This window comes from Marmota flaviventris, chromosome 10 (genome assembly GCF_047511675.1).
Source record: "Marmota flaviventris isolate mMarFla1 chromosome 10, mMarFla1.hap1, whole genome shotgun sequence".
Classification (NCBI taxonomy): Eukaryota; Metazoa; Chordata; class Mammalia; order Rodentia; family Sciuridae; genus Marmota; species Marmota flaviventris.
In genome coordinates, this window is record NC_092507.1 from 2,065,230 (window position 1) to 2,191,698 (window position 126,469).

Consider the following 126,469-nt stretch of genomic DNA (forward strand, 5'->3'; position numbering starts at 1 on the left):
CCCTACGCTGCTGCAGTGCCCTCCATCCTCAGCTGCCCCGGAGCACTGTCTCCGCAGCGGGAGGTGTCACACCAAAGCCAGCAGCCAGCCTCTCAGGTCCTCCGGGGCTCCTAACACACACTGGATGGAAGCCTGGACCTCACGGTCTAGCCCCCGCCCCAAGTCCACTGCCCTCCCGCCAGCACTCCCAGGCTACTGAGCATGTGGCTAGTCAGGGGCCAGGAGGACTTGCTGACCTCTGTCCAGAGCACCTGCCCCAGAAGCCTGCACCACCAGCCTGTGCAGGTTCTCGTCCTGAGACCCACGGACCTCTCTCTCCATCAGATTCCCCAGCCCAGGGTGGGGTCTCTGCTGCACTGGGAGCCGTGTCTCCAGCCCCCAGAACGGTGCCTGGCACACAGCTGTTCAGAACCCTTGGTGGAGGACTGGAACCGCACTGCTGGCGGTCGAGGGTGACACCGCATCCTCTCTGAGCCACCCTCGCATGGCTTGGCTCAGCACATGCTCAACTACACAGAGCAAGAGGCAGGGGCTGGCGCCCATTCCACTCAGATGGCCCTGGGTCACCACACCCCACCCCAGATCTGTCCAGCCACAGTAGCCGGTGCCCTGGCTCTTGCCACTTCTGGACACCACTGTCGGACGCTTCCGAAATGTCACTTGTTGGTCTGTGTTGAGGACACTGGTGGCCTCTGCATTCAGACAGCAGGACCAGGGAGGTGGCTGGTGGGACAGATGGCATTCATCCCTCTGGGGCAAACATGTCACTGGTGGTGGAGCTGATGGCATTGAGGGGACAAGGAGCCCACAGCAGGACGGGGCAGGCTGGTGCTGCTGGGATGGCTGAGGAGAGGAGAGGACGGGGGGAGCAGATGATGCAGCAGGGCTCACTGCGCCGGGTGTGGCTGCAGAACAGGGTGAAGACAGGCGGTTTTAACAGTGTGGAGAGACTCACAGCGCCAGCCCGTGAATCAGGTGACCTGGTGACCAACGGGAGACTTAGTCCTGCAATCCCGTAAGGACTCTGGCTGTGGACATGTACAAGACAGCCAATCTCCTCTGGTGAGCACACTCCCAAGGAATAGCAAGCATTTTGTTTTCCACAATTGGAATATTCTGCGGTCTCCCCCGGGAACTAATAAGACAACCGACCCATGCTCAGGGCCTGCCTGCTGTGGCAACGTCCTCCGTGAGGAGGCTCTGTGCTAGAGTCTTACCAGCCTCAACCTTGACCTCAGACACTCAGCTTCGAAGAATGAAGGAACGCTCCTTAGACAACACGGATGGGTCACGGTGCCTCCACCTGCCCACGTAACAGTAACTGTGTACTATGAGCAATAAGCACTAACGATGCCAACGACCTAATGCAACCTGTGGACTTAAATAAAGCTGGCAGGTCCCATGGCAGCCTCTACTCCTGCCCTGTGTCTTGTTCCACGGCTGAACACTCAGGGTCACTCCAGGTGAACTGGGCTGCACGAAATAACCACACAGGGCAAATACCTTTTTCTTTGGGTCCTGTCATGGCTCCTGACCTTAGGGGTCCACGGAAAGAGACAGGAGCACGTGCTGAACCCTTTTATTGGGGAGAAGCCATTCAAATGAGGCAGTGAACAGGTGAGTGTAGCTCGACCCCTCTGGTTGCCGCCTACAGGTAGGGCCACCCCCAGGGCCACACCTTATTGTGCGAGGGAGGGAAAAGCCCTAGTCACATGGCACTACCTCACCAGACTACGGGTGCGTCAGGACTAAAGGTGGTGCATTTGGAGGGGCTCCCACACCCCTGCACTGAGCTTCCTCTCCTTTTGTTTTTCTTACAAGTCCCTGCACGGGATAGGAAAGCGTCAGGGAGCAGGGCACAGTTAGGAGGCAGTGATCAGGGACATCTCAGGACTTCAAGGGTTGGCTCCCGAGCAGATGCCCTGCACGATGCGACGTGCAGGCGGCAGCCCCTCAGGAGGCGGAGAATCCCGAGGGAGGGCTCACAGCTTTCCAAACGGTGCTGAGGGCTGGCCGCCCGCAGGGGCGGAGCGCAGTCTGTGCCCAGGAGAGGCCTCAGGGGCCACCTGTGCGAGCCCGTGAGCTCCCGGCAGGGCCGCGCGGTCCTTTGCCGGCCGCGGCGGGACCCAGAGGGACGCGCCCAGCGCAAGGAGGCTGCGGGGCCGGTGCGGGAAGGGCGCGGCTCCCTGGGCGCAGTGGGCCCCAGGGCCAGGGCCGGGAGACCTTCTCCAGCCAGCGAGCAACGTCCCCTCCCAAGGAGCTGAGGCGTCTCCTGGGGGTGGCCGGGGCCAATCGGCACCTGCAGGGTGATCCGCTTCGGCTCCCGCGGGCACACACCACCCTGCCCCCGTTTAGGAAGCACAGGGCGCGGGGGTCCTGGACCTGGGATGGGACCCTGGTCTCCGAGGTGGGGCCCCGCGCACAGGCAAGGTCCCGGCCCTAAGGCACCGGGGTCCAGCCAGCCTCCCACCCCGTGCCCTTTAGGCTGCTTGTCTCCAGGTGGGTCAACCCCACACACAGGCCTTCCCTGATTGCACAATCGGGCTTTTCCAACCAATTTCTATCTTTGAAATAATTAAGAAAAACAGTAACCTTCAGCCATCTGAGCCCCTTGGGTTCACCGAGGGAGGTGGGAACCTCCAGGTGCATGACCTCCAGGTGCAGGGGACGGACGCCCAGAGAGGGCAGGCAGTGGACAGGGGTCCTTTCCCCAGCACCTGGCTCCACACCAGCCTCGAATACCCTGCCCCTGCCCACCAAGGCTTACCCACCAAGGCCTGCCCACCTGCCCCTTCTGGCACCACCAGCCTCTTCCCGTCTCTATGGACTGACTGACTCGTACATTCCAGAAGGTGGAATGACCATACTGCCTGAGTGCTCCAGTGAACTCCATGGGCGGCACCTCCTCTCAATTGGGAGAGTGGTTATAGGAAACTTTTCCTGGACTTAGAGACTCTCTAACATAATTCAGTAATTTTTGCAATCCCAAACTCTGTGTCCAAGAGCTTGGGATTGTAAGGGTTGTTTTAGATTTTATTTTATTTTATTTTTTTACCAGGGATTGAACCCAGGGGTGCTCTACTACTAAAGCTATATATTCCCCAGAGTCTCACTAAATTGCTAAGGCTGGCCTTGAATTTGTGATCCTCCTGCCTCAACCTCCAGAGTTGCTGGGATGACGGGTGTGCCACCACACCTGGCTACAGGTTTTAAACAATGACAGTATTTTACCCCAAAATTCAGAGTCTCAAGTGTGCCAAACAGACAGAGCCGTCTCTCTCTCTCTCTCTCTCTCTCTCTCTCTCTCTCTCTCTGGATTGAACCTAGGAACACTTAACCACTGAGCTACATCCCCAGCTTTTTAAAAAAAAAAAAATTTAGAAACAAGGTCTCACTGAGTTGTTTAGTGCCTTGCTAAGTTGCTGAGGCTGGCTTTGAACTCTGAGATCTTCCTGACTCAGCCTCCCAGCCACTGGGATCACAGGTGTGGCCACGGCCCGAAAGCAGTCTTGAAAAAGAAAAGAGCTGGAGGAATCGCCCCCTGATGTCAAAGCTCCTGGGAAGCACAACAGAGCGGTGCTGGCCCAGCCCGGCCCAGCCTCAGAAAGTCCAGATGCAATGTGCACCTGTTGGCTGGGCAGTTGCTGGGTCCTTTCACTGGGTGGCAGGGTAGTCCTCTGGATAAATGATGCTGGGAAGCTGGACCCCACGTACGATGAAGGAAGTTGGGAGCCCGTACCACACGCAGAGCCTGACCCAAATAGATCAAGGAGAACTCGACCCAGAGCTAAACCACACAGATCTTAGAAGAACCCACGGGGCAAAAAAAGGTTCACAACCAACGGTTTCTCAGCTAGGACACCAGGCGACAGATCAAAAACAGATACATCAGGCTTCATCAAAGTTAGAAAAAAATATCCTTCAAAGAATAAAATCGATAGAATAAGAAGAAAACCCACAGAATGAGAGAGAGTATTTGCTAATCATCTGATACAGGATTCGTATCCAGAATATATTAAAACTCCAAGACTCAAAAACCCCACTCAAAAACACAATCAATAATAGGCAAAGGGCTGAGATGGACATTTCTCTGAAGATGTCCTGCTGGCCGATGAACACCTGAACTGATTCTCAGCCACTAAGTGTTAGGGAACTTGGAAAGCGCAGAGAGGCCCCGCCTCCTCACCCCCAGGACCAGCCCCAGCCCGGGGTGGTGGCCAGCACAGGGCTCTCAACCTGAGCACGGTGCAGACTGGAAGGGTTCTGCTTCCAGAAAGAACAGTGAGTGAGCCTTTCTCTGGAAGAGGCCTTTCCCTCCGTCCCACTCTATTAAAAAACGATAATCACACCCCAGGCGTTAGAAATGCCTCCAGATGGTGGCTTTTCACCAAGGATATCAACCTTTTCATTGAGGCCCCTGATGCAGAGTCAGGTTTAAATAAGGGGCAGCAGGGGTGATGGAGCCGAGGGAGGACGCGGGAGGGAAGCTGACCGCACCACGGTGCGTGCCCTGGGAATGTATCCCGGCGAGGCCACCTGAAGGTCTGGCTCTAAGGCACCAATAAAAGTACATTTTAAAAAAACAAGGATGAAGGTTTTCAAAATCAAACCAGGAGGGGGTGCAGGCGGCTGGCCTGAGGCACTGCCACACCTTGGGACGCCCTGCCGACCACTCCCCAGCTCCCCTTCTCAGGTCCCTTTCCTAATTGCAGAAAATGGAGGCAGATGTGACCTGCCCTGTTTCTATGGAGACATCTGTGATGCCACACATGGCTCCCAGGGTCCGCCCCAGGCAGCGGGTCCCCGCTCAAGGTCAGATTCCCCTGGACACCCCGAGCGGGACTGAGGAGGGTCCCCAGGAGCAGCAGGCCAGCGTTCTGACTCCGGGCGAACTTGGGAAGTTCTGTCCCCCTTCCTGATGCTACCTAAGAAAGAGGGCACGATGACGAGGTGCAGTTTGATGCCTCACCCCCTCGCCAAGGGCCTCATGATCCTGCAGAATGTGTCCAGCCGTGACACCCAGAACCCAGAAGGGAGACAGCTCCGAAACCCGCACAGCCTCAGCAGGTCGGCCCAGGCCATCAGCCGCTACTACCGGGAGATGGTACGGGCCCGGGCAGGAGGACCAGGGCTGCAGGAGCTCAGCCACCTTGGACTGACCCCCCTCCCACTTGCCGCCAGGCCCCGCGTAGCCGTCAGCTGACAGCACTCCACAGATGTGTTGGTGGTGGGTGTCCACAGGCAGATTCCAGGCAGCTTGGCGAGGGGCCTGCTCTCTCCAATCCTGAGCTCAGTAGCTGGGTCAGGCTGGCTCCCCTCTGTAGCCTGGCTCCCACTTCCTCTGGCCAGCCAAGCCCAGAGCAGGAACCCAACCCAGGCCTTGAGACTCCCTTAGGAGCATCTTGAAGAGGAGGGTGAAGGGGGAGCATGGGACATGGGAAGGGGCGTCAGCAGAAGGGCCAGTGGCCTCCTGTGCTGGCAGAGCCTGAAGCAGGCTTGGCGCTTCCTAGACGTGCCCAGGGCTCAGCCCGGGCTGCTTCCGTTGGGGGTCTGCATGGCTTTTGCTGTGACCTAGGTAGCCGGGAAGGGCAGACGGACGCAGTGGGCACCAGGCGGGGCCCCTCACTCAGCAATGGGAGCAGCCTCCTGGGTCTTCTCTCTCACTGACTGCCTCATGTTTCCTATTTTGCCAGAGTGACCTCAAGGACACGGACAGCCCTGATGGCTTTGTGTCCGAAACGGAGGAAATGAGGAGGGCGTTTCTCAGGCGGCCTGGCTGCCCCCAGTTTAGCACCAGGGCCACATCTATATCCCAACTGGGTAAGAACCCCAGCCAGGGCCCTGGTGAAAGCCGCCCCTTCCCCTGCCACCCTTCAGCCTGCGTGGGGCCTTGGCGGCTGCTTTCAGACTCCACTCTGGCACAGGGTGCCCACGCTGGGGCCACGCCGAGACTGAGGGGGTGGGGAGGAGGGTCGAGGACTCTTCTGGGCCGGTTTTCCTTCCCACCTGTCTCCCACCTTCCTGCTCTGCTCTCATGAGCCAGGGTCCCCAACGCTGTGGACAGGGGACAGGGAGGAGGCTGGGGCTGTGGGACTGTCAACAAAGTGGCCCAGGAGACCACAGGTAGCGCATTAGGAGCAATCACCGTGGTGGAGCCCAGCGGCTGTCCTGTCCAAGTCCCCGTGTTCTGATGCAGGGTGCGAGGCTCAGAGGACAGCTGGCAGCTCAGTGGTCAGAGCCAGGCTTCACCCCCGCCCCCTGCTCCCGACCTGGGCGTGTGCAGCCTCCCTTGCTATCCTTCAGGAGGGTGGGCTTGAGGCTCCGTGCCTGTGACCAGCCCTGGGGGACTGTCCATGGTCTCAGCTGGCAGCTGGGCACAAGTAGCAGTTCCTCCTCCTGGGTGTTGTTTCCCCTCCCCAGTGAGAGGAACCCTGAGGTGGGCAGGTCTCTGGGGCTGAGGGTGCCCTCCTGGGCGTGGGTGTGCTCCACGTTCTGCTCCCTGGGCGCTGCCGCTGGCGGGCACTTGACAGCTGTGGTGGCGGAGGCCAGAACCCACCTCTGGTCAACCCCTCCCACCAAGTCACCTTTACCCTGCCCCGTGGTCAACCATCAGGCACCACCGTGGGCTCTGCCTGGGCCTTGGGGAGACGAGGCCGTCTGGGTCACACCTGGCACCCCCCACGCTGCAGGTTCAGGCACTGTGGTCGGTCTGCCCAGGGAGGTATGCGTCAGCCCTGAGACCTGGAGGATGATGGAGGACCCGCTCCTGGACAGGCGGGGCTTGGACACGGGAGTGGACAGTAAGGAGCCCAGAGCCCCTGCCTGCCCTGCTGGGCCTGATCCTCCCCAGGACCGCCTGCTGCTCAGGGGCTCTGGGAGATGACCTCCCAGACAGGCTTTCATCAAGAGTGGACACTGCAGTTTCCAGGAGAGCAGTTCCTTGTCTTTGGCAAAACTGCAGTTGAAAGATTTTGTCCCCAACCTGGGTGGACAGGCCTCATGGGCCTCACTGAGGGGCCCACGGGACACCCCATTCTTGGAGAGAGACCCGTAAGGCACATGTGCACAGATGGAACAGGCTCTCATTTGCCAAAAGACGAAATCCCCACTAAGATGCTTCCCTCTTGCCTGGACTTGAGGAAACAGTCTACAGTGACCAGCTCCTCTGGGGCTGGGGGAGACGGAGAACCTGGGTCCAAGGAGGGTCAGCCTGGGGCCACAGGGCCACATTGGAGGGCCTCCTGGCCTCACCCCCAGCTCTGGTTTCTCTGCCCCCTGTGCGCACTGCAGGGACGGGCGTGGACGTGAGAGCGTCCCTGGGGACACCACTGCCTTCTCAGGTCCGCTTCTTGGGGAGGTGGGTGGACGCTGAGCATGCGGGGATCCTTAGATTTTACCATGGCAGCAGAATCAGGAGACAGGAGCAGGTCACTGGGGAGGTGGCTGCGGGTGGGCGCCATGCCAGGCAAGAGCGTCCCTGCCTGCTCCTCCTCTGCCCCGCCAGGGCGCCTCATTCCCTTCAGTAAGAGCGCCTGTGAGCTCAACCACCTGCAAGGAGGACGAACCCCGGACCCCGAGTCCCGTCACCAGCAGCCCACTCACAGCCCAGAGCTTCCCGAGACAGAGGATGCCCTGGTACATCTCGGTCATCCACGAGAAGGTACTGACCCCATGCCCCTGGCTCTGGGTCCTGACTCCCCAGGAGCCTCTCCCCTCCAGGTCTGCTTAGCCAGGGCAGGCAGGCCCCAGGTGTGTCCCCAGAGGACCTCCAGACCCCTCTTTGGTTGCAACAAATCTGATGCTGACAGGTCCCTTGGCCCCTGTCCGTCCTCACCCAGGGGAACTGCCCCATGTTTAACCCCCAACGCTCTGCAGAGCTGTCACCCCGAAACTCCCCTCTGGAGCCTTCTGAATCACACCTGCAGCACCCGCAGCTCAACAGGCAGATCTGCACCCAGCTCGATTCCCGCCATGTCCTCTTTGTGACATCCATGTCCACGAGAGAGACTGGCTTATGATTTGCGTGTCTTACGATTCTCTGTTGGATTCTGGTGCAAAAGGTATCAGGGTCTCACTGAAAAGTGAGCTCGCGGGCACTTTCCCTTTACCCTCCCAGGCTCGGGAAGATTGTGCCTAAGACTGGTCTCTCTTCTCCCGTAGATTCCAGAGAATTGCCATCGAAGCCATCTGTGCCTGGAGCTTTCTTATAGGAGAGGGTTTTTTTAATGACAAATGTGATTTCTTTACAAGAGACACATTTCATTTGTCCTCCTGTTTTGGTTGGGTGTGTGTTTGAGAAATGTGCCTATTTCGTGTAACTTTTGGACTTTGCCAGAATACAAGGATGACCGATATCTTCCCCGTGGATTCTGCAGGAATAGCATTGTCCGTCATTTTTGTCTGGCATGGTAGTAGGTGAGAGTTCTACCCACTGAGCCATTCCCCAGTCTTTAATTTTTTTTTAAGTTTGAGACAGTGTCTTGCCAAGGTGCCCAGTTGACCTCAAACTTGCAATCCTCTACCTCAGCCTCCAGGGATAGCCTCTTTTTCAAGCCTGACAGTGGTAACTTTCACCTTCTCTTGTCTACATCAGTCGTGCTAGAGGCTGCTCCATTTTAAGTCTTCTGTTAGCATCTGCCCTGTGTTTTGTCAATTTTCTCTCGTGCACAGTTATTTATGTATTGGTACTGGGGGTTGAACCCGGAGGTGCTGTACCATTGAGCCTTATCCCCAGCCCTTTTTATTTTGAGACAAGGTCTCACTCGCCAAGTTGCTGAGGCTGGCCTTGAATTTGTGAGCCTCTTGCCTCAGCCTCCCCAGGTGATGGGATTGTAGACATGTCCACTGCATCTGGCTGTATGTTTAATTTTTATATCATTCATTTTTTTGAATTGATGAAGCATTAAGGAAAGGTACGGAAATGAGTGATAAGATGTTGGGCAGCTTGTGGGAGCACCAGGGGATGAGATTGGGTGGAGGCACCGTGGGACTTAAGAGTCCCAGAAAGTCCAGGTCCAGGATATTCAGGTGACATTTACCCCTGAAACTGTAAATGATGATAGCTTTCATGATTTAAAAAGTGTTTCTACTCTTTGACATAGCAATTCCACTTCTGAGAAATGGCCGGAGGATAGATTATCTAGAGTCACACAGACACGTGTAGAGTACCGTTGGCTGCACTGTTATCATGGACCAACAGTGGGATTTACCAGATAATGCATGTGAACCACCCAGGGGAAGGGCTGCAGGCTGGGTTGCCTCCAGGAGCACAAATGGTAGCATTAGGGTTGCTGTTCTCTCTTCCTATCTGTCTTAGACGAGCTACTCTCATTTGGTGGTGGGAGTCACCTGCACCAGCAAGCTACTCTGTGCAAACCTGGCAGCCCAAGAGGAGATCAGCGCTCTTACCAGTTGTCACTGGGCTAATTTCAGACACGTGCCATGTGTCTAAAACCACCGGGGCCAGAACAACACAATGTGAATCTGCATTATTATTCCCCCCTCTAATGTCTACTTCAGACAGAAAGGAAAGTTGTAGGAATAGCACAGATGATTGGCACACGCCTGTCAAATGTTGCCCAGTGTGCTGAGTTCTTCCCCCCGACCTCCTGTGTCTAACTGGATTGTTGGCTTCCTTCTTCCCTTCCTGTAGGTTAATTTGCATTTCCTGTTCTCAATTCCTGTGTTGGGTACTGGGACCGTGGATCTCCCATTTTCACCCTAATACATGCATTTTAAGGCTATAAATTTGACCTTGATCACAGCTTTAGCTCCCTCCCACGGTTCAAATCGTTTTGTCATTTCCTTCGTGATGTCTTCTTTGCCCATACACTAGATAGAAACGTATCACTGTATTTCCAAATGGTAAAAAGGTTTCAAGTTATTTTTTCCTTCCAGAATATTCGGTCTGGGGTCATTTTCTCCCTGTCTGGAGACTTTCCTTTATCATTGACCAAAGTTCAGATCTGCTGATGACAAACCCTCCCAGCTCCTGTTGGCCTGAAGACATCTTCATTCTTGTCTTTGATTTTGAAGAACTGAAGGAATGGAGATTCTGAGAAGGAGGCTGAGGGCCCCGAGGAGCTCGGGCGTCGCTGGCTAAGTGTGGGGGAAGGCCGGCCTCCTGCATTTCAGTGGGGGAAGCTGGACGAGGCTTTGCTCTCAGGGCAGGCGCCCAGATGATGGGCCACGGAGCCAGCTGCAGGGACGTGCTGCAGCCCTGGGTCTCAGAACTGGGACTCTGGGTGGCCGCCTGCTCCTCCCGGGCGGAGAGGAGCTGTGTCCCTGACTGCCCATGGAGGTGCCTGTCTTTCTGCCCAGGAACACTCCCTGCTGATGCTGGGAGAGGAGATTCGGCGCCTGTCTGAGCTGGAGACGCAGGTCCAGCAGAAAGACCAGGAGATCCTGGCGCTCCAGAGGGAGAAGGAGGTCCTCAGGAGGCAGCTGAAGTGCCTCCTCAGAAGCAAGAGCCAAGAGACACCGGCGTCTGCGGATAGGAAGGTGAGCAGGGGGTGCTGTGAGTGGCAGGGCTGGCCACCTCAGGCCCCCGGCCAGTCCCAGGCCTGCTGGAACGTGGCAGGCCCCCTGGAGCGTGGCCTGGCCTTGGGTTCTGGTGGACAGGCTGGACTCCCGCGGAGACTTAGGCAGGGGTGGGAAGTGGGAGGCGAGCGCTGTGAGCTGGGCCCTTGACTTGCCTTCTCCTGGACAGTCGTGGCACTACCAGGTGGCTTCCCAGCTCATATGTGAGTGAGGCTGAGCCCACCTCTGAAATCTGCAGGCTGGAGGCCACCTTGCCGGTGTGACCCACGCCAGGCTGTGGGTGGCACAGGCAGTGGTTCCTGGGTCGCCCTGACCTGCCTGTGAGCCCCTCTCCCACTTTCTGGCTTTGGACGGCTCTGACCCGGCCTCAGTGTCCTGGACTGTGGGACAGGGGTGGAGACGATGCCAGGTCTGGGCAGAGGACCCATGAGGCAGGTGTGTCGGGTCCTTGGATCTTCCCAAGACTTGACCCTGCCTGAGCTTATGCTGGGGCGGGGAGGAGGCCCGGACCACAGACAAACGCCCGGACTCCTCAGAGCTGCCACATGCAGAAGGCAGGGCCAGGCAGATGGGTTCCCCATCCACCCTCCAGGGCCACTGGGTGTGAGCTGTGGAGTGCCCAGGTGAGCCATGTCAGGGGTGCTGGTCTGCACTGGCCCCTCAACTCCTCCAGATGAGCATGCCTGTCACTCTAGGCCACTTGCCGGTGGCCCAGAGCCCTGCCAGCTACCCGGGACTGCCCATCTGCCGATCACTGCCCTGCTGGGCTGACAGAGCACCCAGTGCCCCCACCCTCTTCTGCCGTCGCCCACGTGGACTGGGTGGGGGCAACTGCAGTCAGGGACCCGCCGTGTCCTGCAGGAGCGGCCCTCGGAGGCTCAGAAGCTGGGGGTACTGAGCATCCTGAAGTCCCTCTACAAGGATGAGGAGGAGCAGGAGCGCTGGGTGCAGGTGCGGGGCAGCGCAGGAGCACTTCCCTTCTCCAGGGCGGCCGGGGTCCGGGCTAAAGGGGCCAGGTCCTGCAATCTCCTGACAGCAGGTGCCACGCTGAGCTGGGGGGCTGGGCCGGGGCTGGGCAGGGGCTGGGGCTTGCCTGGCTGGTGAGCTGCTCCGCAGCAGCTGGGATGAGGTGCCCTGTGAGTGCCCTGCCCAGCCCCCTTCTTCTCCCTCCCCCAATGCAGGAGGAGCACAGCGAGGAGGAGGAGGAGGAGGAGGAGGAGGATGGGGAGAGGGAGGGGGAAGAGGAAGGCCAAGACCAGGGGCCCCCGGTGACCAGGGCAAAGGGCAGCATGGGCAGGATGGGGGCTGTGCCGGAGGAGGGCCCTGAGGGGGAGGAAGAGGACGAGGAAGAGGACGGGGACCAGGAGGAATCGGAGGAACGGAGCTGGGAACTGCGGGAGGGAGAGGGGAGCCCCCCGAGGAAGGCCTACTCCCTGACCGAGTCCTTCGAGGAGGAGCTGATGGCCCAGCTGGAGGAGTACGAGCGCACGCTGGTGGAGTTCCAGAGCGAGCTGGGGGTCACCAGGACCAGATACGCCCTCGCCACAGGTGGCGCGGCCCAGCAAGCCGGCCAGGGGGCGGGCGGGGCAGGGGGTGCAGGGGGCGCAACCCGGGGACGTGGAGTGTCCCCCTGCCAGTCGGACCGTCCCGTGGTGTTCACGCAGGAACCATCACGACACTGCAGCGGCAGGTGGAGTTCCAAGAATCCCAGCTGCGAAAGGTCAACACGGAGAAGGAGCTTCTGCGGAAGGAACTGCAGGAGCGGAAGCAGCAGCTGCAGGCCATGTCCGACAAGGTGGCTGTGCGCTGGCCCAGCCACGGGCGCCCTGGCCCCCCAGCCCTGGTTGGCTCACGTCTGGCGGCTGGTGGAGGCTCCCAGCCTGGGGCGTCTGAGCACTGGCCCAGGGTCACGTGGCTGATGGTGGCAGAGCTGAGATTCCCACCAGGGCCCACATGTCCAGTGGTGGCCCTGCTGCCCTCTGGCCCTGACCATGTGTCTGTCTCTTGCCCCAGGTGCCCTTGGTCACTTCCGGGGTACCCCCTGGACGAGGCCCTCTGTGCTCGGAGAGTGTGTGGTGCGCGGAGCCCCCTTGCTCTTGCGGGGTGCTCTTAGCTCTTCTTCTCCAAGCTCCTGGTGGCACCTCTTTAAAGACTCAGGTTTCTAGTCCCGCAAGTCCCTGCCTCTCGCTGCCCTCCCCCAGCAGCCGCCCGCAAGCGCCCCTGATTCTTCAGGAATCTCGAGTTTTGAGACGGCAGGCTCAGCACCTGCCCCTCGGGTCTTCCTCTCCCCTGCACCCTTTCCACCTTCTCCTCTCAACAGCATCCTGTCACACCAGCCAGCTCTGCCTGGCACCAATGTCACCAGGAGAGTGGCTCATGGTCCCCAAGTCACCGAAACCAGAGTTTTGAAAACAGCCTCAGGGCTGAGCGCCGCAGTTTGAGCCTCCGCCCCACACGTGCTCCTTCTTGATCTCCCTCCTTCCTGGTGCAGAGGTGCTCCGGGGCTTTCCGGCAGGGTGCAGGCAGAAGGCCTGGGGACACAGAGTGCCTGCGTCCCACTCTGGTGTCAGATGGCTTGGTGGGCCGCAGGTCCAGCTGGGAAACGGCACCCTTGAGCCCTGCAAATGCTGTGCCTGTGGCCTTCCAGCCCAGGCTGCTGCGGGGAGGCCCAGGCTGGCGACCCGTCTCCTCTGGGTGCCACTCCAGCAGTGGAGGGCCGGAGCTGCCCCTTGGCCGGGTGTCCGGGCCTCACAGGCCGGGCCTCTCTTGGCCCACTCCCAGGCCTCGGTGGCCGTCAGGAAAGCTGGCCCTCCTGCCCTCGGTTCCGGATCTTTCTGCTGTTTGTTTTCTCTGAGGCTTCTCTGGCAGAGTGGTGTCCCTCGGGGAGCTTCGAAGGGCAGAGTCCTTTCAGGTCGTGCTTTTGGTTTGGTCAGCTTCCCTGCAAGCTGGGAAAGGCACCAGGGTCTTCTCTAGAAGGCCAAGGCCCTGGGGCGGGGTGGGGGAGGCAGCCGGCTGCACCACTTCCCACCCACTCAAGCAGGTGGCCTCTCCAGCCTGAGGCCAGCCGCCTCTGTCAGGGTGGATGAAGGTAGAAACCTCACCCCTTGAGGCTGGGAACAGGGGTGGGGCTGAGTTTCTGAAGTAACTAGTCCCAGCCTCGGGGCCGCTGCCTTCCTGAAGCCTAGGAGCTTGTGGGTGAGCCGGGAAGTTTGCGGTTGGCCCTGTGGGCGGCTTAGGTCCCGCAAGTCGACACCGCCAGGCCTCTCAGGTGCTCTCAGGCGCTTCCTCCTCCTCTGTCGCTTTAGGGAGCTGGGGAAGGAGGCAGCGGGAGCCAGGGCTCCGCCTCTCCCCTCGGCCCGAGCATCCCAGGCCAAGCCTCTGTCTGCCTTCCAGTTCTCCAGCCTCCGGGAAGAGAAGAAGCACCAGGAGATGATGGGGCTCATCCAGAAGGACAACCTCGTCCTCCGAGAGGTGCCAGCCTGGGTGGTGTGGAAGGGCGGGCCGGGGGGCTTGTCCTTGCTCTTGGTTGGCCGAGCCTGGGCCTCTTTATTCAGGCAGCACCACCCCACACGCCCCAGGCCTCCGATCCGCACGGGGGGGGGGTGGGGGGGTGGGGGGGGGTGGCCCTTGCGATGGCTGGCTCTGGGGTGGGAGGGAGGAAGCAGGCCGACGTCTCCAGCTGTTGGAGGAAACCAGTGGGGACCAGACGGGAGCACCTGGGCCGGATGGTGACTCCTGTCCTCCCTGGCTCCTCCCAGCGGGTGTCAGAGCTGGAGGCAGAGCTCACCAAACGTGACCTGGCCATCACGGAGCTGAGCACCAAGGTGGGCGAGCTGCAGGCGCAGACTGAGCGGGACCAGGACCACCGGCAGCGATGGAAGCAGCTGCACGAGGAGCTGCAGAGCAGGAATGAGATGGTGCGGCAGGCAGAGCAGGCGACCCACGTGGCCCTGGAGAGCGCCCAGTCCAGGGTATGCAGCCGTCCTCCCAGGCCTGGCCCGCCCAGGGAGACTGTGCACCAAGTGGGCAGGGGTGGGCCTGGGTCCACCTGGGATCCCAGGACCCAGGGAAAGCTGCCGCTTAGGCTGTGGCGGAGGAGGGAGCAGGCGGTCTGGAGCACCCGCAGGCGGCCTCACTCAGCAGGGAGTGGGCCTTGGGTTGGGCTAGGAAGGTGCAGAAGGACTTGGTAAGCGAACCAGGCAGGAGAGGGCCCAGCCAGCACTGCTCTGTTAACGTCCTTTGACTCGTTCAACAAAGCTGTGAAGTGGACCTGCTCACTGTCCTCGCTTCACAGAGGTGTGGCCTGAAGCAGGGAGGATGGGTGAGCCACACCTGCTGTGGTGCTGGGGCCTGAACCTGCTGTCTCACCTGGGGGCTGCGCTCAGCCCGGAGGTCATGAGCACAGCACGGGATGGGTGCACCTGCCAGAGAGGGACCCAGAGCCCATCTTGATTTAGGATCCAAACTCAGCAACAGGAAAGGTCTCACACACACACACACACACACACACACAAGGGCTTTTGAAGTGACAGTTTCCTTCCCCATCCACCCTCCAGGCAAGTCCACTCTATCCAACTCTGTTCCCTTCCTGTTCAGGCCAGCCTCTCCCATTGGCCTGGACAGCACCATTGAGGCCCTCACACTCCACCTCTTTTAGAAATCCAGCCCCACCCTTGTCACCTACCAACTCACAAGGACTTGGTAGAGTGTGGAATGCTGTGTAGATAAAAATTCTGTGAGACTGGGGTCCCCAGGACACCGTGCTGCCGTGGAGCATGCCCTGGATGACCAATAGTGCTGAACAAATGGAAGTACTCCTGGTACAGAGAAGTCCCTTGTCCCCTCGGTCCTCTAGCCCCTAGCATGGTGCTGGGGATAGAATGGGGGTACAAATGTTGGAAAGAGCAGGATCCCCCTCCCCTCGAGGCCCAGGGGCTCACAACATTCCGGCTGTTGCTTAAACTGCCCAACAGGCAAACAGACATGATGACACTCCCTGGCACTCCAGGCCCCTGGCTCTCGGTGGCATCCTGCAGTGTCAGGGATTCTGGACACAGGGGTTCACGGAGTTGCCCTTGTAGCTGCAGCTGGGGACCCTGCCTGAGGCTGGCAGGATGCTGCACAGCTCATTCTGGTCTGGCGGGAGGCATGGGGGCGGTGGCTGCCAGCGTGCAGGATGCTCACGGCAGGGAGAGACCAGAATACTTCCTCTGCAGGGCCTGGCTGAAGGCTGCTCCACAGCACGATGCCTCGGGCCGTGAGGAACAGGAGGAGGGCCATGCGTGCTGGTGGGGAGGGGTCCCAGACCAGGTCAGTTGTTAAGTGCCCAAATCCAGGGCCAACCATGCTCAGGGGAAGGCCTGCTGGACTCCTGGAGAGTGTCCTTGAGGGCCAGGAGTGGGCTGGCTGGAGCTCCCCTGCAGGGTCAGGAGATGAGGCTGCGGCTGTATGCAGCTCTGAACTATATCTAACTCAGTGCACGTTTTACTTTTTCCAATTTAAAGACAGGCAAAAAGTTGGAGTGGCAGAAACTTTTGGTCTTGACGCTGGGCTGCCCAGGGTCGTGGATTTGATCTGGTACCTCTGAACCTGGGGCAGGCACGTGACCTCAGGCCCATTTCCAGCTCCTAACACCATGCATAGGGAGGGCAGGACGTGCCTTCCTGGCCTGTAGGACTCAGGGCATGGCACAGCCAACGCACAAAGCATCTTTCTGGAGCAAAGAGTGATGGTATCCTCCCTCTGGTGGCAGCTTGAGAGACTGAGGGGTAAGATCATCCAGGCCACCTTCAATGTCAGCGGGATCAAGTCCTTGGCCACTGAGATCTCTGACAACCACATCCTGGAGGCCCTGCAGGTACTCTCTAGTATTCTCTGACTCTCCTTCCTCCAAGAGCTGCAGCTGGGGTGGGGGGAGGAACCTGGGTTGGATTTGGGGGCTCTGTCACCCTGGCTGTGCACCCGTCACCATGGCCCCAGGACCATGCTTTCCTGAGCAGAGGGTACCAGACCCTCCCTAGGGGGGCCATGCCACAGAGCTGGTGAGTCTGGGCTGTTCTCAGCCAAAAGAGGCAGGGTATTGGTGACTGGCGGCTGCAGCACCCACAGCGCCTCCTGACGACCACACGCAGGGTCTAGCTGCTGCATCACGGGGCCACTTTGCTTGGCTCAGGCTCCTTGGTGGAGGATTCCCTTCTGCTGGACACTAGAACAGACCTCTGAGCCAGGACCCTCTCCCTCCCAGCCTCAGCCTTGAAGCTCACTGACTTGAGGCCCCTAAGCAGGGGCTCAGAGGGGCAGGGGCTGCAGCAGAAGTAATGCAGGCTGCGGTGCATTGGCTGGAGCAGTCACCACCCACTCAGTGGTGGCCAGGCTGTGGGCCACTCTTGGGCTCCCTGGGCCACTGGGGCTTCGCTCTGTAACGGGGAAGTGCACCCCCACCTTCAGGATACGGTGGGACCCAGAGCTCTGGGGTCTCTGAGCACCCGAGGCTGAGCTGGGTGTCACTTCTCACTCACAGCCACTTCTGTTCCCAACACCCATAGCTCCTCCACGGTGTTGCCCTTTGAGCCCAGCACACACCCATGCGTCCCAGCGGCCAGGTCCTCTGCCTCTGCAGTGTGGGGGGTCTGGTCAGTAATGCTGCTGTAAGCAGGAATAGAGGGGAGAGGTCAGTGGCCTGGCTCCTGTTGGTCGGGGAGGGAGCACCCAGGGCCTGATGTGCTGACAGCCAGGGCCGAGGAGGGCTGGGAGGGGGACAGGGACTTTCCCTTGACCCAGTGCTACACAGACAGAAAGGACCTGAGAGACAGATGTCCCTTCTAGTCTCTGGGAGGCTGGGCTCCTCACACTCTTGGGCGGAAGGGGTGAATGGGCGTGGGCTTCGCGATGAGCCAACCCAGGAGCTGATGGTGGGAGTCTACTCCTGCCCTGCCCCTGCCCCTCCTGTCCGCCCCCGTCCGCCCAGGCTGGACACCAGCTGCTAGAGTCCTACACCACAGGAACTGGCCGAGGGCACCAGCAGAGGTTGTTGCACACACTTGCACACCACTGCTCTAGCCAGCCTCCAGGGGAGGACGGGGCAGTGTCCAGCAGCCCACAGGGCCTGGGCAGAGGCTGTAAGGCCAGGTGGGGAACAGGGAAGACCACCTGCCCATGTACTTCCTGTCCAGAGGATCATCTCGGAGAGGAGCGACTACTACCACCAGCTGAAGCAGAAGGGGGTCAGAGTGCCCCCGCTGCAGCAGTCAGAGATCATGCTCACCAAGCCCACGAGGGTCACCTCCAAATAAGCCCAGCAGCGGCCCAGGGCAGTGAGCCCTCAGAGGCCAGGACCCGGGGATGGGGGGCGGGTACCTGCTCTGATTCAGAATTAAACCCTGGTGCCAGCCTTGGTCTCCTCTCTTCCTTCCCTGCTGCCCCGTGTGGCTAGTCTCCTCCACCCTGGGCTCATGGTCCGCACGCCAGCACTCACCCCTAGGACCTTCTTGGGGAGGCTCACACTAAGCAAGCCCCCCCCCCCCACGCCCCCGTGCCTCCTGCCCTCAGGCTGACCCCTCCCCTTCTCTGTAGCACCCACTTCTCAGCCATCAAGGGCCTGCTATCTCCATGGGCGCAGGTGTCTGGGCCACTTCCTTGGTGGCTGGGGTGGGGGTTTTAGAACTCCTCCCATCCCTCCGCTCCTGGACTTCTGGTTTCGGGAGGCCGCCGGGCCGCGGGAGGACCAGGTGCCCTCTGCGGCGGCGCAGCAAGAGCCCGACCTGAGCCCCTCCCACGTCCGCCCCTCCCGGCCCGCCCCTCTGGGCTCGGCTCCGCCCCTCCCGGCCCGCCCCTCTGACTCGGCTCCGCCCCTCCCGGCCCGCCCCTCACACTCTTGGGCGGAAGGGGTGAATGGGCGTGGGCTTCGCGATGAGCCAACCCAGGAGCTGATGGTGGGAGTCTACTCCTGCCCTGCCCCTGCCCCTCCTGTCCGCCCCCGTCCGCCCAGGCTGGACACCAGCTGCTAGAGTCCTACACCACAGGAACTGGCCGACTCGGGGGCGGACTCGGCTCCGCCCCTCCCGGCCCGCCCCTCTGGACTCGGCTCCGCCCCTCCCGGCCCGCCCCTCTGGGCTCGGCTCCGCCCCTCCCGGCCCGCCCCTCTGGACTCGGCCCCGCCCCGCCCCGGCCAGGCCGAGAAGCCTCCCGCCGAGCGCGCAGCAGCCCTGGTGCCGGGCGCAGGTGAGACGTGGGGGATCAAGTTGCAGAGCCCGGTGCGGACGAGGGAGGGAGCGGGCCTGACTGCGCGCCCCCGGCCCTCCGAGGCCCTCCAAGGCCTCGGCCTCGGCCTCCCTGGCCTGAGGATCGCTGTGCACGTGGAGGGCAGACCTGGCCCCACCGCGGACTGTCTGTCGGGCCTCAACTCCTGCCCAGCTCTTGGTGGCGCTTGGGGACAACTTCAGGGACAGTGACTCCCTAGCAGGGTCCCTCTCCTCTTCTCTGTTTTATTTAAGGCTGGACACATCAACTCGCACCCAGAGGTGGGAACCACTGGCCAGGCCCTGACCAGTTTTTTGTACCCAAGAGGCTTCAGCCCCACCAGGACGTGCCCTTTGTAAGTGTGGGGTCTTCAGAGGTGCTTTGGGGGACCAGTCTAACTTTTGCAGGTGCTGCACGGAGGACTTCCTGTGCTCGCTCCTGCCCCACCAGCTGGTGGAACCTCTTGAGGCCCCAGGGCTTGACAGAGGCCCCTGATAGGCTTCTCTGGCTCTCCCTGTGCCTGTGGGGACAGACACCCAGTGAGGGAAGCCCTCCAGAACCCCGCCTATCGGCAGCTGGTGGCTGTGTCCAGTCAAGATGACCTGGGAGCCACGTGTCCTGCACCAGTCAGCAAATAACAGGATCCTACTATTCCAGGATGGAATCTACTGCTGGGGTGGTTGGGTGTGTGTGTGTGCACTCTTCTGGGCACCCAGAGAAGCCTGAGTGGGCAGGTGGGGTGGCTGTGGAGGTAGCACTCTCCCTGCTAGTGTTGCAGGGTAGCTGCTACAGCTCCAGCCATCACATCAAGGGAGGAAGAAGATGGCTGTTAATTTCACAAAAGCAAAAGCCCCCCCCCCACCCCCCCAGGATTTTGCCTGCCCCTGGCGACCAGGGCTGTTAAGCTGATCAACCCAGATGTGCTCATGACATCTGGGGCTGGAGCAAGAACATGGCTGCCTGAAACAAGACTGATTCTGCCCACTAGGAGTAAGGCATGAGCGTAGGACCACAACCCCTCTGCCTGACACATTTCAGAAAGCAGAACTGGCACTCCAGTGACATCTGGCCCCTGTGGGTCTGAGCGTCAGCCCCAGCAGAGTTCCCACCTGAAGGCTTGGAGGCTTTGGGGACTGGACAGCTGGGTATTCCGAGGCTTGGGGCTGACTCCTCATGGGACAGCAGCCTCAGGGCAGCCCAGAGAAGGTTGAGCGTTCCCACTGTAGGGCCCTCAGCTGCTGTGCACCCAGGTTACCTAGCACCCCACTTAGGTAGGTAACAGAAGGTCAGAGCAGGCCAGCCGGGTGCTCTGTGAAGTGCCCGCAGGCCCCCCACTTCAGTCCCAGCCCTCCTCCCTGTCTCTGGGGCACAGGACGGGGCTGAGTGCTGGAGGGCAAGACAGTCCTGCAGAAGGCAGAGCTGCAGGAGCTGGGTGGCCTGCTCCAGCACCCAGCCGTCCCTCCACCCTCTGACCTGCCAGGGCTCTTGGAGCCCCTGGACCCCCAAGCCTGGCAGAGGGTGGGGGAAGGCAGAGGACACAGCTGCTGTCCTGCCTGAGGCTACTAGGCCTCCTCCCCCACAGCCTGGCTGTACCAGCCACGGCCCTTGCTCCATCCCTTTCCTAGCCAGCCTCTCCAGAGGTCAGCCCTGGGGCCTTATCTGGCAGGGCTGGGAGACAGTTATCAGCCACAGGAGCTGGCCGTGGTGTCCTCATCCCTGAGGGCAGCACCAGCTGTGCTGGTCTCCCTTGATAGATGCACTGTGGAGGCCAGGCCCCAACGCCCCAGGGGGCCCTTCTGGGAGGAAACAGGGCCCACATTCCTGAGGGCAGGGCTGGGCAGCCTCTCAGCCTCCTGGGTTGGAATTCCTGCTTGGCCTAGCCCTCCCCATGTGACCCTGGGCAAGTTACTAAACTACCCTGACAGGTCAGGTGAGACCAGCCCATCTAGTGTCCCTCTTCCCTGCAGAAAGACCATCCCTAACTGCAGCCCAGACAAGGCCTGGCCACTGCCCTGCAGGGGCTGTGCACCTCCGGCCCAGCTTAGGCACCACAGCATGCAGCCCCACGAGAGCAGTGTCCACTACAGCAAGTGGGACGACAGCAGCAGGGACGAGGTCAGCATGGCTGCTGTGTCCAGCACAGAAGAGGCCTCCTGTGGCAGGAGGTGAGAGGCTCTGGGAGAAGGCTCCTCCCACCTGTCCATTCACGTGCCCACAGCCCTGGGCCTTCCACTGGGTGGGCTCTTGGGATGGGGCATCTCCCGGCTTTAGCAGAGTACCCAGGCCTCCCTTCACCTGGCCCTCCTGACGCTGGCCACCCTCCCTCAGGTCCTCCTCCCCTCCCTCCCCCAGCTCGCTTGGGTGGCCCCTCCAGGGCTGGCCTGGGGCTCACCTCCCAGTGGTTCTCACCCTAGGGTCGCCCAGAAGCTGTGCTCAGGCAGGCTGGGGATTGCCATGAAGGTGCTGGGCGGAGTGGCCCTCTTCTGGGTCACCTTCATCCTGGGCTATGTCACAGGCTACTACGTGCACAAGTGCAAATAAAGGCTGCCCCCCTCGCAGCCAGGCTGACCACAAACGCCGGGGATCTTGGGCTTGGAGGGACAGAACCCTTCGTGGACATGGACCTGAAGGCACAGGGACACAGACCTAGGGGCAGAGCCAGCTCATAGGCATCCTGGCATAGGAAAATGCTAGTGTGCATGGTTGTCACGGACCCCACCCAGGAGTGCCCAGGTGGACAGCTGAGGATGCATGTGCCACGCGGCCCCAGCACATGGGCCACGTCCCTCACAGGCAGCTACCCAGGGGCACACAGAGCTGGAGACTGGGCCCTGTCAGCCTGGCCAAATCCCCAGAGTTCCCTGGGCAGCTGTCCTCCCTAGCTAAGGGCTTCCCTCGTCAAGACCAGGGTGGGGGTGCTTTCTAGAGACCATGGGGGTCCTCCCATGGGGAAGTGCAGACGCATGGCCCTGTGCTCTCTGGGCCTGACTCCTGGTTTGCAAGGAGGCTCTGACAAGGACGGTGGCCCCCTGTGCACCTGTCCTGAGGGGTGGAGACCAGCCCCAGAGGCTTCCTGTGTAGAGTGGGGTGGGCCCCTCAGCAAACAAGGTCCCTGTTGGGCAACCCAGCTCCCAGGGCAGCTGCGGGAGGATGGTGGTGGTGTGCCCACCGGCTGGCTTCGCCCCAGCAGGGCCTGCTTCTTTCCAGTGCTTGGTGTGGCCAGGAACCTGGCACAGAGCAGTCATCACAGGTCTGCTGGACCAACAGCAGGAGGCACCGCCTGGCCAGGCATGACTCGCGGCCAGGACTGTGTGGAGGACCTGCTTCTCTTGCTGCGCCTTCTTGCTACCATCCTGTCTGGCTCTTGGCCTTGAAATGTGTCCCGTCCTGGATGAATCCTCTTGTAGGGATACAGGGGCAGGCCTGAGCCCAGGATGTGGCTGGTCCTATTCCGTCCACCTGACACATGGGCCAGGCCCCGGCTGCTCTGGGGCCTGCTGCCCACCTTGAGAACCTTCGTCCCTCCTGGTACCTGCTCCTGCTTCCTGGGCTGTGTGCTCTGCCAGTGTGTGCCACCAAGGGCGCTGCCAGAAGCGTCCCTGCAGGAAAGTGGTCTCACCTGCCCGGGCTGAGAGTGGGAGACAATGAGCACCTACGGGCTTGTGGTCAGGGAATCAGAAGGCTGAGGCCCTGCCAACCTCCAGGCTGGACCCCCCACCCCCCAAACTCCTAAAACCAGAGGGGCCCGGCCAAGCTGGGCAGGAGGGAGACCTTGCCCAGCTTTGGGGAGGGCCGGTGCAGCTGGTCTCCCTGCTCTCCCATGCCCCTTGCTAGGGCTCTGAGGAACGGGTGAGGCTCTTCCACAGGCCTCTCCAGGCAATGACCCTCCGACGGGAGCCTGCAGCAGTCCACTCCAGTGGCCCTGGGCCTCAGCTCCAAGAGACCCCCGGCCATACCCAGTGCTGCCTGGCTGCACGCTGGGGAGGAGAGGCAGCAGCTGGAGGCTCTCCCTGGAGCCCTGTGGCAAGGGGCACAGGCTGCTGGGTCAGTACTCTGCTCCAGAGGTCTGGGGTGGGCCAGGGCTGTTGGCCCTGGGCAGGAGTAGTGTGCAGATGGTGCCAGGAGGGACAGCCCATGGGCAGGTGCCTTCCTTGCAACAGGGGACCAACTGGGAACCAAAGGAAGGGCAGCAACGGGGCTTCGCTAGCTGGCCCAGCCCTGCGCCCCAAAGCCAGTCCCATGGCCCTAGCTCACCCTCTGGCAGCCCTGACACTCAGCCTAGGGACTCCAGCCAGCACCCTGGTGCCCACAGCCTCACCGGGCCACCTCCATAAGTGACCCCAGGCTCCAGGCCCTCCCTGACCCTTGTGGTCATGAATTTGGGTTCTGGGGCTTTATGGTCCTCGGAGGGTTGGGAGAGCATGACAGGACCCTGCAGAGCAGTCCCTCTGCCCCCTCCTGGAAGATCTGCTGGACTGGCCCGAGTGAGTGGCTGCCTGGGCGAGCCCCAGTGGGGTCCAGATATGGGTGGGGACAGCCAGGAGCAACTGCATGGGCCCTGGTTCCCAGATTCCCCATGTGGGCCACTGTGGGCTAGCGTGGATTTTATGCACCTCCACAAACAGCCTCTGGAAGCAGTAGTAGAGGGTCACTGAGCACGGATGGAGGCATTTCTTAGGAAATGTTTTATTAGAGATGGCCAGGCAAGGACGGTGTCGGACAAACTTCCTCTGAACACTCCAAACCTCATGGTACTCGGCTGCGTCCTCAGCAGCCTGGGGAGTCAAGGCAGCTCTCCTGGGCCTCCTAGCAGGTCAGAACCCTTGCTAAACACACCCCAGCAGCCTTGATGGCCTGACAGCGACTCATGAGACCACATGCAGGGCCACTGACACAGGTGTGACACAGGCTTTGGGAGGACAGGCCCCAAGGGAAAGCTATGGTCTGCAAGCCCACTGTAGCCAGCCTGGCCACTGGATTAGCCTGAGCCTGGTGGACTGGCCAGCTGGGCTGGAGCTGTAGGCAGCCAGCTCATGCCTCTAAGCTCTGGAGCCACCCACCTTTGTTAGGAACCCACCTGGAGGGACCTTGGGTTTCCTACAAATCCTCCAAAAAAATCACCAGTCTCCTCCGTGAGAGAAAAACTGTCCCTTATGTCAAAGGCTACCAAAAGAAGTATCATGAAATAAGATGCTGATGTGTCAGGTGCTGCTCCTTAGCCAGAACCGAGCAGTGAGGCCACAGGACCTCTGGACCAAGCACTCTGGCTCCAGGGAGGGTGTGCATGTGCCAGGCAATAAACCCACACACGAAACAGCCTTCACAACGGAACCCACCTGAAGGCCCGACACGGGAAGCCACTCATCCGACGCTAGAACTTTATGATGCCTTCTCTGGTCACCGCCCATGCCCTTTAGCAGGCCAGGGACCACTGACAGCTCATGAACAGAGCTGTCCTATATGCCCACCCACGCCCCACATTCCTCTAGGGCTAGGTATGACAGCTGTCCATAGCTGTGGTGCTGCTGCGCCAACGATGACCAGCCCCCATTCACCCCACCTTTCCCGTCCCAGCTGTGCAGAGCCCACAGACCTGGGGCTGCTGATCCTGAAGGTCCCGTACAGCTCACAGCCGTCAGGCGCCCCACCAGCCAACACTGAGAAAAAACACTGCTTGTTCTAAATTTGTGTTTAAAAAACTTTTTTTTTTCCCTTTAAATAAAAAGATTAAAGTCATGTAAGCTGGAAAACATGACATTCTGGCACTACTGGCCCAAAATGACTTAGAAAGACTACATCATAGAAAAATAACTGCAGTTCAGTTAAACGCATGTTCACCAGCTGTCCAACTGACTTTGGCATACTCACACCAATCCCAGGGTCTCAGTGGGCCTGCATGATTTGGAACATGCTGAGTAGCTACTTCTGGTATTTGAACAATTCCATGAAAACCTGCAACATCAGTTTAGTGTTGTGAAGACAGCACAGCCATCACTTTACAACAGAATCACTGGATAAAGCAAACAAAGACACACCTAACAACACGGAGGTGGGAACATACTGAATAACTTAGCGTCACTCACAAACCCCGTAAAACCAGGCGCACGCGACGGATGGCCTGCTGGCCTGAGCCCAGTTTGGCCTGTCAGCGAAGGACGGTAACATGGGGAGGAGCTGCAGCCAGGTCAGCCTTGGACGGGTACACCACCTTTAAGCTCCCCTCCAGGTCCACCACGCGGACCTGCTCCACCACCAGGGGGGACTGTCCATCCTTCCCAGCACCAGGATTCACTTGAGGATCTGAGAGTTGTCCAGAAATTCCATCAGCTTCCGTATCCGAGAGTGATCCTTCCTCTTTATTTTCTGAAGTGTATTTGTTCATTTCTGCCATTTTCTGAAAAGGAAAAAGTGATGAGAGGTGGCCCAGGCCACTGGGCCCCTGCAGGCAGCTGTGCAAGGACGGACAGTGACGCTCTCCCGAGGCTGGGCAGGGCTCACCAGAATGAGGGTGTCCATGACATCTTTGCAAATCTGCAGACTAGTGGCACTGGTCACTTCCAAGAACAGATCACTAGTCGTCTTCTTAATCTTAAAAGGTCAGATTCCAGAAAAGAACAGAGTTATCCAGAGCAGACGCCAGCAACCGGCACGGCATTGAGGAGAGAGCTGTAGAGCAGAGCGGCCCTGAACCACGCCCCAGCCTCCCACCGCCAAGGCAGCCCGCAGCTCCAGGGAGGGCGGGCCTGTGCCTGGTGGTCTGCATCTCCACAGGGTGCCGGAGCTGCCAGGAAGACACCCACATCCCGGTGTGCCGTCCTACCTTTGTCTTCTCACTGTTCGTTATTGGTGGGAAAGAAATCACATCTCCGTCTGCGTCCATGAGACAAGGGTAATTCTCCTTCCCGTCCAGTAAGTGAAGGTACCTGCATGGGAAGGAAGACATATTACAGGCACCTAAAAGCTAAACTGGCCACATGCCCTGATCCCACTGACTCGGGAGGCTGAGGTAGGAGGACAGCCTGGGCAACTGAGGGAGGCCCCGTCTCAAAACAAAATAAACAGGGCTTTGTGCGTCAGGTGCAGGGCTTGCCTAGTACAGGCGAGGCCCTGGATTCGACACCTAGCACCACTGTAAAGTGCAAACAGGCTAAACTGGATTAAACTGGAAAGTCGTCTAGACGCACCAAACACCACTAAGGCACAAGTTCTGCCTGCTCCAGACGGCCGCGCACGCAGGAGTAGCCGATGCCCCACACCTGTGTTTGCCAACAGACCCCCCCAGCGGTGCCCGAGGCTGAGGGCGCTGTGGGTTTGACTGGCAATTTACATCCTGTCCTGTCCCAGGGGCCACCCTGCTTCTGTCAAGCATCCACACCCGGCACCTGCCAGCTTCCCCTGGAGCAGGCCACTTCCCACGACGGGCCTGGGTCCACGCAGGTGAGAGGGCCTCACATCTCTTTCTGAGGGAAGTCTGGGGAGACTGATTTTCTGTTCTACACCTTTGAGAAAACTCAAGTTCTGGCAGCTTTAAGAACCTGCTGAGGAATAAGCTGACCAAGTGGTGGCCAGAAATGCCCACGGAGCTGGCGGACCCACCGGTGCAGCCCCGAGACGCTCTGCCTCTTCTTCTGCTTCCGCTGCTCCTCAGCCTCCAGCTGCAGCTGCCGCACCAGCTCCTTGGCCTTGGCTTCCTTCCGCCCCAAGGGGACAATCTGTCAGGGAGAAACCCAGAGGCAGTTCGGACAACAGCCCACTGCATTTACGCATCAGTAATCCTCCACCCTCCCCTGCTGACCTCCAGAGAGCTGCCCAGCTGCCCGAGTGGAAATCACACTGACCAGGAAGGAGCCTGCCTGCCAAGCCCCACATGGTCACTGTGAGGACCTGTGTGCAACGGTCTCTCTAGCCACCCCACTGGGACCTGAGTGCCTGACGCTCAGATTCCTCTGAAGCTGGGCTTCTCCTCTAACCCGGCTAAAGCACAACTGTTTCCAAGTACGCAGGGCCTCAGAAGGCCAACAGAGAGGTGGCACTTGGCAGCCAGAGGGAGCTAGGTCAGACACACAGCCTGGGCAGGAGGCCCTCCACCTGCTGAGGACACAGGCGCAATGCACAAAACTAAACAGACCAGGGCGGCACCTTGATTTGACAACTCACACTCAAGTTGGCCCACGGTGGCACTTTTGGGTAAAAGTGAACAAAGGAAGGAGACCTCTTTAGAGTCCCATCCCCCCAGGAGTCTGGACAGCTCCGCAGCTGCTCCAAGAGTGGTCGCAGCAGGCATGCTCCCCACTCCACTCTGCACATGCTGACCACTGTGGAATGCCTGGCTTCAAGCCGTCAGCACCGCATCATGTGGAAGGACACCAAGGAGAACCTGGAGACACAGACCGAGTGGGCAGTGAAGGCACCTTGAGGTCCTGGGGTGGCCGAGTGGCATACAGCAAGGGTCCCCGCAGGGCACGCAGGTCATGGGTGGCAATGGTGGCTGCCGTCCTCTTCCCACAGAGGTCTTCATGGAGTCTGGTCTGCAACACGACAGTGAGACTGTAGGCCTCAGTGGCCCCGGCACCCCAGGTGTCCACATGCCCTGACCAGCCCAGGCCCCACACCTGTCCGTGCCTCACCTGCTGAGCGTTTCTCAGGGAGCAGGGACAGCAGAGCTGCCTCATCTGCTCCCTGGGGCCTTGTTTCTTTCTCTAATTCTAGAACATGCATCTGAAGAACCCACCTTGAGCTAAAACTTGTGGCTGAAAAACCAGAAGCCAACAAGGAAAACTGCCCAGAAGCCTCCCTTGGGCAACGAGGGGCTCTTATTTTAAAAGCTGGGCAGACTCACAGCAAAACACCACCCAGGAAACAGGGCTGGCCGGCACCCGAGCACCTCCCATGAGCTCCATGTGCGACTCGGGTGGAGTCCCAAGACCCACTGTCTTCAGCCAGCAGCCTGAACGAACTGCAAGGCTGAGTCCCGGAGCAACGCAGAGGCCGGCCACCCGCCTGTCCAGCTGTTCAGTGGCCCTGGGATGTCCTCCCACACCCACCCCATGTATCGAGCCAGTGCCCCCACCTGGGAGGTCAGGAAGCGCTTGAGTGCATTTCCGGGCCGTAGGTCCATGCCCCGCACGACAGCCCCCACGATGTATGGCCGCACGTCCCTGACCTCGGGGCTCACTCTGACCGTCAGGGGCGAGGGGTTTTCAGAGACATGGAGGACCCTGAGCAGCAGCCTGGCGGCATCGGTGGCCTCCTCCTCCCCCTCGCCACTCTCCCGCCTCTGCTTCCGCTCCCTCCTCTTCTTCCCGCCGTCTTCCTTCTCAGCACCCTCTGCCCTGCCCTTGCCCCGGCCACAGCCCCGGCCGCCAACACGCAGGTACTCCAGGATGGACTTAGTCTGGCAGCCGCTGACCATCTTCTCCAGGCGCTTGTCTCGAAGCTTGTTTCCTCGGAAGTTGACCTCCTTGAGCTTGGGGCAGTCGGCCAGCTCAGCAGGGATCTCGCTTAGCTGGTTGTTGGAGAGATCCAGGGTCTGCAGAGAAAGACAGCACACTGGCCAAGCTGGAGAGGACCTGTGCACGGGCTCTCACGACGGGCACCTGGGTCAGCGAGAAAGACCCAGCAATGACCGCCCCACCCCTGCAACCTGCAAGGATAGCACCAACCCACGGTGCTTCTCCAGCAGGGAGTGGCTGGCAGGACGGCACCTCTGAGAACTCGTCCTGCTTCACTAAGGTTGTGACAACTGCTCCAGGGTCCAGGCTCCATCATTAAGTGGCAGGAAAAGGGAACAGGAAGCGGGACCTGGCTGGGGATGTACCCTGCTTCAGGAACAAACCAGTAATTCTTCCCAGAGAAAGTTCCCCTCAGGGCGCTATTTTTTTTTTTTTTTAAAGGGCAACAACAAATGTGGTGAACCCTGACCGCCTCTCCCCCTCAGTGTGGCTCACTGTGTGGCCACCATGCCCACCACTCTGTGCCTCCTGTGGGAGGGAGGACTGAAGGGAAGCGATGGAGGACCCAGGAAAGGTGTCGGGGCCACCACACTGACACCCTGAACGAGCGCAAGGCCCTTTCCACCTTCATGGCTTGTCCTCGGCACTGGAGGGGGCACAGGAGGACCTGTGTGTAGAGCCTCTCCCCTCCCCTGTGGCAGGTGGTGAAGAGGCCCGCCCTGCCCTGTGCTTCTTCCTGACAAGTACGGGCCTAGCAGTGGCCCTGGAGGGCCTTTTTTGCTCACGGATGCTAGAACCTAAGCCTTAACATGTGGTGTCCCTTGGAGCGACTGGGGTGCCACCAAGGCCCCAACTAGGCAGCCCCAGAACGGTCAATGAACTGGATTAGCGCATCTAATATAACTGTCACTACAGGTGTCCCTTGTCCCAAATGCATGGAACCAGAAGTGTTTAGGATTTCGGATTCTTTCAGGTTTTGGAGCCTCTGCTCGGATGTAATGAGATCTCTTATTTAAATACAAAACCCACTGAAGTTTCACATGTACCTTCTACAGGTGGCCCACAGAGGACATGGGCAGCTTGTGCCTGTTCTGAAAGCAGCCCATCTGAGGTATGGGGCTTCCCACGCGATCCTGGACCCCAAGATTAGATGCCTGACCTTGAGCTTGTGCCCCAGGTTTCTTCCATTCTGCAGGGAGGCCTGGGTGGGGCACCTACCCTGGCAGCCATTTCCACTGGAGGCAGGGCCCTTCAAGTGTCACTAACAGTACCACTAGCAGGCAACACGGGAAGCAGGCCCTGGTTCTGAGCAGGGTTCTAAGGCTCACAGCCCCCGCCTTCCCCACTCCAGCACTAGGAGCTGGGGCTGGTCTAAAGCAGGATGGGGCCAGCCCAGGAGCCTCTGTGCCTTGGCAAGGGGTTTGACAGTCAGCTTGCAGCAGTCTGTCTGTATACAGCCTGCTCGGCACATGCTGAACATGGAGGCTTCTGGCTGTTCAAAGGGGCTTTGGTGGAAGTACCAGAGAACTCCAGTAGAATAAAACCTCGTCACTCCACAAAATCCCAGCTGAACGCAAGCTTCCTCTTCCACTGATGAAAGACACGTGACTTAAAACCTAGAAAGAGCAGCAGAGGAGCAATGCAAGCCCAGTAGTGCAGGGCTCAGTGCCAGCAGCCGGCTGAGGGCTCCCCAGGAAGGACTAAGTACCTACACACTGGGGCAGTGGGGTCTTCCAGAGACAACCACCACCGCACAGAGCACATCTGGGCAGGAAGCAGGGCCTGGATGGTAGCCCAGGATCTACTGGACGGCCCTATGGAGAGAGAGCGAGAGGGAGACAGCAGCAGCTGGAGTCCTGAGGGGGCAAAGGCCCAGATGCTGAGAGCCACAGTTAGAAACTGTGGGGCTGCTGAGGAGGGCACAGCTAGTTCCACTCCCAAACTGCGTCTGTCCCAGCTCTGGGCACTAAGAAGACAACCTCATGATGGCAATAAAGGCACGGGCTTCAAGAGTGGGCACCACTGGAAGCAGGGGCCTCTGGACCTTTGGAGGATAACGCAGACAGTTGGAAGCTGCGTTGGAGTGCAGGTCTCCAGATGCCTGACTGGACCTGCTACAGCGCCCAGGGCCGGCTCCTCCTGCAGAACACAGCCTGGCCCCGACAGCCACAATGGGCAAGGGATCCCAACTAGGTGGCTGAGGGAACCTGCACTCTCCAGGTCCCAAGTGGGCCCTGTCATCTCTGGCAGCAACTGAGAAAACCAGAAAATAGACCTCATGCCCCAAACTGAAGTTCTCTGTACTAAACTGTGGGAGGAGGAGTCCTTGTGTGAGCTCCAGTGAGACTGGTCCTGGGCAGGAGAGATCCCCAGGGGGCCTGTGCTGATGGAGGCGCTGCCCCGTCTGCTCCAGCAGCCCCGGCTGGCGGCACCACAGGCCTGGGTGGTAGCCACTTTAGAAGCAGGCAGGCAGAAATGAAATGCCCCATTCCACAACTTTGGCACTGAACCCACCGGGTCACAGAACCTGGGAAAAAGAGGACGAAGGCCACCCCAGGTTCTCTCGGGTCTCCCCCAGGAAATCGAGCTAAATGGGTCCAAGGCCAGGGAGATGAAGCCAGGCCCATCGGCAGGCAGCTACCCGAGGAGGTAAAGCCCAGAAGGGGGCAGCCAGCTCCTTGGCTTCCTTGTCTCAGCAGCTGGGGTGGGGAAGAGGGTCAGGGTCTTCCTGTTGCCTGAGCCCATGCACTTGTACCCTCCCCCAACTAGGAAAGGAGTGGACAAGTTGCAGCCTCTGTGCTGCTACTCTGCTCCCTAACTAAGTGGTACTCCTGGTGTTCTGTCCTGGGTTGGGCTTTCCTTACGGCAGGATGCTAGTCCTGCTCTGAGCCTTAAGGCCCAGCCTGCAGCCAGCTGAACACAACCATCTGCAGGCCCCTGTGACTGTCACAGGCAGTCAATGACTGTGCCCACAGCCTGAGGCTCTGCATGGGGAGGCACACCTGGCTCCACAGCCTTCCAGGAGCCACACAGGCCTCTCAGCCTGCAGGTAGAGCAGACAGTACAAGTGTGCAGTGTCAACCTCAGCAGCAGAGGAACACGATAGCTCCAGAGGATCAGGACACCTCAGGAGACACACCCACAGCTTTTCAGGAACGCCAGCAAGGCCAGGTGGTTCTGCTAAGTGCCTGCCTGTCTCCTCACCCCCCACTGCATGCACAGATGCGTCTGTACACAAGCATGTCTGCAAGACGAGTGCCCCGTTCAGCAGTGGTGTCCCCTGCAAGTTCAGTCGCTAAACAGTATACACCTTTCATTAAGAAACTGTTCCATAAACTCAAGGATGAGAAGCAGGAGGAAGAAGAAATGCAGGACTGCTTTGCTCAGGACCAACGAAAAGGGAAGATGCAGAAAAAAAACCCAGAATGGAGTTAGCTGTGGCTCTGGACGCCTATGGCACTCAACAGACTTAATGGGCACTTGTGGGCCGGGCAGTGTGCTGGGGCTGGGGAGCCACCCAGAGCTGTTTGCTTCAGGCAAGCCCTTGGGCTTTCAGAGAAACCTGACCGGCCACCGCAACCTCAGAAGGAAGTGGCCGGGGTCCTGTGAGACACCGGGTGCAGCGTGATGCCTATGATGCTAACTGCAGTTCTTTCAGATGTTTGTGCCTCGACTGATGTCCCCGACTCCTTTGGGGCTCAGTAGGTTCACAAATACGAGAAACTTGGACACGGGTTCCTCTCTTCACCTGCTCCCGACCTGAAGGAGAAGCCAAGTCGGCTAACACTCGAAACGCCCCGCGGAGACCCCGGAGCGCCTGGGTCCCTGCGGGCGGCGGCCTCCGGGCTCCCTCCCGCTCCGCGGCCCCGGCTGACCTTGAGCGAGGCCAGGTGCGCGATGTCGGGGCTGAGCTCTCGCAGGCAGTTGTCTGCGGCCGCCAACTCGCTGAGCAGGGGCAGCGCGCCGGGGCTGAAGAGCGCGGCGGGGAAGGCGTCCAGGCAGTTGCCGGTGAGGTTGAGGCTCTGCAGGCGCGGGGCGCAGCGCGCCAGGTCGGCGGGCAGCTCGCGCAGCCGGTTGCCGCTGAGGTTGAGGCTCTGCAGCTGTGGCAGCCCCGGCGGCTCCGCGGGGCCCAGGCCCTGGCCCGGCGGCAGCGCCTCCAGCGCGTTGCCCGACAGGTCGAGCACGCGCAGCGCTAGCAGCGGGCCCAGCTCAGGGCTCAGGCCGGGCCCCAGCGCGTTGCGCCGCAGCACGAGGCTGTGCAGCTGCGGCAGGCCCTGCGCCAGGCCCGGCCCCGGCGCGCGCAGGCTGCCACAGCCGCTCACCTCCAGGTAGTGCAGCAGCGGCAGCGTGAAGAGCCGTGGAGGCAGCCGCCCGCCCGCCGCCCGCACCCGCTCCTCCAGCCCCGGGCCCGTCAGCAGCAGCTCGCGCCGCCGCTCACGCTCCGCAAGCTCCAGCTCCGGCCAGGGCTCGGACACAGCAGCAGCCGCCGCCATCGCGCCGCCGCCTGCCGCCGCGCGCGCCGGGGCTTCCGGGGTGCAGCGCGCCACTTCCGGCCAATGCCGGAAGAGGTCATAGAGAGCCCGTCCGATGGCTAGAGAGCGGCGGTGCGTGCCACAGAGACAGGGGCCCAACGTGCGCGGCTAGCGCGGCGCGCGGGGGCCTGTAGGGCGTGATGGGGGCCTCCGCGGCGCAGAGATAGCCCGCAGGCGGACGCCAGTCACCGCCAGCTACACCCCGACTCTAGAATACCGGCTGGATGCAGTGTCTGGATCATTCCTAGTGATTGGAGCGATAGGTAGGTAGGTAGGCCGATTGATGGTGGGAAGGAGAAGGTAGGTGACAGCAGGACGGTGACAAGCACTGAGAGCTGAGCCCCGGGAGTTCTACCCTGGAGCTGCACCCCAGCCCGTTTTGGGTTTTATTTTGAGACAGGACCGGGCTGGCCTGGAGCTTGTGGTCCTGTGCCGCAGCCTCCCAGTCGCCGGGAATGCAGCACCAGGGGAGTGTCTAGAGGACGTGGGTTCTCTCCAGGGCGTAGGAGGGCCCCAGCTCCACTCTAGGACCAGAAACTGAGGCCGAGTCAGCCGTGTGAGCGGGTCAGAAGCTCCGAGGTCTCTCAAGGTCCAGACAGCCTCCCAAGTTCCTCTGCACACGCTCAGACCAGGGAGTCCCTCTGAAGGGGCGTGGAGGCAGCAGAGGCTTCAGATTCACCCAGGGTGGGCCCTGCCGCCCGGCTGTGCAGTGTGAGTGTTGGAACCCAGCTCCCAGGGCTGTCACTAAGGACCATACTCCTGGCCGTGGGTTCTGGAATGGTTGCAATGAGGCCAGGCTAAGGGCTCATGGGACAACTTCTGGGACTTTCCCGGTCCCTGCAGCAGCAGCTCACAGGGTCCCTAAACCCTGCCTGACCTTCCTAACACGGCTTGGACCTCCCCAGCTTTCCAGATGAGGACTCTGGCCAGGGTTCCAGACTTGCTGGGGAGCAGGAGCTAAGTGACAGTGGGGGCAGGTAGAGACTACAGGGGACGTGCCAGTGCTCAATGCTGTCATGAATGATGAGGGGACGGGATCATTTCAGAACAAATTTCATCTCCAAGAACCAACAGGCAACGACATAATGGAGAATACCTAATTCGAAGAGTGCACTGTGAAGGCACCTGGGTGGGCGTGAGCCCTGTGTATGTGCTGGAGCCCCAGACCCCAGGCCGCTGTCTTGGCCAGCAAGTGGTGCCTTTTCCAGACACCTTCCCACCTCGCACTCTACAAAGCACACGCAGCATTAGCCAAAGTCAGCTCCCAATTTTGAAGCAATACATTTGAACTTAAGTTTTAAGTTCACCTGTACCTGTGTAAAGGACAAAGCTGCACATACAAGACTTTAACATGGGAATAATTATAAAATCACTTATATAATATATAGTCAAACCACTACGAAAGCTGACAAACCGAGAAACCACTCTGCACCATGTGGAGAAAACGCTGCATATGATCTTATTTGAAGATCAAATAACCTTGTTGGTTGGTAGAAAAGGCGGAAGACACGGGGACCACGTGGTGCAACCTCCCCTGGGCGCAGCTGGAGGACACAGGACATTCTGAGCCTAGTTAGTGGACACACTGAGCATTCTGGGGTTTTCCCACAGGAGGGAGCTGGTCAACAGTTCAGTCTATGTAGCTGCTACAAGTCTTCTAGCTTCTCCAGCACAAGCCCATTGGACGACTGGTCCAGCAGCTGGACCCCAATTGCCTCCCTCCTCTGTGGTTTCCAACCTGCCACCCTCAGTTTCAGGCTGAGCTACATGTGTGATCACTAATGTCAAAGTTATTTACAGAGTGCTTTTCAATTATAATCTTGAAATAAAAGTGACAAAACCTTAGCGATCTTTTTATTAATATACTCAAGGTGAATTAACCCTTAAGCCCTAAAATAATAACAAAAAATATATTATTTATTTTATAATTCTGGTACCTGAAATAAAGACAAATAGAAAACTGTTAAAACATTAAAAAGTTGCAAATTTTCATTAAAAGTATTTACATTTCTAATGTGAAATTTATAGGTACAATTTAAAATTTTTAAATTATATTAATATCCTGAAGTAGAAAATAATAAATACAATTAAATATCCAGAACCTATTCATAAATGAAAATTCAATTATTAATTAGTATTCTGAATTTAGATATTTATTTATGAATGGCTGAGGGATCTTGTGGTTCCATTTATATTTTCTCCCTTTAATCCTGGTCCCTGGATAGTGTGTAACTGTGTGAAAACTTCAGTGGCCACTCCTCACTGCTAGGATCATTTCAGCAAAGCACACGATTCTTCTGTCACCAGCAAAAGAGCAGAGGAGGAGCCCAGTTTTGTTGATCAATCACTAAAAATGAAGTATTTTTACAAATATCTTCTTTAAGTTAGAGCAGAAAACATTACATGTATCTTTCTGAAGTTTTGTTCAAAGAGAAAAGAATAATTCCTTGGTTAACTTTTCTTATTTTACTTAAAGTGTCTCACCTGTACTTGGGGGGGGGGGCAGTTAGAAACCAAGGCCGCCATGTTGGAAGTGAAGGAGCATGCTGTGCCGTGTCCCACACAGTTTACGTTCTTTCTCCCACACCTGAAAGACGTCTAATAGGTAGGCCTTGTTCTCACCCAGTACTCCGAGACAACCCTAATGGAGGTACTAGTTTGGGAACTGAAGTGATTAATGGTTATTAACATACCCAGGAGTCGGGGCTCATGAGGCTGTTGGTTACCATACCTTTTGTGGTTTCACATGGTTGGGAATTAAAAGCACTCATACACTAATCGCACCATACTCATTTCCTCAGTCCAAACACTCCTAAGTGGCGCATTCTGAAAGCCTACTGTGTGGCCTCAGGGAGCAAGCACAACCCTGGCCACTGGTGGACTGGGCACCTGGGCGCAGAGACAGCACAATGAGGTGAGGATGTACTGGGGCTTTTCCGGCAGGTTCCAGATGGTCCTGGGCCTCTCCACGCAGCTGTGGGAAATAGCAGGTCTAACAAGGAAGCCTAGGCCTCCTTTGGGGAGGGTGGAGGAGCTGTGGAGGAGACTGCTTCTGAGGGCTGTGTCATCTCCTGAGCAGCACTTTGGTGTGAACTGCTGGAAACAGGTGGACTTGTGGTCCCAGGTACAGTATGGCAAGGAAGGATGGAGGACAGACCTGGCCGAGGGGCTGGGCCTGCGGAGTGCGTGGGATGCTTCTGGTGGGTCAGCAGACGTGGAAGATGCTGTAGGCAGAAACAAAACAGGTTTGGAGACGGGCGTCCTGTGGCCAGGTGAGTGCAGGGTCACTGGGAAGTCACTCCACACTCCTTCCTCAGGACACTGCCAGTGCAGAGCAGCTGCAGGCCCAGGCAAAGGCATGACCAGCCTGCGGCAGGAAGCAAGCCGGGAGCAGGGCACGTGCTGACGGGGTCATTTCAGGATCTGCTTTCCAGGTTTTCTTCTTAACCATTACTTCCTGCCACAGTGGACACAGTCCTGCAGACACTGGCCTTGCTTCCCTGTGACTACTTGGGCTGAGTGGAGACCGATGGGCTTGAGGAAAAGCACAGTCAGATGCTCGTTCTGAACTCTGCCCTCCCGGGGCCACGGGGCACTGTAGTGAGCTCGTGCCCTGCACAGTCTGCCATGTGCGACGAGGACTCATGTGCCACAGGCTTCGGTGACTTTTCCAGGCAGCAAGGAGGAATATGCTCCGTGTGCCGATCCTCCCTGAGCAGTGGCTTCTGGCCCATGTGCCTCTGTCCTAATAGAAATCAGGCCTGGAGCTCAGCACGCAGGGCGGCGGGCCCCCCCCCCAACGGTGGGGCTCTTTGGTCAGATTCACATACATCACTTGTAGGACAGCAGAGAGCTGGCACAGGAGAGGCCTAGGGCAGCAGGGACAGAGACAGGGTGGTGCGTCCAGAAGAGTTTTAGGAGAAATGGTTTGGGAACACTTGCCCAGTCCCTGGTGGACAGGGCACGGAAGGTCCCGTGTCACCGCTTTGTGTGTGTCCTGCTGGAGCTTTTGCCCAGGCCTCCCTTTGGGGTGGGGATCTTGCTTCCAGACTTGGCTCCTGAGCTGCCTGACTTGGTCCCTGCGAGGCCTTTTCCTGTGGCATAGACACACATGACACGGGACTACATTAGGATGGTGACTCATGCCCATGGTGGCAGTGTGAATGGCGGGAGGAACCCACCCTGAGCAGCTGGGCCTGAGAGGCCTGGGACCATGTCTCCCAGCCTGGAGGTGTCAGCACAGTGGACAGAGGTGGAGTTATGGTGTCTCCTGAAGACAAGAGAGGTGAGCTGTCAGGCCGAGCGCCTCACCCTAATCAGGGCGTTACCCACGCAGGGGATACCTGGGTGGTAACTGTAGGCTGGAGGAGGTGGGTCACTGGGGGTGGATTCTGTCCCTCATGAACTGAGCTTAGTCTGTCTCCCCAGCTGCCATGTCCTGGGTTGCCTTCCTCCACCACAGGATGGCTGCTTGCCTCAGGCCCAGAGCAGTGGAGTCGGCCATCTCTGGACTGAGACCTCAAACTGTGAGCCCCAAATAAACTTTTCCTTCTCTAAAATTGTCCCTGTCAGATTTTTTTGGTCACAGAAGCAAAAAAGCTGACCACAACAAGTGCAGCGTGAGGAGCTGTGCAAGGCCACAGGTGCAGGTGCTCAGGTGGCAGCAGGACAGGACAGTCTCAGGGGTGCAGACACATCCGGGGTGGGAACAAGAATAGGGCCAGTTACCTGACCGTCATTCTAAGAACCCAGTCCTCAGCATGCAGCAGGGTGCCTGTGCACCGAGGCCAGCCTCCTGGCTGAGGGCCTGGGCCCTGTCCACCTATCTGTAAGAACTGGAGGGGGATGACCTCTGCACGAGCGCCTCAGCATGGAGCCAGCACAGACCTGCTGCCGCAGATACCACCCCCTCCCTACGCGGCACGCCTGAGGTAAGCGTGCAGAAGTCTCCAGCATGGGCGGGTGGCTCTGCAGGGTCTAAGGCTCTGCAGGTCTCTTTGTTCCTAAATCCTTCAGGCAGTCCCACAGGCAGTGCTGAGGAGCAGCATGGCACCCAGGAGTGCCTGGCCTTGTGGATCAGTTCTCTGGGACCTGGGAGAAGCAGCCACAGTGGACGGAGAGGGGCTGTGGCATGATTGACTTGCTCCTCATTAGGGAACCGGAACACAGCCAGGGCCACTGATCAAGACGGCCCCAAGGCCCACATGGGCGTGAACCTCACCTGGGAGCGCAGCCTGGGCCTTGTGCAGGATGTGTGTCTTGCGTAGGTTCCTCGTGCAGCCGGCAGGGCCCATCAGGTGCACCTTCCATGCCTGCAGCGAGAGGAGGCAGTGGCAGGCCCCACCTGACCACCAGGACGACTCACTGCTCCGTCGACACGGACACAGAGCTCCAGAGCCCCTGTGCCCTGCTTGTGCCCAGTCCCTGGCCACCAAGATGACTCACTGCCCCAACGACACTGAGCTCCAGAGCTGCAGAGGTCCTGTGCCCAGCCCCTGTGTGCTACCACAGGGGGAGGCCCTCGTGAGAGTGAGAGTGTGCACATGCATGTGGTTGGGGGCAAGGCAGAGCACCCCTGGTCCTGCTGGGCTTCACTCTCCTCATCTTCGCTTCTCCTTAAGCACCTCACCTGAGGCCCTAAGGAGTGTGCGCTCACACGGCCTGGCCAGAGGGTGCTCTGGGCTCCCTCAGGGCCATGAGGGGTGCTGCTGGGGTACACAGAGCATGTGCCACACACACAGCCCTGCAGGAGGGCCTGGCTATCCCCAGTCTCTACCCGAGCTCCCTGCAGCACTGTGCTGTACTCTCCGAGGTGCCCCATGTGCATTTTACATGTATTTTTGTGGTGTTGAGGATGGAAGCCAGGGTCTTGTGCATGCCAGGAAAGTGGTCTTCCACTGAGCCACACCCCTCACCCCAGACCACCATCTTAAGACACGGCCACTGGTCACGTGACCCGTCTCAGGGCTGCATTCTGCCTTGCCCCAGCCCACTCCGTCAGACATTGCCCTGGGCCCTCCAGGCCCACAGACCTTCCTGTGGCTAAAGCGAGGGTGCCTCCCAGGCTCACCTGGCTGGTCAGCAGCAAGAGCACATGGCTCATCCCTCCCCTGCTGGCTTGGAGGGAGGGGGCTGCATGCTAAACCTATGGGTAGGGCTACTGGGCCGAGGGGTCCTGGAGCTGGGAGAGGCCCTGGCTGACAGCTGGCAGGAGAACAGGGACACAGTTGGATGACCACAAGGAGATATTCCTGCCAGCTGCTGGAAAGTGGGTGCTTCCCTAGCCAGGTCCGCAGCCCGGCCAACAGTGAGGAGAGGCGGCTCAGGGAAGCCAGGGAGGTCAATCACCTGCTCCTGCTGTGGATCCCGAGGCCATGCCATGAGCACAGGCAGGCAGTGTGGGGAGGGCACTACTGGTAGGAGCCGGCAGGAGCTTCTGGCTGCCTTGCAGCCACTGCCAACCACAATGGCGGCACTGATGCCGGTCAGATGCTGGGGAAAAGGTGGTGAGGAAGGAGGCCACTAGCTGCCTGCTGCAGACAGTAGCCCAGAGGGACTATGGGTACCACAGGAGCAGGTCAGTGAGGCCGCCGTCAGAATGGAGAAGCAGAGGTTCTGGGTTCCAGGCAGGAGAGAGTGCTTCTCCACATGCGTGAGACCCACTCACAGTAAAGACGAGAGAGCACACCAAGGCTAGTCCCAGGAGGGGCAGCAGGGGACAGTACAGCAGCTGCGGCCTTGCTGTGCTCTTCTTGCCACATGGATGATTGTAAAGATCTGGGAGACACGAATCCTATATGGTCATGGAACTCAGTTTACACGTTCACTGTGGGAGGCATGACCAACTGGAGCTAAGCCAAGTGACCTGGGACAGCGGATCCTACTTGTGTCACTTTCAGACTAGGTGTGGAACAGATCGAGTCTCCCTGAACAGCACTGTCTCCCTGGGGGGGGGGGGTGGGGCAGGAGGCTGCCCTGCATGCAGGGGCAGAAAACAGGGTCCACCTACCACGCCCTAATTGTGTCTCCAGGGTCACTGGAGTGGGGCTCTCAGGATGGACAAAGGACACAGACATAGGCAGCAAGGTGAAGAGGCCGTGGCCAGGAGAGTGAGGCGGAGACTCTCGGGTCACTGAGCAGCCTGGCAACAGGACCCGCCCAGCAGCAGTGAGGAGCCTGCATGTGGGAGCCCGCCGGGGCACATGGCACCAGGCAGGAGAAGCACCTGGGCTGCTAGGGCTAGGCCAGAGGCCGGGAGCCCAGTGCAGAGGAGTGGGTTGGCGGAGGTAGGGTCTCCACTGCAGTGTCCCCACATGCCCAGCCCATGCTGCTACCTGGACCTCCTTTTCTGACACCTCCTTCCAGTCCCTCTGGAAAATGCCACTGACTTGGCTATGTTAAGGGACTGAGGTGCTCCTGTGCCTTTCTCATGCAGAATACAACCTCAGGTGGTGACAGAACAGGTGTGCTTCTGCTTAAGGAACATTCTGGCTGTGGATGGAGGGGCAGAATCAGAACACTCTGCCGCCTCCGATGGAAGAGCCCGCCATGGCCACCCCAGCTCTGCACCTGATGAGCACAGGACACAGGAGGACACACTCAGAACATTCAGCCTACAGAGACCCCAGAGGCTACAGGGCCTTTCCTCATCAGAGGCTGGAAGAAGAGAGAACTGTTGACAGCAAGGTGTGCTCCATGCCCTGGGACATGGGTGCTCCACAGTGTGCACCAGGGACCCTGGGCACAAGGCCCAGTCAGCAGGTGCTATGTGAAAGCTCTGCACTAAGACACCTGTGGGGGTCTGGGATTGTGGCTCAGCGGTAGAGTGCTCGCCTAGCACAGGCAGGACCCGGGTTCAATCCTCAGCACCACATAAAAAATAAAGGCATTGTGTTGTGCCCATCTACACCTAAAAAAAAAAAAAAGACACCTGTGGGTAAGACCAGGCGCCATCTGGACCGCGATGAGAGGCGGGGAGCCCGTGGGGCAGAGGGGGGACAGGCTAGGGACAGTGCTTGCAGGGCACCTGAGAGCTCTTTTACTCTTTTGTGTACTTTGTGAGCATTTGAAACTTGCAGGTTGGAGAGGAGGGAAGAGCGAGCGCACCAGGCAGGGCGGGTAGGACCCTGGCAGAGTGTGCTTGGGGACAGCATCTTTCCTGCTTTATGTGAGCTTTCTGTGGTTGAGGGACTGCTTGGTTTGAGCCATCTGCTGGGACACGGAGAGTCCAGCATCACGACAGCAAGTGGATGGCAGGAGACAAGAACTGAGAAAGTGGGAGAGGAGAAAAGCGGGTCTCCAGGGCCGGCCTGCCCTGTCCGGCACACAGAGGTAGCACTAGCACACTGCGCAGAGCCTGGGTGCCCCTGTCACCTGAGAAGGGAGACGTAGGGAGACGTGGGAAGAGGTGGTGGGCATGGAAGAGTTGCCCCTCCCCACCAGCCCTCAAGTCACACTGCAGCATGGGCAGGGTGGAGAGGAGCGCTTGGTCTGGGGTAAGAGGTAGGCTGCCTCACCAACTGGACCAAGTCTTCTTCACCAATAAACCCAGGGCCAGTGTTATAGACCCTGCCCAGGGGCCCCAACAGATGAAAGCAATGACCCCAAACCCCCAAACCACGTGATGCTGGAATCCCAACCAGGTGAGACTCTTCAAGTAAACTGTGGATAAAGGTGAGGGCACGAAGTCATGGGAAGAGGCAGGTGAGTGGCACCCTGCTCCGACAGGGTCACCCTGGACACCTCAGCTGTGGCCAGCACCAGCACCGCAGGCAGCGGCTAAGGGTGTGCTCACCTCCATGGTGCTCACTCCCCCGGGGAACGCCCCTCACCTCTTCTCCAGGTGTGAAATTCTCATGGCACAAGGGACACCGGTTGGCCAGCTTCTCTGATTTGGCAGCTGAAATGATTGAAATGGAAAAGACTGGGCGACTTGTGGCAGTTGGAGCAGGGCGCAGGGACTGCCTGCTTGCCTGGCAGACACTAACCACACACAGGTCCCTGCGACACCCTGCTGCAGCTGCCCTGCCCAGGGGACACGCGGTGGCCGGGGACACTCACGATTGCACTCCTTCGCCTTTATGTGCCTGGGCAGCTCTTCTTTCCGCACGGCCTCGCTGCAGCGGTGGCATTTGCCAAACCCGTCTTTCTGGTCACATTCTGTCAGCAGGTGCTCTGTCAGGCTGGAGATCTCCACCACCTGGACTCCGAGACACAGGGTGCTGCTAGACGCTGGTCTGTCCTGCCAGGGCCACCTGCAGAGCTGGGGCCCGTAACGCAGGACAGCTTCTCTGTCATTCCCACATGAAGGCAAGCCAGAGAACCTCTGTGGTGTGTGACTCTAGTCATCTGTCACACTTGTCATGTCACCTTGGTACCACTCAAGGTTGTGCCAAGAGGCAGGCACGGGGGCTGCAGTTGAGTATGACCAGCTCCTGGGGCAGAGCAGCCCGTGGCTGAATGTGTGCCCTGGGCTCGAGGCCTGGCTCCCCAGCGTTGCTTTCTCTCTCTTTTTTTTGTGGTCCTGAGGGTGGACCTGGGGGTGCTCTGTGTGACCAGCGTCCACCAGGGGCAGCTGTATTCCCAGCTCCTCTGAGACAGGGTCTCACTCAGTTGTCTGGGCTGACCTTGAACTTGTGATTCTCCTGCCTCAGCCTTCTGTTCCTGGGTAGTCCCAGTAGTTGGGGTTGCAGGCGTGTGCCACCATAACGGGCAAAGATATTTTTGGGGGAGTGTACTAGAAATTGAACCCAGAACTTGAAGCAAGCCAAGCAGTGCTCTGCCACTGACCTGTGCCCCAGCCCGTCTCCAGCATTTCTAAGGATGTGCCCAGAAGCTGGGTCCTCTCACCCCTGACACCTTTGGCAGGAATGACTTGTGTGCCCTCTAGAACTTAGTGCTAAGGCTCCACTCACTGGGGGGGGGGGGGGTCAGTCTGTGCTCCCAGGGGAGGGGCAACAGCTCTGAGGGCAACTCTGCCCACGAACCCCTTCCTGTGGGCCTGAGTCTCAGAGCAAAGGACAGATGTCCACTGTCCACTTGGTTCTCTAAGAAAGAAGGCCTGTCACTGTAAAACCTAACTGCAGTAGATGTGCCTAGCCACACCCTCGGCCCTTTTTATATTTTATTTAGAGACAAGGTCTCACTGAGTTGCTAAGAGCCTTGCTAAGTTGCTGAGGCTGGCTTTGAACTCTCAATCCTCCTGCCTCGGCCTTGCAAGCTGCTGAGATTATAGGTGTGTACCACTGTGCCCGGCTCTGCTGTGTTTCTCAATTGTAAATGGTGTCACGGATCAATGACACGTTGGACCCCAGCCTAAACTTATAATGAGTCGCTGTCTTCATGGTTTTCAGGGTTGGCTGATGATACTGACCGTTTCTGTACTAATTGTTCACAGACAACAAGGCTCCACTGTGTTGTCCACTGCTGTCTTGGCATGACCCCTGCCCTGTGTGTGCCTTGTCCAGTCACATGCCACTGCCACCACGACCTCCAGGCCACCCTGAGGCAGAGAGGCCCAAGCTACAAATGGCTCTTCCAGTAAAACCCCAAACAGAATTCCACCCACTAGGGGCCCCTGGAGGCTCCGTGGAGGACCTGCTGCCATGCCCTTGCCGACGCCCTGTCCAGCTTGAAGGCGCCAGAGCAGCCATCACCCAAGTTCCCTGATGGCAAGTCAGAGTGACCTCTTCAGAAGGGGACTGAGTGCAGCAATGTGGTGGGCAGGCAGGGAGGGGACCACCACTGCAGCCACTCCCGGGACAGAGCCTCCGATAGGCCAGCAGCGCGTGACCAAGCACAGGACAGCACCCCGCCTGGAGGGGAGTGATCATGGAGTGTCTCATGTGGAGGCAGCAGCTCCCCTCCTAGAAGTCATCACCTCCAGCAACACCATGTAGACCCCAGGCAGCGGCAATTCGGCCACCACCAGCCTGGGACCCTCTCTGGGGGAGCGCCACTCCTTTCTGTTTCAAAAATAGTTACTTTACTCTCAGGGGAAAAAAAAGGAGAGCCGCTGTGGAAGAGAAGACGTTGGAAACTTAGAGCAGGGTTCCTTAAAGAGGACAGAGGATGAGCCACAGACTGGTGAGGGGAGCCCTGCAGGCAGATGGCGGAGACCGGGAGCAGGTGCCCGGTTCCTCCATACAGCAAGGCTCAGGCTCACACGTGTGGACGGCCACAAGCCAGGAACAGACTGGCTGCTCAGGACAGGAGACCACAGGCCCTTCACAGAAGAGGACGCTGAGGGCCAAGGACCCAGTGGCACTGCGCTTCACACCGCAGGGCAGGGGCACTGGCACTGGAGGCCTCCAGGTGCGCATGCAGGTGCCCCCTCCCAGGTGGCCTCTGTCTCTGGGGGCCACCAGCTGGCATGGCCACTCTGCAATACTGCGTGGCCCTGCTTGGCAGCCGAGCGCCCATGGCCCAGCAATCCCCGCAAGGCACATGTGCACTCAGATGCCACAGCAGAGGCTTCACAGGAGCTCCGGCTGCCTGCAGCTGGGCCACAGCTGGGTGCTCAACACCTGCCACGCACTCGAGCCTGGGCGCAGCAGAGCGGGCGTCCATCCACCTGGCACGCAGGGCAGCACGCTGCAGGGTCCCACTCACACAAAGCCCCCAAGCCACCACCAGTGGCAGGGTGGGGACCCGAGGGGCCCCCTCTCTGCAGGCCAGGGCTGCACAGGCCGCCACTGCTCTTCTCAGGACTCCCCCTGAAACTACCAAGACCCGGGACAACTCCGTGATGTGGCCTCTCAAAACCTGGCATGCACGTCAGCGCAGGGCCGCCGGGGCCAGCGCCTCACCTGTCTGCAGTGGTCGCATCTGGTCAGCATGAGGCAGTGCTTCCAGTAGTGGAGGTCCAGGCCCTCTTCTGTGAAGGACTCGCTCCTCTCCCCACAGAAAATGCAGAGGCTGAGGGAACAGAAGCAGGTGGAGGCCAGGCCCTCGCCCGGGAGAAGCTCTGGACCCCTCCACCCGACGGCCTGGGCTTCCTCAGGCAGTCCTTCCACCCCTGACCTGCCACGGTCAGGGGTGAGCTCAGGCCCCTCAGTCGGAGGAGTTCTGGGGTCACTGACACACAGGAAGGGACTTCCCTATGTCTCCTGCACATCGGTCCTGGTCACTGAGTGGTGAAGAGCACTTCACAGCCACAGGACTTCTGACAAACAGGGTGACTTCTGTGGGCCAAGAAGGGACGGCGGTCTTGCTGGGCTCAGCTGAAGCTCATCAGCTTAGGGCAATTTTCCAGGCTTTAAAAATCATGGGAGAGAGCCCATAATCGACTGGCCCAAGTGAGCCAGGGAGGAGGTGTCTGTACTCAGTGCTCCTGGTGGGTCCCCGTGGCCCCACAGGCAGGCCAGGGCAGTACTCACTTGTCCAGGTAGTGGTTATCTGGAATTTCCGGATCCTCAGGTGGGACTGCTTTCCTTCCTTGAAGGTTAAGAGAGAACGTGAGCCAGTTCTGTGGAGAAGTACCTGCAGCTCAGGGACAGTCCCCGGGAAATGACTTTCTAAAAAGGCAGAGCTGCTCCACACACAGCCGAGGGTGTGCGACATGCTGCTGGCCCTCCCTGGCACTGCTGCGGGCCCTCGGGGTCTCTAGGTGGCCTCTGGGTTGCAAATACCTACCCTGATTCTTGGGCCTCACGGTATCGATGTCCTTCTCCTAGGACACAAAACAGAAGCATCAGGGACAAGTGCTGAGGTCACTGTGGGCCACAGACCACCTGGGCTGGTGCCCACAAAGGGACACAGACACAGCCCTGTGCTGGCTCTGGCCCTGAACAGCCCCGTGAGTCGGCCACATCTGTCTCCTCACTTGTAAACACAGGTGTGAGTCCACATGCCTGGGGGCAACCCGAGGAACGGCCACACACGTCCAGCACAGTGGCAAAGGAAGCTCCTCCTGCCCCCTTCGCCCAGCTCAGCAAGTGCTCTGTGGCCCCCGCTCCTCTGCAGGGTGTTTCCCTTCCCCACTGGTGACCATGCCTTCTCCCCTTTCACAACTGTGCCAGACCCACCCTCTTTGCTGCGCCCGGTGCTCAGGGCGGCAGGCGGCTGCAGGCAAGCGCCCTGCACACACTGGTGACTAGCTTTCACCCACAGGCGACCTCCCGACTCGCTGACGTTCTCTTCCTACGGGAAACTTTCCTTCAACTTCAGGAACTGAATCACAACTAATTTCAATTCCAGAAGCAGGGCAGCCTGGAAGGAGCACGTTTGTATCTGACCAAACCAAATCCAGGCCTCCCACTCAGGACGCCGTTCGACTGCATGGTGACCCCAAACCTTGCTCAGCAATCTTCAGATTCGGGTGTATGTTTTCACTCTGCCTCTGGAGGAGGCAGGGAGCTCTCTCGCCTCCCATTTCCCTCACCTGTCTCTTCCCTCCATAATCCTGGCAGCAGAGCAGAATATTCAACCAAATACTCCACGTCTAATTCCATCTACTACCCAGCAGACTTTTAAAAAAAATCAACCCCCAAACCAATTCAGGAACATGAGAGAACAGCGACTGTCACCTGCATGACTAACTCCCACGCCAGCCAAGCCCCGCGCTGCCCCCATCACCTGCACAACCCACGGTCAGTCAAGCACCCGTTGGTACCCAGGGAATTCCAACTGAAAAAATCTGGCAGACGGGCCAGCTGCCCACCTGGACGTGGGCCTGCGTCTCCTGCAGCGCGGCCAACTGCCCCTGCAGAACTTTGATCTCTTCCTTCTTCTGTTTTTCTGCTTCTTCTGTGGCTGCTTTTTTCTGTGCCTGGTTAAAAAAAAAAAAAAAAAAAAAATTTTTTTCTCCTTTAGAGTAGCTTTTTGGGGCAGTCTCAGACATTGGCAGACAGAAGCACACGAGGTACGTTTTACACACCACAGCAGTCACTGACACTAACATGACCACAGTTAAAGTCTCAGGTCCATTGGGTACCCGGCTACTGACAAACTGCCAATGACCACTCTTCACGTGAGCTTCCCGTGCAGGAGTAGAGGGGTCAGGCCCCGAGTTGGGGAACACAGCCTTCGCCAGGCCCCTGTGCTTCCTGCACACAGGGCTCCTTATGTGGGTTATTTACTCATGTTCTAAGCAACTTTATTTTAAAAAATACATTCTTTTTTTTAAAACATTTGTTTTTTAGTTGCATGTGGACACGATACCTTTATTCTATTTTTGTGTGGTGCTGAGGATGGAACCCAGGGCCTCACATGCACTAGGTGAGCGCTCTGCCACTGAGCCACACCCAGCCCCTCTAAGCACCTGCGACCACCCAGGAGGGCCGGCTCACCTTCACTTCAGCATCCGTGGGCCTGCCGTCTATTTTAGCAAATCCCTCAAAAATAGTTTTATAGAGGATGTTCCTGCGCGTGCTGCTGTCATCCGGAGGAAGGTACTCCAGAGTGAGAGCCTGGTGCTGCCTGTACATGTCCAGAATGATTCTGACCGCTGTTTCTCGGACCTCATACACTCTGTGCTCCAGGGCGCTCACTGCAAACTGGAAACAAAGTCGGAAGGCTTCTCGTTACTGGTTCTCACAAAGTTGATTTGTTCCAGCATAAAAAGCAACACGTTTGTTATAAAAATGTGAAAAATTTTTATTTTTGTTTTTTATTGTTGTTATAACAGTTTGAAAAATAAAGAAAAAACAGACACAACCCCAAATATCAAGATGCAGAGACCCCTCCTGATAGTTGATCTTGCAGATACAGTTGAACCCATGATTGATCCGTATGCTTTTCCCAATTGAATGAGTTAACGGGCATCTTTAGGTTATATCCTTCCATAAACAACTCCTTCTGCTTCTTCTCCTTTTTTTTTTTTTTGATGGCACCCAGGGCCCTCTATCATTGAGCTATGTCCCCAGCCCTTCTGTTTTGAGACAGAACCTTGCTGAGTTGCCCATGCTGGCCTTGAACTTGCCATCCTCCTGTCTGCCTCCGCCTCCCACGTAGCTGGGACTACACATGGAGACCTCTGTGCCCAGCACCATAGCCTCATAGTAAGTATTATAAAATATTCCAAATATGTGTAAGAGGAAAGAAAACCTCATGGCTTCCCCATCTGAATTTAACAAACGCTTTAATTCCGCTGCCTATTTTGGACCTTTCTGTTTTTAAGAAGTGCAATGCTGTGGCTGCTGTGCAGTCCCTCTGGGTGTCTCCCAGACCCACGGGCTTCTCCTTGGAGGCCCTGCTCTCCTGAACTCGTGTGTGTGCTGCCCAGGCGCACAGGCTGAATGTGACCTGTGTCCCTGGGTCTTTTGCTGTAATGTCATAAACAGCACACGTGGGTGAGGTTGTGGGTCAGCGGTAGAACACTTGCCTGGCATGTGTGAGGCACTGGGTTTGATTCTCAGCATCACAAATAAATAAATAAACAATAAGGTCCATCAACAACGAAGAATAAATACATAAACAAACAGCACACATGCTGATTCCAAACCCCTCCTTTTTCCCACTCGACACCATTTGCCAGGTCTGTGCACGCCCCCTCAGCTGTTTCTTCTACTCCTTCCGACCCCTCTGTCCTCTGGTGGGGCACCAGTGACATTCTGATGCCTCTTTGATACCTCTGTGGTGGGGCACCAGTGACACTGCGACGCCTCTGTGGTGTGTCAGTGAACACACTAGACCACCCTTCCCCTGTCCCAGGCAGTGGTCCCTGGTGCCTGGGCCTCTGGTCACTGGGCTTCCTCACTTCCACGGGCTCGGCTTGAGGCACACATTGCTGAGCTCCACCCCAGATCTCGTCATCACTGTCACCCCACTCAAGAAGGACTGGTCTAAGGGCACTGAGCTCTGGTCACCACCTGCTGCCTACCCAGCTTCTCTTCCGCCCCCTCCACCCATCAGAGCCTCAGTCCAGCCTGTCCACCTGCTGCTGTGCTCGCCGTCCTCCCGTCCTCGGCTCTGACTGCAGCTGGCAGCGTACAGTCCCCTGTGCAGTCACTCCTGCATTCACAGACATCCACGCAGCCCAGTCCTCCTTCCTTTGCAATACCAGGTGGTGCCGACTGTGACAGCAGGTGCCACGATCACACTGCTGGTTCAGACTTGAGGCCACACGTCAGGGGTGCCCCAGGTGCTGTGCTGTCCACAGGACCACGGCAGTTCCCCCGACAGGCTACTCAAGACTTCCATGTGATCGTTTCAGGCTCGCTCTGAACCTCCCTGAGCTCCGAGGGGCAAGGTGTGGTCTGCTCCTGAGGTTGGCCCCTCTGTGCACAGCCTGATGCCTGTCCACCCCCAGGCTCCACCCTGTCGCTGGCCCACTTCATCTCCTATTTAACCTCTCCTCTCGGTTTCCCCCACCTGGACCACGGCACAACACCAGGCCAGCTGGCTTTGCCCTGTGCCCAGCTTCACCACGCTCTTCTCCGGGGTTGGCCATCTCAGTGGAAACTCTCCACAGATGCGCTCTGGTCACTTTCTTCTACTTGGTGGCAATGGAGGTGGCATCATTCTCGAAGGACACTGAGTCCTTGAGTGACTGTATGGAGCAGAGCTCCTCTGTCCTTGCAAACTGCATCAGCTTGCTCTGGGCTGTTGGACTGTGGGCGTCTGCGCTGCGCAGAGCTCCCTCCAGCCAGGCTGAAGCCGACCTGCAGCAGGGTACTGCTGTGGGAGGAGAGGGGGGCGACACACCTTGCAGGGCAAAATGGTTGCTTACTGACTGCGACTCAAGGCAGATGCAGGCCTGCTGAGCTGGCAGCACGGGGAGAAAAGGATGGGAGTAATTAGAGCACTGGTGTGTGTGGGCTACTACCAGCGGCCTCTGACAAGGCAAGAGAAAGAGCTGAGCTCAGCACAGGACGGCCAGCTTGAGCAAAAAGGGCCCACGGGAGGCCTGGGCTGCTGGAGCGTGTCGTCCTCTGCAGTGTTCACAGGAGGTCTCAGTGTGGAAAGGAGCCCACAGGCCCGGGTAGAGGCAAAGACCAGTGTCCATCGACCTTTCAGACTGCTTCCCACCATGAACCAGCATCGCCCACACCACACACCAGGAATGGGGGGATCAGTGCATGCAGAAGGAGTGCCCTCATGCGCTGGCATGAAGTCAGGCTCGCCCTCGCTCGTTGAACACTGATGGGACTCTCCACGCTCAGGGTCACAGTGGCTAGCACACGGCATGAGGTGGCTCACCTTCATCACACTGTCCACCGTGAAGCCCGTGCTCCCGGTGCCCAGGTCCCTCAGCAGCCGGGCCAGGAGGTCCATCTGACTCATGGCCAGATGAGCCGAACAGTTGACTTTTAAAGGCTGCACCAAGTAGGATGGGATGATCTGGAGAGGCTTCACCTCCTTAAACAAGGCCATTTCCTGTGGAGAGCAACAGGAAAGCACGAGGGATGACTCAGCACCACCTGGCGAGACTTCCCACTAAACTTGGAAGGAACAGAGAGGACAAGAGGTTGCAGAATCGTCATGGGCGTGCAAGCTCACACTTGTGTGAGAGGCATAACAGGGAAGAACACACCGCCCAGAGGCTGGTGAGCGCCTGTAGGAATAGCCCAGAGCGTGAAGGTTTCGGTTCTTGGTGCTCCTCAACCAAGAAAAGGTTCTCTGATTTCTAAAATCCTAAAAACAATTACAGTCTTGTAGCTGAGGCCATTATTTTAGTATTTCATGTCAACCAAGAGAGTAACAATGTACAATTCTCTTGTTAATATGATTAAAATGAAAAAACGAGCAGGATTACATATTTATTAAGTGTCTAAGCAAACAGGTTTTTCTATGGCCAGAATGTCTGTGATTTAATTAGCCAGCAACAGAGGAATGGGTAATGAAGTGCCGAAGCAGGTGAGCTGGGAGAGCAGATCTGTTTTGTTAAGTCTCAGGTCCTGTCACCTAGAATCCCCTCTCCTCTCGGCAGCACGATTCCTGTGCACTTGGGCCCCGGATGGCTGCACAAGTAGGAAAAATAGAAGAATAAGTGCTTTCTTCACCAAGTGTGGACAGCAAACTCCTCAAACAGCACATAGATGCCACAGAGGTGAGGAGGTCCCCAGTTGCAGGGGCCTGTGGATGGGCAGTTGCACCCAACACCCACGGCAGGGCGTCCTGGCAGGCTCGGCAGCCACACCTGCAATCCCAGAGACTCGGGAGGCTGAGGAAGCCTGGGGTTGGGCAACAGACTGCCTCAAGGTAAAAACGTATGAACAAAAAAGGCTGAGGGCTGGGGACAGAGCTCAGCTGGCAGAGTGCTCGGCTTGCATGCACAAGGCCCCGGGTTCAGTCCCAGCACCACACACATAGAGGACCACCTCAAGTGGAAGGATTCCAGCACCACTCGCCTGCTCACGTCAACACAGCTTACAACAACTGAATGAGGGACAGCGCAGCAGCACACTGGCCTGTCCCAGCTGTGCGGAGGTGGGGGCAGGAGGATTTGAGCCTGGGCTGCACAGCCAGACCCTGTCTCTTAAGGAAAACAAAACAAAACAAACAAAAAAATGCAAAAGCAAAAAACAAACAAAAAAACCCCAAAACAAACAAACAAAAAAACTCACAATAAACAAGTGGAAAAAAAACCTGAAGCAATAAGATGTTCTCATTTTGACCTTTTTTTTTAAAAAAATATTATTATTAGTTGTTCAAAACATTACAAAGCTCTTGACTTGACCTATTTTTTTGAAAGATGAAAACCTCTCCAAATTCTGAGCTGTGTTAACAAGGCGGGCCTTTTGCCACTGTCATATGACTCATTTTTACTTTCTAATCAATAATATGGTACTTATTTTTCCTCATTTTCTCTGAAAATCTGAACTTCTTAAATGAAGCTAGTTGTGGCGCTCTTCAGGTTTTAAAGAAAGGGAGAAAGTGCTGGACTCCTTCCACCGAGAGGCAGCGCCTGAGTCTTCCTCAGGACCTGGCCCAGAGGAGGGACGTTTGACGTGGCGGGGTGTTCATGACCACGATGTCAGGTTTTATGGTAAAGTTCAGACCTGAATAAAATTTGAAGCCATGATGCGCAGGCGGGTGGAGGAATCTCCGGTCCTGGCAAGCAAGGCAGGAATGGTCCTCTCCACACAGTGGGTGGTCTCAAGCTTGCTCAGCTGATGTTTGGGAATATACTGTGTAATCATCATTTTCAGTAATTTCAAAGAAGCCTGAAAGACCTAGGAAATGGGATAAAAACAGGTGAGCTCTTCTAACTGGATTTTCCAAGAGAAAACACACACTTCACTATTAGTACTAGATTTACATCGGTCATGCCGAGATCCACGCGCTGTCTGAAGTGCTGAAAACGGAAACCAACAACTGCTCTCTGAAGACCCCACCCTGCTCCCGTCTCACTGTGCCAGGGAGCACTGGCCAACATCCTGGCCCAGAGGGCCAGCTCCTCTACAGCTGCAGCCAGGGTGACACTGTGGCACTTGTTCTTCAGGCCACGTGGAGTTGGGAAAACACAATTCCAGGCTCCTCAGGTCTCGTGTTTGCTGGCAGTGGCAATCAGGCCTCTGCACACACTGCTGGGGACTGTGGCAGAGCTGGCACTGCACCAGGCAGAGGGGTGAGGAAGCAGAGGCAGTGGTCTCAGACCTCACCTGCCCTGCATCTTCCCAGACAGCCTTCACTCCAGTCACCTACGACAAAGGACAGGCTGCCCCTCAGCTGCTCTGCTCCACTGTGGAGTGGCATGTCACCTGTGGCCAGCAGGCTGAGGGGACTCACCGAGGTCACAATGTCCTTCATGGCTCTTCTGACAAGAAAGACAGATGCTCTCAGCATGCTCTTCACGTCTTCCTTCGGGGTTCCAACAGGCACCTCCATCAGCCTCCTGCACAGACCAAGCAGCGCATCCTCTCGGCAGGACCAGGTCTTGGAATAGGCACCGGCAACCTGCCAGGCACAGAGCCTGCTTGGTCCTGCTTCAGGGGGCAGGTTCCATCCACCCACCTGCCCTCCAGGTCTCCACAACGCAGCAGCACATGTCTGCTTTTAATACTCTGGACCTTTTCTAGTAGCGGGTCCCTGGTAGAGTGTGTGTGTTTAGGGAACAGCTCCTTGGATGGGAAGGCTGTGCTAACACACCAACTCCACCAAGAGGGCCCTCTGGAGCGGGCCGGGGACAGGCAAGGAGAGGCTCTAGGCTCTTCCCTGCCATCACTGTCACTGCAATTAGCTGCTGCTCCTAGGAGGGATGCACCCTGCAAGCTCTGAGAACACCAGGCACACCTTCGGTGAACATGCTTTCATAACACCTGAACCCAGCCGCGCTCCGCAGCCCTTGAGAGTGAGTGAAGGGCAGGCTTCCTGGCGGCAGCGGCAGCACCACCAATGACCCCCCCTCCACTGTGAGTGTGCCTGTGCGCGCACACGTGTGTGGCGGTTTCTCCTTTTTACCAGGGTTTCTCCTAACACGTCCACCGCGGAGCTGGCTTCCCTCAGGGCCTTTTCGCTCAGGGGCTCGGGCTCCCCGGCCACACCTCCTCTTCGCACAGTGCCCAGGTCGGCCTCGCCTACGTCGGGTTCTGTCAACACTTCTGCTTGCTGTTTGCGGGGGGCGGGGAGGGGCCGCTCGTCATAGGGTAGGGTGTCCACCTGCAGGAGAGAGGACAGCACCCCAAGTGACACTCCCCATGGCCTCCTGCTCTCCTGGGAGAGCGAGTGTCAGAAAGGTATTCTTTTGCTCACTATCAGCATCATCAGATCGGAGCAGCAGTAAACAGGAAGTAACTGGCACAGTTCGAAGAGGTCTTCTAGTCCTTTCTAAATTTACCATAAAATAGCAATGCAGACTTGGCCTCAGTTACTACTGACCAGTAGCAATTTCAGTTCAACAGAGATTACGAAAGCCAAGAAAGGTACTGCATTTTTTTTCCTGACAAGACCACTGGTCTTTTTTTAGTTTACTGCTGAAAAGTCAGCTCCAGCCTGCCTATTAACCCGCTCGCCATCCAGCGGCCTTGGATTGACCCAGACAGCCAAGGTCAGAGACTCTACACAGGCTTGCTCTGCTTGCCTAGGACCCCGGCTAGGCAGCTGCCTATCTCACTCACCCATTGCTCCAGCAAATATTCATGGGGCACCTAATTTGTACCAGGCACTCATCTTGGAACACACAGTAACGAACAAGATGGACCTTCTGCCCTGCTTGCAGTCCCATAAGGAGACAGGCCCATGACCAAATGAGAAAGAACGTAGCAGAGTTTTGGGTAACGAAGGGAGACGAGTAGAGGGAGAAAGAGGTGTGTGTGCTGACACTGCAGTGGGTGGGGCTGCCGGTCCACTCCTGGCGCTCACCAAGATGGTGAGTGAGAGTGCGCCAATGGGCGAGTTTCTCATGCCCTCAAATCTAGTCATGAGACACTGAGGCAATAGAACCGGGAAGAGCACTGTGTATATTAAACTGAAGTAGTCAGCAGAACATAAGGTCAAGCCCCAGGGACGTGGCGCGTGGCCTCTGCAGCAGGCACTCTCTGGGGCAGAGGCGGTGTCTTCCTTTCTGTCCCCTCACAGTGCCGGGAGGCCCTGATGGCCCATTCCACACACCCCTAGTCTGGCCCTGGCTGCTGCTTCAAGGCTGGTGTGGGAGACTGTGGATGATCTAACCAGGTAGACACAAGGGTGCTGCTAGAATAGGACACTCCCTCCCCCTCAGGTGGCACAGGGCACCTGGTGACCGCAGCCCTGGGGTGATGTGGGAAACAGACTCCACATAGTTCAGCAATGAATCAAACCGACCAAGGCCCACAGGATCTCCTAAGCTGCTAGCTACGCCCAGTAAGAATCAGGTGTCCGGTCACTCACAGCACAGGAAGTTCTATCAGGCATGGTGGCCAGGCACGAGCTTTATCACATGCTAGGTGGCTTGCTGGTGTGCTAGGCATTTTTGGGAATTTTTTTTTACTCTTTGGTCGATGCTTTAAGAAAGTGTTTTCGTCTTTATACAGAAAGCAGAGCTCAGAGGCGGAAGGACGTGTGAGAACACAGGTAAGGGACAGGACAGGAGGGGGCTGCAGGCTGACTGCAGACGGTGCCTCCCAAGGGTGTGGCTCCTTGGCTCCTGCTACTGTGGCGCTCTGGCCTTAGCCCTTGTGTCCGTGGCAGAACTTTGGGAGGGGCTTGGCCATGTGCGGCGTGCCTGCCTCTCCTGCACTGGACCACACCTGACACAGCGTGGTGGTTAGTAAAACACCTGTGGCATAAACAGTACCAAAGTAAACAGAGCTACCCACGTTGCTCCTTGGAGGCGGGCCCCCGGCAGGCAGCAGCTGTTCTATTGCAGTGTGCCTGGGAGGAGGAGCCAGGGGGCTCGAGGAAGGCTTCTCCTGAAGAAGCGGGTGGGCAAGCTGGCTTTCGGGGGCCACCTCTTCTGGCTGTGGCAGTGAGGGGGCTGGCTTTCGGTGGTGAGGACTGCTGAAATGATCCAGGGGCTGGAGGGGCAAGTCCAGGGGCCTCCGCATCTGGAGGAAAGGAAGGGACATTGCATCTCAAATGCCATGGAGCTACCATCTTGTCCCCAGGTGAGTGACTGGAGGAAGGCTGTGCTGGGAGAGGGTCCTCAGCATGGCACATCTCAAAGGAAAGCTTCCTACTCGGGCCCAAGTCACGCGGCTTCCCTGCCGTGCTCTCCTCAGGTGCTGGACACAGAGCCACCGTGTACACCCAAGTCCCGCGGTGAACGGGTTTGTCACTTGTGGAGAAGCCGACCATGGCAGGAGGCACTGGTTGAGCCTGAGCAGGCCTGTGCTCAGAACCAGGCACTACTATTCCCTGAGGGTCAGGGGACCCTGCACAACCGTAAAGGGCATAACCAACCTGCAGTCACCTCACCTGGGCGTGGTGCCCAGGGCCACAGACTGGGCATCTCACTGTGCTCTGCACTTCACCCTGCTGGGACGTGGAGGCAATGCTGGCCAGCATCAGTCTGAGGTCAGCGGCCAGAAGGGAGGGCCCAGGTGAGACCCAGGCAGCCTGTGCTCTCCACTGTCCTGTGGCTCTCAGGGCCTGTTTCCTCACCTGCTGTATGGGGGCCTACCTGCCTGTCTGAGCTGTGCCAGAGGCAGGGCACCACCCACCGGGGCCACAGGTGCACTCGGAACCTTCTCCTTCTCTCGGGCGGGGCAGGCGGGAAAGCCACCACGCCTTGCACGTGAGCAGAGGGGGCTGGGTGAGGGGCTTGCTGGAGAGGGCAGTGCCCATCCCTCCACCCCCCGCTGGCTCCCGCCTCCTCTGGGTGACTCCTTGAGGGTCCTGTCACTACCCAGAGCCTGTCGCCCTGCCCAGTCGGTGCCCCGCCCCGCTGACCTCCAGCTCGCCGTGCAGGAGGCCGTGCAGTTCCAGCTGCTCGTACACCTGTGCGCGGTAGCAGGCCATCTGCTGCTTCTTCTCCTTGGCTAGGTCATAGTCCTCCTTCTCCACCGCGCAGCGCTTCTCCACCTCGTATCGCCCCAGACGCTCGCCCACCTGCAGCACAGGGTGTCTGCTGCTTCAAACCACGTCTGCAAAGACCACAGCTGGAGGGGAGCTCACGAGGCAGAGACTGAGTGTGAGGTGTGCGGGGAGGGGTCAGCACAGAAATGGGAAAGGCCACACTCTCCACAACAGCAGCACTGCGTACTGCTGTCCTGGTGCCTGATAAAGCCAGAAATCCACCCGAGCTTCTGAGCATGTCCTCTACCACTTCTGGCAGTAGCAAGGGTCCTGCTCAGCACAGTGGCGGCCACGTGTATCTTCAAAGTGCTCATCCCTCCTTACCTCTCCCTGGAGAAGACCTTAGACCCCATGCCAACCCACAGCTGGCAGAAACCCGCTGCTCTATTATAACTAAGAGGCCATCCACCGGCAGAGGAGTGGGCTCACAGAGGCAGTACCTTCTGCAGGTCAGCGATAGCCTGCTTCAGTTTCTTGGCGTGATCATAACGCTCCCTTTGGACAGCTTCCCGCTTCCTTTCATCCAACTTGCGAATGATCTGTGCGACCTCGGGGTCTTGGTACATGTCAAAAGCCAAGTCGTCCAGTGGAGAGATATAGTCAGATCTCCTAGGGGAGAAATGCATGTGTCAGGGCTTGTTCCTCTCCAGGGGATGCTGCTGTGGCCGGCGAGCCTTGGTGCTCCATGATGAGCAGTCTTGGAGAAAGTGCTAGCCACCCCTGCATCTGGCACTTCCTATGACAGGGAGCCAGGACTCCGAGAAGTCATCAGGGGCCTCTCTGACACCCAGCCCTCCTCCACCTGATCCCCTCAGGCTGCAGCCCTTGGAGATGGGAGGGCTCTGGGGAAGGGGGCCGCTGCCTGGGCACAGAGCTGGCCGGCGGCAAACGGCTCCCGAGCACGTGCACAGACAGCCTACTCCATGTTTTGTGCAATGGTTCAAATGTTAACAACATCCTGTTAGCAGACTCCACTGACACTCAGGTGAAGTGAAATCACATCCCCAAATTATGGACAGATTTGAAACTTCTATTAAAATTTAAAATGTTTCATCTCTTCTTTACTGGTAAGCTGCTGTCAGAGAAGAGGAACCAGTGCTGTTTTGAATTCCTTTTCTGTTTAGACTGGGGCATCTTTGGGACAGGGCCCTATGCTCTCATAAACACTATGTAAACACTGTGTGCCCAAAGATGCAGCTGGGAAAGAGAAGGTGACGGACGCAGCAGGTGGGCAGCTGCGGGAGGCTCTTCAGCTCCCCGACTCTTGACCCACCAGGGTCTTCCCACTGTGAGGGGAAAAAAAGAGGGACAGCAAAAGTGAAGCGTACTCAACTGTCACTGTGAAGAGTGACCCAACAGGGAGGGGGCGCTGTAAAGCCGCTCTGCCAAGCTGCCCTGGTGTGAATTTAATTTCAAAGAAGCCACAAAATAAAGTCTTGAGTGATTGATAATTTGGGCCAAATAGTGTCTTTGAATTTGCCTGTGCCAGTGAAATGTCAAAGGACAGAGGACGAGCTCAACAACAATGCACTGTAGGGGCCTCAGCCTGTCTTGGACGCCCACAGCCCAAAGAACTAAAGAACCCGATGGCCTTGCTCTTGCTGTGCATGGAGACAACCCAGTCAGGGGCTCATCCAGCTCCAGACTGCATTTAGACACCTCTGAATGCAGAATCCATTAGCAAGGAGACACTGGTGACTCTGAGGAAGGTCATGCTAGCTAGCATCCTGCCAGGGCCAAGAGGTGGGGAAGGCACTTACCCAGCGTAAGTCCCCTCTAGGGCTGGATCCTCCGGGTTGTGCCCAAGATAATGATCAATCAACTTCTCTCTAGAGGTCTTCAGGAGCAAAATGTCTGCTTAGGATTTCGGCACACAGGCACAACATGAAATCCTAACTTCATGATAATCTGATAGGAAGGTCAGCAAGATGTGGCGATCCTATTCTTTTGGAGAGACAGCTAAAATTCTTAAGTAAAAGGTTATTAGACTATGGCTGCTGAAATTATCTGACAACGATTCGCTATATTTATAAATACTTTGAAAATGATACTTTCTGCAATGAAAATAAATGATCCCATTAGAAATACATATTCTTTCTTAGGAATTAAATGGCTCAAACTTACAATATTGCTTTCATCACCAAAATCTGCAGGGTCTCCAATGATATTTACTGCAACCAAAGCAACCTAAGGAGAAGTTAAGTAAACAGAAATAAGCATAAAATAAGTTTAAGAGGCCTTCAGCCCTTTATAACAAATTCTGACTTACACTGTTATCAAATGGGGAGATGACACATACCAAAGTGTGTAAACCATGAAGTGTTACGCTAACATACAGGACATCGTGTTTTTGTTGTTGTTCATACAAAGGATTGAACCCAGGGGTGCTTAACCACTGAGCCACTTCTTTAGCCTCTTTTATTTTTTATTTTGAGACAGAGTTGTTAAATTGTATAGGGTCTTGCTAAATTGCTGAGGCTCGCTTTGAATTAGCAATCCATCCTCTTGCCTCAGCATGATTGTCGCTGGGGTTACAGGCCCAGCTCAACATCATCGATTTTCAAGTAAATTACATAAATTAGTATTCAAATGCTTACCCAAGTGCCTATTTCAACTGTTTAAAGCATGTTAAAACGATAGTAGCTAAACACTCCTGAAGTCATCACAGCCTATAATAAACTCAAGGTTGAGGTCAGGGGTCATAACCATATGATAAATTTAAGACCATGAAAGGAAAACAGAGATTAATGTGGCTGAGGTTATCGGGTCACTGATCCTCCACCGCAGGGGAGGAGTCACTTTCGCATCACCATCCTCATCTCTGAGAACCACTTTGGCCTCAGTGCCTAATCAGGGTGTTACCTATGAACACAGCAGGTGACATGGAGCAAGCAAAGAAAGGCAGGCATGGCTCTCGCAGTGTCCTGCCAAGTCATGCTGCCACGGTAGCCTAGTAAGCACTTCCAACTTGCTCACTTGGTATAAGGTGTGATTTCTTGGAATGCTTGTATTTTTTTTTTTATTTTAATTTTTTTCAAGTAGATGGACAATGCCTTCATTTATTTTTATGTGGTGCTGAGGCTCAAACTCAGGGCCTCACACGTGCTAGGCAAGTGCTGTACCACTGAGCTACAGAGCCAGCCCAAGAATGTTTGTATTCTTGGAGGGGCAGGGAATGTTGTAATTATTTGTCAATAAGACTGCTTTGGACACAATTGATTTCTAATTCATTTATCAAAAGAAAGAGTGGGTGGGAGAGGATTAAGAGTCAGCTGCTGGAGCCAAGAGCCCCCAGGCAGGCCCCCAGTGTCTACCAGGGGTTTGTCTCCTGTCAGCTGCGAGGGTTCATCTAGAACAGTGCTGTCCACAGGGGTGCAGTGCCGGCTGCACAGTCATTGTTTTCTAGCAGACACACTGAAGGAATGGAAAAGAAAGAGGTGGGAGTGATTTTTGTCAAAATATTAACCCACTACATGCAACTGACACAAAAGCTTCCACGGACACTCTCACATTCCTTTCCAGCTGAATCTAGAGCGCTACGGTCATACATTAAAGGTCTTCCTTAGAAGAGAGGCCTGAACATGCAAGTGAGGACACCTGGGCAGGCGCAGAGGCAGGCGCAGAGCTGCAGGTGCAGACGCGCTGTGCTCACCTGGTTATAGGTGTTGTACTTGTTGATATGGTTCTGGTGGAATATCAGCTTGAGAAACTGCCCCACGGCGTCCACATACACTGACTTGAGCTCGCGGGCTTTGCAGCCAGTCTTCTGGTTATCACAGAGGGAGACGTAGCTGAAAGGCAACACAGTGGAGAAGGCGTCCACTCAACAACAACCCACCCCTGGCTCCTGCTGGACTCAGCAAGCTTAAATAAAAGCTGAGCTTGGGATGGCAGCCTGGGAAAAAGCCCCAGACTCCAGTTAGTGTTTCTGAAAAGCTCTCTACCTGCAAAACACAACTGGCTGTGGGCATCAGGAGACATGATCACCTGGCGGTTCAGCCCACCCAATCCCTGGCAGGTGTTGGCAATGCCACATTGGACCCAATGTAAGGGGTAATTCACTGATTCTTAAGAGCTCTTAGGTAGACTTGATCAGGCTAAAAGTCACCATTAAAATTTTGCATTTCATTCTTACCCAAGTCTGCGAAATCGCTCCGCTTGGTAGGGTACAAAATACTCAGGCAAGCTTTCGCTAATATAGAACTCGATTTTGCTTGAGATCATGTACTGGTGTGCAAGCAGCTGCAGCTTTCTTATTCGACACCTCTCTACCATCTGAAGAACAATTTCTTGTGGGAATTGGCAGAATCTGAAAGCAAAGACATCTTTGTTTTTCTGAGCCATGACTTCAGAGTCCCCAGATGCTGTGCTGCCAGCCTCAGCAGGTGAACCCATGGCGCTGTGGGGGCCAAGCCACAGGGCGCAAGAGGAGAGGCTGTGACACTCTGCCCTTCTTGGAGCTTTTTGGGGCAGAGCCAAAGGATGGCCCTGGGTGGTCCATCTGCCAGTTACCCAGCACAAACCCGACTCCTGGCAGCTGTAACCACAGCTCAAGTGGACCTGAGGTTCACTACGGGACAGATGAACCCATCTCAAGGGGCTGAGTAGTGGGCAAGGTAGAGCCCAAGATTTTCCCACAGGAGCCAAGTACTTGATAAACCCCCTGGTGACGGCCTGTGCAGGCATGGAACCTTCAGAAGGGACTTGGAGGGCACACTGGAGTCCAGCCTCTGCTTCCCTGGCCTCCGGGAGCTGGACAGGCTCCTCCAGCCTGGGCTTTTCCCTGCCCCATCACAGGCCCCGAGCAGTAGGCTGAGTGGCCACAGACCAAAACCTCTGTGAGCTAGAATAAACCTTTCGTCAACTTGTTCACAGGATCTGAGGACCTGCCACAAGTGCACCATGCTCTCGGAGAAGCCAGGCTGGGTGCTTCTAATTTTGCTCAGAAGTACACAAGACACTAGGCAGCGAGAAGGGATTAGAGAACCGTGTCAGCCAGCACGGACTTTCAGGTACTGCACGGCCAGGATGGCGGCAGAAGGACCTACATTAGCTAACAAGCATGTGGTAACAGGACTGTGGAGGTCCCCAGGCCCATGAGTTGAGGGATGGGGTGGTCGGGAGTGTGTCCAGTGCCCTGCGGGTGTGCTTCTGGATGTGTGGCAGCCCCGCACCTCACCCAGGAAACACACATGGCAGGCTCTGCTGCCCAGCGCAGCAGCTTCCTGCCAGGTGCCCTCAGGCCCACTGGCCCATAGCAGCAGAGCCTGTTCTCCTGACCAGCACTCACATCACACACACAGTCCAGAAAGTCCCAGCTCAAGAGCATATCCAATGACTCGGTGTCCCTCTCCAGGGGTTTCCCATTCTTTCCAAATGTCATGCTGCCTGAAGCCACCACCACTTTCTCAAACCCTTCCCCTGTGCCACTGCCCACAGGTCACCCGATGAAGGCCACCATGGACTTCTTAAAGCCAAGTGCCATGTCTCCTCCTCGGCTGTGACCTTGCTCTGCTACACAGTTGCCCACATTGCTCAAACCCTCTACTTGGCTCCAGTGTCCTTGATGCTACCCCTTTCTAGTCCTCCTACCTCCTTAGCTCCCTACCCTGGTCCTCAGCCATGAGTTTGAAAGGTCCTGTTCACGAGGGAGCCTTGCCCGGACACCACCCTGAGTGACCCACACCCAGTGGGAGAGCCACAGCTCCACACAGACATCTAAAGGCCTGGAGTGTGATGTGGAAAACAAATGCTGACCCCACCTCCCCACCCACCCCAGGGTCCAGGGCTCATCCACGAGCTTCTACCAGGTGTCCTCTGTGACACTGCTGGAGAGCCCAGGCCGGCAAGGAGCTGTGGTATGTTTCCTGCTCCCTGGAGACCGCAGTGGGGCATCCCTCCACCTGCCATTAGCTGCCCCTGAACACACTTTCTGTAGTGGTGGTGACAGAGTGTCTGGTCCTGTCTTCAGGACTCCTGGCTGGAAGATATTTTCTTTTGCCTTCTTGCCATGTGCTTGACTTTGGGGCAGTCTGTGTGGTGACCAGGAGTACACACATTATTTCCTTTGGAACATGTCTCCTTTCTTCTGAAAGCACATTACTAACATGCCCCAAAAGAAATACCAAGCCACCAGGCATGGTGAGGCACAACTGTCATTCCAGAGGCTCGGGAGGCCGAGACAGGAGGATTGCAAGTTCAAGGCCAGCCGGGTAACTTGGCAAGACCCTCAGCAACTTAGCAAGACCCTGTCTCAAAAATAAAAAAAGGACTGGGGATATAGCTCAGTGGTAGAGCACCCCTGGGTTCAATCCCCAGTAACAACAACAAAAACAATAGCAAAATAAAAAACACTACTACGTCAGTATACAAAGGCATCATAGGCATCATATTAGTGTTATTGTTATAAATATTACCAACAGGGTAACTATTTATTTGAAAACCTTAAAGTACGTAAAATCACTGAACAGGGCTGGGGCTGTGGTTCAGAGGTAGAACACTCTCCTGGCAAGCGCGAGGCACTGGGTTGGATCCTCAGCACCACATAAAAATAAAATACATTGTATCCACCTACAACTAAAATAGATAGATAGATAGATAAACACACACTGAACAAAAGCAGTCAGCGACAGGACCTCTGTGGAAGGGTAAGGGAGGTTCCCTCGCACTCTCCATCAGGGTGCTTCTCCTGCCCTCCTGCCTTGGGCTTCACAATATATTTCTGCCCTCAGTGCCATCAGCAATTGGGTGCTTTTGCATCCCTACCTGCTTTGCTCTATTTAATTTCAACTCCCTCAGGACTTGGGCAGGGAAAGTGAGCCTGTTTTTTGGGTACCCTAAGAAATCAAAGAGGAAAATAAAATTTAATTTTAAATGTGATTTACATTCAGTTTTCAGCAGGACACAACAATATGATTGAATTGCAAATGCCCTACATATTTATAGGTTTTTCAGTTAGATTCCTGTGGATTGAAACAGAGACAAGGACCCTGGAGGTATTGAGCATTAAGCAGGTCCATGGAGCCTGCTCAGCACAGCTAGGTGGTGTGCTGGTGAAAAACACAGGCCTCTTGAACCAAGCAGATGCTTCAAAACAATGTAAGACACACACTCAAATAATAAACATTCTTATAAACATGTACAAATGTTCAAGAGAAATTTGAAAGAGACCCTGGCTGAAACCTGTTGTCACATAAAAGCAATTAGAGGCAAAAATCTTTCCCTGTAGGTGCCTAACCACAAGACCAAGAAAGTGTGCAAACACAGCCTTTGCTCAGAAAAGGGATGAGAATGCATCACCCAGCATGTGGTAGGAGAGGGTCAGTGGTGAAGCAGCTCTGCTTTCTCTTCTGTAGTTGCTCACTTCCTGAGTGTGGGCTAATGGTAGAAGGGAAAGGGCCAGCATATCTTTTTTTTTTCCCCCTTTGGTGCTGAGGACTAAAATTAGGGGTGCTCTACCACTGAGTTATGAGCATGCAGCCCTTTTTTTGATTTAATTTTAAGACAAGGTCTCTCCAAGTTACCAAGGCTGGCCTTGAAAGTGCACTCCTCCCGTCTCCCAGGTTGCTGGGATTACAGGTGTGTGGGATCACACTCAGCCAGGCCAGCAAATAAACGTAAACAAAAAGGAAAGGAATCCCATCACAGAACTAGTCACGTCACACTGCTGCACACTGTGACCACTCTGTGGTTCGTCATGTCCAAGTTACTGAAAGGGATCCATCTGCAGATCAGGAACTGGTGCATCCCCCAGCCCAGCCTCACCCAGCCTCACCTTGGAGACCTCCACCCACTGACAGTTGGTGCGTGGATCATCAGTTCTCGGGCACTGAAGCCATCCTCGTGTCCAGAAGAGCTGACCACGACGAATCCGATCTTGTGGGGCATTCTGCAGGCTTGGGCTGTTTAGAAGAGGGAGACTTTTTTAAGGAATCCACTAACACAACACCTGAGGTATCAGTTCACACTTGGCTGATGTACGCAAGAATTAACAAAGCATTTAGATTTCTCCATCATGTTGGAAGAGTCCAGTTTTTCTGTGTAACACTTTTCTTTGGGGGTGGTGCTGGGAATTGAACTCAGAGCCTTAACATGCCAGGTAAGAGCTCTACTATCCCAGCCTTATCAAACACTTTTTATAAATACTTCTGATTTTACTTAAAGTACCACTTAAGATTTTCCCCCAAATTTGAATTTATTTATTCAAGTTTGACCTGTATTGTGAACTGAATTGTGTCCTCCAAAGACATGTTCAAGTCCTACCTTTGCTACCTGTAAATCTGACCGAATTTCAAAACAGGGTCTCTGTAGATGTAACCTAGTTAAAATGAAGTCCCAAGGGTACACCCAATCCAATGTAACTGGTCTTTTTAAGAAGGGAGAAGGGGCTGACGGTGTAAAACAATGAAGAGCTCTTGCCCAGCACATGCGGGGCCATGGGTTTGACTACAGCACTACAAGACAGCAAACCAGCAAAACACACACACACACACACACAGTGAGGATATCAGGCAATACCACGGGGGCAGGCGCGTGGCAGGGTCTACAGCACAGAGTGCCAGGGACTGCTGGAAACCATCAGAAGCTGGAAAAACAGGAAGGATCCTCCAGAGCCTTCAGAGGATGTGGCCCTGAGGGCACTCCAATTTAGACTAAAGCTCCAGAATAAATTTCTATTGTTTAAGCCATTCAGTTTGTGAAACTTTCTCACAGTAAAAACAAGTTATTTGCTAGGGTACAAACACATTTTTTTTTTTTTTTTTGGAGGGGGAGGGTTAGGAAACCAATAGAACCATGTTAACTAGTTCTCAGTAACAAGCGGGGAAAGGCAACCTATTCACTAGCATAATAACTGCTGTGTAAAAAACGTACAACCAGGAGGAAAGCAGGAGTCTCAGATGCAAGGAGTAAAAGACGCACAGCTGGCTGGCTCATAGGGCATCTAGAACACCAGCCAAATGACTGCTATCATGGCTTTCAGTGAACCTGACCTTGACCTGATTCAATACCACCTGGAAGGTGCCTACTGAGCTGTGTTGGCCGTGTGGCACCGTGTCACTGATCTTAATTAATACACTCTGTGACAGCACCTAGACTCACACATTGGACCTTTAAGTCCAAATACAAGAGTACCTCCACTTTACCATGGTACCCCAATAAATCCAAACAAAGTACTGGCCCTGGAGAAACAGGCAGGAGGAAAGCACCAGCACTTGAAGGGATGTTGCAGCCTCAGTGTGGGCATCTGAAAAGCCTGAAGATCTCTGCATAAACATTCAAGTGTCACATGAGACGCTGCTAGGCTCTGTAAGAGCCACCACGGACTTTGGCAGAACCCTGCTCTGTGGTACTGGCTGATCTTCACCAGACACTGCAGCCCCAGAGACAGGAATGAGCAGCCCAGCAAGTGCCAGTTGACACTTCTCCCCAGGCCCGGTGACGCTCCTGCTCCCTATACTTAACCTCCAGCCGGCACGATAAGCTACAAATTAGATGAAACTCAATTTAGCGACTTCCAAAGGCTGTGCTAGGAAACAATTTCTTTTCGTTTCTTTTAAAACATTACACAATAACAACTTTGAGTCAAATAATTGTAAGACTGAAGGGGCTTCGGAGAAATCTGACACTTAGTAAGTAAGCTCTCCCGCCCCTCGCCAAGGCCCAAGTTCAACCTATGCAGGACCAGAACCACGTTCTTCCATCCTCGGCAACCGGCCCGGCCCGATCCGCTCGCCGGCGGAGGAAAGGCCGCCGGGGCGGGCGGCGCCGGTGCTCCCGCTGGCCCGGGCAGGACCCCGCTGGCCTGCGGCTGCCGGCGCGGCGCGGCGCGGACGGGAGTCCCAGCGGGTACCTGCGGCGACGCGAGAGCTCGGCGCAGCCGCCCGGGGCGCGCGGGGGGTGGGGCGCGGCCGACGTTCTACGGTCCCGCGCGGGCCGTCGCTCCCTCTGGCGGAGTTCGGGGGGCGCCGCCGTCGCCGTCCCCGGCTCCGGCCGCCTCAACCCCAGGCTGCGGTGGCAGCCGAGAAGCAGCCCGGGCCGCCTCCACCCAGCGCCCGGGACGCAGCCCCGCTGTCATGACAACCGGGCCACTTGCGCCCGCGCGCCCGCCTCCCGAGCCTGCGCCTGCGCACGAGAGCAAGCCTCGGGTTCGGGCGGTGCCTGCGCCTGCGCACGGGGGCTGGCCTCCCTTCCAGATCGCTCCTGCGCCTGCGCACGGGGGCAGGCCTCGGTTCCGGGTCGCGCCTTCGACTTCGCGCGGGGGCAGGCCTCGGTTCCGGGTCGCGCCTGCTCCTGCGCCTGCGCACGAGCGCGCGCGAGAATTCCGGAGCTTCTCCGCTGAGCGAGCAGTGTCTGGTTTTCCGGGATCCTTACCGGGATGTGCGCTGTGGTCAGCCAGCTCAAGACCGTCAGGCTGCGGGCCTTGCGCAGCGCACAGAAGTTCGGCGTGGCAGGCCGGAGCTGCCAGGAGCTGCTGCGCAAGGGCTGCCTGCGCTTTCAGGTCCGCAGGGACTCGCAAAGGGTGCTGGTTGCTGCGCGCACTGTCCAGGCGCGGCCAGGGGAGCGCGAGTCAGCGGCAGTGGGGTCCGCGAGGGCCGCACCTGCCGCCCGCTGCAGCTGGGGTCGTGCAGCGTGTACCTGCACGGCGCTGAATGGCCCCCGCGTCCCTCCGCCCCAGCCTGTCCTTCGGCAGAGCGAAGGCCTGGGTCACTGCCGTCGGGGCATCCCATCCATGGGGACAGGTTTTTTTTTTTTTTTTTTCCCTGAATGGGTGTAGATCCTCGCTGGGAACATGCATGAGCACGTGGGCGGCGGCGGGGAGTTGCTGGAGTGTTGAGGGACCAGGTCCCGAAGACTGGCAGTGCGTGAGGCTGTGCGCAGACTGGGTCACGGGCTCTGGGGATGCACTCAGGCACCAGTTCCAAACAGGCTCGCGTTTTACGTGCCCTCGAGGAGTTCGTTTTAGAAGGGCGAATCCGCACTGCAAACGGCTTCCAGTTGGCATGTCTCAGGCACCTTGGTTGTAGTGCCAGTTTGGACGTGCACCCAGACGGTCCTGAACTGGGTTCCTGAACAGCTCGCGCCTTTTGTTTGGGAGGCCAGCAAACAGCAGCTCCTCTGCGCTCTAGCCTAAGCGTCCTGCTCCTCCTGCTTCCCTAGCTCCCGGTGCAGGGCTCTCGGCTATGCCTATACGAGGATGGCACCGAGGTGACTGAAGACTACTTTCCGGGCCTCCCTGATGACGCCGAGCTCGTGCTGCTCACCGAGGGCCAGACATGGCAGGGCTGTAAGTGCAAACCTTGGAGATGGGCGGGAAGCCGCACCGAGGCCCAGTCCAACTGAGTTTTCGGTCCTCTTGTTCGGGAGCTGGGTTGTTCAGTTGATTGTCTTTTTTTTTTTTTAAATTTAATTTTTTACTGCTAACAGGCAGAGGCTGAGGCTGAGGCTGCAGTTTTGTGGGTATTGGGAGCCAGGGAGAGAGCTGTGAAGGCTGGGGTCTTGCTGCTTCTTTTGACAGGGCAGGGCGGGGCGGGGCCCATCTGTGTACCTGGCTGTTTTCTAGTAGTGTTTGCTGAGACCTTGTCTGCAGGGCTTATGTTGAGGGCTGTCTTATTGGACACTTGCTCCAACAGGTGGTTCTTTAGGGATATCTGAATTGAAGGCCTGGGGTGTGATTCTTAACTTGGTGGACAGCAAATCTGCACTGTTTGTGTTACAACCCAGCATGGAGAGTTTCTTACCCCTGGTGGAAGTCTCCTTGGAGTGCCAATCCTCTGGAGGGTTCCTCTATAAAGGATATAGAGATGGGTGTCCTAGGAAGGATGGGGTGTTCCCAGGGGCTTAGTCCTGCCTCCTCTGCCGAATGGGAGAGAGAAGCTGAAGAGTTTGTCCACATCTCCAGGCTGCAGGGTAGGGGCTCACTGCCAGCATGAAACATCTGGACACAATCACCATAATGTCACCTGGGATGGCCCTTTGTGGGAGGCAGGAACTGGGCACCTCTGGATCTTTCCTTTTCTTCCCTGGTTCCTGGTATAGTTTGAAAAAAAAATGCCACAGGCTGCTGTCTGTGCCACCTACCTCCCAGTCTTTGTCTCCTTTGTCTCTCTCAAGTCTCTCGTGGTTCTGTCTTCTCTCTATCTTCCTTCCTCTACCAAGACCTTTCCTAGGAAGACTTGTAAAGAAATGTTGAACATTAAAAACAAACAAAAAAAATAAAAACAAAAAAACCCCACAGTGATTCTCAGGAACTTGCAAAGATAGGAAGGTTCCACGCACCTTTTACCACTTGTCCCAAAGTCACTTCTGGCATGACCCTAGCACAGCGTCTAACCCAGGAAGCTGACCCTGGGGCCACGTCTGTGAACTACTGCGATGACTCCTGGAACTACCTGTTCAATCGAGGTGCAAGGTACTTCCACTCGTCATGATCCTCCTGGTGCTGCCCTTTTATGATCCTGCCTGTCCCCACCTATCGAAGTCATTGCCCCTGGTGACCACTCATATGGTCCATCTCTATAATTTGTCATTTCAAGAATACTAGGTGGATGGAATCGTGTGATGTACGGCTTTCTGGGATGGGTCTTATTTATCTAAGTGTTGAGTGTCAGTGGTCCACTCTTCCCCATTGTGTGACTTGGTTGTACCACAGTTAGCCTCACCTTTCGCTTGCTGGGGGACATAAAGCTGCTGTGAGCAGTCATGCCCAGGTTTTTGTGTGGATGTGTATTTTCATTTCTCTGGGAAAGATGCTCAGGAGTGCAGTGCTAGGTCATATGGTTAGCATGTGTTTAGTTTTTAAAGATAAGAATGTTCACTCCTAGCTGGGCACAGTGGCGCACACCTGTAATTCCAGTGGCTTGGGAGACTGAGACAGGAGAATCGCTAGTTCGAAGCCAGCTTCAGCAACGGTGACCCTGACTCTAAATAAAATAAAAAATAGGCTGGGGATGTGGCTCAGTGGCCAAATGCCCCTGAGTTCAATTCCTGGTACCCCCAACAACACACAAAAAATGTTCACTCTTGCCACTTTCATTTATTATTGTATTGGAGGTACAGTGCTAGGACAGTTAAGAAACAAGGCCCTCAGATTGGAAAAGAAGTACTCTCCCTGCAGAGGTGCACTGTTGTAAGTAGAAGTCCTCAGGGATCCATTAAAAACACTTAGAACTAAGAATGGAGCGTAGCAAGCTGCACGATATGAGAGCAGTATACAAAGCCACTTGTATTTCTATCCACATACAGAGGGCAATCTGGAAATGAAATAAGGAAATTAATCTAGTTTATAGTAGCATCAAAAAGAATAAAATACTAGGAACAAATATAACAAGAGAAGCATAAAACTTTGGGCTGGAGTTATAGCTCAGTGGTGGAGCACTTGCCCAGCACACGTGAGGCATTGGGTTTGATTCCTCAGCACCACATAAAAATAAACGTATTGTGACCATCTACAACTAAAAAAAGAAAAAAAAAGAATTAAAAAAAGAAGCATGTAACTTTTATTCTGAAAACTACAAAACATTATCAAAAGAAATTTAAGGTGGGAGTAGATGGAAAAGCAGCTCATATGTGTGGATCAGACAAACCTGATATTGGTGAGGTGGCAGTACTCTCCAAACAGGTCTTCAGATTCAGCACAGTCCCCAGGGAATTCCAGCTGCTCCTTTACAGAAGTTGACATGGTGATTCTGATTTGTAATTCATGTGGAATCACCAGGGACTCAGAATAACCTAAACAATCTTGAAGAAGAGCACAGGAGGACTCACGCTTCCCACAGTGGTGACCAAGACCATGGTCCTGGCCAGGGGTGAATGTGTAGATGAGTAGAATGGAGAGCCCAGAAGTAAACGTGGTCACTGTTTTGACAGGGGTGCTGAGAGTAGTCAGTGGGGGAAAAATAGTCTCTTCAGCAAGAGGTGTGGACATAACTGGACAGTCACACAGAATGAATGTAGTACATGCAAAAATCAGCTTAAAATGGATTTATGACCTAAATGTAAGAAGTAAAACCCAAAACACTTAGAAGAAAACAGGAATAAAACCTTCATGACTTTGGGTTTGGCAAAGGATTCTTAGATGTGATACCGAAAGCATGAGCCATAAAGGAAGAAACAAATTGGTCGTCATAAAAACTAAATAACTCTGTGCTTGTCTTTCTGCTCTTCTTAACAGTGTCTTTTGCAGAGCACATTTTAATTTTTCATGAAATCCAATTTGATGGTTGCTACTTCTCTGATTCTGCCTTTGGTATCAAGTCTAAGAAACCCCATTGAACCCTGGGCCCTAAGGTTCCTTCCTGCTGTGGAGAGGTGGGTCTTGTGGGTTGGTTTTGAAAACTGAACCAGGCTTGACTCCCCACTTGGCCTCCCTGTGCTCCTCTTTAGAATCCCTGGACCCTGTGGCGATATTCTGATAGGGCCCTTGGTGGCTGGTCTCTCTTGACCCTGAGAGCTTGTGGGAGAGCACCCTGCCCTGGGAGTTGTGCAGACCTCTGCTCCAGGGCAGGAGGGAGGGTTGGGAGGTCTGAAGAGGGGTCTACAGGGAAGGCCCTCAGAAGGGGGTGGTTCAGTTTAGAAGAGAGGAGGCCAAAAGGAGAGCAGGGGTGCTCAGGAGGAGGTGCTTTCGCTCCATGACACACGTCCCTATGGGGGCAGAGGGCGGGAGCTGGTGTGTAGTTGGCTGCTGGATACAGCCGGCCAGGAGGAGGGCCTGGACCCCTTGAGTCTGAATTCTAGCAATCCCCAGGCTGAGGGATTGAGGCCTGCTGAAGTTGGATCTGGAATGTCCCTGAAGGCACAAGTTGAAGGCTTGGTCCCCAGTGCAGTGGTGTCCATTGGTGGGGCTTTGGATTGGATCCCAAGGGTTCTGATCTCATCAGTGGGTTAATCCACTAGGGAGCTCACAGCTGAGTGGGCTCTTGGAGGAGTGGGGCCTAGTTGAAGAGAGTGGTCCTTGGGGGTCTCTGCTCCCTGGATGCCATGAGGTGACAGCTCCACTCTGCCAGGCCCCTGTCCATGATGCTGTGCCTCACACAGGCCCACAGTAGTGGACAGAACTGACCATGGACTGAAACCTGCAACCAGGAGCCGGAAGAAACCTTTCCTCCCTTAAATTGTTTTCTCAGATATTTTGTCACAGAGACGGAGAGCTGCAGCCTCTTCTCTGATCAAGGCTTCCCTGGACTGAATGCATTTCTGTTTGTTCCCTGCTGGTGGCAGATGTGAGTGACATCAGTCGCTTCCTCAGCATGTTTCACGAGGCACAGGCTGGGGTCATTGAAGCTGCACGGCAGCTGCTTTCTGGCGAGAGGGCCCCCCTGAGGCAGAAGCTGCTGGCGGACCTCCTGCACACTGTCAGCCAGAACATCGAGGCTGAGACCCGAGCCCAGGACCCGCCCTGGTTTGAAGGTGTGTGGGCTGGGGAAGGGCCCAGGAGAAACTGGGGTCTGTCAGGTCCTAGTGTCCACAACCAAGAGCTGGTGTGGCCTTTCAGGGAGGCGGGACAAGATGTGCTCTTCCAGAGCCTGGGGAATGTGGGGAAGGCACCAGCAAGGGCTCGTGGAGAGTCGGGTAGCATCCAGGCAGCCTCCAGCTGCCCTTTTTGAATTTATTACTCTTAAAATGTTGAGGTGAAAACGAGTGCAGCATACAGTTTACTGTCTTGGCCGTTGTTAAGTAGGCTTGTCTCCCAGTGTCTGGGGAAGAGTTTGGTTTCAGGACCCCCATGGGACCAAACCCTCGGGATGTGCAGATCTGTTGCCTGCAGCTGCTCGCATCCCTGCAGTCATCCGCTGTGCGGCGGGCCGCATACACAGCTGTCGGTGGGCTGGGGAGTGGCAGAACAACAGGCCTGTGGTCTGTATAGGTGTAATTTTTAAACGCCTAAGACTTGTGGTTGGCTGAACTACAGATGTGGAAGCGAATGGCATCACAGTCCAGTGGCACTGAGTATCCACTGTCATGCTGCTGTCACTGCCGTATGGCCTGGGGACTCTTGCATCTTGTACCTGTTGAGCCCTGATCCCAGCCTGATGCCCTTCATCCTACTTTCCATCCGAGTGTGATGACTCTGGGTGCCTCCCGTAAGTGGGACCATGCAGGGCGTGTCTGTGTGACAGCTTACCTAGTGAAGCACGCGCCCTCGGGTTTGTCCTTGTGGTGCCTGTGTCAGGACTGTCTTTTTAAGGCTGGGCAGCGTTCCGTTGTGGATGGGTGCATGTGGTTTATCTTCTACTAATGCACACTAGGGTCATTCCTGCCTTCTGGACTGGCCTTGGAAGCCAATTGGAGGTAGCCTGAGGAGTTGGCACCCATCTTGGAAAAGGAGGGCTGTTTGGGCAGCCAGGCAGAAGCCCTTAGTGGTGTTTGAGATGCCTCAAAACCAAAGACCAAGTGAGGCCCTGCATGCCGCCACCCTCGGTTCTCTAGATGAAGCTGGCTGACCATGAGGTCTGCCCTGCTTGGCAGGCAAGCCCAGCCGGGCACAGCCAAGAGGCCCTGGCTGCCCTGGACTCCGGGGACTCTTCTTCATCTTTACAGGCTTGGAGTCCCGATTCAGGAACAAGTCGGGCTACCTACGATACAGCTGCGAGAGCCGGATCCGGAGTTACCTGAGAGAGGTAAGTGCTTCTTTGTTCAGGCCAGCTGTGCCCAGGGCTCTGGGCCCAGGGTGTGGGTAGGTGGTGGGAGGCCACTTTTCTGCTGGTACAGCTCTCCTGTGCCCCACCTCTGAGGCCACTATTGGGTGCCCCAGTGTGCTAGAACCTGGGATGGAGGCCTGTGGCTGGGGTTGCTGAGGCCCAGCAGAGCCACTTACTCCCCCTCTGTTTTGTGTGGACTTCTTCCTGCTGGTGAAGAGCAGAACTAGCCCCTGAGTGTTTCCATGTGGCAGCAAGTTCCATTCTGACTTGAACTCTCCCATACAGATGCCCTTTCTCTCTGTGCCTCGCCCTGCTCGGGCAGCAGTCTCTTGACAACACTCTGGGGCACAGTGTGGTCATCTGAGCTTGGAGAAGAACTGCAGGGCCAAGTGGCCGCATGGGGCTCTGATGCTGGCTCCTCCCTGGGAGAGGCTTGGCCCAGTGGCATAGGAAGGAGTGTGGACACTCCTGGGCAGCTGTCTGCCTTCAGGAAGGCAGGCCTTGGGTCTGTGGTCCTGGCATGGTCCCTCTGCTGCTCCTCAGCAGATCAGACCTGTGTGACAGGTGGAGTGCAGAGTGGAAGGGGATGCTCCGTGGAGCCTAGTGGGCCAGGTGTCTGCCCCAGGAGCGTGGGCCTGAGCTCTCCAACGCACTGGGCTCTGTGTCTCCATTCAGGTCCTTCCGGGTGGGACAGTAAGGTCTTGGCTCTGGCAGCTTTGTCTGCTTTTGGTCCCTGCAGGCCCGCTCGCTGGCAGGAGTTGAGCCAGCTGTAGAGCAGGGGGTGGGTGTTGTCTTTTCATGGTGTGCCATCCCTGTGCCTATGTGGCTGCACAGACTCTGCGGTCTCTTGGTCATCTCCCTCCACCCCTACCTTGACTGGGCCCTGCCACGCTTGTGGGACTGGATGCAGCTGCATGTGCCTCCTGGTGGTCCTGCTGCCACCAAGGACGCCCTCCTGTGAACACTGCCTGGCTGTGCCCGTGGGTGACCCTGCTGTCACTGAGGACGCCCTCCTGCGGGCATGCCTGGCTGTGCCCGTGGGTGACCCTGCTGTCACTGAGGACGCCCTCCTGCGGGCATGCCTGGCTGTGCCTGTGGGTGACCCTGCTGCCGCTGAGGATGCCCTCCTGCGGGCATGCCTGGCTGTGCCCTGTGGGTGACCCTGCTGTCACTGAGGACGCCCTCCTGTGGGCATGCCTGGCTGTGCCCTGTGGGGTGTCTCCAGGATACTGTGTGTGGTGCTGCCCCTGTGCTGCCATCCTCTGTCTGCCCACCTGTTGCTCCTGCCAGGAAGGGGCGAGCACCTGTAGGCCTCCTTATGCAGACGATGCTTAAGCATGGGTTTCTTCCACGGTGACCAGGAAGTGCCAGGGCAAGTGCTAGGGCTAGTGGGCAGACTGAGAGGGTGCTCAGAGCTGAGTCCATCTCGTGCCACCGTGACTAGGTTGGTAGGTCTAGCTGAGGCCTGAGGGGTCAGCAGCCTGAGCCACAGGTATGGGTCACCGCCTCCTCTGTCACTTGGCCCTCCTCCTGTGGCCCTGCCCTCTTTTCTGAAGGTGGAGCCAGCTCCCACCCCTTTCTTCTTTCCTGTCTGCATGGGTTTCCTTCCCCGCACTGGCTGGTGGAGGGTTGTGTGCTGTCCCAGAGCTGCGCCATGTGGCCAGGCTCCCTGTACCCTTGGTCTGCCTTACTTGCTGACGTGCTGCCATCCCCTGTCTCTGCACCTCCCAAGGTCTTGGTGGCTGGCTGTCCCCGTGTTCCCACGGAACTCAGTTCACTGGAATGTCAGGGCTGCTCCTGGTGCTTTCCCTCTTCAGGAGAGACCCAGCCCTTAACCATGACTACTGTTGGCCTGTCCACAGGGAGGTGGCTGCTGTCACTGTGTGATCTTAGTTCTTATCCAGCCTGGTGACCAGCATGACCATTACCTCCAGTTCATGGGCTCAGTGATTTCATAGCATGGGACAGCTGGGCAGTGGGCAGACCTCTGACCACAGGACTGGGTTTGGGCAGGGTCTAGTCCATGTGGCCAGAAGGGCAGGTCTCTGAGGACCTTGAGGCTTGTAGGTTGGAAGCCTGACAGAGGCTTTGGGACCAGCGAGGCCCTGGACTCTTGCAGGTGAGCTCCTGTTCTGGAGTGCTGGGCGCAGAAGCTCGCGAGGAGTACTTACGGATCCTTGGTGCCATGTGCCAGAGGCTCAGGTCTGCGCAGTACAATGGCAGCTACTTTGACCGAGGAGCTGAGGCCGGCAGTCGTCTCTGCACGCGGGAAGGCTGGTTCTCCTGCCAGGTGAGCAGTGTCCTTCCTTCTAGGTCAGCCCTGGTGGCCTGAGCACAGCTCTCCTTGAGCGAGGCAGGAAGAGCTGAACCCTTGGCTTGCCTGGCACAGCCTGTGGGAAGGGGTGGCCCTCGCATTCAGAGCTGGGAGGGCAGGCCTGTGAATAGCACTGAAGGTATGTTCTCATCCCAGGACTCAGTTCGAGACCCTCTGGCCTGGACAGGGGGCAGCTGCAGGAGCGAGAAGCTCTGGCCCTGGCTTGTGCTGATGTTCATGTGCCCGGAGCCTTGCCATCAGCTTTCTGGGTGGCAGAGTCCCTGTGTGTCAGGATTTGTGGGGGCACTGGTTGAGCTTCACTCCCTGGTGGGGGCATCAGCTATAAAGAATGCTCTGGGCTGCACAGGCACACCCCCGGTTCTGGCTGGGCCACCTCCTGACGGCCAGAGGAGCGTCATTTCACATGGGGTCTGGAGGCTGGAGCAGTGATGCAGTGAGGGTGAGCCTGGCCGTCTGCATGTGCTTCCTGTGTGCTGCTGTCCTGGGCTCCCTTCTGGGACATGAGGCGTGGTCCAGTGTTGAGTGGTAATGGCTCCAGGGCGTGGCATTTCTCTGGGCCCTGCTGCAGCATGGGGGGCACCTGCAGGGGGGCCTCCTGCCATGGCAAACTGCAAGTGCTTGTACAGTGAGTCCCCACACTGGGGCCTTCCTGCTGGGTGTTTCTGACAGCAGAGCTGGGTGGCCAGGGTGGCCTCTGACCACTGGGTTTTCCTGTTGGACCATTCCTCATGGCGATAGGTGGTGATGTTGGAAATGTCCTCCTTCCCAGCTGGCCAAACATACAGACTCCCAGGGGCTCACTGCACCATTTGCTGAGAGCTCACTCTGTGCCAGGTGCTATGCAATGAGCTGGGGACAGAGATGTCTCCTGCCTCTCTCTTGTCCTCGAGGAGGTAGAGTAGTGGGGGGTGGACAGTTTGTGAGGGTGCCAGGGCAGAGGTGGCTGTGTGCTGGGAGGCTTCGAGGGGTGCAGAGAGTGGTAGGTGCGGCCATAGTGCTCAGCAAGAGTCCCACAAACATCCGAGGTGCACAAGTGTTGGCCCCGGGAAGGTGGCAGTCTCCACCGCGGCATATTCACCCAGGCGGCTCAGCTTCTGTTGGTCGCAGGGAAAGTCCAAGAAGCCTTGCAGAGCATCATGCAGTGTGGTCCTGCTCACCCCTCCCCAGCCATGGCCCTGGCCGTCAGCATCTTCCCCACTTCCCAGGAGGTAGGGGCAGCTGTGTGTGGTCACAGTGCCCTGAGACAGCTAGAGAAGACTGGTCTACCCAGCGCGGAGACATGTAGGCACATGATAAGACACGTCTCTAGAAGCCCTGACAAAAACCAACTTGTCCCCTTTGCAAACTCAGCAGATAGCGTCAGGGGCAGTGAGGGGGAAAGGAGATGCCCCAAAGGCAGAATTCCTGCCCTGCTCCTGACAGCAGATGCTTCTCTGCCCAGTAGGCTCATCCCAGGGGCTGGAGACCAGTGCAGGGGCTTCATCCTCGCCTCCCCTGTTCTGTCGCCGCAGGGCCCCTTTGACCTGGACAGCTGTGCGTCGAAGCACTGCATCAACCCCTACAGCAACAGGGAGAGCCGGGTCCTCTTCAGCACCTGGAACCTGGATCACATGTGAGTCTTCGGCAGGGGGACCTTTGGGAGTGCCTGTTGCCAAGACTCAGGTTTGCAGACAAGAAGAGCAGCTTGCAGGGGTCCAGGCCCTGCCAAGGAACCTGTGCTCACTGTTGTTGGCTGCCTGGTGTGTGCTTGCTGTGCTGCGTGGGTCTGGTCCAGGGAAGCAGCCCCGTGTGTGCACGTGGATGGGCTGCTGGACAGACATGTTCTGCCTGCTGTCAAAATGCGTGCCTGACATTGAGCCCTCTGCTCTCTGTTCCCACCTGTGGATGGGCCTTGTCTGGCCTTAGCGCCTGACTCCCTGTGGCCTGGTGCTGGGCTCTCAGAGGCTGGTGCCACATGTTGGAACTAGAGCTGTGGCCATGGCCTGTGGGGAAGTTGGGGCCAGCAGGGCCGTTTCCATAGCTTCTTGTTTGCAGAGCTCTTCACAAGTCCTACGTCTCTGGTGGCTGTCAGTGTCACAGATGCCTTCCACCTGGCTGGCCTTCAGCTCTCCGTTCTCTGATCACAGCAGATGTAGGTGCTGGGTGTGCTCTGGGAGGAAGTCGTCCTGCCCACTCGTCATGAGGACTCGCCGAGTTCTCTGCTGGTTTGTTTGCTGGGCTCTTTCTGACACCGAGTGTCCACATGTGGCCCTCCGGACTGTCTTGTCTGCTCTGGAACTCTTCACGCCGGCCTAGAACAAATACAGATGGTGGTGGCGGAAGGCCTGGCCTGAGCCGGTGATGGTGTTTGTGGAGTACCCGTGTCAGTTTTGTTCTCTTTCATAAGATATACATGCTTTCAGTTGTGTGCACTGGTTTTTAACTAAAAGTGTCGATTTTACCAGTGCTCATTAAGAAGATGAAGGAACACTGTCCTCCCCAGCCATAGCCACAGCCTTCCCCTGATGTATGGGGCTCAAGACTGTGTACATGCTTAAATGTGGAAGAGCTAAAAAGCAAGCCACCTGTGAAATAAAAGGGCACCGTCCTCCCATTCACATGTTGTGGCGCAGAAGGCCAGTGGCAGGTCGGAGAGGAATCCAGACTTTTCAGAGGTCTGGCGTCCGGCAGTGCAGGGGAGCCCTTCCCTTCCTGGCAGCTGCAGGGGTCCGGCCAGGGCCTGGCTCCCTCAGCACTCTGTGTCCTTGATGTTAAGGCCACATGTTTCTTCTTGCCTGGCTTACTTAACAGCAGCCCTTGAGATCCTTTTGTGGTTCTAGAGGCTGATTTTCATCATGACTCTCTCGATGCAGGGTTATTGACAGCCCTTGGTTTCCAGAGATGTCTTTGTGGTTGTTTCAAGCCTTGGCGTGTTCCTCACGGTTCTGCGTCACAGCCTGTTTGCTGTGACTGGCCGAGACTCCTCACGGAGATGCTCTTTGCTGCTCCACAGTCGCCAGCTCTCTCAGGCAGGATGGCACTTGTGTACCTTCCCAGGTGCCCTGAGGTTGGCATTTGTCTTGTTAGCCAGGTTAACTGCCTTTTTTTCATCCAGCCTGAGACTTGTGTTGCCCCATGGCGGTGCTCTCTGCTGGAACACAGTCTTTGTGGGGTCACCTGTTCCCAGTGTCCAGCACAGTGTCTGTCGATAGTGGCTGTTTGGTCAATATTTAATTGCATGAGTAAATGGACCTGAGTTTATTGGAGCTACCCTGTTCTGAGTTTCCCGCCCACAGCACCTTCTCTGCACTTCTTTCGGGTCTGTACTGTGCTTTTCGTTGTTGCCTGAGTGGTCCTTCCTCTCTGCCTGTCACCGCCCTTCAGTGCTTGGAACGTGGGTGCTCAGCTGTGTTCTGTCGTGGCAGCCCTAAGTGTCTTAACACCCGAAGTCTGCAGCGTCTTCCTCACTCTGGCATGCTATTCTCCTTTTGGTGGTTGTCCCCAGGCAGGATGTGCTCCCTGACCAGAAGGACCAGGCCTGGGGCATCGGCCTTGGGCTTCTCTCTCAGCCTTGGAGGACAGTCTGCACGTCAGCTCCGCCCCCCAGTCTGCAGCAGTGTTCTTCACTAGTGGCCCTGCAGTTCCACACTGTCCAGCCTGTCCGTTGCAGATCATGCCCTTCCTAGAAGTCAGTGCTACCAGCCTGACCTCTGGGGGCGCTGGGGACTGGGGTCAACTGTAGACTATGCTCCTGAGGCTTGGGTGCTCTCCCTGGTTGGCGGTGCTCTCCCTGGTTGGCGGTGCTCTCCCTGGTTGGCGGTGCTCCCCCTGGTTGGCAGTGCTCCAGGCGCATGGAGTGGCTGGAGGAGTGGTCGCCTTGTATGCCTCCTCCCTGGCTGATGCCAGGCTAGGTGGCCTCAGCTGTGGTGACTAGAGCCACAAGCACAGCAGCCGTCAGTGGGGCTGGGAGTCCTTTTAGAAAGTCTCGAGTTGGAGGGTGGTCCAGGAAGCCTGGCACCCTGCATGGGTTTTCTGAGGCGAGGTGTCTTGGGCAGTCACCTGGCCCCTCCCTGGCCTTCGTCTTGTGTAGGGACAGCGCTGCTCGTCCAGGTATGGCTCCTTGGTGGTGTGTGGGCTGGGTCCAGCACTCATCTCGGGTGGAGCTTTTCCTGTGCACACCCATGTGCTGGCCTGTGGGCTTCTCTCTGGAGTGTCTGTGCCCTTGTTCCCACAGACACCCAGGGTTGTCAGTGGTGCTGAAGCAATTTCACGCTGCTGCTTGCCTGCTGTTCCCGAGCCGTGTTGGTTGTGTTCATCTGGACTCTGCCCATGTGACACCGGCCCGAGGGTGGATGACTGGAGATAGGTATGACTGGAGATAGGTACAGATGGTACCTGCCCTTCGTGCCCCTGCCCCTCCCCTGATGCTGAATCCAGGTGTGGCCACGTACCTTAGCAACAGGAGGCAGATGTGGCTTGACAAGTGCTTGCACGTCAGATTTTGTCCTCTTGATCACCCTTGGGGATGCAAGGCCATTGGGGAGAAGGGCCCAGGCCCAGCTGACCCTCAGGAAGTGCAGCAGCCCTGGGAGGGCCTGCAGGGCCAGCGGGAGACCCTTTACATGGTGGAGGGGCAGCTGACTGGATGGCATGGACATTCGATGCAGAAGGGCCTCCCTCTCTCTACCCAGGGCCCTGGGCACGGCGTAGGCCCCTCGAGGCCCCTCTGATGGCTAGAGTGTGGTGCCCTCGTGCGTCAAACAGTGATTTCTGTGTTCCTGGCAGCTCAGTGCCTCCTTTTTCCTGTTGCTTTCACTTATGTGATAAAGTATTTTTCTTAGCTTTTCCAGGCTATGGGGTGAGGACACCTTGGTGCCAGATGACCTGTTCACCGTGGTCCCATCTCCTTACTAGATACCTGGTGTTCTCTTGAATTGGTTGCTTACAAGTGAAACAGATTTATACAGAGTAATGGCATGTTTTTTTTTTAAAAAACTAGACATGTAAGATTAGGACTAGAAAGAGACATACTGAATCCTTAATCCCCATCCCCAAGGTAGGAAGCAGACATGAGATTGAGGTGGGAGTCAAAGGTGACTTTAGCTTCAGGTCATTTTTAAATTTCCTGCCTTGGGGGTCCATCTTGACCTGGATGAAATGGGACACAAGCCAAGTTGCTGGTGGCGGCTCGTGGTGATGGAGTATGATCAGCTCCTTCTCCCCTGTGTTCTTTTCAGCATTTTGAACAGTGCCCACAAATCAAGTGTTAAAGAGTAAGACGTGCTACACTGGGCACAGGCTCTGCTAGACAGACCTGCCCATAGGTACCCTCAACTCGGGGACGACACAGGAGTTCGAGCTGGGCTCCTGCAGTGTTGGCTGAGCCCACCTGTTTCACTGCCATGTGGTCCTTCTGGGATGTTCCTGGTGTGCCTCTAGACTCTTAAAAGATCCCACGCTGGTCTTTCTTGTAAGTGGCCAGGCACTGTATGTTTTAGTGACAACAGGCGAGTAGGAACCGTACCACATCTGGGCCATGGCACTGCGTCAGCAGAGTGACCACCTCTAACCTGGCTTTGCAGAATAGAGAAGAAGCGCACCATCGTGCCCACACTGGCTGAGGCCATCCAGGAACAGGGCGGGAGAGAGGTAGACTGGGAATACTTCTACAGCCTGCTCTTCACCTCAGAGAACCTCAAGCTGGTGCACATCGCCTGCCACAAGAAGACCACCCACAAGCTCGAGTGCGACCCCGGTAGGATCTACAGATCCCAGAAGAGGCCAAAGAGGCGGCGGCCTGCTCGAAAGTGCCAGTGACCCGGGTGCCGAGTCCTTTACCCTCCACAAGGCCCAACTGTGCCTAACAATAACAGGTGCGATTTTGTATTTTGTCCTCACTCCAGTGGTTCCTGGAAGAAAACTTCTTCAAATCTGATTTCAGTACAGTTCAGAGTCTGTTTCCTCTGCCAGAGGACATCTTTTGGGTGCTTGCTGGGCGCTTGTGTCAGGGAGTCATGCTGAGCTCTGGCCTTTGGCACTGATCTGCCAGCACTGCATGTGCTCCTGTGGCAGTCTCCACGCTCACAAGGCCCCACAGCTGAGCCTGGCTGCTCCTCTGCCTCAGTTTTGTGCTGGTCTCCATTTAAATGGCAGTTCCATCTCTGGATCCTTTTAAAAGCCTCAGAGAGAGATGTGTTGCTTCTGGGGTAAAAGTCTGGGCTCCCATGTTAGTGCTGTGAATTATTTAAAACTTTCCAAATGTCTCAGTGGGGAATAGCTGAGTGGCATTATGTTGGACCTTGCAAGCTTGCTTTTTTTTTAGGTAAAAAATGGTTGGATGTCATTAATTTCATGATTTGACCTAATGCATGTACATAGTGCAAAACTGTAATAGCTTTAAGTGTTTGTAAGTGTTCATGTGTAGAAATGGGAAGCTGTTGAGGGCACAGGGGGCTGGCTATGCAGAGTATGACCTATTGGTTTTTTTTTTAATATGTATTTTTTTGTTGTAAGTGGACACAGTACCTTTATTTTATTTTTATGCGGTGTTCAGGATCAAATCCAGTGCCTCACGCATGCTGGGTGAGTGCTCTACCACTGAGCCACAGCCTGACCTGTTGGTTTTTTAAATGTGTGTAGGAAGCTGGATATAGTAGCACACGCCTGTAATCCCAGCATCTCAGGAGGCTGAGGCAGGAGGATTGCAAGTTCGAAGCCAGCCTCAGCAATTTAGTGAGGTTCTTAGTAATGTAGCAAGCACCGTTTTAAAATAAAAAAAGGGGGAGCTAGGTCTGGGTCTCAGTGGTTAAGAGCCTTGGGCCTTAATCTCCAGTACCAAAAACAAAGTGTATTATGTGCAGATAATTTGGGAGGAAACACCAAGCTGTGCATGGCAGTGATCCTGGGCACTTAACAGGGGTGGAATGGGTAACAAAGCGTTAATTTCCTACATCATGCATTTGTAATACTTGAATTTTTAAAATGTGTTTTATAACAATTCATAATGTACTTTGTAAAGATAAATTTCATAATATTTGGATTTTTACACTTATGCCATTAGAAAAAGCAATAAAGGTCTCTCTAAACCGTCAGGAGTCTGCTCATTGGGAGTGACGAGAATAAAGCTGAACAGAGAGGCTGGAGGCCATTAGTGGCCGACCCTAATCCTCCATCTGCAGAGACCCAGCAGTCTCGGAGCACAGCTGTGGTGGAACTGAAGTCCCCAGCTCAGGGTGGTGTCTACTTGGCCTGTCAAGGGCATGAGGCAGAGGGAGAGTTGGGCTGGTAGCCAGGATGCCCAGCACAGGAACTTCCTGGAACTGAGGGTCCCACCTGTGCCGCAGGCTGTAAGCCTCTCTAGTCCAGAGAGGGCTGCTCCAGGTGCCAGTGGGGACTTGCCCTTTGTGGTGGCTCACACCTTCAGGAAGCGCCCCTTCCTTCTCCCCTGGGCACACTGAGCACTGTGCCCACCACGTCTTGTGTTTAGAGATGGTTTCTAAGAAGTCCTTTTGTAATAATGTGGCCTCCTGTTGCTTTGGGGCTAGGCCCGCAAGGCAGATGCTTGTGGTCAGCCTGTGCAGAGGGTGTGCAGTGCTCATGGTGATCTTACTATACGCTAGTGTGTTCTGAGGTTTATTTTCTCTAGTGCTTAGTGTTCACATGTGCTGTGGGTTGATTCCCTGGTGTTTCTGCAGGTGGCCCTGCATCTGGAAGCACAATGGCAGGACCTCTGCACTGGGTCCATTTGCTCCAGAGGCCCTGCCCACCACCTGGGGCCGCTTACTGTACATGTGATACCTGTGCTGTGGCAACTCTGCTTCCCTTTGATAGTGACCTTCAGGGACTTAGGTTTGCCATCTCTGCCACCTCAATCCTAGATGTCATATGAGGCTTCTGGGACTGGCTCAAGTTGCATGACCAGTTAGGAAGGGCCCTACACAGGTCAGGTGTGGCAGAACCGATGGTGCTCCCGCCTAGGCAGTGCAGATTACAGACTGCACTAATGCAGCAATCTAAAGATGTAAATTATTTCCCCTGGCTATCAGAAAATGACTACAAATAAGTTTTGAATTATATTCAATCAATGAATAAATGGCAGAATCTTCCAGAGCAGGTGACGGTCACAGATAATGGGGATCACAACAGAAGCAGAGAATGGTGCAGGGAAACTACTTGCAGGGAGGGCAGTGGAAGGAGCCTCACAGGGCTTGTCACCTGCTGAGTGGTCTGCTGTGTTGTCACTTCCTATTACCTCATAGGACGGCTGACAGTTGGCAGGCAGCCTGGCTACACCCAGCCAGGACTGGGTAGGAGCCCAGACATGGAGCCACTCCTTACAGAGTCCTGTGTGTTCTCAAGGGCCGAGCACTTTTCCCGTTGGTACAGCCAACCGTCAGGCTTCCTCCTCCTAGGTGCTCTGCTGAGACCTGGCACACAGCTGAAAGGAAGAGGCTGGGAAAGCCTCCATGTGCTGCATCCCTTTGTCCACTGGGGAAGACACGTCACCAGGTGCTCCTTGATACAGGTGGGGGCTGGGGAACATCCCCAGATAGGGCTCAGGTGTGTGGGCCCAGGGTGCCACCTGAGAACACATGCAGCCGAATGGTACACCTCACTGGATAGTGCCTCCACCACGCAGAACGAGGGAGGCAGTCTGACCCTCTTGTGGCAAAGGTGAGTGAGCTGTCAACAAGGACAATAGGGCAGGGCAGGGGCTGGGTCACCTCTCAAAGCCTGTCCCAGCGGCCTTACCTCTCCTGCAGGTTAATGGGCCTAAACAGTGGTCCTAGCCTAGGGACAAGATTCATTTCTTCCCTTGGCTCTCAAATTTTTGAGGAAGGAGTAGTTTTAGGTACAGTACTTTAAAAATTTTCAAAATATATTTTTATTTCTTTCCCATGTGTATTTTGTAAAATTTCAAGGTCAACAACACTAGCTCTACACTGCAATGACAATCCTGCAAGCACTGGCACTGAATTGATCAGGAGTGATTAGATTCTGATAATGGAAAAAAAAAAAAAAACTTGCATATCATAAAACTAAGGAGCTCAAGGGAAGGTTTCCTTACAAAGATCATACTCACTTAACACGGAAGCACGGAGCCCTCATGACTAACCCACGCCAGCACCACAGCATACGAATGTGACAAAAGATGCCTGCACCCAAGCAGCAGCTGCAGGGCTGCACGGACACCTCCCACAGGCATCTGGTGTTCTGCACAGTTCTCTTAGGGATGAAATCTGATTAAGACATTCTCTTGGAGATGCACTGTATATAAATTGCATAATTTGCTAAACTGTCAAACTGTTAACTATCCTGAATGTGTCGAGAAATCATTCTGTGCTTCTCTACATTTCTGCATCATCGTCATCCTCATCGTCTTTGGCTCTGAAATGCATTTTTCTGAACTCTCGTCTGCTCATTGAAGGACAAGCTGAAGAGGCTGGAGGCAGGTCCTTAGAGGGAAGAAAACATGGACTTCAGTCCCAAATGACACAATGAGAGCACCTGCACGCACAGTTCACCTTGGTTAGCTCTGGTCTGGCAGAGTGGGCCTCCCTGTTAGACATGGAAATGAGGAGATCCAAGCACCCATCCCTCGGTAAGGAGGACTCTGGTTCAGGCAAGAGAGGGGCAGACAGATTCAGGAAACCACAGTGGTGCGGGGTGCTGGTGCACCTGGAAGGTGCCCGCCTTTCTCAATGGCAGGATTCTGAGCCTGGGAGCTGGAGGGAGTGCCCTGATTAGCTAACCCTTATTTTTTTCTCTTGCACTAAAATTATTAAAGTGTATTAACTTTGTGGCGAGGCATGCTTGCAGGCCTCAGATGCAGCAAGGGAGGGGGATGTGCCACTCTTACCTGCATGAGTTCAACATTTCCAAAAAATCGGCTCACTGGCATGGGCTGGTTGCTGTCATCGTCTAGAAAGACGCTGTTGTCCATCTGAAACAGTGGCTTCCGCACATCCTCTCTTTCCAGCGCCACCTGGTCCTGCCCCACAGAACAACCATTTGACTCCTCTCCCCCTGCCCCTGCGCTAGGTTCCTGCGTAGACAGACCATCTTCAGTCTTTGCTGAGCAAGGGTCACTGGCAGCTTTGCAAGGGCTGTGGGGAGGTGCTGCAGCCTCCTGCTGTGTAGCAACACCAGCCTCACGGCCTAGGAGCAACATACTGTCTTCTGCAAACTCATTTTCACAAGGGACCTTGGGTGCCACTTTTGGCAAAGAAGCACTGTCACTTTTAGGGACTAGTTTCTGTAATTCAACCTTCAAAAGATGACTTCTGTCACACTTGAACTTCTTGGAAGTCCGCCTGTCTGCAGCCTTGTGGGATGAGGAAGTCTGCCAAGAAAGAAGAACATGAAGGGGAAACTAGACACATCTAGCAACCACAGGCCTCGATCCCAGAGGCTCCTGTTTCTTCTCACCTGAGACAACATAACTCTCGTCACCTTGTGTCACCACTGGAGGGACAGAATACACACTAATGGCCGAGGATGAGTCTAGACACAAACCTTGTCATTACTCCATTGCTTTCGGTTTTCCCTGGGGGGGGGGGGGGGGTGGTGTTTCCTGAAGCATATGTTTACTTTTGTTATAAAATTACAATAAGAGGATCCAGTCTCCATTCATTCCTACTAAATGGAAGCTCTACTAGTTTTTGTATTATTCTCCCAAGCCTGGTGTGTGGGAGGTGCTCAGCAGAGGTTGCTACATGGACTTCAAGACTTTTACAAGCAGCTGAGCAAGAGAGAGCACCAGCTGACCAGTGGGCCAGGGACTCCTTGGAGACAACAGCTCAAGACTATCAGAGGGTCCTTTCCTAGCCCCCTGAGCCTTCCTCTCGTGGTTTGGGGTGAAGCAGTGTGACAATGCACCCTCATCACTTGGACAGGCCACCTTCAGAGTGAACAATCGTGTCTTGGAGCCCAGGTCTCTGACACACATAATCATCCTGGTGGCAAACGCCAGGAAAGCCACTATGACTGCACAGCACAGCCTCCTGAAAGCAAAGTCAGTAGCACCAGGCTCTCCTCCGATGGGCCCTGGGATCTGAGCTACATTAGCGTCTTGCAGTGATAACTCAATATTTAGACCTTGGTATTCTTCATGGCAACAGAGCTCACCAGACATGCTGTTTTGGCAGACGTGGAGCCAGTGACATCCTGGGCAGGGGCCAAGCTGGCTCCAGAGCAACTTCGGGCTCGTAGGCGCGCTGAAGATCGCACTCCACCTGTGAGCTAGACCAGATGGAGGCTCAGTCAGAGGATGCTCCCAGGAAAAAACATGAGCGTGCAGCTGAAGTCTCCCAACTAGAGAACCCCCCCAGGCTCTTACCACCTTCATAGGAAGGCAGCTGTGGCCTGAATATGCACAAACAGCTAAGCTTGGGTTTAGATACAGGATCTGCTGTGCATGATTTTGGGGGCTTGGGACAATCTGTCCCCTCACTGTGTATGTTTGTAGGACCATGTGTATGTTAATGGACTCAAAATCATCTCCAAGTGTCTAGAGTAAGCAGCACATATCCTTCCTCAAAGGCTCTCAATCTTTGATGTGTCAAGTTCTTGACAAAAGGTAAATGAAAACGAAGGCGAGTTGCTGGCCTCCCCTCCTTCCCTAAATGGCAGTCCTAACTCCAGCTTTAAGCAGGTAGCTTCTTCCAGATCCTACTGTCAGCTGCTGTCTACTTCTCTTATTCTAAAGACAAAGGAAAGGCTTCTAATAAAAAAAAGCCTTAACATTTAAAATAACCTTATTTAAGAATAATTTTAGGTTTTCAGAAAAGTAGCAAAAACAACAGAGCAACACTAAAACTTAGCATTGATTCTATACTGTGAACTTTGGATGATATTTGTATTTCCTCTTGTCTTTCCATGAATACTTTTTTATTCTGTTCTAGAATCCAGTCCAGGATATTACACTACACTTAGAAAATAAGTTTCAAAGTTCACCTTAAAAATTGAAGAGTATAAAAATGAGTAATAAAGAGAAGCAATAAACAGAAGTGAGGAATTAAGGTAGAAATTACAAACTCAGAAGCTGTTGCCACAATGGGCCCTAGAACTGGAAATCCATGAGGTGCCCGATGCAGGTGCTCTGCTCAACAGCAGATGGAAAAACAGAAAAGGAACAAGCCAGCGTAGGGTAGCAAGTCTCCACATCCACCTTCCAGCCCTGCCATAGACTCTGCCCAGCTGGAGACAGAGCATTTGAAAAAGTGTTGGGGCCGCAACCTGAGAAAGGAGGGGGCGCCCCTGCTACAGGCAGTACAAGCAAGGGGCTCCTGGCCAGGGTCAGGGGCTGTTGCATGGTTGCCGGGGCCAGGCTTATGTCACCTCACAGCACAGGGCTTGGTGGGAAGAGCCCTGCAGCAGCAGTTCTGTCACTGAATGTGACACTGCCAAGAGCTGCTGTGCACCTCTCTCAGGGACAAAACTACCACTCAGCCCAGACAAGTCCATGTCCCCACACTGTCAGTGAATAAAGAGGAGCGAGATGACAGTGTCACATCACAAGAGACTGTGGGGGGAGGGGGAGGGGGAGTGTGGGAGTGTGTGTGTGTGTGTGTTCCCAAGTGGAAACTCTAGAGTTTAAAACTACAGGGAAGGGCTCTCAACAGCAGCCACGAACTGAAGATTGGTACATCATGTAAATCAAATGGAAAAGGGAGGGAGCCTCAAAAACACTGAGTGCATCACGTACACCAACATGTGTAATGGAACAACAGAAAGAAAGGAAAGGAGAAAAGTTCCAAGGAATAGGGAGTGAACAGTTCCCAATCTACACATCCAGGAATGTCAACGAACCAAACTTCAAGTGGTGTAAATGCCAAGGTAAGTGGGGTAAATCCAGACACATCAGTGTCAGTCCCGAAACTCCTAGATAAGGACAAACTCTGGAAACAGCAGCAGACCAATGCCCATGGGAAGGGAGCCGTGGAGGCCACGGGAGAGCATCAAACACCTTCAAGGTACCTGAAGAAGACTGCCCACCAAGAACCCTAACCCAGCCAAGCTGCCCTTTGAGATGAAGGCAGGGCACAGACCTCCAGCCACAAAGCTGAGATTCGTTGCCAGCAGCTTCACGTTACAAGAAATACAGAGAGTTCTTCAGGTTGGAGCCAGTGACCCCAGACAGCAATTTAAATCCAAAGAAAACGGGGCCAGTGGGGCCCACTGGCCACGCCTGTCATCCAGTTACTCAGGAGGCTGAGGCAAGAGGATCACAAGTTCGTGGGCAGCCTCAGCAAATCAGCAAGACTCTGCCTCAAAAAAAAAAAAAAAAAGGCTGGGGATGTGGCTCGGAGGTAGATCACCCCCGGGTTCAACGCCCAGGCCACAAAGGACCGCAGCGGGCCGGCCAGTGGTCGCGTCCTTGGAAGTTTTACATGCACATCCCCTCCTTCCCTCTCGGCGGCTAGGGCGAGCGGTGTGCACCGGGACGCGGCCACCGCAGGACCCGGCGGTCGACTCGCGTCCAGTTCCCGACCCGACACAGGAGGCGGCGGAGCGGGCCGCCGCGGGCTAGGGAACGACCTCGGGCGGAGAAGACGAGACGGCGCGGACGCCCCAGCCCCGCGACTCGCAGGAGCCGCAACCGCAGCGCTCGGTGGCCGAGCAGCCCTCCGGCGCTCAGCCCCGGGCCGGCCGGTCACGTGCCGAACTCCCGCCCCCGGCGGCGGCAGGCGGCCCGGGACTCGGGGCACCGCAGGGGGCCGGAGCCCCCGCCCCCGGGGGGGCGAGGCCAGGCGGAGGCCGCCCCTCGCCCCCCCGCGGCCCGCCCCTCACCTTCCTGCTCCTCATGAGTGTGAGCGGCGCCGCAGCTCCCGCGCCCCGCCAGCCGCTCCTCCACAGAGCGCCAACCCCGCGCCCCTCGACCCGCGTCGGTACGGCGTCTGACGCCTCCACGGAGCTGGCCAATCGCGGCTCGGCGTCCGCGGCACGTGACCTAACAACTTGGGTCTTCACGTAAGCGGGCGGGGCGCAGCTCGGAGGATTCGGACCTGGAGGCGGGAGGCGGGAGCCGGAAGTCGAGCGTACTTCGAGGCCATGTTTGAGACTGGCACTTCCTCGGCGCGTCTGTGGCCGCCATGTTTGAAGCGGGTGGCGGCCGCATCTCAAGGCGCCCCAGCTGAGCCACGGCGGAGCGCGTGCGTGGCGGCTGCCCTTCTGGGTCCCACCTGCGGCAGGTCCTGGGGTGGCTCGCATCCAGTCCACGCTGCACTTCCAAGAAATCTTCCTCTAATGATATGTTGTTTCTCTTTCTTTTTAAAAGAGGCGGCCTCGTCAGAAGCATTAAGGCCTCCAGTTAGACTGCAGCGGTTGGCAGTGAGCTGCCCCAAGGCCCCCGGCATCTTCTGTAGCGGAGGTGCGATGCACACCGAAGGCACCAGTGCTCCCTGCTCTTTTCAGTGCATTAAAGACGCGAGTCCGTGAGGACCCTGCGGGCTCCTTTCCTCCTAAGAGACGCTTTCTTAGGTATGCAGTGAGTCCCGGGGGTCAGCTGGGCTGGATTTCCCTTTGGGCCGAGCGTGGACACTCACATGCTTGGCTGCACCTGGTCTCCAGTCCTTCTCGCCATACTTTCCCCCACCAGGTGCATGGAAGGGAAGTGACAGGTGTGTGACCGGCAGGAAATCCATTTGAAGGGAAATTAATGTGATTGCTGCCAGCGGAGTGCTCTGTCACACACCGAACCTGTCCGCCTACTGGTCGCTTCCATAGTTTGATTCAGGGATCTTTCTGGAGTCCTAAAGAAGCTCACAAGCCAGGGAGCGGGTGACTGCCACAGCCAGTTTCCACCCCACTGTTGGCAGGTGGAGTCAGGGCACCGTGTGACCTTGTGATGGGTGTTCTGGCCTTTCTGAGCCACCGAGGTTGACACCCCTAGGACTCTTGGTCCTTCTTCACAGGTATGCGGTGTTGGTCCCTCATTCCTGGCCAGGGATGGGAACAGTTTCCAGCAGCTCTGCTGTTGGTCCCCACCCCAGGGTTGTCCTTGTACTTCATTCTCTCTGGCCACATCCAATCAGCTGCTGGACCCTGTTATCTCTAGACTGCAGAGCCTCACTGCTGGCCCTCACTGCTCCTCTGGCCCCCTGCCCACAGCAGCAGGGCAGGCAGGGCTCCATGGTGGGGACTTGCTTCACTTCTTCCAGGATCAAGAACAATAGTCTTAGCATCTCTTCTGAGACCCAGTCTGGTGCCCAGCACATGGTAGACCCTGGACAGATGCCTCACTGAATGGAGGGCCCTTGAGCTTGTCTGCCCGGCCTCCTCTGGCCACAGTGCCCTGCTGTGCACACTGCTTGCTGCTCAGCTCCCCAACAGCTGCCATGGCTCTTCCATGTTTCTCTGCTCAAAAACCTTCTCCCCCCACCCACCCCATTTTTGCCTGGCTCATCAATTCTTCAGCTTAAATTTCGTGTTGTTAGGGTGGCATCACCAGATGCCCTCTTGCCCCCACATTAAATCTGTCAACTAAGGGCCTTTGCCTCAGGACATGGTGCTGGGTTGGGTGTCTTCTTCCCATCTCCCATCGCTGCACCTTCATGCTTGCTGACTCACTCAGCATGTGCCTGCTGAGCTCCCATCGTGGGCCAGACAGGCCCGCACTGGGGTACAGTGGCCGCAAATGCAAACAAGCTGACTTTTTAGAGCTTTGGTTCAGTGGGGGAGAAGAGTGTTGGTGAAATGTTCACATAAAGAACTGTGGATTTTTCAGTGTGATGGGAACACACGCGATAGGAGGTGTCGGGCCTGCTGGGGTGGGGGGCCAGATAAGGGTTCTTGGTGACCAGAGTCACCTCCTCCCTCCTTCACCTTTTGGGTCTACTAGGAGGAAACAGGTGGGGCCCTAGGCTGGCAAGCTGCCCCCTGATGACAGCTGCTGAAGTACCCAGAGAAGCCCCCCCCCCGCCCTTCTCAGTTGCTGGGTTGGGTTGCAGCAGATCCTGGAAGAGCACAAAGCCACTCCAAACTGAAGCCAGTCACTCCATGTGTCTCTGAGTTTCTCATGTTTGTTTCATTTCTTTATTTCTGATTAGCTGCCCCCTGCCCTTCCAGGATGAGGGGCACCACGAGGGCATCGTCTTCATGGCCGCACGGGATGCTTGTGCAGTGCTCGTGTCGGGTGGGTCTCCCACACGGACTGTAACCCCTGAAGGCACGGCCTGGCACGGTGCCTGCCCTTCCGGTGGACTCCCCGCTGACGTTTGTGGAATGGGCTGTGGTGGGGATGATGCATTAGAGACCCGGGACTGCAGATTCGAGGAAGCTGGGTACTCTCCTACACCACAGAGTCGCTGCTTAACCACCACGTGTCCACAGCTCCATATTTGCCTTCAACAAACCCGTGAGGCTGATGAGAAGTTGAAGAGGATTTCCAACTGATTAGCAGCCAGGAGACCCATTAACCAAGGCCACCCGGCCAGAGCACATCTCATTACTGCAAGAGACGGTGGCCTCTGTGATAAGGAATGATCCTTTCCTGCATCTGACCCTTTATGTCTTAAAGAACCATGTTAAAAGAAAGGCAGAGGAGAAACCAAGGGAAAAAAAAATAAAACAACCTGCTTTAAAATGTTCTCTGATAAAGTTTCTGGTGGTCACCTTCCCCTTCCTCCTGGCTTTGCTGCGCAGTAATAGCCAGGAGTAGGGTGGCATCTGCTGTTGGCAAGCCTTCATTCCTCAGTGGCTCCCACACAAGTTCACCAAGGTCCTGCCAGATGTGAGGAGGTGGAAGGAGGATGTGTGAGATGGGACCTGGTGGGCACCTGAGCCAGGTGCCAAGCAGGAGACAGTCTGTAGTGTCAGGTTGGTCAAGAAGAGCGTCGGGAGGCACTGACTTGAGCTTCACGCTCTTTGCGGGCTGACAGTTTCTGCAGAGATAGAAGGGAGGGTAAGGGAGCGGGGGTCCTAGACATGGGCAGTGGGAACCCCAGTGCCTTGTAGGGCTCTCACTGGGGCTAAACATTCTGGGAGTTTTTGGGAGCTTACTTTGTAGACTGATCAATAGTCTGTGACATTAATATGTTTGAGTACAGAGACCATTTTCTGCTTCAAATATCCCCCAACCTCCTGGGATTAGGGTGCAGCTGTGGGTTGATTATACCTGCTCCTTTTCAGCAAGACTGGGATGGGTTTTGGCCTGACTTGTGGACCTGTGTGACACTGCCCCAAGCTCACAGCCTGTTCCCATCTCATCTTGGTCTGTTGGCAGGAACTTGGAGCATTCCTTATTCATGTTTTCTTGTTCACTTGTCTTTTCATTCTTGGCTTCTGTCTTTTATCTGCAATTAATCGTGTGTGTTTGAAAAGTCTAATTGTGCTTCTGTTTTTATTGATAGCAACTCAGAATCATTTGGTGAATCTTCCAGACATAAGTAGAGAGGAAGGAAAATGCTCATAGGCCCTACCCTGCACCAACATAGGCCCCAAGGAAGTACACCAGAAATCATCTGCAGACATCTTCCCGCACCCCGTCACTGCACTTGGAATCCATTTGTTTAATCCTTCAAATGTCTGGGGAGCTCTTGGTGTGGGCTTCTGCCTTGTGAGAAATCCTGGGGCAGCATCTAAGAGTGTGGGCCCTGGGCTGGGGGTGCGGCTCAGAGGTAGAGTGTCTGCCTAGCACGTGCATTCAATCCCCCCAGCACCGCAGAAAACAAAACACAAACACACGGAGCCAGGCCCTGATCGCCTGCAATGTGGCTCTTGCTGGGGATGAGCTTGCAATCTGCTGAGCTAGTCCAGGTGCACACGCAGAGCCAGCAGAGGCCACCATGAGGCACCGAGCTCTGGGGCCACTGTGGCTGCAGCTTGCCCTGGTGATGCTGAGAACACCCCCCGGGGTGTAAATGACATTGCACGAGCAGACATGACTGTCACGTCGTGAACTCGGACACCACCCAGGGCTGGCCTCCTGGCGGCCTCACGGCTCTCTGCAGCCCTGTGGCGGGATCACAGTGGCAATGCCCTTTCATGAAAGGACAGAGCCTGGAAAAGGCAAGATTTCCAATTCAATGAAAAATACCATTTTTTGAGGCAGGAAGAAGTACATGAAGGTGGAATGTCCTATTTTGAGAGCCGCCTTGCCTTCTGGGGGTGGTGGAACGTGAGGTGAGGCTCTAGCTGCAGAACAGGAGGCGGGACCTGGCCTCTCGCACAGACCACGGCTGCTTCTCGCCCTTTGGCTAATTGGCTAACCATTAGGGACAGATTTTGCCCATAAATGTGCCCGTTGACAGGAGTGGTTCCCTCTGTGGCTGTGCGGTGACACTCCCGTCGTGCACAGGAGGAATACTGTCCGTACAGAGGGCAACTGTCCGTACCAGAGCTGCAAGGGAAGCTGGTGCATGGACACCCTGCCCCTCCACGCCAGGAGATGCTCCCGGGGGGTTGTACAGGGGGACTCTGCCCATTCTCACTGATGTCCCTTTGGCAGAATGTGGACCCAGTTGGGACTGGGGACATTGACCTCCAGCCATCTCAAGGGCCATTCCCACATGTGGCCTCCCAGAACTAAATTTCATGGACTGTCAAATCAAACGGGTTCCTTCAGGTGCCAGAGATATAAGGTGCCCTCACTGTCCCTGGAGGGGACAAGGCCTCTGAGGTGGCATGGTGGTGGGTGCAGGAAGCAGAAGCACCGCCCGGGGAGCGCACAGGGCCTAAAGCCTGCCTTCACTTGAAGATGAGCATCAGCAGAAGTCATTTTGCTGAGATGTGCAACTGCAGAGATCCAGCACCGGCAGCATCAGCTTCAGATTCGAAGCTTGGTGAGGAGGAAGCTGCCCTGTCCCCGCAGACGTGGCTGGCCTCGGTGGAGGAAGGGGGAGGAGTTCCAGGGAGGCGGCCTTCTCAGAGCAGGGCTGAGGCAAGCCTGCAGGTGGGCAGGAAGCAGCTCTGAGCAAGCTGGGGTCCATGAGAGGCAGAGTGGCCCTAGTTCTCCTCGTTGGTCAGGGTGGGGTCTGCCCTGCTTGGTGGCCCAGGAGCAGAACGGCAAGCAGTTGGTCTCTGCTCACTCTGGCCGGCTCCTTTGTGTGCAGGAATCCCCAATTTCCTTGTAGGACATTTGGCTGCTAATACCCCTGTGGCTGGTGCCCTGTCCAGTTGTTCTCCAAGAATCCAGATTCAGGCCAGCGGGCTTTGAGGAGGCCGAACGATGGATATGTGGCACCGCGCACTGGCAGCACCTAGCAGCTATGAACTCACCTCGTGGCACGGCCTTGCCTCTCGGGCCTGGCTCTGCCCACGCCCCGCTGTCCAGTGACGCATCCCCCCTGTCTAGCTCAGGCACCCGCTCCTCTCCGCCTCGCGCCCCCCTTTTCAGAGTCTGGGCAGAAAGCAGAAGGCAGGGCCCGCCTCGTGGCTGGTCTCCACAGGCCCCTGGGTTCCTGGGGTGTCGGCTCATGCATAAGCCACAGCTCACAAGGTATGTGGCTTGTCTAGGGTTTTATGTCAGCACCATCTGGAATTCCTGGGTGTTTCCCAGGTGACTCATTGGACTGAATTTAAAGGTGAAAAGGTGGGGGAAATCTTTCTGTTGGGTTCCTCAGTTCCAGGATGTACACTTAGTATCCCAGAGGGAGAATTTTACCAGATGCAGGAATGGGGGACGATTCTGTCTCTGTCTGTCTCTCTCTGTGCCTGTCCCTCTCACTCCCAGACAGCAGGCCAGGCCACACACATAGGGGAGGGTTCCCAGCCCCCCAAGATCTCATTTCTGAAGCCAGTCACAAGTTCGGGGTCCCCAAAATCACCCTCAGATTTGATGATTCACTAGAGGGCCTCGCAGAACGCACCAATCGCTGCTCCACTCAGAATGATGGCCCCTCATTGGGAAAGGACACGGGTCAGACCAGCAGAGGAGGGGACAAGTGGCTGAGTCCAGGAAAGTGCCTGAGCGGAGCTCTTCTCGTCACTCCTGGGGTTACTCCACTGGCACCCGTACGTGACCACTTCACCAGCCCAGGGAGCTCCCGAGCCCCCGTGTCCAGTGTTCTGGTTGCTGGGCTCCATCACCTGGGCAGAGCTGAGTGGTGGGTGGCCCACGTGGCCATCGGTCTCCCAGCTGACTCTCCATCTGACCCGAAGCCCCTACCCCAAGGCACGCGGCTCAGCTTTTGGCTTGGCCAGTCCCACCCTATTGCCATCCAGTGAGGCTGTGCCCACCCTAAGTCACACCACGGGACTAATCAGGGTGGCTCCAGGCCCCAGGGAAACAGTGACACGCTCACCAGACAGAACCCCGAGAGGCTGCCTCCCAGAGCTGCTCTCTGACACAGGAAAAAATGAGGTAAGATGTTGCCCGGTGGGTCTGCAGCTCCCCTTTCCTTGGGTTGGTTGGAACATTCTTATCTCCTCTTCCCGGATTTCTGTGGAATTTCTCTGGAACTAATACCTACTGCACGTACCTGATGACAAAGAAAAAGGTTTTGTAGAAACATTTTCCTCTAAGGAAAAAAAGAGGCACCCTGCCTTCCTCTCAGTCGGAGAGAAATGTTCTTCTGAATAATTTTTTAATTTACTAAAAGTTTTCTGACTCCGTTGCTGAGGGGATGCTAACTTCCCGCAGAGGGGCTTGCAGATAAAGTGTCTCCGTGAACGTGGCGCCTAAGCCGGCCCTGGAAGCCCAGGGGCGCCTCTCTGTGGGATCTGCTGAAGACTCCTGCCTTTCCCTCCTCCCTCGAATGGGGCCCTGCTCTCCAGCCGGCCCCAGCCTGACCCCGGCCACTTGTCCAAGCAAGAGGCTGGCCTTCCCCAGTCAGTGACGAATGCATTATCTAACCCATCAGGGTGTCGTGGACCTCTCGTCATTCGTTTCTGCTGGGGGTCTTAGAGAATCAGGCGTCCGCGGTCAGCGGAGGCTGGATGTTCTGCACACCCAGCCCCAAGCCTGTGGTTCTCACTGGCACACACAGGTCGGGCACTGCACCCAAACGGTGATACTTCCCCCTTGAAGTTCTCAAGAGGGATTTTTCTAGCAATGATTTTGAAAATTCATCACTACTATGCCCAGGGATACCAGAAGCCTGCAAGAGATCCCGGCCTGGGATCTCGGGTCACCTCCCAGACCTCCTGCCTGGATCTTTATGCTGAGGATGCTTTGCACGAGGGGCTTAGGGTGCAGGGCCACACTGCAGAGGCCGGGCTGCGGGGTCCTGGGGTTTTCTGAGAATGGCTGGGAAAGCAGCACACAGTGACTTCAGAGTGGAGGACACCCCCCCCCCTTTATAGGCTCAGCCCCACTTCTTCTTCTTTATTTTTTAGGATTTTTCTTCACAATATCTTTATTCTATTTATTTATTTTTATGTGGGGCTGAGGATTGGACCCAGGACCTCGGATGTGCTAGGCAAGTGCTCTACCACGGAGCCCCAGGTCCAGCCTCAGCCTGCACTCTGACCTCATAGGACTTCACCTTTGCAGAGCGTCGGCTGTCCACCTGCATGGGTGGCTGGCACAGGGTCTTGGGCACAGGAGTGACCACGGTTTTAGTGACCAAGTCATAGATAGTTGCCTCCTGGCTTGGCCCCCACTGGATTCCCCGTGGGTGGAATAACGAGGTCCCCCTGTTTTGAGAGCACCCCCATTTGTTCATGAACTGTTGGAAACCTCTCCTGTGGACCACTTCAGGTGATTCTCCCCACAACCTATGACAGACAAGTTCTCTTGTTGCCTTCATTTACACCTGGGGAAGCTGAGGCACAGAGAGGGGGCGAAACTCACCCAGGATCACACAGCACAGAGGTGCTCGGGCCAGATTTGGACCTAGACATCCCCCCACTTCTCCACCCCGTGGGGCTCTGTTCCTGAGCACTAAGCTAGCACCCAGAGAAGCCATCCCTGGGTGTCTCTGGTCCTGGACACCAGGGGGCAGGATGAGACAGCAGAAGAGGTGGCTGGCGGCCCAGGCAGCACAGTTTCTGGGCCGTTTCCTGGTCTCAGTTTGTTCTTGGATCTAGCATCCCAGGATGCCCTCTGGGAGGACGAGTGGCCGTGGTAAGCAGGCGAGGGACACAGAAAGGGGCTCCTTTCCTAGGGCCTTTAGAATCTTCTGTGCAGCCCGGGATCAGAGTGAGCAGAAGCATTTTCGGTGCGTTTTTGGCTTCTCAGGTTCCCAGCACCTTGGCCAGTGCCAGGCAGTGAAAGTGGCACCTTAAGAATGCATTAGCGGTGGCAGCTGCTTACAGCGCAGGCGGGAGGGCTCACTGCACCCTGTGCGTCCAGAGCTGGCCACTGCCCTCTGGTCTGGAGCAGGGCGAATCCCTCCCATCCCCGTGGTTCTGGGCTGGCGTGGCTGGGCTGCTGCTGCTCTCCCCTGGGGCTCAGGCACCTCCTGGGTGGCACATGTGGGCCAACTGGTCTTCTCCTTCACACAGGGGCACCCTTCCTGTGTTCAGCGGCCCAGCCCCTCCCTTGGGTGGCCAAGCTGTGGCTCCAGCTGCAGGGGCTTCCACCCTTTGAGACCCCGAGGATAGCAGGGACTCCGAGCTCCGTCCGGCTTCCTGGCTTTTCCTTTCCTCTCCGGCCCCCGCTCCCATTGGCTTTTGCTAGAAAACACTTTCTCTCTCCTGAGATCACCAGTGAGTCACGGCGGGGGGCACAAGGGTCTGTTGGTACAGATAGGAAACTGAGGTCCCGGGTGGCCCAAGACCTACTGAAGCCCTGGGACCCAATGGCTGGGCTGGCCCTGTGTGCACCTGCACGTCTTCCTTGCGGAGAGGGCTGTGTCTTCTCTCAGCCTCAGGTCTCTGCCCACTCCGTACTCCCCATTCCTCCCCGTTCCTCCCCTGCCTTCTTTCCCCTCCTTGGGTCCCCAGTCCTGCTTGCCTTTGTTTCTGAGTCTCTGCACGAAGCTCTGCTCTCCAGCTGGGCTCATACTGCCATGGTGCATGTTTGGGGGACCTGGGACACGCTCATGGCTTTTCAGGGTTTCTGGGGGGCTGGGCCTCGGAGCTCTCCTGAGACGCCAATCTTTTCCTAGCATGGTTCCCTACGAACGCTTGGTGCAGGTGTTTGCAGCCATCCTCCAGGTACGCACTGCAGCACCTTGATCCCAACTCTTCAGTTAACCAGGGCAAAGAGACGGAGATGGAATTAAGGCGCAGATTAACTGTCAGTCCACCCCGCGGCCCAGCCACCTGTTTTCCAGGGCAGTGAGCCAGGGCAGGTATGGGCTTCCTCCAAGACCTGAGCCTGTGTGGGGGGGGTGTGTGGTTCTGAGCTTCCTCATGTCAGGGGAACCCGAGAGGAGAGGCTGCACCCCGAGAACTGCTGGAGAGCTGTGAGCCTGTTGGTGAGCAGAACAGAAATTAAGCAAAGGTTGGGACAGCCGTCTCTGGCCCTGCGCTCCCCAGAGCCATCTCTGCTGGCCATGGGTCAGGGCGGCCTGCTGGAGCCTGGCTGCCAGTGCAAACACAGATGTGGGCACGGTCTTCCTGTGCCAGACAGCAGCTGCTGCGCTGGGCTGCTGGGCAAGGTGCTGAGCTGGCAGAGCCCAGTGCCCAGGAATCAAGACACAACGAACCTGGTGGTTGGTGGTTATTCCAGGTGCTGGGTTGGGGCTGACAGGCCCTGTCATCCCAGGCTAGTGCTCGAGGGCCCTCAGCAGGCCTGAGAGGGCCATGGCAGTCACCAGCAGGCCTTGCTCACCGAGCTGTGTCCCCACTTCCTGTTTCCCACTTGCTCCCAGGCTGCAGGCTGGAGGGTCAGTCTTTCCTCCCCACCCCTCCCAAGCCTTCCCTATCTCGACCCCCTACTTTTCTAGTTCCCACATGGAACCCTCTTTCCTGAAATTCATGCTGTGACTGTTTTCTTGGCTGAATTGGGCTGGCACATGGGCCAAGCTCTCTGTAGGTGCATCTACTCCCGGAGAAGATGGCGCTGCCTGGTGCAGATGATTGTCCCTTCTGTCAGCCTCGCCCATTTCACAGCAGGCTCCAGCGTTCTCTCTGCCACCCTGAGGCCCATTGTGGGTTTTCACACACAGAAGAGCAGTTCTCCCAAGACGAGGCCTTCTGAAGCCTCCAGGGCACAGGGGACCAGGGCGGGAGTCAGGTGTTTGCTGCCCACGCCTGGCGTTTCCTTCCAGGGAAAAATGCCTCTTCAAGATGCTCTGGCCTCTTGCCCTGGGCCCTCACTCCTGCCCACGGCAGCGGGCTGGGCCTGCTGTGGAGGCTCACAGTTCCTCAGTCTGCCTTTGACCACGGGCTGTAGATAAAATATGGGATGTGTGAGCTGAAGAGACCGAGTCTCCCCACCCTCCCCCCTGGATGGGTGCAGGAGCAGCCAGTGTGTCTGCCTGGGCTCTCGGCCTCCTGTCGGGGGGCCCTGCCAGCTCTGCTCTGGGGTGGGAAGCCTGTCTGTTCCTCCCCAAAGCTGTGCCCCCAAGCGAGACTCCGGCTCACCCTCCACTGACTCGTTTGTCTTGTTTCTATTTGGCGCAGAACTTGGGTGGGAAGAAGGGTGATGTCATTGGGGTCTCCTCAAAGACCCTGGCTGGACGGAGCTTTTTAAACGAGCGCTTTAAAGGATCCCAGCGCTCCTCCACCTTGGTGTGCCCTGATCAGGCTCTGGAGGCAGCAAGCCTGAGTTAGGTCTGGACGCTGCCTGTGCCTGCCCTGTGGCCTGGGGACGCCCCACTCCTGGGTCCCTGGGTCCCAGTCATGAAAGGTAGACAAGCAGGCTTTCCACTGATGTTTTCAGGATCCAGCGGGAAACTGGACGCATGTTCTGGGAATGCGGGAGGGCGGTGTGCCTCCTGAGCAGGGCCTCAGCCCTGGGGTCATTCTTCCATCTCAGCCTCTCGGAATTGCATGCACCTGACCTTGACTTTGGGGCCTTGAGGTCTGCTTACCTGTGAATTGGGGGTCATTCCAGGTGCTGCATGGACAACTGCTGCCTTCACATTCAGTCACGGCCACCAAAGGGCCCACTCAGGAAGGAACAGGAGTCCTGGCTGGGATAAAAGCCCTCCTCTGGCTCCTTCTAGAAACTATCAGCTTCCCAACTGGGGATGAGCAGCAGCACTTGGAAGAGAAGTCTGACGCAGCCGTGGGGCCTCCTTGGAGAGATGCCTCTTCCCGTCACCGCTGGTCCCACCCTCTGGCCACACAACACTGTGGGAAACCAGACAGCCACAGGGACTCAGAGGTGGCCCGGGAGAGTGGGGCTCGTGGGCTGGGAGATTCAGAAATAGCAGAGACTAATTCGTTTCACTTGTCTTCCCTTTTCTGTGTGTATCTGAGGGAAATGCGATACATAAAGTTTTTTTTTTTTTGCTCAAGGATTTTATAAAAATAAAATTACAGGTGATAGGAAAGCATTGAGTTAAGATTTAATTGGCAGAATTTAAAATTCTTTCTTAGTGGTCCATCACATAATGGTATGCCTTTGATTTGATGAAATATGTGATTTATTCTGACAGATTCAGACAGATCCGAATTAGAATTTCAAGTTCACCTCTGCAGCTGAACAGCTGTGTGAATCTGGCTGCTTTGCCTAATCCCTGAGCTTCAGTTTCTTTATCTGACAGTGGAGATAAGAGCTGATAGGGCTCTTTGGATTTTGCAGGTGAAAAGGAGAAAACAACCCAAATTGGCTGAAGCCAAAGACAGGACTGCAGGTCCCATAAATTCCAGGCCCGTCTCGGTCTTTAGTTCTCTCCACTCAGGTGTGGCCTTTGAGTCTCCAGTTCCAGTTGGGAGCAGGACGCCCTAGAAGCTCAGGGCCACCTCCCCAATTCCAGACCCCTAGGAGTGCACTGTGACTGGGTCCTGGCCCTGCTGTGAGCCAGTCACCAGCACCACAGGAGCTGATTGGTCAGGCCTGACAGGAAGCCAGGTGGAGTCCGCCCCTTCCTAAAGGTGCTCCCACGGCTGTGGAAGATGGTGGTCCCGGGGGCCCGGGGGTCCAGGGGTTGGCCTGTAGTAAGGTCTCAATGAACTGAACCCTCCTTTCTTTCCATTTAGGGTCACCCTCTTTGCGGGGGGGTTAACCAGGACAGGTCAGTGGCTGCAAAGGGGAAGCCGGGTGCTGGCGTTCCCAAGTGGGAGGGTGGATGGAGCCTCCTGGGCCGCAGAGAGGGGCTCAGGTGGTTTCTCTCTCCGGCAGCCTCTCCTTGGCAGAACTGCCAAGTGCAGGGCCCAGGCATGGCGGGCGCCCATTTCCCGCCTCTGCCGGGTCGGGTGAGCACTGAACCTCCTCTTTCAGGATAAGCCCGTGCGTTTCTCTCGTGGTGGGTGAGGAACAACCTCTGAGTCAGTTGCTGGGGTTTGGGTGGCAGATTTCCTAGGAAACCCTTGAGCTAGTCCTCGGCTGGATTGTCATCCCAAAACACCTGCTGCAGGGAGCCCGGGGTGTGGAGTGGCGCAGGTCCTGGCCAGACAGAGAGATGAAGAGCCCTCCCAAGGGCGGTTAATAGGCTTGGGGATTTATTCCCAGGGTCTTCAGCCCTGGGCTTGCCAAAGGGGAGGCAGAGGGCTGCTCTGAGCAGTGCGCTTGGAGGTCAGGGTGCCTGAGGGCTCCTCCTCCTCCCAGCGATGACCGTCTCCCCCCACTCTTCTCCCCTATCCAGCAATCCACCAGCTTCAACGCGTTTGCCCTCCCTGGTGCTATTTGTGGCTTCATGGCTCACGCGGGTCTCCGGCTCGGTTCAGAGGAAGTCTTTGTGAGCCAGGAGGGTCAGCAGCAGAGGCCAACTCCTCCTGCCCTTTAACCTCAGCCCACAGCACCAGCTGTTCTTGCAGGGACACTCCTTTCCTTTCCCAAATAGGGAATCAGTGTCATCGGCATCTCCACCGTCCCCTGCTCAGGAGCTGTGGTGGTGGAGGGTGACCCTCTTCCTTGGTTGTGAGGGGGCGTGGATGGGTAGTGGGGTAGGGGAGCTGGGCTTATACAGAGACCCCTCCCACTCTCTTTAACCTCTTTACATGTTGCACAAGGCAAATGTGGGCAAGGTGGCCAGTTGGGATCCTGGGAGCAAGGACAAGTGGCTATTGAGGACTGTGTGCCCACGTTCCAGGGACGGTTTCACCAACAGAGAGAACTCGTGGAAGAAGGTCCCAGCAGAGCTTCCCTCCACACACTTCCTGCCATCGGCCCAGGAAGAAAGAGACCCAGACTCTGACTGTCCAGCTCAGGGGCACTTTTAGCCATTTGAAATGGCTTTCTTGTCCCCTCCCTTTCCAGAAATTGCTCGAGGTTTCTTCCCAGCCTGCCGCCCCGCTGTCTTGGTTTCTGGGTCCTCACCCCGAGTGCAGCTGGACTGAGTGAGCTGCAGGTCTCTTGGGTGAGAGATGCCTGTCATCACGGCCTCCTGTGCCCCACCTCCAGGTGACAGCTGGCTGGCCCTTTCCCCTGCCCATTTGTGCAGGTTTGGGGTGATGCTGTGCAGGGGTCCGAGCGCCTTGGAGACGGCAACCACCCCTGACCCTCCTTTAGGGGAAGCTGCAGCCAGTTGTGGCAGAGAGTTCTCTTAAAACTGCCTCGATCGAGTTTCTCGACATCTAAGGCACGGCCTCTGAGCAGAGGTGGGCTGGAGCAGGGACTCTCGAGAGGTGAAGGCCTGCCACACTTCTTCTGTGGGGTGTTTTTGTACGTGGGTACAGGCAGCTGCCAAGACTCGCGAACTGTGCATTTTGGTATGTAGATCAGGCATAATTTAAATAAGCTTTACACCAGCTCCTAGATCTGTTTTTCCATGTTTCATTGAGGACTAAAATGAGAACATCCATCTGAGCTCTAGGGAGAGGCCTGGCACACTATTGACCAGGAGGTGCTCTCAGCCGGTGTTGCACTGCTTGTTGGTGTTCCTGCTGTTTAACCCACATCCCTCCCTCAGAACCAAAACCCTCTCTCCTGGGGGAAATGGGGGCTGTCTGTCGGCTCAGTATCTGTGAGTCAGCTTTTCATTGCTGTGGCCACAGCACCCATTGAGAACGACTGAGAGGAGGGAGGTGTGCTTTGGGCTCACGGGGTCAGAGGGTGGGCCCACAGTCAGGGGCCCCGTTGCTCTGGTCTGTAAGTTGGAGCACCGTGGAGAATGGGCATGAGGGAGGAAAGCGCTCACCCCGTGAGGGCCAGGAAGCTGAGGCACAGAAGGAGGGGCTGGGGACAATAAAACCCTCCAGGGCAGCCCTAGGTGACTCACCTCCCGACCCCCACCTGCCTACAGTTTCCCCCCAGATGCACTCACCCTCTGATCAGGTCCAGCTCTCCCTAGTCATTCCAAACATCCCAGCAACACAGGAGCTCTGGGGGACACTCACATCCAGAGCACAACAGGCTCCCGGTGCTACCCTCGGCCTCCAAGTCCCCTCTCTGTCCTTGCATCCCTCATGCTGGAATGACATGGTCATTTGTGTGATCATTACCTGTTCACCATTCACCTGCCCCAGGTAGTAAGTTCCATGGCTCAGAGATCCTGTCTCTTTTTATCATTGAAGTCTCAGCATAGAGCACAGTGCAGTGCTAGATCCATGGTTTTTTTTTTTTTTCCTTTTGTACTGGGGATTGAAACCAGGAGTGTTTTGCCACTGAGCCACATCCCCCAGCCCTTTTTTATTTTGAGACAGGGTCTTGCTAAGTTGCCTAGAGCCTCAGTTGCTGAGGCTAACCTTGAACTTGTGATTCTCCTGCCTCAGCCTCCTGAGTCACTGGGATCCCACTCATGTGCCACCATGCCCAGATCATGGAACTCTTCATAAATATTTGTGGAAAGATATCAGGATCATGGTTAAGATGATTATCTAAATTCTTTCTTTGTGTTGCTGTGACACAATTCCATGCGGGCTGGTAATTTATAAAGAAAAGACATTTGTTTTTACAGTTCTGAAGGCTGGGAAGTCCAAAGTGGAGGCCCTTATCTGCTGAGAACCTTATCTGCAGGAGAGCATCAGGTGGCTAGAGAAAGGAGCTGTATGTGCGGCTCAGTCTCTGCTCCTCTTGCGTGGCTGCTGACCCCGTCACAGGGCCTTCCCTCATGACCTCGTCTAGCCCTAACCACCTCCTAAAGGTCCTGGCTCCAAGTGAGATCAACACTTGAACTTTCAGACTAAGTTCCCAACACATGCATTTTTGGGACATATTCAACTCACAGCAATGATGATAATTTTAATAGTAATGAGAGTAGTTAACTTTTGAAACCTTTCTATGATAACAAAACCCACACATGACAGAAAAATCATACCAAATGCCTGTTTAGCTTAATGGGCTATCAAAAGGCAAACAGCCCCAAAACCACCACCCACATCAATTAACGGAACTCTGTGCAGTGGTACCCATTATTTAAACCTGATGTATCTTTGATTTAATGGACAGGTTGCCCATCCTGCCCTTTCACTTCCTACGTGTTATCTGGTGGGCTGGCTCTAGAGGGGCCCCGACTGTGCACTTTGCTGACTGCGTTGTCCCCATGGTGCCATTCACTGTGTTCCTCTGTCCTTGGTACTTCCTGGCAAGGGGCAGCTGAAACTGGCGGCTCAATAGATGGCTTGGTTCTTTTGATGAGCCTGCAGGTGGTGCTGGTTCTCTCAGCAGGAGGCAGGTGACATCCGGTCCCACTCTTTGCTGATGTGAGCAGCTCCACACTGAGTATAATTGTGTTCCTAAAAAGGTAAGTTCAAATCCAAACCCTCAGTACCCATGTCTTCCATCTTGTTTGAAGATAGGGACTTTGTGAGTATAATCGGGTTAAGCTGGAACAGTGTTTGGGTGGCCCCTGACCCAATGACCAGTGTCATATAAGAGGAAACTTTGGATGCAGACACCAAGAAAGGAGACTCCTTGTGGAGTCGGAGGCACACAGCCAGGAGGAGCACGGTGCGAAGACGAGGCCAAGATGCAATGATGCATCACAAGCCTGGGGAGGCTGAGGAGGGCTGCCAAACCCCGGAGCTGGAGAGGCGTGTGGAGCAGATTCTCCCTCAGGGCCTCCAGAGGGACTGACCCTGCCAACACCTGGATTTTCACTTTTGGCCCCCAGAACTGTGAGAGAAGAAATGTGTAGTGTTTTGAGACACCCAGTTTATTGCAGCGGCCGCAGGAAACCAATATGGCAGCCCAGACCCATCCATTCATCATGTAATGGATAGTGGCCCCCAGGGTGGCCATTAGCTTTCCTTACCTGTGAACCCCATCCACCCTCTAGCTGGAGGGATCCTACCTGGAGACCCGGCCCCTCCTCCTGTGTCCTGCCCCACGGTAGGAGCTGTTGTAACAAGAACTTGCTCTGTGCAGCCCCAGGGCTGCACCCTGCACCCTGCCTGATTTCCTTGAGGGTTTCAGAGCCCCGTGGAGCAGCCACTGCTGTTCTGAGAGGCCGTGCAGGGAGCAGCTGCAGCCAGATGTCTTGACTCCAGTCTCATTGCTGCCACTGTCTCCCTGGGAGCCCGGGGTGAGCACGGCTTCGTCTCCTCGTCAGCAAGACCAGGGTGATATTAATGCCCACGTCCTCAGGTCTTGCAGGGAGAAATGAGGAAACGCCCCAAGCCCAGAGTGGTATCTGGCTCCTGGTGGCTTTCTCCAAGGGTCAGCTCGTGCCGTTCCCCGGCGGTGGATAAGGGAATGAGCCCTGAAGGGCTCGGCAGTGGGATCAAGGCCACGCTCTTAGGCTCTGGCGCCCACCCCCTCAATGACACCCTTGTCCTGCACATTCTCAGGATCATACTCCTGGGGATGGGCCAGGACCTTGGTGTCATACCAGCTGGCTCTATCTGGGGGCACCATGACATGTCAGGGTCTGGGTCACACTCCTGGACTCTGAGACATGTGGGTCAGCTGGTAGACTGGACGGGAAGATTGAGAGGCAGACCAGGCCTGGGTTGGGCACTGAGGGAGGGGTGTCCTGGCCTGTCCTGTCCTAGGGAGGGTGCGCACCTCCTCCCATCCCAGCTTTGTGTTGTGCACTTGGGAGAAAAGAGATTCGTCATTTGTTTTTGGCACCAGGCCGTGTCTGGAAATGACAGTTAGTTGCCCAGGGTCGAGGCCCTGGCTTGTGGGGCTCTCAGCTCCTGCCTGGGTGAGTCTGTGGGAAGCAGCCCGTTCACCAGGGGAAAGGAGAGCCCCTGTCTCAGCTGGCACGTGGCCCGGGGTCATTTGGGGACAGTCCTGCTCACTGTACGCCACACTTGCCTGGTGATGGATGGATGGATTATGTAAGCTACTTGCAGAGTTGGAAGGATTAAGGAAAAGTTCGGAGTCATTACAGACACTCTGACAGCTGCTGGCTGAGCCACCAAAGGGCTTCCACGAGGCCCTTTGAAGTCGGCCCTCCTGAGGGCTGTGCTGGGGCCTGACCGGGCGCCTTGAGGGGCGGCCCGGAGGGGTGCCCTGTGCTCCTGGCTGCACCACCGCCCACCTCCTCCCGGCCTGCCCTCCTCACCTGTGGGGGTCTTCCCTCGCCCCCTGCCCCCTGCAGAGTCTGTGGGAAGCCCCCACAGATTCTCAGTGTTCTGCTCGGCAGTGACTCTGTGGCTGTGTGGCCCTGCCAGCGTGGGCCAGAGGATGACGGGTAACTCCCCTAGCCACCGGATGCTGGAGGGGAGCAGGGACCAGGGGAGGGACGGCAGGGTTCCCACCGGCTCCTTGTTCAGAGCAGGGTCGTGTCTGCAGCCTGTCACAGCCTGTCTCTTCCAACTGAGTGCCCCTCCGCACCTGCCTGAGCCTCCCGCAGAGGTTCTGCCTGGACCCCACGTTCGCAGCCCCCAACCAAGTCCAGGGCTTCCCCGGGCTTCCCCCTCACCCTGTCCCTCCTCAGGCTCCAGTGCTTGTCCCCCCAGCCACCCAGGCCAGAGCCAGTGGGGCCACCTGCATCTCCCTTTGGCAACTGGCCCCTCAGGGAATCAAGCCCCTGAGCCTGCCCCTCTGCCCCGCCTGCCCTGGGAGTCCTCTGCGTCTCGAGTCACAGCGATTCACGTACACCTCTCTGCAACCAGATGACAGATGCCTCTCTCAGCTGGGGCCCTCTGGAGTCTCCTCCTAAGTCCCAGCAGTTTGTGACCAGGAGCTGGGGACCTAGGAGGAGCCTAATGCCTGAGTGGCATCCCTCCTTCCTGCCTGGGCCTGCTCCAGGATGCTGGCCCCACTGGTCAGCTTGGTATCCTGCTGGACTCTTGCTCCATCCAGAGCATGGGCCGAGGTCCCCCCAGCACTCAGCCAAGGCCAGGTCTCTGCAGAGCCCAGCATGCCGTGCAGGAACTGGACTGTCAGAGGGCTGGGTTGGGGGGTGGGAGGCATTGCCACCTGCCTCTGCCCCTCCAGGGCCATGGAGCCACGTGTGCCCAATGTGACTTTGCCAGCCCGACCTGCCTTCGCTCAGTGCCACATCCGTTATCCCAGCATTAATTGTTCCTCGCTGGGCCGTGGAGGCAGCTTGGTCTTCGTTTCATCTTTCCTTAGACATATGGCAGCACTAATGGGCAAGAGCTTCCCCTCTGCAGGACTCCCGCTGGGCAGACTCGTGACGCGCAAAACTCCTGCCCCTCTCAGGCAGCCCTGAGAGGCGGGCAGCGGCAGCTCCAGGGCACCGAGCTGACAGTGCCAAGTAGCCCCAGGGCCCACTGTTGCCCTCAGAGAGGAGACTCAGGCCCAGAGGGGTCAAGCCTCCTGCCCAAGGTCACAGAGCCGGGATGTGGTGGCCGGAGGTTTGAAGCCGGACCTCGCAGGAGCCTGTGCAGCCAGGTTGAGAGCTGGTTGGCAGAGGCTGAAGGGAGGTCACGGTCCTGGGGCCACCCACTTAGAGGCTGAAACCTGCACAAGTTTGCTCTCTGTGGCTGGTGAGCAGAAGCGAACGAGGGTGGACAGTGCTGGCCCCTCTGGAGGTCCCGGGGAGAACCATTTCCTCCTGCCTTCCCAGCTTCTAGGGGCTGCCTGCAGCCCTGGGAGACCTTTCCCCATTTTCAAAGGCGGCCACGTAGCATCTTCTCTCACATTCTGTCCCTGTGAGGACCCTTTGTGACCACAGTGGGTCCTGCCACCCCCCACCCCACCCCAGATAATTCTTCCTGCCTTAGGGTTTTCCAGAGGAAGTGTAAGCTGTAGGGTGTGTGTGTGTGTCAATCATCTCTCTCTCTCCCCCTTCACTGTGCTCCCTTGGTTTCCATTGGGATTGGTTCCCGGACCCCCCATCCAAGCTCCCTGGATGCTCAAGTTCCTTATATAAAATCCTGCAGTATCTGTGCATGCCCTTCACTGTCCTCCCAAGACTTGATTTGTTTAGTTTTTGCAGAGCTGGAGATGGGGCCCAGGGCCTCACACACGTTGGGCAAGTTCTCTACCACTGAGCTCCACCCCCAGCCCTCCCTCAAGACCCGAAATCATCTCTAGGTCACCTGGAATATGTCATTTAATGTAAATGCGATGTAAATAGTTGTTACACCGTATTGTTTAGGAACAATGGCAGGAGAAACAGTCCGTATATCATCATCACAGATGCAATTTCCTTCTTTTTATTTTTTGATTGACACATAATATTTGTACATATTTATGGAGCACGATGTGATGTTTTGATTCATGTCTGCATTGAGGAGTGATCGACACAGAGTAATTAGCACACCCATCACCAAACACTGGTCCTTTCTCCGTGGTGAGTGTGTTCACACTCATCCCTTGAGCTGGTTTATACACACGCTGCCTTGTGCTGATCGCATCCACACTGCTGTTCTGCTAACAGGACTTTTTCTTCTTAGCCCTTGAGGAAGAGGTAGAAGGGCATAGGCAGGCAGGGCAAGATGGCGAGGAAGGAGGTCCAGGCAGGGCCAGAGCAAAGGAGCACGGAGAGGGTCTCCTGATGAGGTCAACTTCCTCCTTGACGAAAGCGATTGTGGACACAAGCGGGGACAGATGTTTCTGTATTCCTGCTCCTAAGGGGGGGACCCAATAGAAACTCGAAAACAGAACACAGGGGGCACCAATCAATAATGGTGAGGAGCACGTGGACAGGGAGGAGGTAAGGAAAGGAGGACATTTCAGAGACCATAAAAAGAAGAGGCCAAAACTGCCCCATCAGCCTCCTGGCGCCGGGGCCCCTTCTCTTTGGAGAAGTATGTTCTGTTGGGTCTGCCATCAGCCTGCTGCCTGCTTCTGTCTCTGTCCTGCTCTTGAATTCTCTGCTGAGCGCAGACAGGGAACCCAGCACCCCTAGAGGGTAACAGGCTCAGCGACATTGCACCTGCCGACCTGCCTCGCCCACAGCCTCCCTCTTCTCCCTACTCTCATTTTCCATGAGATCAACTTTTTAATATTCTACTTATGAGCAGATGCAATTTTCTGAATATTTTTGGTCTGAGGTTGGTTGAACCCCTGGATGCACAACCCATGGATTTGGAGGGTCGGCTGTGTGGCTATAGAGAGAATTTGCCATGTTTGTGTGTGTGATGGCTTAGATACGAGGTGTCCCCCAGAAGCCCATGTGTGAGACAGTGCTGAAGGGTTTAGAGGTGAACTGATGGGGTTATGAGAGCCTTAGCCTAACCAGTGCAGTAATCCTCTGATAGGATCAACTGGGTGGTGACTGCAGGCAGGGAGGGGCGATTGGAGGAGGTGTCATTGGGCTGTGACTTTGGAGTACCTATTTGTCCCTGATGAGTGGAGCGCCCTCTCCCTCTCTCTCTCTCTCTCTCTCTCCCTCTCTGTCTCTCTCTGCTTCCTGGTGCCGTGGTCTGGTTGCTTTCCTCTGCCACGTCCTTGTGCCATGATGCGCTGCTCCATCTCAGGCCCTGAGGAATGGAGCCAGCCTTCTCTGGACTGAGACCTCTAAAATAAGCTTTTCCTCCTCTAAATTGTTCTTGTCAGGGCTTTCGATTGTAGCCGTGGGAAAGCGGGCTACAGCAGTGTGTACGTGCGCATCTGTCTACGAGGAGATTTACTACGGGGACCGGCTCACAGGATAAGGAGCCAAGTGGTCCCACAGCAGAGGCCAGGACAGCCAGGGTGCAGTCCAGTCTGGGGCTGGAGGCCTGAGAATGGGCAGCCGGGTCGTCCAAGGCAGAAGATAAATGGCCCTGTAGAGACCACAGCTGCCCTTCCTCCACTTTTTGTTCTCTTTGGGGCCCCAACTGACTGGATGACGTCCACCTGTACTGGGTGATCCTGCTGCTGGAAGGTGACCACCCACACTGGACAAGGCCCACCTGCATGGGTGGGGTTCTTCTGTCTACTGATGGAAATGCCCCCCTCTTATGGAAACACCGCATCGGTGCACCCAAATGAGGTCGTGCCCACTCTCTGGGCCCTCCTCGGCCCAGTCGAGTTGACACATAAAATAAGCCCCCACACTGTCCATCTCAAGGTCCTTATGTCTGCAAAGTCCCTTGTGCCGCGTCAACTGACGGATTCACAGGTCCCGGTGACTAAGACTTGCACATCTTTGGAGACCACCGTTCAGCTGACCAGGGCCCTGTGAGCTCTGCTAAGGAGTGCCCAGTGTCCTTCAGTGTCCAGAGACAGCAGGGGAGCAGGAAGGACACGGGGCTCTGATCCCCCGCCCGCCTGCCCTGCCCGGGGCCAAGCTTTGCCTGCATCCTTCGTCACTGCTGAGGAGGGAGATTAAAGCCGCATCTGGCTGTGGAAGCTCCTGTCCCCGACACCTGCCAGTGACAGAAGCCGCTGCTTTACAGAGGCTCATTAAAGATGAAAACATGATGTTGATTTCCAGCAAACTTAAATTACTTAAGCTCGTGTAAGTGGGTAAATATTTCATGCTGCCGTTTATGAAGTTCCACCAACAGTGCATCTGGTGGCACGGACCTCTCCAATGTCTCTGTGTGGTCTGGGCTGGGACCACCCACTGGTGGACCTGCTGGATTCTCAGGTCATGCTTGGGCCCAGCCTGGTGACCTTCAGCGGTGTCCAGCTCAGTGGGTGACTACAAAAGACAAAACACAGCCATCAGGGACAGTGACAAGGACAGCATCGCCTGCTGGGTTCCTTCCGCTTGGCAGGGGAATTAGAGCCAAGCCTGGGAACCCTCTTCAGGCAGGGCTGCCGAGGGGGTGACGCTCTGGCTCCCAGGGGGGCGCTGGCACCTGAGCCTCGTGATGAGTCTGGGACTACGGGGGTGGGGGCAGGAGGTGCCCGGCTGGCTCCCCACGCTCCCTTCTCTGCCCCACTTTCTCCCCACAGCTGCAGCCAGGAAGAGCCATCTGCCCTGAAGCACTGTGTGAGGGAGGCCCTCCAGGGAGCAGAAGTGGACACACACAGGGACTCCTGCCTTGGCGGGAGGCCCAGAAGCTGTTCTGGCCCCTCAAGGGCACCTTACACCTGAGGCTCCAGTATTTGTGCTGTGTGGTGACACAAAGGTCCCCGCACAGGCCCATGGGGGGAAAAGGCCTTTGCACCTACTAACCTGAGGGGTGGCCGTGGGGTGCACTGTGACTCCTCTGAGCCATAGGGTGGAGCCCCACTGCCCAGTGCTGCAGCAGGTGACCTTACTGGGCAATGGAGACCTTGCCGAGGCGATTGGCGAGGCGGAGGTCCTTAGGGTGAGCCATAATCCAGAATGACGGGTGCTCATAAAAAGAGAAATTTGGAGACAGACACCCCTGTCCCCTGCCCACACTGGCAGAGAACACCTTGTGAAGAGGGAGGCTGGGGTGGGTGGTGCCTCTGTAGCCAATGATCAGCAAGGATCGCAGGAGGAGCTGGGGAGATGGGGACAAAGTCTCCCTGGCGGCCTCAGAGGATCCAGCCCTGCGGCGTCTTTTCTTGCACTCCGGCCGCCAGGATCACTGCTGGAGAAGCCACCCGGTCTGTGGGCTTTGCTGTGACCGCTGACCAAACCACACAGCTAACTGTGCTCCTTCCGGGTTGGGGGAGACCGTCGTGGGTGGTGGGGCTGGGGGCGGAGGGCCACGTGGATCTGAGCAGCACCTCTGGGTGCCGGAAGCCGAGGCCAGGCGAGCACGTGCCCGGTGCTATTAGAGTGCCAGCTCAGACAGGCTGGCGATGGAGGCGCTGCCATTGCCCGCAGCTGTGGGTAGCAGAGCTGGGATCAGCACCCACACTGCCCACCCTGGGGGCCATGCTTTTGTAGGGAAGGGTGGAGAGTGGCTCTGGGACCAGAGATGACTTGTGGGGCAAGCGGTCTACATGGTCCCCCAGGCTCCCTGGCCTGCTCCCCTGGAGAGCGGGCCAGAGTACGTGACTCCATGGGCAACACTGGGGACAGGAACTGCTCACCCGTGCACCAGGAGGGAGGCCACACGGGGCGTCCGTGCAGGCTCCAGTTCTGCCCTGCAAGGAAGTGGCTGCCGGGGTCTGAGAGTGCTGTCCATTCCCGGCGGCCATTCCATCCTGTCCGAGGTGCCTGTAGTAGTCTCCCCCATCCACAGTGTTGTCACGTGCGTGGCTCCGGCTTCTCGGCTTCTGCAGGGATGAGGCTCCTGCCTGTGCGCCTTCCACTTCTGACAGCGAGAGACAAACCCCTCCATGAGGAGGCTTTTGCCAGCCGATAGCAATTGTCCAGAACGTTTCGGGTTCTGCAGGTCAGTGTGGGCCTCCTAAATAGGGGAGCTGGGAGCCGACAGAGCAAAGCTGCCCGTCTTCCAGGACCTGTGTCTGCATTCAGGGACAATCAACTCAGCTGACTGCCCCTCCGAGCCTGGAGAGGATTTGTTGGCATTCAAGAGTCAAGAGAAGTTGTAGCAGGAAGGGACAGTGAGAATATGCACCAGCTGGCCTGCTAAAGCACTAGGTTTCCTAGTTTGGGGTCCCTCTATGTGGTACAGCCCTCTGTGCATGCAGGTACATGCACTCAGGCCATGTCGCCCCATGGGGATTGGGGCTGGGGAATTGGTGGTAAGAGGCGGGCTGGGGCTATCTGCGCACGAGGGTTCAGTGTCCTGTTTCTCCAGCTGGGGGTCTTGTGTTTGCGTGTGTGAACACACGTGGGGAACAACAGCAGGCACCCTTGTGTTTTCGACTAGGCTGGCCGCTCAGAGGAGGAGATCGAGGGTCCCGGGGCTGGTTAATGCATGTGAAGAAATTCCGGGGTTCTAGGCTGGAGGCCTGACTCCGGGGACCCCAACAGACCAGGTCTGATCACCCAAAAGGTCATGGTGAGAGGCAGGGAAGGAGCTTTGTCAACCTGTCCGTGTGGGGAAGGCTCGGGGGATCCGTACCCAGCCCCGTCTTGAGGGGCTGCAGGTTTAAGTAGAGAAGAGGGGTGGGGCTGGAGGTCTGCTTAATTAAGAGCCTTGGTCACGCTGAGGTCACGATTTCAGTTCTGGTTCAGCGAGGTGTCTTTGCCGGAGAAGGCTTTGTCACTCGAGGGGCGGGTTTCACTTATTGTCAGGGTGTTTACCTGTCAGGCGTTTCAGTTCCCAGGAGGCGGTCACTCCTGCTGGAGGGTGTCACTGTGGGGTGACGTTCCTGCCTCCCAGGTTCCTGGAAGGTGCAGGACAAAGATGTTAGGGTCTGTAAACAAGTCAAGATGGCGCCTGGCATTTTGCCAGGGGGAGTGCTTTGTGAAGTAACACCAGCGAGCCATTAAGTGTGGAGATTCCTGATTGGCTGACTGCTGTATCTAGTTTATGTTAATTAGATAAGCTGTGTGGAATGTATATATACCCCTCCTGTCCTACAATAAATGGCTCCCACTCCTGCTGAATCAATCTACGCAAGTTGCTCGTCACCCCCTGGTTATTTAGCTGCAGCCGGACTGCGGCAGATGGTGGCCCGTACCGTGAGCCCCAGGACACTCGGGGGTAAGTTGACGAAAAAAGCTGCCCGTCCATAGATAGGACGGGAGCAAATCTGCTCGTCCCTAGATAGGGCGAGAGGAAAAATGGCCATTTTGAGAAAATGGAGAAGATTGATGCAATATGTTTGTGTCTTGTTTTGTCTCAGTGTATTGTATTGTCTTTGTGACGAAAATATGGAAGGGGTGTTAAGTAAACTACTAAGGGAAGGAGGCACCCCAGTGGAACCAAGAATAGTTAGGGCATATGTTGATAAGAGCCCAGGAACTCTAATCAGAAAGAAAAAGAAAGTTCAGAAGAAGAAGGATTATCAGGAAAAAAGTTGCAGCAAAAGGCTATTACTAAATACTTTTCGTTATCGGAGGGTGCGTGAATCGGCGCGGCGGATGCCACGTGCGCGAGCCGGTCATGGCGCAGCAAGGACTTTCCAAGTGGCGGCAGCCGGCTCTTCCCCGCCCCCCGACCGGGGAGTGGGATGCCACTGCGAGAGCCCAAATCTAGACCTGACCCGGAGGCATAGTCTCGCAGGCTCTTGCTCCCCGTGCCCGGTGGCAGTTTGAGTCCGGAACACTCCCCGGACTCTCCCCGGGGCCATCTGGGGCTGCCCGGGACGCTGCAGGCGGAAGACGGCCCATGTCCCTAAAGTTTGATCATTTCCAAGGCCAGTAACTACAATGGTTCTCCCACACCTGGAAGCTAATGAGTAATGAGCGCCATTAAGGCTTATTTCAAATGTAAAAAACCTTGAGATAATGTACTAAATTGTTCAGAAAGTTGTTTTCCTAGTGCCTGCTGGAATACTATAGGATTTTCTTTAGCATCATTGCCGGAGTTCCTGCCTTCGTCCAAGTGCCGGTGAGGATGAGGGTGGAAGAATTTCCAGTGTTGCTGAGAACCGGACGAGACTTCGGATCAAGCTAGCTGCCTGCAAAACTTACCTAGACTGTGATTTAAGCTAGCTGCCTGCAGAACTTACCTGGACTGTGATTTACCTGGACTGTGAGTTAATCTATTGAGACACTGCTTTACCTGGACTGAGAGAACAAACTGTAATCTACAACAAATTGTAACTCGGTATCTTTGCTAACGGTGTCATTGCTGGTATAATTTTTCCAAGGGCTTCTTGCATGGAGCCATAAATTGGCTTGGTATTGTGGCATTTTGTATCCTCCCCTTCTGCTTGTAGCAGATTATTTATGGTGTTTGTGTAAAAACCACTATGGTCGTTATTTAAATTAAACAAAAGGGGGAAATGTTAGGGTCTGTAAACAAGTCAAGATGGCGCCTGGCATTTTGCCAGAGGAAGTGGTTTGTGAAGTAACATCAGCGAGCCATTAAGTGTGGAGATTCCTTATTGGTTGACTGCTGTATCTAGTTTATGTTAATTAAGATAAGCTGTGTGGAATGTATATATATATATATACCCCTCCTGTCCTACAATAAACGGCTCCTACTCCTGCTGTATCAATGTACACAAGTTCCTCGTCACCATCCGGTTAGTTTGCTGCAGCCGGACTGTGGTACAAGGACTCTTATGTACCACTCCAGGGTCTTAGACGGGGGCTGCAAGTCTTGCCTCAGTCTTGAAGGAGAACGAGGTAGGTGTAATTAGGGCTGATAAACCTATTAACACGCCTAGTGCAGAGCCAAGCAGGGACCCAGGCAGAGTGTAAGGTCCTAGAGGAGGCAGACATAGCGAAGGACTGGCCGTATCCTGCTGGCAGTTCCCCACTGAGCACAGCGGCCGGTCACTGCTCTTGGCCACCATGGCTTCTTTGATTCATACACATCGCTGACCAAGGACCCGGCAGGGTGGGGCTGAAAACATTAGAAGTTGGGGGGCTGGGCTGGGGCTCAGCAGTAGCACACGTGCCTGGCATGTGTGAGGCACTGGGTAGATTCTCAGCACCGCATAAATATAAATAAAATAAAGGTCTATCGACAACTAAAAAAGAGTAATAAATTTAAAAAACCTGAATGGTTTAAAAAAAATTAGAAGTTTGTTTATTGCTGACCCCTTCATCAGGGACGGGGTCAAGCAGTGTCCAAAGCTGGTGGAGTCTTTCAGGGAACCAGAGACATCTATGGCCGAGCCATGGGCAGCTCCAGGCTGCTGGACCTAGAGTCCATGTGCCTCACTCCTGGGGCAGACGCTTCCTCTGTGCCCTGGTTTGCTGACCCCCACCTGACCTCAGCTGCTTTGAAGGTTAGGGGTGGGGTCAGAGAAACCAGAGGCATCAACAGACTCATCCAAATCTGCACTTGAGCTGCCGTCCTGCGTGGCCCCGTGGAGGACAGGGACACTGGAGGCAGGGGAGGGTGAAGCCGTGGTGCCTCACCTGAGTGAGGATGTCCCTGGGCGCAAGGACCCCTGAGCCAGGTCACTGTGTCCTCTCCACCTCCCTGGCCAGCCTCTGCCTCCTCTCCCCATCCAGCTGGAGTAGCCTGGTCTCCTGGGAGTTACCACTAAACCTTTAAAATCCTGAATTTAACTGATAGGGTTTGAGAGAGAACAGCAGTAAAGAAAAAAATCAAAGTGCTTCGTAGGTGGAGCCTTTTGGGTTCCTTCATACATGCTGCTTCTGCACCTTCTGGGTCTGGAAGCAGCGCAGGGACTTGGGTACACGTCACTCAGGGTATGCCATTCACTTAGGGTATGCCATTCCATCTCTTTTTTCTCGATATTTATTTTTTCAGTTGTAGTTGGACACAACAGCTTTATTTTATTTATTTACTTATATGTGGTGCTGAGGATCGAACCCAGGGCCTCACACGTGCTAGACGAGCGCTCTACCGCTGAGCCACAGACCCCACAACCCCAGCCCCTGTCATGCCATCTCTTAAGTGCCAGAGGGGATGGCCGCAGCCAGGAGAGATGCATTCTTTGGATTAAATCTCTCTCTTTTCCTTTTTAAATTTTATCTATTGCCCATTTTAAAGAGCACGTGCCCCCGTCTCTCTTTCTCTTCTCTCTGGCTCTCTACTGGGCACTGAACCCGGGGCCTTGCACATGCCAGGCAAGCTCTACCACGGAGCCTCATCCCCCGCCCTGACAGCTGCAGCTCTGAGTGTGTCCTGTTGTGTTCCTCCCAGATTCTTCGACCTGTAGGCTCATGTCTTCCACCAAACTCAGGAAGCTTCTCAGGCTTTGCCTCAGCAACACGATTTTCCTCTTTTTTGGAGCTTCAGTGGCAAAAAAAATCAGTCTTTCCTAACTTCTTTACCAGCCCAGAGGTCCCTGGATCCGTTTTTCACTAATTATTCTGTTAAGATTTAATAATTTTTACTGATCTAGCTTCACGTTCACGGACAATGGTCTGTCACTTCTGTTTTACTTTGGGCCCATCTGATGAGTCTTTAAATTTTTTTGGTTATTTTTTCGTTCTACAATTTCCATTTGGTTTTTCTTTATAGATTGAACTTTGCCTATTTTCCCTTTGGTTTCAAGAGTGTTGATGGTTACTTGTTGAAGGATTTTGTAAGAGCTGCCTGCCATGTTTAGGATATGGCTAGAATGTGTCCCCTCCACCCCCAGGCTTTGTGCGTTGTGTTTTATTCCCATTAAGAGTGGAAACCTAATGGACTTAGAGGTGGGGCCCACAGAAGGTGGTTAGGATGAGATAAGGTCATTGAGGTGGAGGCCCATGATTGATTACTGGTAGCTTTTAGGAAGAGAGACCAGAATGGACACATATATATACATGCTCCCCATCTCTTGCCACCTGATACCCTGTGCTTCCTTAGTACTCTGTCAGCAAGAAGGGCATCATCATAAATGGACTTCTAGAACTATGAGCTAAATAAACACCTTTTCTTTATTATAAGGTAACCTGCTTTAGGTATTTCATTATAGTAATGAAAACAGACTAATACTAATACTTCAAATTATTTATCAGATAATTCTAACATCTTTGTCATCTTTTATTGGCAATATTTGTCTTTTTCCACGTAAGTTGGTATTTTGCTGGTTCTTTGTATGCCATGTACTTTTGGACTGTATCCTGAATATTATAAATATTCTGAGATGATTCTTTATTTAAACTTGGAGAAAATGTTGATATTTCTGTTTTAGGAAGCCACAAGTCTGGTTGAGTTCAAGCCTCATGTTCCAACCCACTTCCTGTGGGTTGTCCCAGTGTCAGTTCCGTCTTCAAAGCCTTGGGATGCCATCCAGAGCTGTCCCATGTTCACCATCTAGCAGCCGGTTCACCTTTGAACCAGCAAGTGGCTCAGTTCAGTGCAGCTTAAGGTGAGACCAGAAGTTCGTGAACAACCCATGGGGCTGCTTTCCAGAACTTTCCCACCTCTGCAATCCTTTCAGCCATTTTGGTCCTTTGTCCCCAAACCCAGGGGTGTCCGTTGCCCTGTCCTGTCTGCACTTCTGGGACTGTGCCTTAACTGGTGCCAAATGGTGGGGAACAGAAGAGGATGAAGTGCAGTGGGGTTGCTGCCCTCCTGGAGTCTCATATCCACTAACTGGAGAAGTTTCATCCCTCAGGGTTTCAGTTCTTGTGGGTTCCTGTTGTGGTTTCTGCCCCAAATGCCACAGGATTGCCTGGGGGCTGGGGTCGGAGATAATAGAGAAGAGCAAGGGTGTGGGGGTCTGCCGTATCAGGAGACACCTTCCCAGCCCTTGAGCTAGAATTCGAGGGCTTCCCCTAGGGCCCTCTCTGTGTGAGCCCATTTTGGGTTTCAAGCTGCCCTGTGCTCAGGCCAAGCCACACAAGAGAAAACTTGCACTCTCACTGCTGGTTGGTGAGACCCCGAAGTCTAATTTTCTTTCCTACTCTGTCTGCTGCAATTAATTTCCAGAGTCCCCCAGTACCCAGTCCACACATCTGCCCAGGTCTTATACTTGTATCCCAAGGGGGAGACCAGATGGAGCATAATTACGCCATCTTATCTGAAGATTGAATCATTGCCTTTATTTTTAAGAAATCCTAGTTGATAGTTTTCAATTAATTACTGTGGAGATGTTGGCCCAGTGTCTTCTCGCTCACATTGTTTCAGTAAGAAATCTGCTGTCATTTTAAACTAGGTTTCTCTGTAGGTCATAGTGTTCCTCTGGCTACTCTGGAGGTTCTCTCTTTTGCAATTTGATTATGACATGACTTTATATTTTTTTGTGCTTGAGGTACATTGAGCCTCTGGAATAGTAAATATGTGGTTTTCATCAAGCCTGGGGTGTTTTTAGCCATTATTTCTTCAAATAGATTTTCTGTCCCCCTTTTCTCCTTCTGAGATTCTAATTACACATTGACATCAGACTGCTCGGAGTTATTCCCAAGCTCACTAATCCTACATGAATTTTTTATAGTCATTTTTTGGATTTGTTCTTTTTAGACATACATGACAGTGGAGTGTATTTTGACATATTATACATACATGGAGTGTAGTTAGGATCCCGTTCTTGTGGTTGTACGTGATATGGAGTTTCATTGGTCGTGTCTTCATATATGAACACAGGAAAGTGATGTCTGGTTCATTCTCCTCTCTTTTCTCATTCTCCTTCCCTTCCCTTCATTTCCCTTTGTCTAATCCAATGAACTTCTATTCTCCCCTCCCACCCTCATTGTATGTTAACATTCACATATCAGAGAGGACGTTTGGCCTTTCATTTTTAGGAAATGAAATGGTTTATTTCACTTATCATGATTGTCTCTAGGTCCATCTATTTACTGGCAAATGCCATAATATCATTGTTCTTTATGGCTGAGTAATATTCCATTGTGTATGTATACCATGTTTTCTCTATCCATTCATTTGGTGAAAGGCACCTAAGTTGTTTCGATAGTTTAGCTATTATAAATCAAGCTGCTATAAGCACTGATGTGGTTGCATCACTGTAGTATGATGATTTTAAGTCCTTTGGGTATATACTAAGGAGTGGGTATATATAACTGGGTCAAATGGTGGTTCCATTCTAAGTTTTCTGATGAATCTCTGTACTGCTTTCCAGAGTAGTTGCACCAATTTGTAGTCCTATTTGCCATGTATGAGTATACCTTTTTCTCTACATTTATTGTTACTTGTATTCTTGATAATTGCCATTCTGACTGGAGAGATGAGATCACAATGTAATTTTTTTAGCTTTATGTTACTTATTTATTTTCATATGGTGCTGAGGATCAAACCCAGTGCCTCACACGTGCTAAGCAAGTGTGCTACCTCTGAACTACAACACAGCCCCCAATGTAGTTTAAATTAGAATTTCTCTAATTGCTAGAGATGTTGAACATCTTTTTCATATATTCGTTGACTGTTTGTATTTCTTCTTCTGTGAAGGGTCTGTTCAGTTCCTTTGCCTATTTATTTATTGAGTTATTTGCTTATTTGGTGTTAAGTTTTTTGAATTCTTTATATATCCTGGAAATTAATGCTCTCTCTGAGGTGAAGGTGGCAAAGATTTTCTCCCATTCTATAGGCTCTCTTTTCACATTCTTGATTGTTTTCTCTTCTCTTCTCTTTTTAGTTTGATACTATCTCATTTATTGATTCTTGAGTTCACTTGCGCTTTAGGAGGCTGGTTGAGGAATTTGGTTCTTAAGTCAACATGATGTAAATTTGGGCCTACTTTTTCTTCTAGTAGGTGCAGGGTCTGTGGTCTAAAGCCTAGGTCCTTGATCCACTTTGGGTTGAGTTTTGTGCAAGGTGAGAGATAGGGGTTAAATTTCATTTTGCTACAAATGGATTTCCAGCTTTCCCAGCACCATTTATTGAAGAGGCTACCTTTTCTCCAATGTATATTTATGGTGCCTTTGACTAGAATAAGAAAACTGGATTTATGTGGATGTGTCTCTGTGTGTTCTGTTCTCTTCCATGGGTCTTCATGTCTGTTTTGGTGCCAATGCCATTCCATTTTTGTTACTATAGCTCTATAGTACAATTAAGGCCTGGTATTGTGATGCCTCTTCCTTAACTCTTCTTGCCAAGGATTGCTTTGGCTATTCTGGGTCTCTTATTTTTCCAAATAAATTTCATCACTGCTTTTTCTATTTCTATGAAGAATGTCGCTGGGATTTTAATAGGAATTGCACTAAATCTGTATAGTGCCTTTGGTAGTCTGGCCTTTTTGTCCATGCTGATTCTGCCCATCTTAGAACATGGGAGATCTTTTCATTTTCTAAGGTTTTCTTCAATTTCTTTCCTTAGTGTTCTATAGTTTTCTTTATAGAGGTCTTTAATCTCTTTTGTTAGATTGATTGCCAAGTACTTTATTTTATTTTTTTGAAGCTATTGTGAGTGGGATAGTTTTCCTAATTTCTCTTCCAGTTGATTCATCATTGACTACTTCAATTTTTAAAAATTATTTTTCTCTTTGAGTTTTGTTTTGGAGACTTTCATTACTATGTCTTTAAGTTTGTTGATCTTTCCTTCTTCAGTGTCTAATCTGTTATTAAATGATATTCAGTGTATTTTTCATGTCTAGAAATTTGATTTGGGCCTTTTAATATTTTTCATGCTTCTAACTAAGCATATGGAATATACTTATAATGATTTCTTGAATGTTTTTGCCTGCTAATTCTAATGTTCATGCCACTTATGAGCTTACTATGAGTTATAATGGTGATAACAGTGATGCTTCTTTGCATGCCTAAAGTTTTTGATTAGGTGTCAGACATTGAAGTTTTACATTTTGGTGCTGAATTCGTTTTTGTCTTTCCAAACTCTTTTTGAGCTTACCTGAGATGCAGTTGACTTATGTGGAAACACGTTGATCCTTGCAGATCTTATGTTTAAGACTTGATAGATGAGATGGTTCAGTGTGTGATCCAGGGTTAATTATTCCTGGGACTGAGGCACTTCCTTCTGATCTCTACCTAGAGCTGCCCTGGAGCTGAGCTTTTTCAGTGTGACTGGTAGGAACAGTGACAGTCCCACCCTATGATCAAGGGGCACCATTTCCTCTAATCCTTTGGCTGCTCCTTTCCCAGCCCTGGGTGGTTTCCTCTCCTTCACGCACTATCTGAGGCTCTGCTTGACCCTTGAAGGGGACCCTCTGCACACCTCCAGAAGTCATTAGCCTCCTCTCTGATCTGTCCTCCAGACTCTAGCTGGCCTGGTCTCCCTGGACTCTCAGCTCCGTCCCATCCACTCTGGGGTCTACTGGGCTCTGGTTCCCCATCCGTGTGCTGAACCTGGGAACGCGACCACCTGGGAGAAGGGTTTGCCAGGGCCGCCTGCTCCCAACCCTTCTCTCTGGGCTCCTCTTTTAAAGCTGAGCGACTGGGTCTCCTCAAACCCCCAAACCCCTCAGGATGTGTGGCCAAGCAATTTCCATGTTCTGGAAAGCACGGGCTCCTTCCCTCTGTCCCTCTCCTAAGTGCTGCTGTGTGGGTGAAGGGTGCTGAGGCCCTCTCCTCACCTCCTGCCCCCATCCCACCCGCCTTCCCTCCTGATCCCACCCAGCAGCTGCATCTGCTGCCCTGCCTCGAGAATCCGTCACCCCTTGCAAGCCGGGAAAATGCAAATAAAAGCAAGATTATGATATTTTTCGTAAATAAGCAATGCAGCAGCTCAAGTCTGGTTCGGGCCGTCAGCTGAAGCCACCAGAGACACATTGATGTTGAAATATTTGCGTATGTTCTTGTGGAACATTTACTGTGGCGCGCGGGGCTCCAATAAAGCTTTTATATAAATTATTCATTTTGGAATTCAGACGAAACGCCAAAGCCCTCCCACCCAGGGACTGCCTTTTTTGCTTCTGTTTTTTTTATTACCTCTGAAGAGCTCATCTTGTTAGCATCTAATGCCATCAGCCAGGCAGGCCGCGTAATTAGCCGGGGAAGTGGTTGTCTGGTGAGACGGCGCTGACCTTATGGTCACGTCTTCTCAAGGAAACTTGGCCTTTCTTAAAGGGTTTTCTCTGCTGATGGACATGCTAGTGTCCCCTCCCACCCTCGAGACCTAGTGTCCAGAGGGTTGCAGGGAGATAGGAGCCCTGTCTGTCTCGTTCCCTGTACCTGGAGAGGAAAGGGTGACCCTAGGCACGGCCCTTTAAAGCTCACAGTGCTGACCGTGCCCCACCTAGGAGGTCTGCCTGGGGACAGTGTGGCCGAAGCTATCATGCCGACTTTCTAGGTGAGGCTCAGGGATGGCTCTGGGCTGAACTGTGACCCTGGTGACTCAGCCCCAGGTCTGAGGTTTTCACCTGTGGTACCTGACATGTGACCTCGTGTGGAGACAGGATCTTCCAAAGGTGATTAAAGTAAAATGAGGTCATTACGATGGCCCTAATCCAACCCGACTGATGTCCTTATAGGGAGGGGAAATTTGGACACAGACACACAGATTGGGCACATGATATGAGGTCCCAGGGAGAAGACGGCAGCTACCAGCCAAGCAGAGGGGCCCCAGGAAGCACTGACCTGGGACACCTGATCCTGGACTTCAGCCTTCGGAACCGTGAGGACGCGCACCCCTGTTGTGGAAGCCGCCAGCCACAGGGCTGTTCCGTCAGCCCCAAGGAGCCCATCAGAGCTCTTCTCCAGGTTCAACCACAGTGGGGGGCTCTGACCTCCTGGCCTCAGCGTCCGGCCTCAGCGTCCAGCCTCAGTGTCCGGCTGGAGGAGCAAGGAGCAGGTTTTGTAAGTGGCCTGAAACCTCCCATGGAGCCAGCGTGTGGCGGGAGGCGGGCGAGGGAGGGAGCTCCACCAGCAACTTCATTTCTCCTTCAAAGAACTCTGCAAAGCTCTCTGTAAATATTTGCGGGATTAATTTCCCAATTCACGAAAGAATAAATGAACGACTGAGCACATCGGCCAGTCTCACTTGCTCAGGACAGTGTCTCAAACAAGACGCTGTCCCAGCGGCAGCCTGCGTGTTTGGTGACCACGATGGCCCAAGTCCCTGGGCCTTGTGACCTCCTCGAGGGCCCTGACATGGCACGGGTTCCCAGGGCAGTACCATGGGACCATTCTGCCAGAGCCTCCCGGCCCAGCCTCCTGGGGCACGAGGGCAGAGCCTGGTGCAGAGTTGGGCACACACCACCCAGAGCCGCCATGGCCAGGCAGCCGGGCCTCACCTTCCCTGCCCAGGGTCTTCCCCGAGAAGGGCAGCGCCAGCCAGATCCGTACGGAAGTGTGGCCTGGCGCGCCCTGGCTCTTCATGTGCCCTTCAGAAGATCTTTTTGGGATTTTAAAATTTCTCTCTTCAAAAGTGATGCTAAGGCATTATTCATTACCTTTTACCCCTCAGGGAGAAGCAGGGGGAGCATTAAAAACAAACACCCCAAACCCGTGCAATCTGCTGGATTGGTGCTGACCCTGTCCACCCTCCACAGAGGCTGCTGCATCCTGGGGCCCTTCCAGGTCCTCAGGGATTCCGTTCTCTCCACCTCGCAGTGGCTGAGGGGCTGCTGGGTCAGGAGGCCCGTCCCCTCCCTCCCTCCCCTATCTTCTGCCCAGCCGGCACTGGGCCCCTTGCACCACTGTGTGTGTGTTTTATCTCCCTGACGTTTTCTGTTACCGTCTCATGGCGGATTCCAGCTGGCTGACCCTTCAGCCCGGCCGCACTGCAGCTGCCCCTCCGAGCCTCCGCGCAGGGAGTTCTGATGGCAGGGAACATCCTCCCCCCACCCACTCCCTCTCCCCTGACCAGCCTGACCCAGGCTTTGGGATCCTGTGGGGCTGTGTCCTTGTCCTCACTCACCTGGCCACCCCAGGCCCCTAAGCTGGACCTGAAGTGTGGCATTGGGCTGGTGTCAGGCTCCCAAATTTTCCTCTCCTCAGAGCCTGGACCCTGACCGGTGGCCTCCCTCCACCTGTCCTGGACTCTCTGCAGGAGCCACTCTCTCTGCATGTGGCAGGCCCTCGGGCAGCTGCATAGTGAAGGGGCTCTGGGAGGCACAGCCCAGTCCTGCTAACCACCCATTCGCAGCGATCCCGGCTGCAGAGAGGCAGCACTGGGAGCAAGGGTGGCCCTGCGCCCAGGACGGGCACCCCTTCTCCTTGCCTGAGGCCGAGGGGCTGTGGGCTCCTCCCCTTCCCTTCCCGGTATCCCCTCTCCAAGTGGGGCTCTTCTGTGACGCACATGGGCCTGAGCTCTGGTGCGCAGCCTGGACCGTCTGTCCTCCTTGTCCTTCATTTAAAAGCCACAGAGAGAGTCGGTCTGGTTTGTCCCCACCTGGTCTGCCAACAGCTGTGGCAAGTGAGTTTGGGGTCTGCGCCTGTGGGCTTTGGGGCCCTGGGGCTCTGCGGTTCTGGCCCCCTCTGCAGTGAGAGTGGAGGGGATGGTGAGCTCCTGAGGCAGGTGGGCAGGGAGCCCCGCGTCCCCTCAAGTTGGAGTGACAGGCAGTGGGCCTTACTGGCCCCACCTCTCTGCTGTTCCGCGATGTGTTGAAACGAGTTCCTGGAACACTCCTCGCCATCTGTCTCCGGAGCGAGATCATCGCCGGCTCTGGAGAGGAGCTCCAATTTGCAATTGTAAATTGTCTTCCCCCCCTTTCACTCCACGTGCAGCGGCTCTGACGGCTTGAAGGGGCTGTCGGTTCGCAGTGAGCATGGCTCGTTTTCCATATGGCACAAGACACATAGTGGCTCTGGAGTCCTGGAGGGCCGGCCACTTCCTGGGCTGGCTGCTGGGCAGAGGAAGCCAGGTGGGCGGGAGGAGTCCCCTGCTTGGAGCCTTTCTCCAGCTTGACCTTGGACTTGTTCCAGGCCTGACCCTGGACCATCCTGGACTCCACCAGGGGACCCGTTTCCGAGCGCACCCTGACATGTAATGTGTTAAGAGTGGCCTCACAATAGCATCTGTCCTCGGGCCTCTGTGCCCCAGGCCCCTTCACAGCACAGAGGGGTCCTGGCGCCTGTCTCCGCATAATGTCCTCCAGCTCCTATCTCAGCTAAGGGCCCTGATGAGGCCGCTGTCTGGGACCTCAGCCCACCTCTGCCCCAGTTATGGCCTCCTGTTGGTGCTACCTAGACCGCGTTCCCCGTGCCCCTCCCAGCCTTTGTCCTTCACTGTGGACTAAAAGAACTAACGTCGGGTCTTCAAAAGTCTCCCGTTCAGAGGAGGAGGGGAAAGTGCTTCTCCATTCACTCTGAGTGCAGCTTCTCCTGGGTACCAGGGTCAGGGGACCCAAAGACCAGAGCAGCAGCCCTTGGCTCCTCCAGGGCTTGCTCCCCTGGCGCCTCCTGCCTCCTGCAGGGGCCTCAGTCCAAACACCCTCCGGTGAGCCTCCCTGGCTGCCGGCCTCCACCAGCCTCCCCTGCCTTGCCCTTCCCTCACCCTGCAACCACCAGTGCTTGGCCTCTTGCTGATTGTCCTCTGTCGCCCTCCCTAGGGTGCACGCTCCGCCTCTCTGTCTCCTTCGTGCACCTTGGTGTTGGCCCAGCCCGGAGCTGCACCTGGCTGGTGGTGGGCACCTCTCTTGCCTGGTGTCGAGCAATGCTTGTGGCTCTCCAGGACCACGGCCTCAGCAGCTGGACTTAAGCTGTCCGTGCTTGCTGTTTTTTGTTAGAGCTGCGTGACTTTGCACACCCTGGTTCTGTGTGTCAGGTGGCAGGTGACTGCCATGTTTTTGATTTGTCATTTAAAATGCCATCCCCATTTGCTCCTCCTGCTCCCCCTTCCCCTCCTACCCCCCCTTCCCCCCTTCCCCTCCTATCTCTACAGTAATTTCTGAGGGTTTCTCTCCACGGCCACTGTCAATCCCTGGTCCACACCTCCACCTGCACT

General features: G+C 55.6%; 6 protein-coding genes and 1 long non-coding RNA gene across 17 annotated transcripts; 4 read left to right on the forward strand and 3 right to left on the reverse strand.

Moving 5' to 3' along the window:
- Positions 1-4,942: 4,942 nt before the first annotated feature.
- Ccdc27 (coiled-coil domain containing 27) lies at positions 4,943-18,006 on the forward strand. Its single transcript, XM_027947441.2, is given in 13 exon segments — positions 4,943-5,104; positions 5,694-5,820; positions 6,690-6,800; positions 7,505-7,550; positions 7,552-7,660; positions 10,351-10,500; positions 11,401-11,490; positions 11,721-12,087; positions 12,204-12,334; positions 13,933-14,010; positions 14,298-14,510; positions 16,292-16,396; positions 17,712-18,006. Coding segments are annotated over 13 exon segments (1,809 nt in total). The 3' UTR covers positions 17,832-18,006.
- A 649-nt stretch (positions 18,007-18,655) lies between these two features.
- Smim1 (small integral membrane protein 1 (Vel blood group)) lies at positions 18,656-21,335 on the forward strand. The gene is made up of 4 exons (XM_027947737.3): positions 18,656-18,759; positions 19,032-19,132; positions 20,745-20,942; positions 21,192-21,335. Exons 3-4 carry the CDS (start codon positions 20,833-20,835, stop codon positions 21,316-21,318), a joined length of 237 nt encoding a protein of 78 aa, XP_027803538.1. The 5' UTR covers positions 18,656-18,759; positions 19,032-19,132; positions 20,745-20,832; the 3' UTR covers positions 21,319-21,335.
- Positions 21,336-24,461: 3,126 nt separating this feature from the next.
- Lrrc47 (leucine rich repeat containing 47) lies at positions 24,462-32,736 on the reverse strand. Its single transcript, XM_027947580.2, has 7 exons — positions 32,105-32,736; positions 27,848-28,306; positions 27,189-27,305; positions 26,374-26,489; positions 25,598-25,700; positions 25,276-25,365; positions 24,462-25,171 (listed from the first exon to the last, which is right to left on the reverse strand). The coding sequence occupies exons 1-7, from the start codon at positions 32,720-32,722 to the stop codon at positions 24,923-24,925; spliced, it is 1,752 nt and encodes a 583-aa protein (XP_027803381.2). The 5' UTR covers positions 32,723-32,736; the 3' UTR covers positions 24,462-24,922.
- A 2,162-nt stretch (positions 32,737-34,898) lies between these two features.
- On the reverse strand, positions 34,899-66,237 carry Cep104 (centrosomal protein 104). 3 transcript variants are annotated; one of them, XM_071617278.1, is made up of 22 exons: positions 65,988-66,237; positions 63,912-64,038; positions 60,273-60,446; positions 59,790-59,928; positions 58,262-58,324; positions 57,898-57,974; positions 56,578-56,746; positions 56,012-56,170; positions 54,940-55,167; positions 53,105-53,302; positions 52,433-52,600; positions 51,703-51,876; positions 49,901-50,077; positions 47,050-47,256; positions 46,422-46,529; positions 45,395-45,431; positions 45,139-45,196; positions 44,569-44,677; positions 41,822-41,960; positions 41,593-41,660; positions 37,983-38,073; positions 34,899-35,985 (listed from the first exon to the last, which is right to left on the reverse strand). In XM_071617278.1, the coding sequence occupies exons 2-22, from the start codon at positions 64,022-64,024 to the stop codon at positions 35,609-35,611; spliced, it is 3,033 nt and encodes a 1,010-aa protein (XP_071473379.1). In that variant the 5' UTR covers positions 64,025-64,038; positions 65,988-66,237; the 3' UTR covers positions 34,899-35,608. The 3 variants fall into 3 exon arrangements, with proteins under 3 accessions (XP_071473379.1, XP_071473380.1, XP_027803504.2); XM_071617279.1 differs by lacking the exon at positions 65,988-66,237 and adding an exon at positions 65,809-65,846; XM_027947703.3 differs by having other exon boundaries at positions 35,894-36,855.
- LOC139707202 (uncharacterized) lies at positions 36,848-37,320 on the forward strand. Its single transcript, XR_011708721.1, has 2 exons — positions 36,848-37,046; positions 37,190-37,320. It is a non-coding gene; the product is annotated as an uncharacterized lncRNA (long non-coding RNA).
- A 183-nt stretch (positions 66,238-66,420) lies between the features above and the next one.
- Positions 66,421-82,177, forward strand: Dffb (DNA fragmentation factor subunit beta). 9 transcript variants are annotated; one of them, XR_003584480.2, is made up of 10 exons: positions 66,421-66,635; positions 67,295-67,421; positions 71,354-71,542; positions 72,674-72,753; positions 74,894-75,064; positions 75,456-75,548; positions 76,621-76,721; positions 79,323-79,454; positions 80,326-80,558; positions 80,671-80,757. XR_003584480.2 is itself a non-coding variant. In XM_027947664.2 (9 exons), exons 1-9 carry the CDS (start codon positions 66,513-66,515, stop codon positions 80,903-80,905), a joined length of 1,251 nt encoding a protein of 416 aa, XP_027803465.2. In that variant the 5' UTR covers positions 66,421-66,512; the 3' UTR covers positions 80,906-82,177. The 9 variants fall into 9 exon arrangements, 8 of the variants coding, with proteins under 8 accessions (XP_027803465.2, XP_027803469.2, XP_027803473.2 ...); XM_027947664.2 differs by lacking the exon at positions 80,326-80,558 and having other exon boundaries at positions 80,671-82,177; XM_027947668.2 differs by having other exon boundaries at positions 80,326-80,764.
- A 970-nt stretch (positions 82,178-83,147) lies between these two features.
- On the reverse strand, positions 83,148-88,973 carry C10H1orf174 (chromosome 10 C1orf174 homolog). The gene is made up of 4 exons (XM_027947705.2): positions 88,880-88,973; positions 86,216-86,329; positions 84,948-85,430; positions 83,148-84,543 (listed from the first exon to the last, which is right to left on the reverse strand). Exons 1-4 carry the CDS (start codon positions 88,892-88,894, stop codon positions 84,436-84,438), a joined length of 720 nt encoding a protein of 239 aa, XP_027803506.1. The 5' UTR covers positions 88,895-88,973; the 3' UTR covers positions 83,148-84,435.
- Between the last annotated feature and the right edge of the window lie 37,496 nt (positions 88,974-126,469).

What these genes read in the sequence shown, in the direction of transcription:
- Smim1 (XM_027947737.3), top strand. Translation starts at nt 20,833, where the DNA reads ATGCAGCCCCACGAGAGCAGTGTCCACTACAGCAAGTGGGACGACAGC. An exon ending in GAGGCCTCCTGTGGCAGGAG is followed by an intron (nt 20,943 to 21,191) that starts GTGAGAGGCTCT and finishes TTCTCACCCTAG; the next exon opens with GGTCGCCCAGAAGCTGTGCT.
- Lrrc47 (XM_027947580.2), bottom strand. Translation starts at nt 32,722, where the DNA reads ATGGCGGCGGCTGCTGCTGTGTCCGAGCCCTGGCCGGAGCTGGAGCTT. An exon ending in AGCGCTTCCTGACCTCCCAG is followed by an intron (nt 27,306 to 27,847) that starts GTGGGGGCACTG and finishes GTCGTGTTGCAG; the next exon opens with ACCAGACTCCATGAAGACCT. An exon ending in GGCCACCCCAGGACCTCAAG is followed by an intron (nt 26,490 to 27,188) that starts GTGCCTTCACTG and finishes TCTCCCTGACAG; the next exon opens with ATTGTCCCCTTGGGGCGGAA.
- Cep104 (XM_071617278.1), bottom strand. Translation starts at nt 64,024, where the DNA reads ATGCCCCACAAGATCGGATTCGTCGTGGTCAGCTCTTCTGGACACGAG. An exon ending in ACGTGTTAGGAGAAACCCTG is followed by an intron (nt 52,601 to 53,104) that starts GTAAAAAGGAGA and finishes TGTGCCTGGCAG; the next exon opens with GTTGCCGGTGCCTATTCCAA. An exon ending in AAAGGCGAAGGAGTGCAATC is followed by an intron (nt 41,661 to 41,821) that starts GTGAGTGTCCCC and finishes CAATCATTTCAG; the next exon opens with CTGCCAAATCAGAGAAGCTG.
- Dffb (XM_027947664.2), top strand. Translation starts at nt 66,513, where the DNA reads ATGTGCGCTGTGGTCAGCCAGCTCAAGACCGTCAGGCTGCGGGCCTTG. An exon ending in GGACCCGCCCTGGTTTGAAG is followed by an intron (nt 71,543 to 72,673) that starts GTGTGTGGGCTG and finishes TCATCTTTACAG; the next exon opens with GCTTGGAGTCCCGATTCAGG. An exon ending in AAGGCTGGTTCTCCTGCCAG is followed by an intron (nt 75,065 to 75,455) that starts GTGAGCAGTGTC and finishes TGGGCTGCACAG; the next exon opens with GCACACCCCCGGTTCTGGCT.
- C10H1orf174 (XM_027947705.2), bottom strand. An exon ending in CTGCCAAAACAGCATGTCTG is followed by an intron (nt 85,431 to 86,215) that starts GTGAGCTCTGTT and finishes CTTTCTTGGCAG; the next exon opens with ACTTCCTCATCCCACAAGGC. An exon ending in GAAATGTTGAACTCATGCAG is followed by an intron (nt 84,544 to 84,947) that starts GTAAGAGTGGCA and finishes CTTCCCTCTAAG; the next exon opens with GACCTGCCTCCAGCCTCTTC.